Source organism: Gymnodraco acuticeps, unplaced genomic scaffold (genome assembly GCF_902827175.1).
Source record: "Gymnodraco acuticeps unplaced genomic scaffold, fGymAcu1.1, whole genome shotgun sequence".
NCBI lineage: Eukaryota > Metazoa > Chordata > Actinopteri > Perciformes > Bathydraconidae > Gymnodraco > Gymnodraco acuticeps.
In genome coordinates, this window is record NW_022991003.1 from 1826445 (window position 1) to 1970623 (window position 144179).

The 144179-nt window shown below is 41.5% G+C and overlaps 8 protein-coding genes and 1 non-coding gene across 9 annotated transcripts in view; 7 read left to right on the forward strand and 2 right to left on the reverse strand.

The window, feature by feature from the left end:
• Positions 1–15365: 15365 nt before the first annotated feature.
• On the reverse strand, positions 15366–25855 carry LOC117559386. Its single transcript, XM_034236143.1, is given in 5 exon segments — positions 15366–15397; positions 24014–24448; positions 24451–24868; positions 25457–25629; positions 25717–25855. Coding segments are annotated over 5 exon segments (1197 nt in total).
• Positions 25856–29765: 3910 nt separating this feature from the next.
• On the forward strand, positions 29766–47688 carry ifitm5 (interferon induced transmembrane protein 5). Its single transcript, XM_034236069.1, has 2 exons — positions 29766–30079; positions 47232–47688. Exons 1-2 carry the CDS (start codon positions 29867–29869, stop codon positions 47427–47429), a joined length of 411 nt encoding a protein of 136 aa, XP_034091960.1. The 5' UTR covers positions 29766–29866; the 3' UTR covers positions 47430–47688.
• A 16454-nt stretch (positions 47689–64142) lies between these two features.
• LOC117559398 (pulmonary surfactant-associated protein D-like) lies at positions 64143–68009 on the forward strand. Its single transcript, XM_034236156.1, has 7 exons — positions 64143–64175; positions 64879–64944; positions 65545–65583; positions 65672–65900; positions 66327–66392; positions 66988–67044; positions 67357–68009. The coding sequence occupies exons 4-7, from the start codon at positions 65693–65695 to the stop codon at positions 67737–67739; spliced, it is 714 nt and encodes a 237-aa protein (XP_034092047.1). The 5' UTR covers positions 64143–64175; positions 64879–64944; positions 65545–65583; positions 65672–65692; the 3' UTR covers positions 67740–68009.
• Positions 68010–68673: 664 nt separating this feature from the next.
• On the forward strand, positions 68674–71051 carry LOC117559402 (mannose-binding protein C-like). The gene is made up of 5 exons (XM_034236160.1): positions 68674–68782; positions 69048–69300; positions 69749–69805; positions 70097–70147; positions 70594–71051. The coding sequence occupies exons 2-5, from the start codon at positions 69069–69071 to the stop codon at positions 70974–70976; spliced, it is 723 nt and encodes a 240-aa protein (XP_034092051.1). The 5' UTR covers positions 68674–68782; positions 69048–69068; the 3' UTR covers positions 70977–71051.
• Positions 71052–81940: 10889 nt separating this feature from the next.
• Positions 81941–86129, forward strand: LOC117559409 (interleukin-1 receptor accessory protein-like). The gene is made up of 8 exons (XM_034236168.1): positions 81941–82022; positions 83888–84119; positions 84416–84599; positions 84731–84875; positions 84962–85024; positions 85134–85257; positions 85371–85516; positions 85734–86129. The coding sequence occupies exons 1-8, from the start codon at positions 81971–81973 to the stop codon at positions 85850–85852; spliced, it is 1065 nt and encodes a 354-aa protein (XP_034092059.1). The 5' UTR covers positions 81941–81970; the 3' UTR covers positions 85853–86129.
• A 2070-nt stretch (positions 86130–88199) lies between these two features.
• LOC117559403 (interleukin-18 receptor 1-like) lies at positions 88200–93085 on the forward strand. Its single transcript, XM_034236161.1, has 10 exons — positions 88200–88392; positions 90024–90279; positions 90583–90769; positions 90902–91046; positions 91133–91195; positions 91305–91428; positions 91546–91691; positions 91923–92066; positions 92151–92303; positions 92389–93085. Exons 1-10 carry the CDS (start codon positions 88227–88229, stop codon positions 92751–92753), a joined length of 1749 nt encoding a protein of 582 aa, XP_034092052.1. The 5' UTR covers positions 88200–88226; the 3' UTR covers positions 92754–93085.
• Positions 93086–101623: 8538 nt separating this feature from the next.
• Positions 101624–101695, forward strand: trnam-cau. Its single transcript has one exon. It is a non-coding gene; the product is annotated as a tRNA-Met (tRNA).
• Positions 101696–106011: 4316 nt separating this feature from the next.
• On the reverse strand, positions 106012–125805 carry LOC117559387 (crossover junction endonuclease MUS81-like). Its single transcript, XM_034236144.1, has 13 exons — positions 125604–125805; positions 121580–121665; positions 121173–121292; positions 121013–121093; positions 115564–115652; positions 115224–115424; positions 114541–114708; positions 114337–114464; positions 112055–112167; positions 111320–111439; positions 109742–109837; positions 109367–109496; positions 106012–106274 (listed from the first exon to the last, which is right to left on the reverse strand). The coding sequence occupies exons 1-13, from the start codon at positions 125677–125679 to the stop codon at positions 106012–106014; spliced, it is 1671 nt and encodes a 556-aa protein (XP_034092035.1). The 5' UTR covers positions 125680–125805.
• An 11-nt stretch (positions 125806–125816) lies between these two features.
• The window catches only part of LOC117559405 (uncharacterized oxidoreductase YjmC-like), a 19250-nt gene continuing 887 nt past the window's right edge, over positions 125817–144179 (forward strand). Inside the window, 12 exon segments of the mRNA XM_034236162.1 lie at positions 125817–125853; positions 132360–132508; positions 136536–136556; positions 136559–136627; positions 136630–136722; positions 137303–137364; positions 137478–137531; positions 137761–137859; positions 141530–141665; positions 142761–142879; positions 143626–143721; positions 143884–143994. Of these exon segments, the coding sequence (XP_034092053.1) occupies positions 125846–125853; positions 132360–132508; positions 136536–136556; positions 136559–136627; positions 136630–136722; positions 137303–137364; positions 137478–137531; positions 137761–137859; positions 141530–141665; positions 142761–142879; positions 143626–143721; positions 143884–143994 (1017 nt within the window). The 5' untranslated portion in view covers positions 125817–125845.

Here is a 144179-nt window from a genome sequence, read left to right on the forward strand (position 1 = left end):
TGCATTTGGGTCCTGAGCCTCGTGACATTCTTAACAGTACGAACTGACCAAAGAATGGACCCAGCCGACCCAGACAGGTTCAGAGCAGCTCTGCGCTCACAAGGCACGCTTTTGTCTCGGCATGACGATCAGCTGAAATCAATTGACCAGGGAGTGAGAGAATTGAGTGGTCGTCAAGAAAGCTTCCAAACATCTGTGAACAGCCAAGTAAACCACCTGGCAGATCAGCTTGTTCGTGTCCTTGCCCACCTGGAAGCTGGATCTCAAAACTGTTTCCGCGGCTGCACCCCTGCCTGAGGCTGTGATCCAAGGACCCTACTTCTTCTTCATGCTCTCGTCTCGCATCTCCAGAGAAATTCTCCGGTGACTCAGGTGACTGTCGTCCTTTTTTAGTCCAATGCGACCTGCATTATCAACATCAGCCTTCTGCTTTTCCAACAGACCAGTCTAGAATAGCTTTCATGATAACACACTTGACTGGTAGAGCAGCAGCGTGGGCTACAGCAGAATGGGCTAGAGACTCTCCCCTTTGCAGATCACTCGGACTGTTTACTGATTCCCTTAAAAAGATTTTTGATCGTACAGCGCCAGGGAGAGAAGCGGCTAAAGCTCTAGTTCAACTCAAGCAAAGAAATCAAAGAGTGTCTGATTATGCCATAGAGTTTAGGACAATAGCAGCAGACAGTGGCTGGAATGATCTGGCCTTGCTGGACGCCTTTGTAAATGGACTTTCAGGCCTTGTCAAAGATCACTTAGTCCCATTAGATCTTCCAGAAGATTTAGACTCTGTGATTGCTCTGGCTATACGAATAGATAATAGGCTCTGGGATAGACAAAAAGAAAGAGAACATCCTGCAGTTCGTTCACCAAGCTCCAGGGGGCCTCCTCGTGGCATCCGGATGAGGGAGGATTCGTTTCCAGGGGTCTGGATCAAGCCTCCTTTGACAACGCCATCCACCACATCAGAGGAACCCATGCAACTTGGCCGAGCAAGACTTTCACTGGAGGAGCGGGAACGGCGCCTCCGCCAGGGCCTGTGTTTCTACTGCGGGCATCGTGGACACCTGATGGCCGCTTGCTCACTAAAAGACGGGGCTCCCCCAGGCAAGAGGAGGGCGCTGGTGTGCCGACTAACTTCTGACTACTCTCCTCGTACGCTGACTCCTATCCAAGTAAAATTAGGTAAGAAAACCTTAACACAGAATGTTCTCAGAGACAGAGAAAGAAGTCATGGTTCCCTCGGCACACGCACTGGTCAGGCGCTGTCATGGCATTTGGGCTTCAGCACGTCGGGTCCTCCTTAGGACTTCGGCCCGCATGAAAAAAGCGGCTGATCGGCATCGCCGTCCTGCACCTGTGTACAGACCGGGTCAGAAAGTGTGGCTATCCACCAGAGACTTGCCCCTGAACGTAGTCTCTAGGAAGCTGGCACCAAGATTTGTAGGCCCATTCACTGTGGAAAAGTGTATTAACCCTGTGTCTGTTCGTTTGCGCCTGCCTAGATCACTCAGAGTCCATCCAACATTCCACGTAAGCAAACTCAAGCCGGTCAAGGAAAGCAAAATGGTTCCCGCTTCCAAGCCCCCCCCTCCTCCCAGGCTCATTGATGGAGGTCTGGTCTACACTGTCAAGCGTCTGCTGAAGGTCAGAAAACGAGGAAGGGGTCAGCAGTTTTTAGTGGACTGGGAGGGTTATGGACCGGAAGAGCGGGAATGGATCCCGTCTAGCTTCATCGTGGACCAGAACCTGATAAAGGATTTTTACAAAAGCCATCCTGAACTCGCTGGGGCCGTCCGGAGCCGTCCGTAAAGGAGGGGGTACTGTGGTGTCTAGACAGTTGTGTTAAGTTAATTTATTTAGTTCAGTCCTTTTGTCTTTTGCCTTGTCTTGTGATTTCCTGTTTTATTTTGTAGTAACCTTTCCCTCTCGTTTCAGAGCATTCCTGCCCTGGTGTGTTTTTCCCACCAGTGTGATTGTCAGCCCCTCCCTTAATTGTTGCCACCTGTGTCCCCTTACCTAGTGTGTATATATAGTCTGCGTCTCCCTTTGTCTTGTGTCAGTTCGTCTTGTCTCGTCAAGCCTGCCAGTCATCCCTTGATCGTGTGAAGTATATTTTTGATAGTCATGTAGATGTTTTTGGTTTAGAGTTTTTTGATCCTCCAAGTGAGCGTTTTGTATTTGACCTTAATTAAAAGACCTTGTTAATTCTAATCTGTTTCTGGTGTTGTGCATTTGGGTCCTGAGCCTCGTGACATTCTTAACAGTACGAACTGACCAAAGAATGGACCCAGCCGACCCAGACAGGTTCAGAGCAGCTCTGCGCTCACAAGGCACGCTTTTGTCTCGGCATGACGATCAGCTGAAATCAATTGACCAGGGAGTGAGAGAATTGAGTGGTCGTCAAGAAAGCTTCCAAACATCTGTGAACAGCCAAGTAAACCACCTGGCAGATCAGCTTGTTCGTGTCCTTGCCCACCTGGAAGCTGGATCTCAAACTGTTTCCGCGGCTGCACCCCTGCCTGAGGCTGTGATCCAAGGACCTACTTCTTCTTCATGCTCTCGTCTCGCATCTCCAGAGAAATTCTCCGGTGACTCAGGTGACTGTCGTCCTTTTTTAGTCCAATGCGACCTGCATTATCAACATCAGCCTTCTGCTTTTCCAACAGACCAGTCTAGAATAGCTTTCATGATAACACACTTGACTGGTAGAGCAGCAGCGTGGGCTACAGCAGAATGGGCTAGAGACTCTCCCCTTTGCAGATCACTCGGACTGTTTACTGATTCCCTTAAAAAGATTTTTGATCGTACAGCGCCAGGGAGAGAAGCGGCTAAAGCTCTAGTTCAACTCAAGCAAAGAAATCAAAGAGTGTCTGATTATGCCATAGAGTTTAGGACAATAGCAGCAGACAGTGGCTGGAATGATCTGGCCTTGCTGGACGCCTTTGTAAATGGACTTTCAGGCCTTGTCAAAGATCACTTAGTCCCATTAGATCTTCCAGAAGATTTAGACTCTGTGATTGCTCTGGCTATACGAATAGATAATAGGCTCTGGGATAGACAAAAAGAAAGAGAACATCCTGCAGTTCGTTCACCAAGCTCCAGGGGGCCTCCTCGTGGCATCCGGATGAGGGAGGATTCGTTTCCAGGGGTCTGGATCAAGCCTCCTTTGACAACGCCATCCACCACATCAGAGGAACCCATGCAACTTGGCCGAGCAAGACTTTCACTGGAGGAGCGGGAACGGCGCCTCCGCCAGGGCCTGTGTTTTCTACTGCGGGCATCGTGGACACCTGATGGCCGCTTGCTCACTAAAAGACGGGGCTCCCCAGGCAAGAGGAGGGCGCTGGTGTGCCGACTAACTTCTGACTACTCTCCTCGTACGCTGACTCCTATCCAAGTAAAATTAGGTAAGAAAACCTTAACACAGAATGTTCTCAGAGACAGAGAAAGAAGTCATGGTTCCCTCGGCACACGCACTGGTCAGGCGCTGTCATGGCATTTGGGCTTCAGCACGTCGGGTCCTCCTTAGGACTTCGGCCCGCATGAAAAAAGCGGCTGATCGGCATCGCCGTCCTGCACCTGTGTACAGACCGGGTCAGAAAGTGTGGCTATCCACCAGAGACTTGCCCCTGAACGTAGTCTCTAGGAAGCTGGCACCAAGATTTGTAGGCCCATTCACTGTGGAAAAGTGTATTAACCCTGTGTCTGTTCGTTTGCGCCTGCCTAGATCACTCAGAGTCCATCCAACATTCCACGTAAGCAAACTCAAGCCGGTCAAGGAAAGCAAAATGGTTCCCGCTTCCAAGCCCCCCCCCTCCTCCCAGGCTCATTGATGGAGGTCTGGTCTACACTGTCAAGCGTCTGCTGAAGGTCAGAAAACGAGGAAGGGGTCAGCAGTTTTTAGTGGACTGGGAGGGTTATGGACCGGAAGAGCGGGAATGGATCCCGTCTAGCTTCATCGTGGACCAGAACCTGATAAAGGATTTTTACAAAAGCCATCCTGAACTCGCTGGGCCGTCCGGAGCCGTCCGTAAAGGAGGGGGTACTGTGGTGTCTAGACAGTTGTGTTAAGTTAATTTATTTAGTTCAGTCCTTTTGTCTTTTGCCTTGTCTTGTGATTTCCTGTTTTATTTTGTAGTAACCTTTCCCTCTCGTTTCAGAGCATTCCTGCCCTGGTGTGTTTTTCCCACCAGTGTGATTGTCAGCCCCTCCCTTAATTGTTGCCACCTGTGTCCCCTTACCTAGTGTGTATATATAGTCTGCGTCTCCCTTTGTCTTGTGTCAGTTCGTCTTGTCTCGTCAAGCCTGCCAGTCATCCCTTGATCGTGTGAAGTATATTTTTGATAGTCATGTAGATGTTTTTGGTTTAGAGTTTTTTGATCCTCCAAGTGAGCGTTTTGTATTTGACCTTAATTAAAAGACCTTGTTAATTCTAATCTGTTTCTGGTGTTGTGCATTTGGGTCCTGAGCCTCGTGACATTCTTAACACTCTCTTATCCTCTTTAGATTTGCTGAGGTATGAACCAGGTGACTGTCCCACTTCACTAAATAGTCAGACAATTATTTAACTTAAAAAAATACTGAATTATAGTCCTGTAAACTTAGCTTTAGTTTAGACGGAAATTGTACTTGTTGGTGATAGGAACATAGGACTCACTTTTCTCTCATTTATCAGAAAAAACCGAAATCCCTAAAAAATATACCATTACTGAATTGTCTAGGGTGCTATTGAACACTAACCAGTAGTTGTATGGTAATATCTGGTACAGTTCTATTGCAAATGAGATTTCTTTAGACATAGGCCTACTGTACCTCTTCTCTGATACAGTCAAATTCTGAATGGGGGAGAAGTGGCACAATAGCTTATAAGTTAAGAATGCTCACTCTGATGGTCATTATATTTGGAGAGGGAAATACCAGGTGGCTGAACTACATCACCAAATAGTCAGAATAAGAGTAACCCAATACAATAAAGTGTATTAGTTCTAAATTGCAAGCCTCTAAAACATAGGTGTAAATAGTACAGGTTTTATTGAGACTGGATCCTTAATTCAAAGTACAGTATACAAATCATCAAATAATTCTGTGAGAGGTCAAGTATATACTAGAATATAATGTTAAATGTCAGGTTCCTCAGAAACGTTAGGGGTACAGATTTTGACATTCTGTCAATGTGTCCTCTGGTTGAATGGCCCCATCTCCGACAATCCACCCCTTGCCAACAGGACTCCATAACAAGGGTTTGGGTTCGGCTGTGACACCATATCGCTGTCTGAAACATTGCTCTTTACATGTAAATACAATCATGTCTGTCAATCATGTTTACATGTATTGTTTTGTATTTACTTTAAAATATTCTTCTGAATGTAAACTATTTTTATATTATTGTTAGAGTTCTTAAACTATTTCAAATGAGATTTGTGCTTGTAATATTTAATTCATTTGTAATCAAAGCCTTTCAGCAGCTTTGTCTCCATTTCTGCTGTTCTCTCGCCGTCTTTCCAAAGCAGGTTTGTCTTCATGGATCTTTTTAAAGCAGAATTCAAAGATACATTTACATTTTAATTGAGCTAATTGACTTAAAACATTTTATTTCAGTGTGTTTTATTAAGTGGTTTAGCAAAACTGATTGAGTGGGTTTCCTGCTAAGACCTTAGAAAGGCTTGTAGGTTTTGAAACTACCGTCCAGAAAAAGTGGTGTTGTCTGACCCCACCTCAGTGTTTAAGCAGCAGAAGAAGGAAGTTGTGAAAGACATAGCAATGTCAAGTGATAGCAACATCAGGAAGTAGTACCATGAGAAGCTTGGGTAATACCAAGGGCTCAGAGAAGAGCTAGAGAAGATGTGGAAGGTGAAGGCAACAGTGGTTCCAGTGGTGATACACTCTAAAAGGTCATTCAGGGGACCTTTTACAACCACTTAATTAAAGGCATAGTTGCAAGATACACATTTGAATTAATTGATTTAGATAACAAATTTAAGTTGCAAACATTAATTTATAAGTTGTGTTGATGTAATAATGTTGGTAATTACATCAACTTAATATTGTGTGTAATTAAACTCGGATTTCGGCGTTAATTGACTTAAAACCAAATTCAAGTTGTAGTAAGTAATGCAATTGGCTTGATAACTTAATTGTTCTACACCTTGAGTTAAGGATTTCAAGTCCACTCCCACTTAACATGCCTGGACAAGTTCCGACAGTTAAGACAGATAGAAATACTATCCAAAGGACATTTTAAGGTGAGTGTCATCTTTTGTCATTCAAATACAGTAGATAGCCAGTTGCACTGTATAGGAAAATTGCTGTTTGACCAAAATTAGAAGCCTTTGAACTGTGAACAGTTCTGTGAGAGGATACAAAGTAGTAGAGCAGGGATGTGAAGTCCACACACCACCTACAAAAATAGCACTTTACCCCTGCTTACACCTATATGCCGTGAGCTGATTATCGAGCCAATTGTGACAGTCGCGGGTACACTGTGTGTATATGCGTGGGGATTGTTGCAGTAGAACATTCCACTGTAGCGCCCGGTACATTAATGGGAAACCTTAAATGTTTGAGCACCCTCTATGAAACGTCAAGCTACCGCACAGCAGCCCCAAAATAAATCTCTGGCGCCGCCACTGAGCCTGACTATTTGTGTTGGGGGGGCCCGACTTTTTTTTTTCTCCAAAGGGGGGGCCTGACAGAAAAAGTTTGAGAACCACTGGTCTAGAGGCAAGAGCTTCGGAGCTAAGAGGTGGCGTCGCTTACGTCTCTCTTACGTCGAGGCGTGCAGGAAACTAAACCCACCTCCCCTGAACATGGGTCGACTGTCATGCCTGCCTACAAGCAGTAGGCTAGTGCTTATAAACACACTTTATAAAGTCAGGCAACACTAACCAGGCTTCGTGTGATTCTGTTTATTTGTACTGTACCTTACTTTGACCATCCATTCACTGTTATTGATCATTGTGGAGAGAGGCAGACGTGTTGTTTTGTATTATAGCAGCTATCGGATGGAATCAATACATGGGCTGCACAGGTTGTCGTGTCCGACTATCACAAGTAGAATCATAATAAAAATACGCCGGTAAAATGTGCCTGTAGCAAACGGTTTATGCCACAGTAGGATAGCAATAGCAAGTAGTCAGTTTAGCTTCGGTTGCTATGCTAACATCACCCATTTTATACCAGAGAAACTTTCATAACAGCGTTGTGATACCAAACAGCGTCAATTCAGACTGACACACATTCACTTAGGCTAAGGGGAACTGGGGATATGTATCAGCTGCTTGTGTGAGTCGGACAGTGAATACTTTAGAGCGGCCGCTGCAGTGTGAGCTAACCGTGAGCTAACGGGAGAATAAACTCCCGTGGAAAAGCAGCCAACACTGCAGCGGTCGGTAAATGCTGCAGAAACACATTAATAAACAATGAACCACGGCACTCTGGAGCAAAGTATAAGGTTGGAGAAGTCGTTATTCAATTTATTCTGGCTTCGTGTGATTAAAAGCAACACGATCATCGACCCGACGCAGTTCCCCGTTGTTGTTGTGAGCGCCGTAACACCGTTGGGGAGCAAATCAGCGATGTAAACGGTGACGTCATGACGCAGCAGCACCAGTCGGGTGCTGGGCGGTGTGAACAGAGAGGGAGCAGAAAAGGGAAACCGGAGCTGGAGCAGAAAAGGGAAACCGGAGCTGAACCAGAAAAGCTCTAGCTCGGAGCTAGAAAGGGAAAAGCGCTGGTGTGAAAGCCGCAAGAGAGAAGAGGGAAGAGGCTGTGAATTACTTTACATTGTGGATAAGGGTGGATAGCCCCCATTGTTCTGTGTGTCAAAATGAAAGACAGCCCACACACCTATCAATCATCAAACCGTGGGGTCTTATTTCATTACGTGTTGATTTCTATCGACACGTAATGTTGTATCGATGTATATAGAGATGTACTACAGCAAAAATTATTCTGCGTCGGGACTTCCTGCAACAACACCACGCCGTTATCTTGATTCTGATTGGCCAGAAGACATTATCAAAGATTTTCTATTGAGAAGACGATCACTACGTGACAAAAGTTTTCAAAACCGTTTCTAGTCTTCGGTATTTCCAGACAAGTGGCTACTGAAATCAATCTTACTAACTGCTGTCTGTGCAATTTACTCCGCGCGAGTTGGCGGACTTTATTTTGCTTACTTTAACATCATTTTTCATAGTGGGGCTAAGGTGGGGCTAAGCCATTTCTTGGTATGGCTGTAGCCTACCCCAGCCATACCTGACCGCAAATACCTCATTCCTTCCGTCTACTTGGATCCAAAATGCTTCTCGTTTTGAGCTGTCCCCCGTTCAAATGAAATCGCCGCCAATCATATTTCCACGCTCGCGCCAGGGCCGGGGGAGGGGTTACAAGGCTCGCCTCTTGTGCTGCATTCACTTGCACTCGGACAGAGATTTTCTCCCTTAAATGTCCGATAAGCCACAACTTTTCTTTCAAAACAAAGCTGCCAAATGGGGTGGCAGCTGGGATGGCAAGGCCTTTTTCTGAGGTGGCAGCTGCCACCCCGTGCCACCCCGTAGAACCGCCACTGCAACCGCGTTCAGAGCCTTCTCAACAAGTATAACGCCGAGAACAAGAAGGTAAACACTCTCGCTGTGAGGTCTAATCCAATGTAGGGTAGCAATCCATCCATGTATAGATGTTTAGATTTGATGAAATGTTAATTTGTGATTTCTCTTTCTTCCATGCTGCTGCAGCTGCTGCTGCCTGGGACTGGCGGCTCTCATCTACTCCATCAAGGTGAGTTTCATTCATGGGAAATATTCTGTTATGGCAAAGAATAGTAAAAAAAAGAGTTTAACATTATCACAACTGACAGCTCTAACAAAGGAGAGATTACAAAGGTGTATTGCAAGTTTTTGCAGACAAAAAAGAAACATCCCTCACTCAGAGGACAGGCAGCTGGGGGAAAAGGAATCGTAATCTCAAAGATTATAGATATTTGTTCCCAAAATTTACAATTGAACTTGAATGAGGAAAGATAAATAATTTAAATAAGAACACGACAGACACTTTAAATGTGTTTCAAACTATCTATTAGTGACATTTTTGACAGACAAAAAATATAAATTATGCAAAGAGAACTATGTAGGGATGTTATCCCGTTGAAAGCATGAACATATAGCAAAACATGAATCTAAAGCATTGGACTGAGCTGATGTTCAACATTTAAGGTTCTCTGAGGTTAAGTAAAGCTAAGAATCCAATTTCAAATCAATGTGCTTTTGGTCCTTTCAGGCCAGAGACCGGAAGGTGATTGGAGATATGGAAGGAGCCCGGTGCTACGGCTCCAACGCCCGCTGCCTCAACATCTTGGCCACAGTCCTGGTTTCCATCATGGTCCTTATTATGTACATCGCTACATATGTACTGACAAGGGAGACCTCCCAAATATACAAGCGCTTCAATTCCCATTATAGAGATTAAGTTTCAAGAGCATGAGAGTTTTTTTGTGCAGCTGTGGCTTGGTGATACTTTCTCTGCTTTACGCTTATGGCTCCAGATTTAACCTATTTACTCATATCATCAAGCAAAACATTGGACTCCTGCATGTTTCCTTCATGACAATTTGTAGTGAGGTTTGGCATTAAGTCTTGGCCTTCCCTGACCCTGGCATTCCCTGACAAGTCAAGACTTGTCAGGCTTGTCAGGGAGTGTTTGTTAATAAATTCCCTGTCGAGGAGAGTTTCATTTGTCAATAAATATATCACTTTCATAACCCTGAGACGGGCTTCGCAAAACAGTTTGTCATTACACACTTTTTTTCGACTCTTACACAAATGATAGTGTTTTGAAATGTGCACTGTGCTAATCTGTAACCAACAGGGATTTCAAGGTCAAGTACTTCACCCAGGAAAGAAACGGGAACAGGGTGTTGGCTACTATTTCCTTTTTCCGACACTTAGTCTTTAAAGGACATTTTTATTCTCAATCAGGCTTTACCATGTTAAATGAAAAAAACGACATACTATTACTGGCACAAGTAACTTTGTACAGAAAATATGTATTTGCAGGGCTGCAAACTCTCACACAATGACTGTGAGACTCAACTATTTAAAGTAGTTTCCTGTATATTACTTTACAGGGTAAGTAAGCTCAAATGACAATGTACCACTTCAGTTTTCAACTCAGATTGATTTTTCACATAGGTTTGCTGACATTTTTAATGTATTGGTATTCAAGAAGACCCTGACTATTACAATGCACAATTTAAAAGACAGTTTAAATAACATTATAATATTGTCATAAAAAAAGAAATGTCACAGCAGTAGAAGTTGGATTTATTTTTGTCGGATATGACTGCGGCTACACTGGAAGTGCTTTAAAAGAAGGACAAATACATCAAAAACAGCAGCAAAATGTTTTTTACAGTTAACCAGGGCCGTCCCTCACAGGCAGATCACGCAGACTGCGTGGGGCCTCACCTTGCGGAGGGAGCCTCAACTGAGCTGCACCTATGTGCGCATGCGACGCAATTAGTGTGGCGCGGCACGGTTTCGCCGCTGCGAGGCTCCACTAGCACCCCTCCCATCGACGCTCGCGAAACAGAGGGCCTCATCATATAACTTTGCATGGGCCTCAAGTTGGCCAGGGACGGCCCTGCAGGTAACTAATATTTAATCATTAAAATGATATACACAAGTGAACGAACACAAGGAAGCATTCTGAGACTCTGAGATGTACAGTAAAACAGGAGTGAATTATTGTTTTTATTTTAAATCGCAAAATGTCTGACTTTTTTTGCCATCTGTGAGGAAAATAGGGAGGCGTGTGGCGCAGTGGATAGCCTTTTGTCAGTTCGTCTTGTTTGTTTCCCCGAATGGTCGTGCCAAGCCTCAGCTCTGAAAGGATCGCTTTTTCCCTCATGTCAGGTTATTTTGTTTATTTTTTGTTGGCTTAAGTTTTGATTAAGTCCTCTTTTTGTTATGCAATTTCCTCCGTGTGGGCGCCTTTTGTTATTTCCACCACCTACTCTGTTAAGAGGGATTACCTGCACTGTGGAAAATAAATATACCATTTTTATATTCAAGACTTTGTCTCTGGGTCGTGCATTTGGGTTCATCAGTTTGTGTCGAGGTCCTGACAATATATGTAGACGATAGACACATTTTCTTGACCATTTTACTAAGGGACTATGGTCTAATTCAAGCATTTCTGTAGAACGTTTCCTGATGTTGTAATGTTTATTGTTTCTGTCTGAGTATAGCATATTATAATGTAATATCAAAAGTCAGAGCATCCTATTTCTTCATTTAAAAAACTGATTCCAAAGTTAAAGTATTGAATGCAATACAATGTCATAGTAAAACATGCCAATCACAAGTGATTAAATTGAAAAGTCATAGTGTGGTATCCCATAGAAATATTAGTCAAGAAGTTGTAAGAAAATGCCATAAAAATGTCATTGTACAAAAAGTCATTGTATAATGTAATCAAAATAATCATTTTTAAGAGGTCATAGTATAGTATGCCATGAAAATATCATCAAAAAAGTCACACTATAGCATGTAATACAAAGTTCTTAAAGGTCACCTATTGTGCAAAATCCACTTGTTCCTGTCTTTTATACATAAACATGTGTCCCCTCTGTGTAAAGAGACTCTGAAAGTTTCAGGAAAAAAGATTCCACTCAGTTTTTGTCCTGATCCATGTATATAAAAACCTGTCTGAAAATGAGCTGATCAGATTTTGGCCACTTTATGATGTCATAACGTTTTTTTTGGCTTGTGTAACCATTAGCAAATAACAAACCAAGGTAACCCCCCCCCCCCCCCCCCCCCACCTTATCACCTGAATCTCCTCCTAGAGCACCATTGTGTTCTTTTTAACCAAATCTATCTCAGAGGGGTGTGGAGAGGGGCTCCTTATTTTCATCTAAAGTAACAGACAGAGAATCAGCACTTTGGAAACAGGGCTGAAACAGAGGGGATTATGGGATGCTGCAATGATCTGTTTGGTATTTTTGAGCCAAACACTTCAGAGACATGTTTTGTATATATCTGAGACTTATAATATATTGATGAAAAACAGTATAATAGGGGACCTTTAAGGAAGCCAAGAGTATTATGCTTTACTGTATACAGAGACTTACTAATAGTCCAGCAGCAAGTCCTCAAAAAAGGCTTTAGTTTTCGAGATACCCCTACCCGAGGTAGAACAAATGACAACAATGATTTTCTTATCTTTAGGGTCTCCCATTAATTAAATTGATTGTTGTCACATTTTATTTTGGGGGCAACATTTTTTTTGGGTTGTTATTTGGAACTACCACAATCCCTGAAAAAGAGCCAAATTAGACCAGGCCGAATATGGGAAAGGTGACAAAAAAGCCCATAACTTGAGAGTGACCTCTCTGTGGTGTCTAGACATTTGTGTTAAGTTAATTTATTTAGTTCAGTCCTTTTGTCTTTTGCCTTGTCTTGTGATTTCCTGTTTTATTTTGTAGTAACCTTTCCCTCTCGTTTCAGAGCATTCCTGCCCTGGTGTGTTTTTCCCACCAGTGTGATTGTCAGCCCCTCCCTTAATTGTTGCCACCTGTGTCCCCTTACCTAGTGTGTATATATAGTCTGCGTCTCCCTTTGTCTTGTGTCAGTTCGTCTTGTCTCGTCAAGCCTGCGAGTCATCCCTTGATCGTGTGAAGTATATTTTTGATAGTCATGTAGATGTTTTTTGGTTTAGAGTTTTTTGATCCTCCAAGTGAGCGTTTTGTATTTGACCTTAATTAAAAGACCTTGTTAATTCTAATCTGTTTCTGGTGTTGTGCATTTGGGTCCTGAGCCTCGTGACATTCTTAACAGTACGAACTGACCAAAGAATGGACCCAGCCGACCCAGACAGGTTCAGAGCAGCTCTGCGCTCACAAGGCACGCTTTTGTCTCAGCATGACGATCAGCTGAAATCAATTGACCAGGGAGTGAGAGAATTGAGTGGTCGTCAAGAAAGCTTCCAAACATCTGTGAACAGCCAAGTAAACCACCTGGCAGATCAGCTTGTTCGTGTCCTTGCCCACCTGGAAGCTGGATCTCAAACTGTTTCCGCGGCTGCACCCCTGCCTGAGGCTGTGATCCAAGGACCTACTTCTTCTTCATGCTCTCGTCTCGCATCTCCAGAGAAATTCTCCGGTGACTCAGGTGACTGTCGTCCTTTTTTAGTCCAATGCGACCTGCATTATCAACATCAGCCTTCTGCTTTTCCAACAGACCAGTCTAGAATAGCTTTCATGATAACACACTTGACTGGTAGAGCAGCAGCGTGGGCTACAGCAGAATGGGCTAGAGACTCTCCCCTTTGCAGATCACTCGGACTGTTTACTGATTCCCTTAAAAAGATTTTTGATCGTACAGCGCCAGGGAGAGAAGCGGCTAAAGTTCTAGTTCAACTCAAGCAAAGAAATCAAAGAGTGTCTGATTATGCCATAGAGTTTAGGACAATAGCAGCAGACAGTGGCTGGAATGATCTGGCCTTGCTGGACGCCTTTGTAAATGGACTTTCAGGCCTTGTCAAAGATCACTTAGTCCCATTAGATCTTCCAGAAGATTTAGACTCTGTGATTGCTCTGGCTATACGAATAGATAATAGGCTCTGGGATAGACAAAAAGAAAGAGAACATCCTGCAGTTCGTTCACCAAGCTCCAGGGGGCCTCCTCGTGGCATCCGGATGAGGGAGGATTCGTTTCCAGGGGTCTGAATCAAGCCTCCTTTGACAACGCCATCCACCACATCAGAGGAACCCATGCAACTTGGCCGAGCAAGACTTCACTGGAGGAGCGGGAACGGCGCCTCCGCCAGGGCCTGTGTTTCTACTGCGGGCATCGTGGACACCTGATGGCCGCTTGCTCACTAAAAGACGGGGCTCCCCAGGCAAGAGGAGGGCGCTGGTGAGCCGACTAACTTCTGACTACTCTCCTCGTACGCTGACTCCTATCCAAGTAAAATTAGGTAAGAAAACCTTAACACAGAATGTTCTCAGAGACAGAGAAAGAAGTCATGGTTCCCTCGGCACACGCACTGGTCAGGCGCTGTCATGGCATTTGGGCTTCAGCACGTCGGGTCCTCCTTAGGACTTCGGCCCGCATGAAAAAAGCGGCTGATCGGCATCGCCGTCCTGCACCTGTGTACAGACCGGGTCAGAAAGTGTGGCTATCCACCAGAGACTTGCCCCTGAACGTAGTCTCTAGGAAGCTGGCACCAAGATTTGTAGGCCCATTCACTGTGGAAAAGTGTATTAACCCTGTGTCTGTTCGTTTGCGCCTGCCTAGATCACTCAGAGTCCATCCAACATTCCACGTAAGCAAACTCAAGCCGGTCAAGGAAAGCAAAATGGTTCCCGCTTCCAAGCCCCCCCCTCCTCCCAGGCTCATTGATGGAGGTCTGGTCTACACTGTCAAGCGTCTGCTGAAGGTCAGAAAACGAGGAAGGGGTCAGCAGTTTTTAGTGGACTGGGAGGGTTATGGACCGGAAGAGCGGGAATGGATCCCGTCTAGCTTCATCGTGGACCAGAACCTGATAAAGGATTTTTACAAAAGCCATCCTGAACTCGCTGGGCCGTCCGGAGCCGTCCGTAAAGGAGGGGGTACTGTGGTGTCTAGACAGTTGTGTTAAGTTAATTTATTTAGTTCAGTCCTTTTGCCTTGTCTTGTGATTTCTTGTTTTATTTTGTAGTAACCTTTCCCTCTCGTTTCAGAGCATTCCTGCCCTGGTGTGTTTTTCCCACCAGTGTGATTGTCAGCCCCTCCCTTAATTGTTGCCACCTGTGTCTCCTTACCTAGTGTGTATATATAGTCTGCGTCTCCCTTTGTCTTGTGTCAGTTCGTCTTGTCTCGTCAAGCCTGCCAGTCATCCCTTGATCGTGTGAAGTATATTTTTGATAGTCATGTAGATGTTTTTTGGTTTAGAGTTTTTGATCCTCCAAGTGAGCGTTTTGTATTTGACCTTAATTAAAAGACCTTGTTAATTCTAATCTGTTTTCTGGTGTTGTGCATTTGGGTCCTGAGCCTCGTGACATTCTTAACACTCTCTTATCCTCTTTAGATTTGCTGAGGTATGAACCAGGTGACTGTCCCACTTCACTAAATAGTCAGACAATTATTTAACTTAAAAAAATACTGAATTATAGTCCTGTAAACTTAGCTTTAGTTTAGACGGAAATTGTACTTGTTGGTGATAGGAACATAGGACTCACTTTTCTCTCATTTATCAGAAAAACCGAAATCCCTAAAAAATATACCATTACTGAATTGTCTAGGGTGCTATTGAACACTAACCAGTAGTTGTATGGTAATATCTGGTACAGTTCTATTGCAAATGAGATTTCTTTAGACATAGGCCTACTGTACCTCTTCTCTGATACAGTCAAATTCTGAATGGGGGAGAAGTGGCACAATAGCTTATAAGTTAAGAATGCTCACTCTGATGGTCATTATATTTGGAGAGGGAAATACCAGGTGGCTGAACTACATCACCAAATAGTCAGAATAAGAGTAACCCAATACAATAAAGTGTATTAGTTCTAAATTGCAAGCCTCTAAAACATAGGTGTAAATAGTACAGGTTTTATTGAGACTGGATCCTTAATTCAAAGTACAGTATACAAATCATCAAATAATTCTGTGAGAGGTCAAGTATATACTAGAATATAATGTTAAATGTCAGGTTCCTCAGAAACGTTAGGGGACAGATTTTGACATTCTGTCAATGTGTCCTCTGGTTGAATGGCCCCATCTCCGACAATCCACCCCTTGCCAACAGGACTCCATAACAAGGGTTTGGGTTCGGCTGTGACACCATATCGCTGTCTGAAACATTGCTCTTTACATGTAAATACAATCATGTCTGTCAATCATGTTTACATGTATTGTTTTGTATTTACTTTAAAATATTCTTCTGAATGTAAACTATTTTTATATTATTGTTAGAGTTCTTAAACTATTTCAAATGAGATTTGTGCTTGTAATATTTAATTCATTTGTAATCAAAGCCTTTCAGCAGCTTTGTCTCCATTTCTGCTGTTCTCGCCGTCTTTCCAAAGCAGGTTTGTCTTCATGGATCTTTTTAAAGCAGAATTCAAAGATACATTTACATTTTAATTGAGCTAATTGACTTAAAACATTTTATTTCAGTGTGTTTTATTAAGTGGTTTAGCAAAACTGATTGAGTGGGTTTCCTGCTAAGACCTTAGAAAGGCTTGTAGGTTTTGAAACTACCGTCCAGAAAAAGTGGTGTTGTCTGACCCCACCTCAGTGTTTAAGCAGCAGAAGAAGGAAGTTGTGAAAGACATAGCAATGTCAAGTGATAGCAACATCAGGAAGTAGTACCATGAGAAGCTTGGGTAATACCAAGGGCTCAGAGAAGAGCTAGAGAAGATGTGGAAGGTGAAGGCAACAGTGGTTCCAGTGGTGATACACTCTAAAAGGTCATTCAGGGGACCTTTTACAACCACTTAATTAAAGGCATAGTTGCAAGATACACATTTGAATTAATTGATTTAGATAACAAATTTAAGTTGCAAACATTAATTTATAAGTTGTGTTGATGTAATAATGTTGGTAATTACATCAACTTAATATTGTGTGTAATTTAAACTCGGATTTCGGCGTTAATTGACTTAAAACCAAATTCAAGTTGTAGTAAGTAATGCAATTGGCTTGATAACTTAATTGTTCTACACCTTGAGTTAAGGATTTCAAGTCCACTCCCACTTAACATGCCTGGACAAGTTCCGACAGTTAAGACAGATAGAAATACTATCCAAAGGACATTTTAAGGTGAGTGTCATCTTTTGTCATTCAAATACAGTAGATAGCCAGTTGCACTGTATAGGAAAATTGCTGTTTGACCAAAATTAGAAGCCTTTGAACTGTGAACAGTTCTGTGAGAGGATACAAAGTAGTAGAGCAGGGGTGCCCAACCGGTCGATCGCGGGGAGATTCCCAGTCGATCGTGAGATGTGTCTAAAAATAGAACAACAATATTCTGTTTTATCGTTAATGTCCTGTAACATAATCTTCCTGTGCCAGAATAATGCACTTGAACGCATCAAAGCTTTGTGATTGGCCGGCGTGACCCCATGTGTCGGGGCGCGGCTGGTGGGCAGTGGGCAGTGCACTAGTTCGCTAACGTTGTCCGTGTCAACAGGAGTGACAGTCCGCACACACACAAGACCGCAATTATGGCAGAAGCAAAACATATATAATTTTCACTCCGAGTGGGAGGATGTTTATGTTTGTATCTATTCCAATTCAAAGTCCATCTGTCTCATCTGCAATGCGAGCGTGGCTTTATCGAAGAAGGGTAATTTAGGAGCGGCATTTCAAAACAGTGCACAAACGCTACGAGACGCTACTAATTCTGCCCTACGCTCCAAAAGGGGAGGGGCCTGAAAGGACAGCTAAATGCACAGCAGTCCATTTTCACCAGTCCCAACAACAAGAGCAAGGCTGCTACCATAGCATCTTATCGTGTCAGTCACGTTCTTGCGAAACACATGAAGTCTTTCAAAGACGGCAAAGTTGTGAAAGAAGCATTCCTGGAGGCTGCCGATGCGTAATAAAAATAACAGTAGCATTTCAACAGGTTTTTGATATGATAAAAACTCAAGTTAGATACCGTTATTAATCAGCTGTAAGTTTGAGTTTGTTTGAACTTATTCATTATAATTATTGTACAAAATGGTATAAGAATACAAACTTAAATTGATTATAGTCTATTATCAATTCAGGTTAAGAAACTAGTGTTGCTGGCATCCTATTTTAAAGGCATTTCTTTTTATAATCTACTAAAATGCAACAAAAAAAGGGTTTGATTCTATTAATTTTGTCTTTTTTATTGCACTGTTGCAGCAGATTCCTGTGTAGCTTCAGATCTGAGTTGTCTTATTAGTAAGCCTAATTTATACTTTTGTAGCAACACTATTTTTAAATAATGGCAAAGAAAGGGTTCAGAGTATTTTCCTTTTTTCCTGTGTCATATGTGGCAGCACTGTTCAATGTTTCTTAAACATTACCCACTGTAGTAAGTGACGTGTGAATAAACTCCAACTCTGTATCAACAACACTGTTGTGTAACTTCAGTTAAATACTTGTATTTGTGTAGATTAGAAAGAGGTAAAATAAAGGATCTGCAGTATTTTATGAAGTATTAATCGTACAAAGGTCAGTTTTATACAAGTAGAAGTGTGTATTTACCTGGTAGTAGGCTGTCAGTAATGGCTACGCCTCTCTATTTGGACTGGTAGATCTCGGCAGACTGGCAACTTTAAAGTAGCTCTCGGTTCAAAAAAGGTTGGGCACCCCTGTAGTAGAGGCTACTGTGAGTGTAAAAATACTTTGGTTACTATTTTGATATCACTTTTTATTAAAAACAATTCTTGGTGAAGCAGATCAAGGACATGCTTCTTAATAATAATAATAATGGGTCAATTTATAAAGCACTTCATATTTGATTTCAAATCCCGAAGTGCTACAAGTAGTGAGCATGAACGGTATAAATAAACATTACACAACACGGTAGAATTAATAAAAAGCAATACAAATAAATAAATAAATAAAAGGGTGATAAAAAGGTCTAGGCAAAGGCTCTTTTGAAGAGATGGGTTTTGAGGCCAGGATCGTTATTTAGAGTTGTCATTGAAATGCAAGTTGCAAATCCTTTTTCAAAAATAGCACAATACAATTGAAGTACGCAGAGAACTAGCCATCCGCTGCCTTGTCGTGTACCTTGGAGAAAAGGAAGAGGACCTTTTCAAGGAGTTTAGCGACATAATTAAAAATCTTGAAATTAACTTAAATCCATGGGCAGAGTGGACACAGGACAAAAGCACTGCTCTCTGTCAGTTACATTTTGAAGCATATTGCACTTTTGGCCACACCCCAATCAATAATATCTTAGCAACGTTCAGCATGGATAGGTGTTGACAGCAATGGCATGGGAAAAGGATTGTGTACATTTTGAAAAGTGGCTTCTGCTCTTCACTTAACCAGTTCACATATTGTATGGAACCTGCTAAAAAGATGAGAAGGTACAATAAAACTTGCACGGTTGTGATTGACAAAAATCTGTCCACATGCATTTAAACACTAGACAAAGTACTCAAAACCACCTCTTTGTGGTCTTTAGGACCACATTGCGATGATGACACACATGCAGACTCAATAGGTGAAAACAATACCTGCGTTGCTTTAGCAGCTGGTAATAATGGCTTTGAATTCGCTAAGAGTGACAGTTTAAAAAGTATACAATTACCTAATTCATTATCTCTTATGCGCTGCGGCAAACTGACCTATGATTTAATGTGCTTCAAAAGGACATGAATATCGCCATCATCAGTGACCGGTCCACCCCAGGATCTGACCATACGATGGCAACCATCGTGGTCGCGGGAAACAAATGAATGAGCAAGCATTCTGCGTTTCATTTTTTCTAATGCTGTCAAAATTATCGCGTTTACGGCGGTAATTAATTGCGTTAAAATATTTAACGCATTTAAGGCATGTGCAGAATGGCCCGCCCCATACATCCCACCAGTGGCAGCGCTGGGGTAGGCTACAGCCATACCAAGAAATGGCTTAGCCCCACCATGAAAAATGATGTTAAAGTAAGCAAAATAAAGTCCGCCAACTCGCGCGGAGTAAATTGCAGAGACAGCAGTTAGTAAGATTGATTTCAGTAGCCACTTGTCTGGAAATACCGAAGACTAGAAACGGTTTTGAAAACTTTTGTCACGTAGTGATCGTCTTCTCAATAGAACATCTTTGATAATGTCTTCTGGCCAATCAGAATCAAGATAACGGCGTGGTGTTGTTGCAGGAAGTCCTGACGGAGAATACTTTTGCTGTAGTACATCTCTATATACATCGATACAACATTACGTGTTGATAGAAATCAACACGTAATGAAATAAGACCCCACGGTTTGATGATTGATAGGTGTGTGGGCTGTCTTTCATTTTGACACACAGAACAATGTTATAATAAACATTCTTTCACACACACATACGGGTATTGGGCCGAGGGCGACACCGTACTTCCGGTATCCGCCGTTTTACGCGAGGTGCAAGCAGCCGTACACCGTCTAGGTGTTGCTAAGCTTCCTGTACTGAATATCATAGTCTATTGCCTTAATCAATATCTAGTCAACTCTAAAATACCACATATATGCAATGGCATGATAATATTATTGTGACAAGTGGGGTATTCACCTGGTGTTTCCAGAAATTAGACGTAGATGCAGCCAAAATCGACGAAGGCCACTGTCGTTTTTCCATACATCTGCAGGCAGTCTGTAAGGGCAATCCGACAACCCACACAGCTCTAGTTTACACTGGTAACGACCTAAAGCACACCCCTGAAGTCCAGAGATGTAATCCGAAGACATGCAGCGATTTCTTCGGTCGTTAATTCAGAAAAAAACCTAGTGCGCTCTGCCTGGATACGTTAGCTAGCTGTTTATATTTGCACTTCCAGGATATTTGCACCTCCAGGAAAATGGCGTATTTTTTATATATGGCGCGTGTTGCATTGTGGGTAGCTCGTGACGTCACTGTGTGTGAAAGAATACTGTGGTGACCAGTGGCGGCCGGCCCATAGCGGCGCCGCACCACCTCTTCCCACATACAAAAAAAAATATTAAAAAAAATATTAAATAAAAAAAAATATATTTAAAAAAAATATATATTTTTATTTTTAATGAACAAGGTAAATATCATACAATTGGTATCACTAAAATGTATAATCTACAATACAATCTCGTTTAAAATTGTGTTACGATGTCTAAAGTTACTGATAAGTCACATGTTTCCTGCCTGGCCTTTGCCCATGGCATTAGTTTATCATTACCGGGCGGAGCCCCCGAGACAAACAGCAGCAACCAGCACGTTGCAAAAGTCTCAATTTTAAACTGTGCCGCCGAAACATAATTTCAGCCAATCAGCGCTGTCAAATATTTTGGTCACGAGGGCCCTCACGTTGGCGCCCACGTTGCTTACGTGCGTTGACGTGAGTTGTTTTTTAGACTCGTGAGTGACCAAGGTGACGCAGTAGTTGGATGAGAATGGTGTGCAGGTGGAGTCGCCGGACCTCGGTCCGCACCCAATTCCGTGCAAGAGCCACTCTCCAATCCTTTCGAAAGGAGAAGTTTGGGAGATAAATTGATACTTAAAGACCTTGGACCGGACCAACCCGATTTGTATCACAGCAAGCTCGTGAAAAAGACAAAACGTATCAACGAGGCTTCTCACATGGCTAGCTGGATGCAAACGATGCAAACAGGTAAATGCTATCTTTTGTTTCCCATGCTTGCTCTTCAAACAGCCGGGGACAGATACGATCTGTTCAGAAACTAGACAAAAGTTACACAAATACAAACCACAGACTGTCTGTGTCATGGAGAATACAGTCGCTGGTTTATTTATGTCTGTATAGGCCGTTGTTGTGAGTGTGGACGGTCGGAGCATATATAACGTTAGCTTAGCCAAGCTCCATTCAGAAAACAAGCATTCTAAAAGGCTTTTCGCCTGCCATCTGTCTGCAGACTTGTCAAAGCATTAATTCATGGATTTTACTAACCGGTATAAGTATGTTGTTACGTCGGCATCATTTAGAAACGTGTATTACAATTTAATCACGGTAAAATATGTTCATTTTGTTGTAGTTGTAGCTCCCGAGCCAGCGCGTCTTGTTTGAATGATGCGAGTAAACACAGCTGGCAGCCGCGGTGAAACTCGAGCGACTAGAGCGATGCGATAAGAGCGTTTAGAGCGAAGCGAATATTCGCATCGCGTCCGGTCTGAACGCAGCATTAAAGCGAGCTCCGCGCTGCACTGGAAACGCGCCATTATATCACCAGAAGTCCTAATTTAAGGGGTCATTTCCGATGGCTGCCAGCTAGCGGCTAAGGGCTAGCTGCTAACGGTTATCGACCCTTCTGAGCTTTTCCCTGGTGCCGTTCGACTCGTGTGGACCCTCTCGTCTTTTCACCACCTCGACGGCGGCTTCGGACATCACATGACATAATTCACTCATGGAACTACAGTTAAGGGTATTGTTTCCGCACGGACATATGTGTTGCTTACTGTATTATTCCCTTATTGTGTGCCCTCCATGCTTCTCGTCCTCTTGTCTACTCGGACTGCAAGCCAGCAACATGTCCTTTTCTGCTCCGCAATAAAGTTCACTTTTGCACCTCCATTGCACCGCCTCCGACTCCCTATCTCTCGGCACAACAATACATACATACTGTATGTTAAATGGATATATCAGCCTTCTTTCATTTATCTTTCCATTCCCACAACAATATACATAAATAAATGGCATATTTTGGACATAGTTCGAATGGTGATTAATCATGATTAATTAATTTTTAAGCTGTGATTAATCTGATTAAAAATTGTAATCGTTTGACAGCCCTAATTTTTTCATACTGTTTAAAATAATGACTGTCGGCAGTGTAAACATCTTTGTTACATATTTTGTAAAATTGATGTGTGTGATCTGCAGATTGGTGGCCATTGAGAGTTAGTTACTGTAGTTTTACAAACACTTATAAAATCAAGTTTTATTTATAGCACATTTATAAACGATTTTTGGTCGAGCCAAAGTGCTGTACATATAATAAAAATAGCCTACAGTAGAGACACTTTACAGCAAAAACAACAGCACAGATTGTTCAGAATATCAGTATGAGAAAAACGACACCCTCTGTCCTTAAGGCCCTGACACACCAAGCAGTCACCAGAGGACTCGCCGACGTCAGCTGTTGCGTTGCGGTGTTCTCCTGCGTCTTGGCCATGTGTCGCACGGGAACACACCGCAAAGACTTCAGTGCGTGAGTGGCAATAACTCTCCTTACCAGTAGGCGGCGGTAGTGCATATTCGTCATTAAAAATAGGCAACAACCGGAAGACAGAGAAGAAGAACAGACTGCGTGATATAAACAACAACAAATAGCGTGTGCAAACTGCAGCCTGGTTATGATCCACTGCTATCTGCCCGTCTTTGGTGCTCCACAACTACCCGAAGGGGCAAGTCTCCTGTAGGCCTACCGGGTGTACTGGGTTCGCAGAGAATCCCACTTCTTCCTCAGCTCTTTCTCTGAAGCACACAAATAAACGATGTAAGCATTGTGGCTAGTTAGCATGTCCAATTCATATCTATATGCAGTGCCAAACTACACAGCTAGCAACAGCTAGCAACAAGATAACAACAAAACACAAGGTTGAAATAACAAATTACATTTCACGTTAACGTCACTGTACGCTGGCAAACAATAAAAAGCCAACAATATCTGCTAAAGAGCTCAATTGATGAAAAAGATAATCTTACCCGAGAAACCAAGTTGCGTTTCAATCTCTCGCCAGAGTCCGGTTTTCACTACTCGGTTCGAGTACCTTTTCTCTGTGATGTCGTACAGAGCTGGCCTCTCCTGGATCAATGTGATGAGCAGGTCTTCGTGTACACAAGACGGCATCAGGCAAAACCGTTTTAAATGTGTGTTTTGTAGAGCCGATGAATGGGAGTCGGAGGCGGTGTGTTAAGTATGGAACTCCACACTTTATTATACATTGGATCACAAGAGATGAGTACACTTGCTGCTACTGCATGTCATGCTAGCCAGAATGAACAACAACCCCGGTGCCCTCACTAACGGGTCCGGGTTGCAACACACACCAAACACACGGTGAATTATGTCCTATCACGTGGCACCACACAAGCCCCCCCAGAATTCACATATACACAAAATCAGCGTGGCGGGGAGGAACGACACGCCGACCCCCACGACTCCTGCACACGGGAGTCGGAAAATCGACGTCCGCCTGTGCGGCCCCCGGAAGAGTTGGGACCGGAACCGTAGGCCCCCGATTCCGAGACAGGGGTCGAGGCCGGGGGGCAGCCCCGTCGCGGAGGTCGAGCCAGCACCACCGGCTGGTTTAAGTCCAGGTGAGCAGCCTTCACCCGGTCCACCGAGACGTGCTCGGCCTTACCACCTAGGTCGACCACAAGGTGTTTGTCCCCGTGCTCCAGAACCCGGAAAGGCCCATCGTAAGGGGGCTGTAGAGGTCCCCTGTGCGCGTCATTTCGGATAAACACATGCCCCGCCGGGCGGAGCTCCATGGGAACCCGGGACACCTGAGTACCGTGCCGAGCAGTGGGGATCGGAGCAAAGGCCTCAGCGGCGTCCTGCAGGAAAGCCCGCTGGGCCGTCGCCGACCAGGGAGCCGATGCGTTGGGGAGGAAATCCCCCGGAACCCTCAGTGGCTGACCGTACACCAACTCCGCCGTGGAGCACTGCAGATCCTCCTTAGGCGCGGTCCTCAGGCCCAGCATCACCCAAGGCAGCTTGTCGACCCAATTACGTTCCGTCAGGCCGGCCTTCAGGGCCGCCTTCATGGAGCGATGGAACCGCTCACAGAGGCCTGAGGGTGGTAAGCGGTAGTCCTGTGCAGCTTAACCCCCAAACCACTCGCCACGGCGTTCCAGAGGTCGGACGTGAACTGTGAGCCCCTGTCCGAGGAAATGTCTGACGGGGTGCCAAAACTACACACCCATGTCGCAATGAAAGCTCGGGCAATGAAATCTCGGGCAATGTCTGCGGGTGGTGTTGACACGAGAGGAACCGCCTCCGGCCAACGGGTCCTCCTGTCCACCATGGTGAGGAGGTAGGAAAAACCCTGAGAGGAGGGCAATGGACCAACCAGGTCGATGTTGACGTGGTCAAACCTCCTCTCAGGCACCAGGAAACGCTCCAAAGGGGCCTTCGTGTGGCGGTGCACTTTAGCGCGCTGACAAGCCACGCACTCACCAGCCCAAGTCCTCACGTCCTTTTTCAGCCCATGCCAGATGAACTTCGCGGCCACCAAGCGCACCGAAGGCTTAACGCCGGGGTGTGACAGGCCGTGCACTGCCTCGAACACAGAGCGCCTCCAGCTGGCAGGAACGACTGGCCGCGACAGGCCCATGGAAACGTCACACAGGAGGGTAACGCCCGCGTCGCCGAACACAACTTCTTCCAAGCGCAGCCCCGCGCCCTCCACCTTCAGAGCCTGGACGCCGGGGTCTGTGACCTGGTCCGCCGCCATGCGAGTATAGTCCAGGCCCAACTGGACGGCTCCGATGACGACTCTGGAGAGGCAATCTGCAACCAGGTTCGACTTGCCAGCCACGTGCTTAATGTCTGTGGTGAACTCCGAGATGTAGGAAAGCTGCCGCTGCTGACGTGCCGACCAAGGCTCCACCACTTTAGACATGGCGAACGTGAGCGGCTTGTGGTCGACAAATGCCGTAAACTTACGGCCTTTCAGCAAAAAACGAAAATGCTGCACGGCCAAATAAAGTCCAAGGAGCTCTCGGTCAAAAGCGCTGTACCTGCGTTCTCTGGGCGTCAGCTGGCGGCTGAAAAAGGCGAGTGGCTGCCAAGCACCCTCTACCCACTGCTCGTGCACCGCACCAACAGCGTAGTCCGATGCGTCTGTGGTATTGGAGATGGGAGCCGTGGATGATGGATGCGCCAACAGGGCCGCCTGAGCCAACGCGGTCTTGACCTCCGTGAAAGCAGACGCAGCTTCCGCCGTCCAGTCGATCGCCTGAATGGGGGTCGTACCTTTCAAAGCCTCATACAGCGGCTGCATAATGTGAGCGGCCCGGGCGATGAAACGGTGGTAGAAAGTCACCATCCCCAGAAACTCACGGAGCGACAGGTGCTCTTCCACCGGAGCGCTGGCGACGAGTATGTCGTCCAGGTAGACGAACACGAATGGCAGGTCCCGCAGCACCAAATCCATCAGGCGCTGGAACGTTTGGGCGGCGTTCTTGAGCCCAAAAGGCATCCGCAGGAACTCGAAAAGTCCAAACGGCACCTGGTGGTAACCACGCACCTGGTCCACTTTCGAAAACACAGACGTACCGGCCAGATGTGCCGAGAAGTCTTGAATGTGCGGCACCGGGTAGCGGTCGGGTGTTGGTAATCCCCACAAGGGCGCCAACCACCGTTCAGCTTGGGAACGACGTGTAGAGGAGAGGCCCAAGGACTGTCAGAACGGCGGACGATGCCCAGGCTTGGTTGAAAACTCCGCCCTCGCTACTGCAAACTTAGAAGGGTTCAACCGCCGGGCCCTGGCGTAGACTGGGGGACCTTCGGTGGTGACGTGGTGCTCCACCCCATGCTTGGTGGTGAGCGCGGAGAAGGTGGGCAGCGTCAGGTCTGGAAAGTCAGCCAACAGCCTGAGAAAAATGTCCGCTCCCGACAGCGAGCCCGACAGCCCCCTTGCAGTACGCTGCCTTGCCAAGTGTACACACGAGGGAGGAAAACGTCAAGGCATCAACCAAGCGTTTATTTTTAACGTCCACAAGGAGTCTGTGAGTACATAAAAAATCCGCCCCGAGGAGGGGAAAATAAATGTCTGCCGTCACAAAATCCCAGTTGAACCGCTGTCCTCCAATACACAAACACATAGGCCTCACGCCGTATGTGCGAATGGGGCCGCCATTAGCCGTCGTCAACCGCGGTCCATGTCCCCCACGAGCGACGTCTTCCCTCGAAGCAGGAACTACACTCCGTTGAGCTCCCGTGTCACACAAAAACAAGCTTCCCGAGACTCTGTCGCTGACGAAGAGAAGCCTGCTCGTGCCGCCAACGCTCAGGGCCACTACCGACCGCTGGCTCCTCCGTTTCCCAGAGGCTTGTAGCTGCAGGGAGCGACACACTTCTTCGCGCTGGTCCCGAACCGCGCGTGGTAAAAACACTCTCCTGTGTCTCCACGCCGGCTTGCTGCTGTCGCGTCCAGTCTCCCCCAAGCCTTCTTAATTGTTGCGGGGGCGCTGAGTGTCACAGCTAGCTCCTCTGCACCGGGCTGCTGGGTAGCCAAGAAGAAAAGGTCGGCCTCTTCAGCCAATGCACGGGGCTCTGTAATGGACGTGTTGGCTAGCGCCGTCTGGACACTACATCTTTACCAAACTAATAGCATCTTATTTCCAATCTGTAATTTAAATTACTAGTTTTATTTAACTATATTTTTCGTTTAGCACATGTAATTATTTCCTTTGCACATTGCCTTGTGGAATAAATGACCACATGAGTAAGTTACCTGTAGCGGTTTAAATGCAAATAGACTAAAATGCTTGAAACCTCTTCAAGACCGGACCCATTTCTACTTTTGGGGAAATTAAGGGGAACATAATTTAGACTAAATAGACCACATAGAACACATTTCTGACAAGAAATCCCCCCCTAGTGTCAAATATCTGAAAAGTGACATTATGTCACATTGGGCTAAAGGTCCCATGTCATGGCCATTTCTACTGATCATAATTCCATTGTTAAAGTCTACTAGAATAGATTTACATTGTTCAATGTTCCAAAATCACATTGGTTTTCTCATACAGCATCTCTGTATAATATGTGTATTCACTCTCTGTCCAACATGCCTTGTTGGAGCTCCCGCCCCCACCTCCACTGTGCTCTGATTGGTCAGCTCCCCCACTCTGTTCTGATGAGTCCACCACCGTTACAGCGGAACATCAGTGATTATGTGTTACAATGGCGTTGGCAACCAGAAAATGACACCAGTAATGACAAACAGATGAGAATGCTGCGTGGGGTCTGGGTGCTGTGTTGGCGGGATGTTGCGGGGCTCGCTGGTTCGTCCTGTGGGGCTCGAGGAGCGGACAGTGCGAGTTGGAATACTGGTGTAGTTTCCTGGTTGCTGCGTGGGGTCTGCGTGCCATGCCAGCGGCTATATCCAGCATCCAGAGAAACACAGCTGGAAATCCACCACACACTGTCCGCTCCGGGAGCCTCGCGGGGCGGACTCCTGAGCTGCTCGGGAGTTCACTCTGGCAGAGGGTGTGCCTATTGTTCTATAGCTGTGTGCCAATTGGTCCATTTGGACTTAGTGATGTCAATAGGCCCCGTAAGAAAAAAATGGGAAAATAAAAATCTCCAACGAGGCGTACTGGGGCAGCATAGACACGTATTTTCTGTGTTAAGAGTTTTGCTCGTTACGGTGTACTTTGAGGGTTTGTGACTTTTCAGACCGTTTGCATGCCGAAAAAGCTCATTAATACACAAGGGGACGGGTAATAACCAGAAAAGCATATGAAGGGGCCTTTAATGGTAAAATAAGTCTTATTTATAACTTCATTAATGAGGAGGATTTTTTGGTTTGAATTAGTTTCAACATTCTTTGAATTGAGGAATAAAGTATATATTAACTAAATTGAATCAGCTAAATTAACTGAGCAGATCATAATCATATTTATAATTGTGACATGTGTCACTCCTGGTTTACTGTGAAAGTTTAAGGTTAATGTCCCGATGTGACATCACTGTCACAGCTATATTTATCTCATTTGTTTCATATCAATTTGATCAAGAAATGTTTCCACAACAGCTTAAATGTAATAAAGGACATGTTATGTAAGCATTTTAATTCTTAAATGGCTTGAACTTTATTTTAGCAACAAAAAAACAATCTTGGACATGTTGTTATGGGAACACAAAATCACATGACCTGGCCCATGACCCACCAGAATGTTCAGTTTGTATATAAATGTTATTCATTGGGATAAACCCCTTGAGATGCACCATCTCGTTTTCAAGGGGGTCCCAACAATAGCAACAACTTACAGACATACATAAACAAAAATACAAAATGCAAAACATGACACACAAGACAAACCACATACAGTCTGTTAAGTGAAATTCAAGCAATGCACACAATCATTACAATTTGAGACAGTCGAGCAAATCTGTTTCATCAATATCAGTTAATAACAAGTACAGACCAGTTGAAAGTGAGATAACAATGCATGTTTAAATATACCCAATGATGCAAGAGATCTAATAGCAGCAGGTAAAGTATTCCAGTCAGTTGGGGCTTTAAACATGAACGCTCTTCTGCCAATCAATTTTTTTGCAGAGGGGACAGATAAATCAATCTGAACAGAATGTCTAACTTGATGAATTGGTGAGTAAGGTACAAAATACTGCTTTAAATAAGGGGGATAGTTAAGATAAATGCATTTAAATATCAGCTGAAGCCAATGCATGTCTTCTTACATTTAAAGAAGGCCATTTAAGTTGGTTATACATTGTGCAAAAACTTTTTGTGTATACGAAAAGGACAACCAAGAACAAATCTGCATAGTCTGTTATAGGCTATGTTGAGTGGAGCAAGATCTGATTTATGTGCATTTTGGTAGACAACATCACAATAGTCCATAATCGGAAGAATAAGTTGAGAAGCAATTCTCTTTCGGACACTGAGCGTAAAACAATTGCGAGAGCGGTGTAAAACACTGATTCAGTAATTTACTTTTTGTATTGCATGCTTTATATGTAGTTTTAAATGAAAGTTCAGAGTCTAGCCATATACCAAGATATTTCAAGCTATCAACTTTATGCAGAGAAGTGCCATCCTTACATGTTATTACTACATTAGGTTTGGATTTGAGCTTATGCCTGGTACCAAAGACCATGGTATAAGATTTTGTTTTGTTAAGCAGTAGTTTATTGTGTGATAGATAGTTTGTGTCACTGATGAAATAAAAACAAAGCTAAAGCTATATAAGGAACTCTCCATTTAAATGTCATATGACACGGTGGACATGACATTTATTGTCTTGGTTATGGGGAAGAAAGCAAACAGGTTTCCTGTGCAGCAACAGCCAATCCCAGTGTGTTACGTATGCTTTTATCTCATTGGATTATGCTGGAATAGAAATCCTGTGTACATGTGCCAACCCCAAGAAAGTTTCAAACGGAAAGCCACACTGACAGAGACAGTTGAGTCGTTGCACAACTTTCCTGCTGGCCACATCTCAAACTGTAGTTGACAGAGATGAATTCTGAAGGCTACCCATCTGACAGTGTCCCATTGCAGGGGAGACACGAAGGGTTTCATGGACAGCCTGGAGTATCTACAGTGGTTCAGTGCACATCTGAGAGCTTCCCCCCTGAGCCACCCAGGGACCACATCATCTGGTCCCTCTGCTGCTTTTTATACTCAAACGCCTGCTGCCTGGGACTGGCGGCTCTCATCTTCTCCATCAAGGTGAGTTTCATTCATGGGAAATATTCTGTTATGGCAAAGAATAGTAAAAAAATAGTTTAAGGTCGCATTCACACCAGCCTTGTTTAATCCGGATGTCTTCAAAATCTTTAGCGAAAGAGTCTTTCAAGACATCCGCGGTTGTTTAGTTAATGAGTGAAGCAGAATTAAGTGTTGAAAAGTGTTGTGTAAAGTAAAAATGCTCCATCAACTAAAAGTAAGAACACCTGTCGTCGGTGAAACGCCCCTCCTTACTGCAGAACGTCTCATTATATGTGTTTTTAACGGACGTTGTCTGATTATATAATCATATGCGCGGGCCGCTAGAGTCTGTTGATCTCCAGATTAACAGCAGCATGAGAATAACCTGCCGAAAGGGCCGATGCTCCATGGTGGAGGCTCCGGTAGAAATTGCCGGGATTTGCGTTTTTACCCCCTTAATGTCTGACCAATGGTTGAACAGCACATGACTTGTGTTTAAAGTGTATAGTCCGTTTGAGTTTTGCCCGCAAACCGAACCTTCTGAAAAATGAAACAATGTAACAAACTGTTGTCTGGTGTGCAGGGGAGCCGCCAGGGATTTTGGACCCCATGAAAATATATCACATTGGGCCCCACCACCAGGCACAGGCCACGCCAACCAAGCACAATGCTGTAACCACACCTCCAGAACCCAACCGACTCATTTATGCTTTAAATAACTCTACCTGTACAGGCTTCAATCTATCTTGTAGTCCAATACTAACTGCACAATATTTACTGACAATGAGCGGTGAACATATAACACTGTGCAGACGTGCAACATTCTACTGCAGTAGAATTCACTATTTGATATAACACTAACATTCCTGACAATAGACCTCAATAGTCATCTTTTATGGTGTACATGCCTTTTTAATAACATTTTTGAATGGAACATTCATAAATCAAAAATAAATATAACTTAAATATACATGACCACTTAAATTAAAATAAAGTGAACATTAACACCAATATTATCATTTATAAAATGCTATAAAAAAAATAACATAAGCAGAAGATTTTTAAATTAAATATACATACCAACTACAAAATAAGCGGGTATTAAAGTGTAAATGGACAACAAAACGGAAATGGAAATGAAAAGGCCTGATGGTGGTGCTAAATCAGAGCAAAACTGGGTGACATACTGTCGCCCTTTAGTCCCCTCTCTCTTGTCTTTCTCTCCTTTCTTTTCTTTTTTGAAAGCCTGACTTTGTTAGTCGTTAAGACATCGTACACACGTAAGTACTCGCATCCCTGCTCACATGCTCTGCTAGAAAATGCGGTGCTGCACAGCGTTTGGAGACAGGACCAAACCATTACATGTAAATAGAGGGGGGGGTGCAGAGGCTTTGGATAATTAACTTTTCGAACAGAAATAAGTTAAATGAATCGTAAGTTTAGTGAGTACATTATCAATATAATGTTATATTAATGTTAATTCTTGATGATTGATGAAAGGTTACTTAAACATTTTTTCTTAATGTTCTACATTTTTTCGGGCCCCTGTCAGTCACGGGCCCTTAGAATCGTCCTAACTTTTCACCCCCTTACCCCCTGCTGGTGCGCACCTGAAAACTGACTATTAGGTGTGAATGCGCAACCCTGTCTCCTAAAAATTACGTTCCCACAGAACTAAACTGCATTCTGAATTACGTTTAGCTAGAAACGTATTTACTCCCACGTTACATTTGTTATGAACGTATCTTAAATACGTTTATTTTCTACATATCTTTGCTATTAATTGTCTTGCTTATAATAATGATAATAGTCATTTATAAATATCATTTTAGAGCACACCTTTGAAATCGACAATCGGGCTCGATATATGGTTAAATTAAAATCAGTAGGCGAGGCTGTAATTTCGCCAGCTGCTACTCATGAGAGAGGCAGAAAATAATAGTTTTAACATGCCAAAAAGCTGCTGTGTCGTTTATTGCACCTCAAACATTAAAACAAATCCAGAGTTACGTATTTCTGTACTTCCTCTAAGAAGAAAGGACAATAACAGAAGAGCTCTGTGGCTTCAGGCTTGATCGCTGTTCAAATGACAGCGTTGGTTTTCCCCAAAAGTGGGTGGGGCTGTAAAGTGACGTAGATTTTACTATCATCTATTATTCAAAACCATTCTATTTATTCTAACGTAAATTACATGCCAGTGTTTTATCTTTTTATTTATTTGGAAAATAAATGGGATTTAGAGCCTCAAAATACTGAAATCTGTATTTTTTAAAATATTTTCCTTCTAATTTGTTATTCCCCCCGAGAAATACACATGCTGGCTATTGTGTTTCGCAACATGTTCTCTATGGCACGTATATATTGGGAATTGTAGTTTTAAAAGACGTTTTTCCCAAAATTTGAAGTTGACAATATTAAACGGTGTAGGTTTAGGCGATAGGAAACACATTGGTGTGCACACATTTAAAACATGTAATTACTAAATGGGTGAAAATGGCTTGTATCCATAATGGGCAGCATTAATATACCCACACGACAGCTCATTGTTACTTTGTAATTCTACTCCACTACAATTCAGAGGTTAACCTGGTATTTTTACTCCACTACATTTAGTTTAGTTACTCACTCTGAATTAGGTATTATTTTATTTTTCGTTTTCGGATATCATATCTTATTAACACCATATCCCAGCGTGCATTGCGGCTAAAACATCCAATCAACGAGCTTCAAGCTGAGGATCTTGGGTAATCAGTTCGGTGGGTTTGTGGTGTGTATCGCTCGAAATGTCCCGTCTGTTTCCGGTGACTTTATTTACGGCTAAAAAGCCCAAGATCATAGAATTAAACGAATAAATAAAAACAAGGATAATTGTGTGTTATTGTTGAGTAAATAACAGTGTGTTATTTAGAAAAGAATAACAAATTAGAAGGAAAAGATTTAAAAAAATACAGATTTCAGTATTTTGAGGCTCTAAACCCCATTTATTTTCCTCACAGACGGGGAAAAAAGTCCGACATTATACGATTTAAAATAAAAACAAATAAATAAAAAGATAAAACACTAATTTACGTTAGAATAAATAGAATGGTTTTGAATAATAGATGATAGTAAAATATTCGTCACTTTACAGCCCCGCCCACTTTTGGGGAAACCAACGCTGTCATTTGAACAGCGATCAAGCCTGAAGCCACAGAGCTCTTCTGTTACTGTCCTTTCTTCTTAGAGGAAGTACAGAAACACGTAACTCTGGATTTGTTTTAATGTTTGAGGTGCAATAAACGACACAGCATCTTTTTGTCATGTTAAAACTATTATTTTCTGCCTCGCTCATGAGAGTAACAGCTGGCGAAATTACAGCCTCGCCTACTGATTTTAATTTAACCATATATCGAGCCCGATTCTCGATTTCAAATGTGTGCTCTAAAATTGATATTGATATTGATATACTTTATTAATCCCCGTAGGGGAAATTGTTTCTCTGCATTTGACCCATCCTAGTGTTAGGAGCAGTGTGCTGCCATTTTGAACGGCGCCCGGGGAGCAGTGTAGGGAACGGTGCCTTGCTCAGGGACACCTCGGTACACCTCGGTAGCACTTGGTCTTGCCGGGACTTGAACTGGTGACCTTTCCAGTTGCCAAGCCAAGTCCCTATCGACTTCGCTACCACCGCCCAAAAATGATATTTATAAATGACTATTATCATTATTATAAGCAAGACAATAAATGTGCAAAGATATGTAGAAAATAAACGTATTATTACATGGCTTAGTTGAATACTCGATTCTGATTGGTCAATTCAGAACACGTGACACGTTGTTAATACCGAACAGACAGACCGCTTGTCAAGGACTATTGACCGTTGTTAAGGACGCTCACATCTTCAGAAAGAAGTCCCGGTCGATTTAACTGTATACCGTTGGGCCGAAAAGCAAACTGCATGCAGTTTGCTTTTCGAACTGGGACATGAAAAACAGCGCAGAAGTACATAGCCGCGGGAAGTCATTTTGCTCAGGGGGTGCTGCCAAAAGTGGGGATGGAGCCGTTTACATTTTTTTTAAAAGGCGGTGCCGGGCCGGGCCCGGCTGTCAGCGATACGAGCCGCATAATTGTTTGTTTAAAGGCGAGACACGGCAGGCAAAAACATCGTTTTTCATGCACTGGTCAATTTTTAGATGTTGTGCTATTTTGATTCCATAACATGTTTTCTTTCAGGCTTTTGGAAGGAAAACGTACAAAATACACATTTAAGTGTTCATTTTACTATAGTTTGTCTATTTGCATCTGTATATTTCTCCTAAATTCACCAAAAGTTAGCATTTCTAACGTAACATAAAGTACCGCGATCGCTGTTTGCACAATGTCATCGTTGGAAAAGCTCCGTCTCTCCTGCACAATGATCTCATCGGATCCAAATATGGTCATTTCCTTTGTATCAACAACCAATCGTGAAAGCACAAAAGGGTCTTAAACCAAGAAACGAAATCTCATTGGCTGGTGTCAATTTCTGACAACGTGATTCGTTCAGATGCATCACGTGGTGTGCTAAAACACTTCCTGATTAGCTTTCCGCTAGAAATGTAAATCTCAAAATGGCAAAAGAACGGCGGAAAAAAACGTTCACAGAGAAGACAACAACAATTGTCACTTGCACGAAGCAAGATTATACAAAACACAAATGACCCCGAACATGAAATACCTTCACGGAGTGCGTCGATGCGCAAGCTGTCATCCAAAGAACAGGAGGGTTTAGCTAGCGCCTCACTGCAATCTTTAAAGTTTGTTTTCTCAAAATGAGTTTTTTCTCCTACTCTGAGTCCGAAATTTCCACTTCAGATACAATTACATACACCAGACCTTCCAGTTATATTCCTATCAATATTATGAAGGCTTTTACAGAAGGGTTTGTTCATAGCCTGAATTATATAAGATTGTATACCTAGAAACATGGCGAAAATTGATATTTTAGGGCTGTTGACAATATTTTCTGATTTATGGAGTGATAAAGAGAGATATCCAAAATCCCTTCGGTGAAAGCCTTACAGTAGATGCTAATATGACTACAAAATGAAACGAGAATTTTGAACCTGCGCTTTATCCAAAGTTCAGATTTCGGTTCTGAAATGTGTAGCGGCTCAACTCCGAGTCCCTCCCTGATGACCGAACTTCTCACCTTATCCCTAAGGGAGACACCAGCCACCCTGCGGAGAAAACCCATCTCGGCCGCTTGTATCCGCGATCTCGTTCTTTCGGTCATGACCCATCCTTCATGACCATAGGTGAGGGTAGGAACGAAAATGGCCCGGAAGACCGAGAGCTTTGCCTTCTGGCTCAGCTCCCTTTTCGTCACAACGGTGCGGTAAAGCGACTGCAGTACCGCTCCCGCTGCTCCGATTCTCCGGCCCATCTCACGCTCCATTGTTCCCTCACTCGAGAACAAGACCCCGAGATACTTGAACTCCTTCACTTGGGGTAAGGACTCATTCCCTACCTGGAGTGGACAGTCCATCGGTTTCCTGCTGAGAACCATGGCCTCAGATTTGGAGGTGCTGATCCTCATCCCAGCCGCTTCACACTCGGTTGCGAACCGATCCAGTGAGTGCTGAAGGTCGCAGACCGATGAAGCCATTAGAACCACATCATCTGCAAAAAGCAGTGGTGCAATCCTTAGTCCACCGAACCGCAGACCCCCTCCCCCATGACTACGCCTCGAAATCCGATCCATGATATTACAAACAGGATTGGTGACAAAGCGCAGCCCTGGCGGAGGCCAACCCTCACCGGAAATGGGTCCGACTTACTGCCGAGGACCCGGACACAGCTCTCGCTTTGGGAGTACAGAGATTGGATGGCCCTGAGTAGAGACCCCCTCACCCCATACTCCCGCAGCACCTCCCACAGTAACTCCCTGGGAACTCGGTCATACGCCTTCTCCAAGTCTACAAAACACATGTAGACCGGATAAGCGTACTCCCAGGCCCCCTCCAGGATCCTTGCGAGAGTAAAAAGCTGATCCGTCGTTCCACGACCAGGACGGAATCCGCATTGTTCCTCCTCAATCTGAGGTTCGACAATGCCTGCCTGACCCTCCTTTCGAGTACCTTAGAGTAAACTTTCCCGGGGAGGCTGAGTAGTGTGATGCCTCTGTAATTGGCACACACCCTCTGATCCCCCTTTTTAAATAGGGGAACCACCACCCCGGTCTGCCACTCCTTCGGTACTGTTTCCGACTTCCACGCAACGTTGATGAGACGTGTCAACCATGACAGTCCCTCAACACCCAGAGCCTTCAGCATTTCCGGGCGGATCTCATCCACCCCCGGGGCTTTGCCACTGTGGAGTTGTTTGACGACCTCAGTGACCTCCCCCCGGGAGATTGGTGTTGATCCCCCGTCATACTCCAGCTCTGCCTCTAACATAGAGGGCGGAGTTGTCGGGTTCAGGAGTTCCTCAAAGTGTTCCTTCCAACGCCCTAACACTCCATCAGTTGAGGTCAACAACGTCCCATCCTTACTGTACACAGCTTGGATGGTTCCCTGCTTCCCCCTCCTGAGGTGTCGGACAGTTTTCCAGAACAACTTTGGTGCCGCCCGAAAGTCCTTCTCCATGTCTTCTCCGAACTTCTCCCACACCCGCTGCTTTGCCTCGGCCACGGATGAGGCTGCTGCCCTTCGGGCCTGTCGGTACCTTGCAACTGCCTCGGGAGTCCCCCGGGATAACAAATCCCTGAAGGCCTCCTTCTTCAGTCGGACGGCTTCCCTGACCACCGGTGTCCACCAGGAGGTTCGAGGGTTACCGCCCCTTGAGGCACCTAGGACCTTGAGACCACAGCTCCCCGCCGCGGCTTCGGCAATAGAGGCTTTGAACACCGACCACTCTGGTTCAATGTCCCCAACCTCCACAGGAATGCCCGAAAAGCTCCGCCGGAGGTGTGAGTTGAAGGCCTCCTGAACTTGGGCCTCCTCCAGACGTTCCCAGTTCACCCGAACTACACGTTTGGGCTTACCAGGTCTATCCAGAGGCTTCCCCCGCCACTCGACCCAACTCACCACCAGATGGTGATCAGTTGACAACTCCGCCCCTCTCTTTACCCGAGTGTCCAAAACATACGGCCTCAGGTCCGATGATACAATATGCGCAAATGTAATGAGATATAATGGATAATTTATATATATATATTACTCTAGTTGTAGAGGTGGTGGGCTGAGGAGTAGCTGGTGGTCACTTTTTTTATTGGGTTGTTTGTTGAGAAAAAAAATCCAAAATCCTTTTTGCGCCATTCTAGAAAGTTGTTACTCTGCAGTGTGTGTGTCGCGTCAATTACGTCACTCTCCCAAGACCTACGACCTGGATGACTCGGATTTTACTTATTTGGAAAATCAATTCAAGCCACCTGATATATACAAATATATACTATGACTATTATATGCTACTGTATACAGCTAATTTTATTTTAAGTAAAATCATAACTATTTTATGTAGTTTAATCATTTTTATTTAGGTGGTCACTCAGTTTTTCAAATGTACACCACTCGCCAACAGGGGGTGCTGCAGCACCCCCAGCACCCCTACTTCCCGCGGCTATGCAGAAGTAACGGGGCAGAAACCCTCCTTTTTACGCAGCGGTCCAGACATAGACATCAAACGGCGACACATATTCAGTGTGCAGTTCCTTTGGCATTAGGGCAGGGATATCTAGATATTTTCCAAGGTTTGACTTAATGAATTGTGCTACTTTTAAAGCAAGCAGCGATGTTTTCAAATCTGTAATCAAAAAGCTCCTCAAAAACGCTATCGAAGCACTTCCTGCCTAAATCCATAAAAGCATTTCAATTAATATTGGGATTCATAATGTTACTTTGTTGAGAATGTGGCCATGTAATAAGCGGGATAATGTGCAGCAACTTGGTCATTATGGGGAAAATAACACCTTCATGCCGATCTAGATCCCTCCGCTTCGCGTCGGGCTCCTGATCAGCCTGTCGGTGTTCTTTTAAGCAATCATACACGAGAGGCCGTTCTTTAACGTCATTATTGGTACGCCTGTACTGGAGTACCAATAATGACGTTAAAGAACGGCCTCAAGTGTATGATTGCGATTCTATAACACAAACTATCATTGTAATCAACAATATCGTAAAATAATTTCATAATGTGCTAATTTGCTCCCAAACCTTCACTTTCTGCTTGAGTTAATCTCCGTCAGAAAGTAGTTCCTATAAAGTAGTTCCCTTGGTAACGAGAGCCGATCAATCGAACACTCCTGCTTCCCCGCTTACAGTTATTGATATAATTATAGTAAATAATATATTATTAACCAATTTATTGAAAACAATTTATTGACAACAATTCTTGAATTAGGCTATTTATTTATTTACATATTTAACATTTTGGCTTCAGAATGAAGGTGGATGTTCATGCTGCCATTAAACGTGCAATTTTTGAAACAACTCATGAACTCGATGCCAGACTTTTTTGCAGTTGGTGCTGTGGTGTTCACGGAAGAGCTTTCCTCCAGTGGCCGTTTGGCGTGTCCCGGACCGGCAAAAAGCGCGTTGCTCCACATTTTTCTGTTGTCCAGATGATAACTATAAAATCTGACATTTTGTAGCTAACGATTTTCCAACGAGAGACAATGTAACAATGTAACGGCTGTGTGTCGCTATGGAAACCACTACTTCTCCGCTGCTTTCTTGTTCCAGTTTGCAGTTAGCTTTTGAATTGTGGTACTTTTCGAATTGGTCTACCTGCTCTTCACTTAGCTCTGATTGATTGATTGATTGAAAAGTGTATTAACAGCTTGTATATTGGGTACAGCTCAAAACATACAATTGTTAAGGGGATGCAGACCAGAGAAAGACTTTCGTCTTGTTTACATCAGGGTCCCCCATTTCCAATTCATCATGTCATTTAAGACATATAAGACATATTTGACATACAGATGGCTTATTTACAATTTACATACAGGTGTTTTTTTTTTACATACAGATTGCTTATTTACCATTTTCATTTTAGATTTCGTTCTAATACATCCTAACCGGACATTTAAGACATACCAAGTCTACAGATATACATGTTGCTCTGCATGTTGTCGTTTAGGTGCTTTTTTTTCTAGGCACTCCTCAATCCAGTCCTCCACAGTAAGACCCCCCCGGAGGTTGAAGTTAATCTTAAATGTTTCCATATTATGTTTGGAAGTTTGTTTCGTAACGTAAAAAGGAGGGTTTCTGCCCCGTTACTTCTCCGCTGCTTTCTTGTTCCAGTTCGAGCCAAGGGTATACCGTTTTTCTCAGACGCGGAGGGATACTGACTTGTTGTGAAAAGGCACGTTCTATTTGACCGTTCTTTGATCGTGGAATCAAACACGCCTATTGACCAATCAGAGAGCTTGCTCACACCTATGTGTTATAGAATTCCCCATAATGACCGCGTTGCTGCACATTATCCCTTACTTAAGATACGTTCATAACAAACGTAACGTGGGAGAAAATACGTTTCTAGAAGATATGCAGAAAATAAACGTATTTGAGATACGTTCATAACAAACGTAACGTGGGAGAAAATACGTTTCTAGCTAAACGTAATTGAGAATGTAGTTTAGTTCTGTGGGAACGTAATTTTTAGGAGACAGGGTTGGAATGCGACCTAACATTATCTTGCCATCGCAACTGACAGTTCAGTCAGACAACTCACGTGTTTCTTAATATGTTTATTAGAAGCAGCATATAGTTGGATTTTGGCATCTAGGCTCGGGCCTCATCACTCCACAGATTTCCAAAGAACATTGAGTGATGATTAGGTAACTATCCCCCGAGCATACAGGTGGAAGCTGGGGTGGTGGTGGGGCAGGCGAGAAGCAGCAACATGAAACACAGCAGCAGGTACATGAACGTAGCAATAGCAAGTGAACACAGCAGTGGCAGCAGCAGCATTAGCGAGGCAGAGGCAGGAAGACCTGGCAACTTAAATAGTGCGGCATGTTTAGGAGAATGTGTTTGGTTGGTTGTAAGAAGGACGAGGTGCGTCACGTGTTAATGTATGATTCAGCCTACAAAAAACTACCATATAGGCCGATTGTTCATGCCCTTATTACGACCCAGAGACACGTTTTAAAGTGTATGTTGTTTCTTACACGAGCACTAGAGCACCTCTAGTGGTCGTGTAAGAAACAACATGCTCCCAGCCCGTTCATTGCAAACGCTCCGGAGGGACGTTTATTCACAAATAACCCTCTCTGGAAAATCCTAAAATGTGGAATAGTTTGGCCATTAAAATGCTTTTGATTTTCTTTTGTGTTTTTAACCTTCGATTCAGAGAAACAAATAGTTTTCTAGGAGTTTAGACACTACAGTTTCCGAAGTCACTACACTACCCAGAATCCCCAGCTATCGTTTGGGACTACAACATCCGCCTTGCTTTACAAACCCCGTGATTATTCATCAAGCCCTGTGATTGGATGTTGGAGTGGCAGTGCGACAAGGTTACGCTGAGCGTAACAGCTCTATGAAATTGAATGGAACCGCGGCAGACTTTCCAAAACTGGAATTGGATGGGTCCAGCACCCGGGTATCTTCTTGATATTTTCTATTCTATATTTCTATCATGCCTTCTACTTTCCCCCAATTTTGTATGTAGGCTACTCTTAATATTTAAATGTTTTCATCAAATAAAACGTATTCAACAACAAAATTCAATAACGTGCTTTAACCACTAGGCGGTGCGGGTTAAAAAACCAGTGGTGTAGTTAATAAAACATAATAATATCAAGCATTATATGATTCGATTTGAAGCTTATGCATTGTACCATGAACCTGTAACAGTCAACTGCATGAGGAGTTGGAAAGGTAGTTCAGTAAATAATATCTTTAAAAACTAGAAAAAATCCCTTTCTATTAACTGTGCAACGTTATGGTGTAAATATAACCTATCTACCAATTGGATCAAATATAAAAGTCAGCCGAGTTAGTGTTGATACTGCAAGGAGACGTATTGTGTGAAAATAAATGGAAGATGTTGTTTAATTGCTAATATATTTATGATCCACGTCACGTATTCAGTTTTGGCGGCATTTCTTACAGTTTGTCAAAAGGTATTGTGATGACTTCCAAAGAGAAAAGCAAGAACACTCGAAATAAAGTATTATTTTCCATCCATCCATCCATCTTCTCCCGCTTATCCGTGGTCGGGTCGCGGGGGTAGCAGTTCCAGCAGAGAGCCCCAAACTTTATTTTCCCTGGCGACATCAACCAGCTCTGACTGGGGGATCCCAAGGCGCTCCCAGGCCAGCGAAGAGATATAATCCCTCCACCTGGTCCTAGGTCTACCCCTTGATCTCTTCCCAGTTGGACGTGCCTGGAACACCTCCCTAGGGAGGCGCCCAGGTGGCATCCTAACTAGGTGCCCGAACCACCTCAACTGGCTCCTTTAAACGCGAAGGAGGAGCGGCTCAACTCCGAGTCCCTCCCTGATGACCGAACTTCTCACCTTATCCCTAAGGGAGACACCAACCACCCTGCGGAGAAAACCCATCTCGGCCGCTTGTATCCGCGATCTCGTTCTTTCGGTCATGACCCATCCTTCATGACCATAGGTGAGGGTAGGAACGAAAATGGCCCGGAAGACAGAGAGCTTTGCCTTCTGGCTCAGCTCCCTTTTCGTCACAACGGTGCGGTAAAGCGACTGCAGTACCGCTCCCGCTGCTCCGATTCTCCGGCCCATCTCACGCTCCATTTTTCCCTCACTCGAGAACAAGACCCCGGGATACTTGAACTCCTAGTGGAGTGGACAGTCCATCAGTTTCCTGCTGAGAACCATGGCCTCAGATTTGGAGGTGCTGATCCTCATCCCAGCCGCTTCACACTCGGTTGCGAACCGATCCAGTGAGTGCTGAAGGTCGCAGACCGATGAAGCCATTAGAACCACATCATCTGCAAAAAGCAGTGGTGCAATCCTTAGTCCACCGAACTGCAGACCCCCTCCCCCATGACTACGCCTCGAAATCCGATCCATGTATATTACAAACAGGATTGGTGACAAAGCGCAGCCCTGGCGGAGGCCAACCCTCACCGGAAATGGGTCCGACTTACTGCCGAGGACCCGGACACAGCTCTCGCTTTGGGAGTACAGAGATTGGATGGCCCTGAGTAGAGACCCCCTCACCCCATACTCCCGCAGCACCTCCCACAGTAACTCCCTGGGAACTCGGTCATACGCCTTCTCCAAGTCTACAAAACACATGTAGAGAGTAATGCGAGAGTAAAAAGCTGATCCGTCGTTCCACGACCAGGACGGAATCCGCATTGTTCCTCCTCAATCTGAGGTTCGACAATCGGCCTGACACTCCTTTCGAGTACCTTAGAGTAAACTTTCCCGGGGAGGCTGAGTAGTGTGATGCCTCTGTAATTGGCACACACCCTCTGATCCCCCTTTTTAAAAAGGGGGACCACCACCCCGGTCTGCCACTCCTTCGGTACTGTTTCCGACTTCCACGCAACGTTGATGAGACGTGTCAACCATGACAGTCCCTCAACACCCAGAGCCTTCAGCATTTCCGGGCGGATCTCATCCACCCCCGGGGCTTTGCCACTGTGGAGTTGTTTGACGACCTCGGTGACCTCCCCCCGGGAGATTGGTGTTGATCCCCCGTCATACTCCAGCTCTGCCTCTAACATAGAGGGCGGAGTTGTCGGGTTTAGGAGTTCCTCAAAGTGTTCCTTCCAACGCCCTAACACTCCATCAGTTGAGGTCAACAACGTCCCATCCTTACTGTACACAGCTTGGATGGTTCCCTGCTTCCCCCTCCTGAGGTGTCGGACAGTTTTCCAGAACAACTTTGGTGCCGCCCGAAAGTCCTTCTCCATGTCTTCTCCGAACTTCTCCCACACCCGCTGCTTTGCCTCGGCCACGGATGAGGTTGCTGCCCTTCGGGCCTGTCGGTACCTTGCAACTGCCTCGGGAGTCCCCCGGGATAACAAATCCCTAAAGGCCTCCTTCTTCAGTCGGACGGCTTCCCTGACCACCGGTGTCCACCAGGAGGTTCGAGGGTTACCGCCCCTTGAGGCACCTAGGACCTTGAGACCACAGCTCCCCGCCGCGGCTTCGGCAATAGAGGCTTTGAACACCGACCACTCTGGTTCAATGTCCCCAACCTCCACAGGAATGCCCGAAAAGCTCCGCCGGAGGTGTGAGTTGAAGGCCTCCTGAACTTGGGCCTCCTCCAGACGTTCCCAGTTCCCCCGAACTACACGTTTAGGCTTACCAGGTCTATCCAGAGGCTTCCCCCGCCACTCGACCCAACTCACCACCAGATGGTGATCAGTTGACAACTCCGCCCCTCTCTTTACCCGAGTGTCCAAAAGATACGGCCTCAGGTCCGATGATACGATAACGAAATGGATCATGGACCTTCTGCCTAGGGTGCTCTGGTACCACGTACACCAGGGGTGCCCACACTTTTTGGGCTGGTGAGCTACTTTTGAAATGACCAGCTCACCGAGGTCTACCAACCAAAAATAAAATCCCAAATTGCAAGGGTTGCTGAATAACACGTTTTATTTATACATGGGATAATAGGGCTGCAACAAACGACTAATTTGATAATCGATTAATGTATCGATTAATGAAACGACTAATCGACTATTCAGACTATTACTGTATGCCTTGCACAATTTCTCAAACCCTCTTGTTTAGCCATCAACTTTTAGATTTAGCTTGAGGTTGTTTTAGGCATGTGGAAACTAACAATGAAGACAATAAAGAGTAATACTTGATTCAAAAATACATATATTATTAACTTAACAAATTGTGAACAAAACTAACATTGCTTTTTATTTAAATTAAATGCATAATATTTCGCATCAAAAGAAACAACAATGTTTTAACAAATCGTATTAAATAATCTGATGACAGAACTGTGAACAGAATAGCTGAAACTTTAACAAAATAAAGAGTAACTCAGTTTCCTATAATCATTAACCCATGTTTGAATCATTGAGTTAACTGCGTGTGTTGCTGCTAGCATACATAATAAGACCTGACGTGGAAACGTTCCTCGTGGATGGGGCTACAGAGCTGCTAGAAAGACAGTCGAGCCCGGTGCATTCCTCCGTCTGAATGTGGTGCACTTTTGATAAATGTTTAGACACATTACTCGTGTTACCGCCCTTACATGCTGAACTCTCTTGGCAAGGAGCATTGTCCACTTCAAGACGGGTAACATTTAACCACACCTTGGAGCGCTTCTCTCCGCCATCTCCGCCGTGTGTTGCTGCTTGTAGCAGCCGCGTGTGTGTAAAATGCCCCGCCCCCTCGCGCACAGACGGGGGAGGGAGATCTCGTCTGGATTGGAAAGGTCGAAAATACACCGACCATAGACGCATTTGTTTGTCTTTTTGCATGTTAGAAACGAGTTGGCGACACTAAGACTGAGATAATATTTGTGTAGCAATAATACATGACCTCTCTCAACTCGCTACTCGGAGGGAAGTCGCTGTCAGCCTTGTGAACACTCCGATAATGCCTCTCCACGTTACCTTTCTTTGGCAGAGCGACGCTTGCTTTACAAATAAGACAAATAACCTTTGAATGTGACATCACAAAAAAATATTCTTCCTCCCATTCTGGGTGGAAGTGGTATGTCTTTAGCTTTTTGCTCGGTCCCGCACTCATTTGGTTGTTTGTCTCTTGTTAGTCTCTTTAACTTCATTTGAGTTTTCCCGGGACTTGACTGATTTTGTATCGCTTTGCATTCTGGGTTAACAGACTGGAAAGCGATAGGTCGCTTTTTCTGTCAATCAAGTAAACTCCTGAATTAAGTGGTAGGGAGGCCAAGGGAGGAGGGATCAAAACCTGTTTTGTCTATTTTAACGGAACTGGATTTTTTTTTTTATGAATGACTCGCGATCTACCAGCATTGCCCCCGCGGGCGACCGGTCGCCCGCGGTCGACGTACTGGGCACCTCTGACGTACACTTATGAGCATCCTTATGTTCGAACATGGTGTTTGTTATGGCCAATCCATGACTAGCACAGAAGTCCAGTAACAAACCACCACTCCGGTTCAGATCAGGGGGCCGTTCCTCCCAATCACGCCCCTCCAAGTGTCTCCATCATTGCCCACATGTGCGTTGAAGTCTCCCAGCAAGATTAAAGAGTCCCCTTCAGGAGCCCCATACAGGACTCTTTCCAGGGTCTCCAAGAAGGCCGTATACTCTGAACTGCTGTTGGGTGCATAAGCACACACAACAGTCAGAGTTTTCCCCCCCATAACCCGCAGGCGTAGGGAGGCGACCCTCTCGTCCACTGGGGTAAACTCCAACAACGAAGCACCTAACCGGGGACTTGTGAGTATCCCCACACCCGCCCGGCGCCTCACACCTTGAGCAACTCCGGAGAAGAATAGAGTCCAACCCCTATCCAGAAGTAAGGTTCCAGAGCCGACGCTGTGCGTAGAGGTGAGCCCAACCAGATCCAACTGGTAACGCTCCACCTCCCGCACAAGCTCCGGCTCCTTCCCCCCCAGAGAGGTGACGTTACACGTCCCCAAAGCCAGCTTCTGTCGCCCGGGTCTGGTCCGTCGAGACCCCGCTTTCACTGCCACCCTTCTGGCAGCGCACCCGACCCCATCGATGTTTCCCGTAGGTGGTGGGCCCGCGGGACGGAGAAGCGGAGGTGTTGCCCACGTTGCCTTTTCGGGCTGGGCCCGGCCGGGCTCCGTGGCAAGCCCGGCCACCAGACGCTCGCCGACGAGTCCTCCTTCTGGGCCTGGCTCCAGAAGGGGACCCCGGGCTTCCTCCGGGCCGGGTATCCTCACTTCTTGTGTCGTCTTTCATGAGGTCTTTTGAACCAATCTTAGTCTGGCCCCTTGCCTGAGACCAATTTGCCATGGGAAACCCTACCAGGAACACAAGGTTCCAGACAACACAGCCCCCAGGTTCATCAGGGCACACACACCTCTCTACCACGGTAAGGTGCTGGTTCTTCAGAGAGGCGTATTATTTTATTTTTTTAAAATGTTTTTCCGATTTCATATCGCATAAACACCATATCCCGGCAAGGGCCGATGCTCCATGGCGGCGGCTAAAACAATCGATGTTTTAGCCTATCAAAACCTCTGAAAAAATAAAGGTTTCTCTCAGAATCGAAAGAGAAAAACCTATGGGAAAAACACAAAAGCATTGAACACAATTTAAACGAATAAATGTTGTATAATTAACAAGGATAAACTGATGTTTTTTAGTTGATGAGTACTGCAGATATCGCTGTTAAATCATTTGATCATTGGTTTTATTATGAAAACGTCGAGACCGGAAATACTATTTTCAACCCGTAACTTTACATGGAGGCTGCCGCATACCTCAAATCATCTTCGTAATATCTATCAAACTATAGATCCTACATATTGACTGGACGTGGATTCTAAAAGTACAATATACACTTCTCGCTAGAAATCTAATCAAAAAGCATTTTAATGGCCATACTATCCTACAATTTAGAATTTTACAGAGAGGGTTATTTGTGAATAAACGACCATCTGTAACGTTAGCATTCAACGGGAGCACTAGAGGGCGAACAGTTTAAAACGTAATTATAGGTCGTATTAATCGCTTGAACAAACGACACATTTGGTCGTAATAAGGGCCTGAACAATCGGCCCATTTGGTCGTATGAGTTGGAGGACTTGTTGGTATGATTGGTGCTCGAGTTGACTGCCTGAACTAGCTCGCAGGCTTCACCCCATTTTTTACAAAGGAGAGATTACAAAGGTTTCAAGTTTTTACAGACAGAAAAGTAACATCCCTCACTTAGTCCATGATAAGAATCATTCAGAGGACGGGCAGCTGGGGGAAAAGGAATCTTAATCTCAAAGATTCTAGATACAGTATGTGCTCAAAACTTACAATTAAAAATACATAAATAACTTAAATAAAAACACAGACAATTTAAATGTGTTTCAAATTATCTATACAGTAAGTGACATTTTTGACAGACAAAGAATTAAAGATAAATTATGCAAAGAGAACTATGTGGATGAAATTATCCCGTTGGAATCATGAACATATAGCAAAACCTGAATCTAAAGCATTTGATCTAGCCAATGTTCAACATTTAAGGCTCTTAGGGGTTTAAGTAAAGCTAAGAATCGAAATTGAAATCAATGTGCTTTTGGTCCTTTCAGGCCAGAGACCGGAAGGTGGTTGGAGATATGGAAGGAGCCCGACACTACGGCTCCACCGCCCGCTGCCTCAACATCTGCGCCACAGTCCTGGTTTCCATCATGATCCTTATTTTCCTTATTACAGTCATCACTGTACTTGTAATGGCAAAGCAGGTCGCCCAAAGATACACTGTCTACGATAACAATTATAGAGGTTAAATTGGGTGAGAGTTTTCTGCAGCAGTGGCTTGGTGATACTTCTCTTTATCTGCTTTGCGGTTATGGCTCCTGCTTTTAACTTTTAACTTATTTTACAAAAGTCTTAAATGGAACTCCTGCATGTTTCCATAATGACAATTTGTAGTAAAGTTTGACATTCTTGCAAGACGTTGCAACAGTTTCATTTTGTGCTAAACTGTAAAATATGTTTTTTTTCAAAATAAAGAACCCCACCCAAAGAAAAAAAGGGAACATGCTACTATTTCCTTATTCTACTATTTTTGGTGTACTATTGAAATGTTATTGTCTGTAACTGTTTCTACTGTAACTGTCCTGCTTTCTCAGCTAAAAAACTCTTATTTTAAATCAGACTTTTCCAGGTTTATTGAAAAAAAACTAACAAGACTTGACCCAGAGTTATGGACAGCGCCAAAACACAATAGAGTTTCCGTCATCTGTATAAATATGAAATGATCAAATTGATGTGTGTATACAAGAAAAAGAGTACTGGCACACCAAAGACCACTGCACAAGATATAGGTAACAGTATTTAATGCAAGATGGTACTGCATGTAATGCTCAGCACTCCATGCATTGTATTAACACTGCATGAAGTGCTCAGGATAACTTTGTATGGAAAATATGTTTTTGCAGGGCTGCCAACTCTAACACATTGACCATCAGACTCAACAATTTAAAGATATTTAGTACATTTCATTAAGGGTAAGTGAGCTCTAATGATATTGTAACACTTCACAAATGTCCTCCTTTTTAAACTCTGATATATTTAATATCCTTCAGTGCTCATTTTTGTTGTAATGTATTGCTGTCAGGTATGCTGACTGTTACCATGCAACATGTAAAAGAAAGCTTGAATTACTTTAGAATACAATGATGATTTTGATATTCATACTATCATGAAATAAATTGACAGCAGTGGGGTTAAAACTCATGTATATGACCGCGACTACGGTGGTAGTACTGAAAAAGAAGGACAAATATATCAAATACTGCGGTAAAAATGGTGGTGCAGAAAGAATCCTCAAATGTCATGCTCAAGTGGATAAACACAAAGCAGTATCCTGAGCCCTATCATGGCTAGCATCCTCCAAGATGTGAAGGCTTAAATCTCCACCAGGGGCATTTGATCAAAAGTCAGCAAATCTGTTTTCATCTACAATTTTTCATAAATATATATTATACTGTACCCATGGTTAATACCATGCTTTTTCACTGCATATTACTTTCATAATTTTACATGGTATTACTTATCGTTACATCTTTACCAAACTAATAGCATCTTATTTCCAATCTATAATTTAAATTGCTAGTTGTATTTAAAGGTCCCCTATTATACTGTTTTTCATCAATATATTATAGGTCAAAGTTTATGACAGAAAATACAGAGATGCAATATGTTGCAACAAAATGCAACATAGCAAAAACTACATTCAGGATACTATGACATGACTTTATTTACCATCTCAAAACATCGGTTACTTAACTATGATCTCGGTGTTACCTTGGTTGGTTATTGGCTAATGGTTACACAATTAAAAAAAAAACGTTATGACATCATGAAGTCGAAAAAAACTCATGTATATGACCGCGACTACGGTGGTAGTACTGAAAAAGAAGGACAAATATATCAAATACTGCGGTAAAAATGGTGGTGCAGAAAGAATCCTCAAATGTCATGCTCAAGTGGATAAACACAAAGCAGTATCCTGAGCCCTATCATGGCTAGCATCCTCCAAGATGTGAAGGCTTAAATCTCCACCAGGGGCATTTGATCAAAAGTCAGCAAATCTGTTTTCATCTACAATTTTTCATAAATATATATTATACTGTACCCATGGTTAATACCATGCTTTTTCACTGCATATTACTTTCATAATTTTACATGGTATTACTTATCGTTACATCTTTACCAAACTAATAGCATCTTATTTCCAATCTATAATTTAAATTGCTAGTTGTATTTAAAGGTCCCCTATTATACTGTTTTTCATCAATATATTATAGGTCAAAGTTTATGACAGAAAATACAGAGATGCAATATGTTGCAACAAAATGCAACATAGCAAAAACTACATTCAGGATACTATGACATGACTTTATTTACCATCTCAAAACATCGGTTACTTAACTATGATCTCGGTGTTACCTTGGTTGGTTATTGGCTAATGGTTACACAATTAAAAAAAAAACGTTATGACATCATGAAGTCGCCAAAATCTGATCAGCTCATTTTCAGACAGGTTTTTATATAAATGGATCAGGACAAAAAGCGAGTGAATCTCTTTACACAGCGGGGACACATGTGTATGTTTAAAATACATGAAAAAGTGGATTTTGCATAATAGGTTTGCTTTAAGTATTGTGGGGGAAACTTCTGAAGCAATTGGAAACAGGACTCAGAGAGACACGAGGAGAGCTGGAGCTTTGATGGCAAACACTGACGGTTTATTTGGAGCTTCGGCTGGAGAAAACATTTCACGGGCCACGAGTTGACCACACGGATGAGATGCCAAACCAATTCTGAAGAACTCTACCCCAGACCCATGTATTTAGCTAGTTCTGAGAGAATAATCAACATTGTGCATAACAAGATAGCACCATAACAGGGAGTCAAAACACTGATAGCACAGGTTGCAGGTGCCTGTGCTCAGTCAGGACAGTTTAAACTGGGTGACAGTAGGTTATCTCGCTACCCAGGAGAGAAGCTTAAAATAAAGAGACTAATGGAGTCTCTGAAAAGGTTCAAATTGGTTACTTTAATTAAGTAGAGTGGTAATGAAACAATCAGAGGGTATTGAGGAGACAGAGCAGATGTTGTCTCGCAGCTGGTACCGTGGAAAAGAGACTCAGACACGTTGGTTCTTCCCGCTTGTATCTCCCCTTCGCTCCTCCTCCCTGGGGGCTGTGACGTGAGGTTCAGCCCTCCTTTCTCCAATGTCCGATATCACGCATAACTGAGGATTTAGACATTGTGTATTCATTGCATACTTCCACACGCCTTTTCTCCTCATGAAATCATTCATGACTTTCTTATTTAATGCATTGTAACGGCTGTAATCGTTGTTACCGTAAAACCGGAAGTTAACGTCACTTCTTCCAGTAAAGCTTTTCAAAATAAATGTTAGCAACAGCGTTAGCCACAAGACAATGCTAACCAGAAATGTTTTCAGAATAAAAGAGTTTTAAGCTTACTGTATGTTTAAACTAAATTACGTCATAAAACATTGATTTACATTTCTAACATGTGCCAACCCCAAGAAAGTTCCAAAAGGAAAGCCACACTGACAGATGAGTCATTGCACAACTTTCCTGCTGGCCGCACCTCAAACTGTATTTGATCCGACAGCCATGAATCCTGCAGGTTACCCATCTGACAGTGTCCCATTGCAGGGGAGATACGAAGGGTTTCATGGAGAGCCTGGAAGATCTGCATCCCCCCTGAGCCCCCCAGGGACCACATCATCTGGTCCCTCTGCTCCTTTTTCCACTCAAAACACTTTCTAAATGATGCCGAAGTAACAACATACTGATACCGGTTAGTAAAAACCATGAATTAATGCTTGACAAGTCTGCAGACAAGACGGCAGGCGAAAAACCTTTTAAAATGCTTGTTTTCTGAATGAAGATCGGATCGACCAGGCTAAGCTTACGTTGTATATGCTCCGTCCACACTCATAAAAACGGCCTACAGACATAAATAAACCAGCGACTGTATTCACCATGACACAGACAGTCTGTGGTTTGTACTTGTTTAAGTTTTGTCCAGTTTCTGAACAGATATGAGGAGCTGTGAGCTCTGTGTGCTAACTGCTAACAGCTAACGGCTGATGTTTTCTGGTTGAACGTCAGTGACGGCAGGCTGAGATGCTCACCGCTGATTGGCTACCGCGAGATCGCGAATATGACGCTCGAGTTGAACAAATTGAACTTGAGCGTGTGTCGCGGCCCCCTTCAATCGCCTCAATCGCGCCACGGAATTTGCGTCCACCGCTTCACGCTCGCCGTCGGAGCTAATTCGCGTCTGTCCGCGTCTCTGCATTGATGTTCCATGTTACCGCGCCGCCCCCAAACATCGCATCGTCTCCGGTGTGAACGCAGAATCCAATTTCAAATCAATGTGCTTTTAGTCCTTTCAGGCCAGAGACCGGAAGGTGGTTGGAGATATGGAAGGAGGCCGGTGCTACGGCTCCACCGCCCGCTGCCTCAACATCTTGGCCACAGTCCTGGCTTCGATCATTGTCCTTATCATGTTCTTCGCTGTATATGCACTGACAAGGGAGGCCTCCCATCACTACAATCACTTCAATCACTTCAATCACTTCCATTCATTCACTTGTAAAAAAATGCATTATATTTCATATCATTTCATTTATTCATAATTTCTCTTTTTAAGAGTTATGGTTTTGTCGTCATACATTTAATAAAATGTTATTCATAAGGATTTATGTGTGAAATATCAGCTACATTTATACAAAGCCAAAATTCAATAGTCTTACAATTACGAGACGATAACAATGATGGCTATAAATGTATTCTTTAGCTGGATGGGGCTCAAAGAAGTATTCTGTTACTCAATATTAAACAAAGTGTTTCTAAAAGTTGATTACTTGATTAGTTTTGAGTTGTCAATTATAAATACATATTTTGATTTTAGTTATTACATCTGCTACAAGCAAATCATGATACTGGTGCCCCGTGTGAGGCCGAATACCGCTTCTGATTGGTGGGGTCTGTTTAAGGACAAAAATAAACCAGTGTTTTCACACACAACATCACGTTGATCACGTCATAAAAGAGATTTGAGAAGATTTATGTTTCAGACGCAGTGAAATGTGCTGACCAGTTTCCACGACCACACAGTGAGTAACAAATTAGCTCCCAGCATCAGCATTGGTGTTCCCTTTTTTTTCAAAGTCTTTATGACACAACCACCTTTTACATATTTAGGTATTGATTCCTGATAATTGAAGTGTAGTCCCCTAAATACTTTACATTTTATACAAATTAATGTGTTTATCATACCTCATTTTGAGCTGTATTCATTTTAAAAGTAGCTACAAGCAATTCATGCTACATGTGTATGCCTCAATACTTAAAGGTGGGGTAGGTAATTTTGGACAAACCAGCTTGAGTGTGCGAGAATTTGAAAAAACACGGCCGGAAGAAATCTGCTACTTCCTTACAGAGCCCCTCCTCCAACACACACAAACGAGCACATGACCAATGAGGGCACGAGATAAGTTTGTGCACAGATGGAAGGCAGACAGGCAGGTAGGCCATCCAGTTACTTTAGCCGGGCCGGCTCAGATGATTGGTCGTGCTTTTTACAGCGCCACGGCTTCCACAGATGACATTTTTTATGGATTTTTTGTCAAAGCACTTAAGATATTCATTGCTATCGGGATGTTAAGAGCATTCCATGGAATATAACAAAAAGTGTATCTCGAGCCGGTTTCCCAAACTTACCTACCCCACCTTTAAGGTGAACAGGTTTGTATTGTCTTTCTGACCGAGCCTCATAAATAAAGCATCATTAATATTTCCTTACCCAAAGAGAGGAGAATTCATTCTTCTGTTTGTTTTTTTCAAGCAGTCAAAGCACTGTCAAGTAGATAAACATATTTGTAAGGTCATATGAACACAATATGTGGGTGATTTAATGAAACTACAGAAAATACATTCACACTAAGCTGTCACAGAATTGCAGTTGAAGCTTTTGGACTGAGTTTTTTCCTTTCTTAGCCGCTTATACCAAATGACATCACCAACATAAACAACGTCTGTTGTTTACGCTGGACTGAATTTCTTATACAAGCCCTCGAACCATGATCTTGATCACATTTATTTGGAAGTTGCACCTCCTGCAGATCACTACACGTTTATCCAGTGAGTTCCTTTGTGTTTATTACTATTTGGTGCTCAATTCTGTGTTATTAATACATTTTACATTACATGACTGCATGATTGGCGCTGTACAAAGGTAATATGTCACTTATCAGTATATATTGCATTGAAAATCTGTTTTATTTAAGTTTGTTAAAGGGCCCATGCATGTCATGGCCATTTCTACTGTTCATAATTCCATTGTTGAGGTTTACTAAAATAGATTTATGCTGCGCAATTTTACAAACTCACATTGGTTTCTCATACAGCATCTCTATGTGTATTCACCGGTATTCACTCTCTGTCCTACACGGCTTGTTGGAGCTCCTGCCCCCCCCCCCCCCTGTGAGCCCAGTGTGCTCTGATTGGTCGGGAAGTTGCGAAGCTCGTTGCTGTGATCTGCTGTGAGGAGCGGACAGGCTTCCGGGTCGGCGATACAGCGAGAACAAGTGAAACTCATCCTGAGCACACACAAACACTCACAGCCGAAGTAAAAACAATAGTGGCTTGACATTGAGTAAGAAAAAGGTTTATAACGCTGTGAGAATGGGTCTGCGGAGAGCATTTCTCCGCCATCCCAACTTAGCAGCCCGAAAAACGTTAGTTAGGTGCTTTTTAAGTCCTGTGGGGGGTCACACATTGGATAATATATTGATTTCAAACTATGTCAGTGGGCTGACAATGTCAGCATCAATTATTTTTGAAAGTGTAATGCATAAGAATCAGTTGATTGTTACTATTAATGATCTGGACATGCAGAGGAGGCTAAAATGATCACAAAACATTGTCAACATTCATTTTCCATGTCTCTCTCCTTTCCATAACCTGCAGCCTCTCTTCCATCGTCTTTAGTCTCTCTGTCTTCTTCCTGTTCATTACTCTCTCTGTCCTCTACTCTTTCTCTTTCTTCAATCTCCCTCGTTGTTCACTTTTTGCTCCTCCTCACTTGTCGCTCCTGCCAGTGAATTCAAAGCATTTCAGCCATTTAGTTCATTTAACTTGTTTGTTTGCACTTTTAGTTTTATTTAAATCTGTTTTGTTTGATTCTCAAAAGAGAACAAAGATGTAAGCACATCGTGTTTTATAAAATTGTATGTTATGACATCATAACTGCAATAGATGTATGTTGTTTTACAATTATGCCTATTGTAAATGAAGACTATTGTTATATAGATGGATGGATGGATGGATGGATGGATGGATGGATGGATGGATAGATGGATAGATAGATAGATGGGGTTATTAAGCCTACATTCTTTTGTGTGACTGTACCTGCAGTTCCTCCCTGATTTCCATCACTTTCTCTCACTCTCTTTCTCTCTGCCTGTCCTGTCTCTTCCTTACCAAAGCTGAGCTTTGACTGACGTAGTCTTTTCATTATATCTGAGTCAGTGTAAAAAGAAAACAATACAATGTTAATATCTTCAATGTTTTACTCAAATTGAAATGAAAGAAAAGCATTACAACGTTTGTTAAAAGGTAATCCTTCTGACATTGGATGAATGTAATTAACTTTAGCTCTCTAGCTAGTTTATTCACGCAATTTAAACCAAAGTATAGCCTATAGCTGCAATATAAGTTAGTGCGCATGTTGTCGGACGTCCACTGACTAACATAGAGCGTTCACACAGGATCTGCTGGTCATATGATGTCCTGATGAACAGAAACACAAGCAGCCCGCTGGACTCAGATCTCTAGATACCTCTTCACTCCTTCGCTGCTCCGGTTGAAGTCCGGGCTGCGGTGGTTTGTTGACACCGGGGTTGCGTTCCGATAATCCAAAAATCAGCTCCTAAATTCTAACCCTATCTCCTATTCCTTGACCTCTGAGTGAAACGTCACGGGGTTAAGGGATAGTGGATAGGAGAATTCAAAAGGATTTAGGAGAAGAGACCGCGATACTTTAGAGAATCCGAATGCACTTTCACTATCCGACGTGTTTATGATGCGCCAGCGGACGTCATGAATGTGCGTCTGCTGCTGTAGGGTAACTATGGAAACTACAGTTTTCTATAGCGGACTACAACATGGATGTTTAATAAGAACGAGGGACTACTGTAAACTCATCTAGATACTCTGCACCGTGCTCTGATGCTGTTGCTTTATGCTTTATGAACGTGGACAACAGAGAAACATATTCTTCATGACCAAAGTTGGAATTGAAATAAAAAAGGAAAGTGAAACTTATGCTCGTCTCCCTCTCCCTCCGGTCCACATTAATACAAATGATCCCAATACGTATGATTGTATGAACTATGAAAAGATCTTAAAATCAATACAAATGTATTTATTATAAACGTTAGTCCTTAACATCTATCACTGTGTATATCACCATTCAAACATCTTTTAAAAGTTGAACAAACCCCACACAGCTCAGTAAAGACTGTGAAATGTTGACTTTATTTGATCATTTCAGTAAAAACTAACGTTCATATTTCTCTTTTTGATTATAATACTGATGAACGTTCAGAAAAAAGCACTTTGGCAACTTACCACATACGTTTTAAAATGCTTAATAAGCACCGTAACTTTCATGATATCATTTCTCGGTCATAATCGGTTGTTTCCGTGAACGGCCGACTGTTGAGTGACGGCCAATGCTGCGGCTGCAATGCATTGTGGGGCAGCATTTTCTCCTCTCTTTTCGGTTCGGGAGGTCCAGTGGTTCCTAAGCTAAAGGAGGTTATAAAGGAAATTTGAAACCTGTGACGTACTTCCGGGTCATTTCACTCCGTTAGGAAGGTTCCTAAGCTAAATGGACTATTGGAATGCAACCCGGTTGATACATGTCGTCTTCTTCTGTTTGCTTTAATCAAGGCTACGTAGTTATGCAGCGCCCCCATCGTCAGTAAATGGAAGTACTACAAATAATCCCGTTTCGTGCAATTATTTCACAAGTTTTGTTACACAGCTCGAAAAATATTACCGAGGTCCGGACCTGGGTGACCTCAATGGTGGATACGGCCATGGTGGTAGATACCGTGTTTGTTTTAAACATCATAAATACACAAACAACAATGAATACTTACAGGTTGTGTGCCTGAATCTCCCGCTGGTCCAAACAAAGTAGGAACAGCATCGTTCTTCAGTGCCATACGCTGTACATATCCGGCATGAATCGCTGAAAGGTTTGTGAAGCTTTGTTTCGTGAAATGCTGGCAGAGGGTGTGGCCTCTGGGTATTCACACGCCACAATACCCAGGAAGTAAACAATGGTAAATGAGAAATCTCCAACGAGGCGTTTTGGGGCAGCATAGACTGTGTTAGAGTTTTACTCCCCAGCGCGTGCACTACGCTCTGCATCAGCCAAACGACTTGTTGCGCCCTCGCTGCGAGGGGGACCCAAGTTCCCATCGGCGAAAACACGTGGGTTTGCTGTCCTGGCTCCAAGATGGTGGAATGAGCTCCCCATTGACATCAGGACGGCAGATAGCTTGCACATCTTCCGGCGCAAACTGAAAACTCATCTCTTTCGACTCCACTTCGAGCGTTAGAACTATTAACGAAGCACTTTTATACTAATAAAGGACTGGCTTACCTAAAGCCAGTTGAGTAGCACTTGAAATGTTTGGCTCTATGAAACCTGATGTACTTATATGATTCTGTTTTCTTCAAGGTTGTGTCTTCCTGGTCGAATGTACTTATTGTAAGTTGCTTTGGATAAAAGCGTCAGCTAAATGTAATGTAATGTAATGTACTCGCAACAGGGTGTACTTTGAGGGTTTTTGACTCTGCAGACCGTTTACATGCATAAAAACCTTCATAACACACAAGGGGACGGATAATAACCGGAAAAGCATGACATGGGCCCTTCAAGTTACGGTTAGGGTTAGAACTGGGAACTACATTGTTAAAAGTAATCATTCTTATTGTATGAGAACATTTTTAACTATATTTCCAACATGACTGAGAAAATCTTTAAGAAGTAAAACAGATTTTGCTTAACAATTGTTTTGATCCCAAAAACAAATATCAGGAATGTTTAAATAATGTTCAATTATAATCTATATCTAATTAACTTTAACAATACAACATTATTATTTTTCTGAAGATGAGGATGTTTCTCCTGCTCTTCGTCCTCTGCCTGATGACTCCTTTTGGCTATAGTCAGCTTAAAGGTGATTCTGGTCCCAAATGTAAAATAGGATAAAAGGGCCACTTTAAAAGTTTGGGATAAATGGGTTGGACATTTTCGCACCTTTTTATACTGGTCTAAATTATATTTAAAGGACAGAAACTACTTTGTATCTATAGGTAATCACAAAGTGAAGCAGACAAATATGACCTGTGGAGTATCTCAAGGCTTAATCCTGGGAATTTTTCCTTTTTAATTTCACTGGCTCAGATTATGTCAAACAATGATACGAGTTTCCATATATGTGTAGACGATAGACACATTTTCTTGACCATGTTACTAAGGGACTATGGTCTAATTCAAGCATTTCTGTAGAACGTTTCCTGATGTTGTAATGTTTATTGTTTCTTTCTGAGTATAGTATATTATAATGTAATATAAAAAGTCAGAACATCCTATTTCTTCATTTAAAAAACTGATTCCAAAGTTAAAGTATTGAATGCAATACAATGTCATAGTAAAACGTGTAAAGTAATTAAATCAAAAAGTCATAGTGTGGTATCCCATAAGGCGCGTTCACACCGGAGTACTTCTCCCACAATAGTTAATCAGAATATATTTGCGTTCACACCAAAAAGCCCCCTGAACTAAATTAGTTCATCAGAACCATTTTTACCCCCTTTTCAGTCCCTGCTAGAGAGCAGGGACTTTCGTGGGAGAAAAGGTTCCTATTTCTGTTGGCTGGGCGGATTGCAAACCACGCCCCGTAAAACTCCATGGTAAAACTCCCAAAAAGTTCTCTGAAGCCGCCATTTTATTATCCTCGCATTAGCATTATTAGCATTAGCCCAGCGCAGAAACGCAGAGAGACTAACTTATGGCAACACAAAAGAAGACATGGGAGCGGTGGAGATGAGGAGGTGTCGGCGTTCTTGCGATTTACTCGGAAGGCTTCAGTAGAAGCTGCTGGGAGTCCCAGCAGCTTCTACTGAAGCCAGTCCCAAACTCCGTGGACTTCCGGCCGGGGACTTCGGGTGGCAGTATACGCCGTGAAGTTGTTTGCGGCCTGCCAGTAAACCCAAAGCAGAAGAAGAAGAAGTGACGTCAGCGGCTTCATTTGTTTAATCCTCACCCAGGAACTCATTGCGGTGTGAACGCGATCTGCTTTAGTTCTCATGAACTATTGTGGGAAAATAACTTGGTGTGAACGCCCTTATAGAAATAATAGTAAAGAAGTTGTACGAAAATGCCATAAAAATGTCTTAGTATGTATGCCTTTACTACGGAGCCCCTAAACAGTGTGACTTTTTTGATAGTATTTTCATGGCATACTATGACCTTTTATGTGATTATTTTGATTACATTATACGATGACTTTGTAAAGTGCGGAGACCCTAAAGGGACATGGAAAAAAAATAAAAAGAGAGAGAGAAAAAAAAAAAGTCAGGATAACGGGTTAGTTTCTCGAGCACACGAGAAAGTAACCCGTTATCCCGACTTTTTATTAGTTTTTTTTGAGAAAGTTATGTCCTTAAAATTAAGTCTGAGTTCCAAACATATCTCAAATAATGTATGCACTGTCATTTCCCCACGTAAACATAACAGTCTGCAATGAAATGGTTGTCTCCTGTGTGCACTTCCTCCATGGCGCACCGGTAACTTTCTCAAAAAAAAATAGTCGGGATAATGGGTTAGTTTCTCGTGCTCACTTTTTTTTCTCTCTCTCTTTTAAAAAAAACGTTTCCATGTCCCTTTAGGTATGTAATACCTGAATCTTCTCCTAGAGCACCATTGTGTTCTTTTTTAACCAAATATCTCTCAGAGGGGCGTGGGGAGTGGCTCCTTATTTTCATCTAAAGCAGGGGTGCCCAACCTTTTTTGAACCGAGAGCTACTTTAAAGTTGCCAGTCTGCCGAGATCTACCAGTCCAAATAGAGAGGCGTAGCCATTACTGACAGCCTACTACCAGGTAAATACACACTTCTACTTGTATAAAACTGACCTTTGTACGATTAATACTTCATAAAATACTGCAGATCCTTTATCTTACCTCTTTCTAATCTACACACATACAAGTATTTAACTGAAGTTACACAACAGTGTTGTTGATACAGAGTTGGAGTTTATTCACACGTCACTACAGTGGGTAATGTTTAAGAAACATTGAACAGTGCTGCCACATATGACACAGGAAAAAAGGAAAATACTCTGAACCCTTTCTTTGCCATTATTTAAAAATAGTGTTGCTACAAAAGTATAAATTAGTCTTACTAATAAGACAACTCAGATCTGAAGCTACACAGGAATCTGCTGCAACAGTGCAATAAAAAAGACAAAATTAATAGAATCAAACCCTTTTTTTGTTGCATTTTAGTAGATTATAAAAAGAAATGCCTTTAAAATAGGATGCAAGCAACACTAGTTTCTTAACCTGAATTGATAATAGACTATAATCAATTTAAGTTTGCATTCTTATACCATTTTGTACAATAATTATAATGAATAAGTTCAAACAAACTCAAACTTACAGCTGATTAATAACGGTATCTAACTTGAGTTTTTATCATATCAAAAACCTGTTGAAATGCTACTGTTATTTTTATTACGCATCGGCAGCCTCCAGGAATGCTTCTTTCACAACTTTGCCGTCTTTGAAAGACTTCATGTGTTTCGCAAGAACGTGACTGACACGATAAGATGCTCTGGTAGCAGCCTTGCTCTTGTTGTTGGGCCTGGTGAAAATGGACTGCTGTGCATTTAGCTGTCCTTTCAGGCCCCTCCCCTTTTGGAGCGTAGGGCAGAATTAGGAGGGAATTCCGTCTCGCAGCGTTTGTGCACTGTTTTGAAATGCCGCTCCTAAATTACCCTTCCTCGATAAAGCCACGCTCGCATTGCAGATGAGACAGATGGACTTTGAATTGGAATAGATACAAACATAAACATCCTCCCACTCGGAGTGAAAATTATATATGTTTTGCTTCTGCCATAATTGCGGTCTTGTGTGTGTGCGGACTGTCACTCCTGTTGACACGGACAACGTTAGCGAACTAGTGCACTGCCCACTGCCCACCAGCCGCTCCCCGACACATGGGGTCACGCCGGCCAATCACAAAGCTTTGATGCGTTCAAGTGCATTATTCTGGCACAGGAAGATTATGTTACAGGACATTAACGATAAAAACAGAATATTGTTGTTCTATTTTAAATTTTTTAGACACATCTCACGATCGACTGGGAATCTCCCCGCGATCGACCGGTCGATCGCGATCGACTGGTTGGGCACCCCTGATCTAAAGTAACAGACAGAGAATCAGCACTTTTGAAACAGGGTGGAAACAGAGGGGATTATGGGATGCTGCAATGATCTGTTTGGTGTTTCGAGCCAAACCCTTCAGAGACATGTTTTGTATATATCTGAGAACTATAATATATTGATGAAAAACAGTATCATAGGGGAAAAGGCTTAACTACATTTCCAATACTTTGCTTCATATTATTTTGATCCCAATGACAAACATCATTCATGTTTAAGTAATGTTTTCTCTGTGTTTTCAGTCATAAACTTTGACTTTGTCCGGAGAGTTGGTCAGAAATGATTTGTGTCCTACAAGAAGAGAGACTCTTTCTCCAGCGCCGTCGATAGATATAGATTTCAAAACTGCTTGGCTCAACGAGAACAATAACAAAGCGGAGGGGAATTTTATAGTTGATCTGAAAAACAGACCTCTGATATTCACGAAATGGGGGGAAGGGCAGCCAGAAGAATCCATCCAGGGTACAGGCTGCACCACACTGTCAGAAAACGGTGTCAGGTGAGTGACACATGAATGCTCCTCAAGTGCCGACATCATATCGATATGTCTTGTATCCCAGATTAGAAACCATTAATCTGAGGGATATTTAGTTTCAGATCAATGGTTTCCCTCCTCAGAACCAATATCTTAGCTCTTAGTTCCTCCCACAGAAACATATGATTGCTTTATCACAACACATATAAAACATTCTAAAATGACCCGTACACATTTAAAACAATGCAGGATACATGTAAAGAAACAGTGATTTGAAAGCATGATGTACGTCACAATAAAAATGTAACCCAAAATTGTAAATGATTTTCACCCGGGACTACTCATAAGATGATCTTGGCCAAGAACATTAGTAGACTGAAATACAAAAATTACTTACCATGGTTGCATCATATACGGTTTCTCTAAAAGAGGCTATACTGCAGGATCTTAAACACTGTATTCAACTTAGGAACATTAGAGCATCCACTTTTAAGTTCTTTATCTCAAGGATTGTCTTGTGTGACTCAAAAAATAAAATAAAATGTGACTAAGTACATTATTTCAGGAACAACTACTACATTTTGAGTTAGTGATACCCTGATATAAAACAACATATACCGCTATTTAAGATTATGGCCATATCCCCCACCACTATCATGCAACTTCAAATTGGCAAGGACCAGGACAAATCATGTGTTTTAAAAGAAATTCAAAGTGGATTTGTTGTTTCTTAGCTCTGTTTTCCCAGAGCAGAGGGAGGATCTAGTTCTCCTTTCTCTGTCATGTCTTATAAAAAGCTGTCCACCAGCTTTAATTTCCACTGGACTGAAGACTTGCATTTTTGACCAAAATATTTTCTTTGCAACTTTGTTTTTGCCAGCAGCAAAGAAACAGCACATCCAGATCACTCTTTGTTTATACTGTGAGTTCTTTTTGGTTTTTCAACAAGATTGTCATCATTGACATATTCTGAATCCCTGTACTATATGTTTATAGTAAATATTGTATACTTAGATTAAAAAGTAAATACATTTGTATAAATGTTATAACAAGATACCATTTGTAATACTTGGCAAGTTTATTTTTGTCTTAATTGTGAAGTGAATAACTTTTGCTTTAATAATCTTTGTATAAATGTATTTTAAATTATGAGGAAGTTTATTTCATATTAAGCCTGAAAACATTAAAAATGATTTACTGTATTTGAAAAGGATTTGAGTTCTGCATTCAGAAGATGAGGCTGTGTCTCCCATTCTGCGTCCTCTGTCTGATGGCTACCACTGGCTACAGGCAGATGGCAGATGTTCCTGTTCCCAAAGGTGAAAGAGGACATCCTGATATCGCGGATGAAAAAGGTGAACAAGGTTGGTGTCATTGACTTCACCAACAACTGTTTCTAAACATTGTTTTCTGACCTGACTACAATCGGGATGTATTTCATTTCATGTTTTTTTAAAGAAATAAGAGGGAAATTAGTCCTACCATTGGATGTCAAGGAGTAGTCTGAAAAGGCAGTTTTCAGCATGCAGGGAAAGATAGACCATGACTTTGTGTCCTGACCAGAGATGGCACAAGTACACACATCCTTTACTTAAGTACAGATACTCATGTTTAAAAATACTCTGGTAAAAGTAGAAGTACTGACTACACTTCTTTACTCAATTAAAAGTAAAGAAGTATGGGCTTCGAAATGTACTTAAGTAAAAAGTACCCATAACTAGCAGCTGTTTTAAAGAGTACCTGACCTCACTTTATATTAATAGAACAATAATGTAATTGTTAGCTAATGAATGTTTCCATGCTGAACAACGGCAACATGACAACGTTTCCATTGGTCCCTCTTCTTTAGAGAAGACCAGGAAATGATGGATACACGGATCGTGTTCAAATCAATAGGCACGCAATGACTCTAAATAATAATGATCACGCCACCAAACACACATTCAAACTAAAGTGACGAACCTGTTTTGAAAATGTAAGAAATAGAAAGTAAAAAGTCGCCAGAAAAATAAGTAGTGGAGTAAAGTACTGATATCAGAAAAATGTACTTGTATTTGTACACCTCTGCTCCTGACCCAGAGGCTTCCCAACTTGCTACCCCCTATAGTTCCAGTGCCCTGTTTGGACTACACTCTTTTTCAGCTTGACCTTTATTTTGATCTAAATTACATACAAGTTTTTGCGGCTGCAACTTGAAAAGTTTTGGGCCTATCAAGGTGATTAAATCTGTCCACGGAAAACAGATGGACATATATGATCACCTGGGAAAACCGCTTCTGTGGTTCACACTACAGTAGTTGTCTCCATGACCATATTATTCCACGATGACAAAAAAACAATTTGACAAAGTAACAAACAATACCGGCTGAACAGATGTTAACACTCCAAAGTACACAGCTCAAAGCTAAATTGCAAGTGCTTTTTTTTTTCTTATGTACTGTAAGAAATGAGAACAAAATTAATCCTAGCAAGGGTTGTAAAGGTAGACAGTTGCATGTCACCCTTCCCACACCAGGTCTTCCTTGTATACTATGACACCCGATGCTCTGTGTCAGCCAAGTTAGCTCAGAAGAGCACCTTAGATCATAATGTCAAATTTGTAAACATAACAAACCAACAGAAATGCTGTGCTATTGAAACTTGTTCCACCTGAAAGATGAACCATTTCACTTCAGGTTGCAGCTGATTATTAAATGTTTATGTCATCGATCTAACATTTTTTTTGTGTAGTGTCACTTGGGCTTTTTGGTCTTGTTTAATTGATTTGTACCTGCTGTTCAGGGTATAGAGGGATGCCTGGAACACGTGGACTACCTGGACCACCTGGACCACCTGGAGCACCTGGAGCACCTGGAGCACCTGGAGCACCTGGAGCACCTGGACCACCTGGACCACCTGGACCACCTGGACCACCTGGACCACCTGGACCACCTGGACCACCTGGAGCACCTGGAGCACCTGGAGCCCCTGGGAGCGTTGGTATGTGTGAAAACTGTGATTTCTTTCTTTTTAAGAGAATATATTAACAGAAAAATGTAAGTACGTTTTAAAAGTAAACAATAACAATTCAGCATGCAAGTAGTTCAACTATTTTAGAAATATTTTTTGTAAGAACTTGTTCGCTTTCTGCACAAGGAAAAGGACGTTAGATTTGGACACCTTTTTGTTTTACTCTCAGTTTAGGGCATTTAAAAGCTTGATCTTACTTTTCTCCGAATGAATACAGTATGTTGGAGAGAGATATATCCAAACCCAAGTCCATATGGAAACTAGATGTCATGTGTCCGTTATGTTTGCCCCTTGGATTTTGAGGTATATACAACTTAAAAAAGATTAAGATCTTTATTATAATTACAAAGGAAGGGTTAGGGCAGAAATAATTATTCATAAATGAGTTATCATCAAATTTCACAAGTCATCATTATCTAAAATCAGATGTAAACTACACATTTTAACACAAAACCCCTTTAAATAAGCACGGATGTGAATCAATATAACTTGAATTAAAGGAATTTATTCATAGTGCTTGTATTTATTGCAATGGATTGTAAACTGGTTTGCATTATATTGTAAGGTGTACAGTATTAAAGGAAACAATACGACTTTTTTTTGTAGAGATTGCACATCATTTAGCACAAATGTATTGCAACTTTGGTAACTGAAGTTATTCCTCTTTATCCAGAAAACGTTGGTTCCCTTATCGAGGACGATGGCACGTTAAAGAAGAGCATTGCTAAGTTAGACTTGGGTAAGATTCCTATTCAAGGACTACGAGGTTGTGAGTGAGTGTGGATCATGATTATTACAGCTCTGATTTGCAAGAATTCACAGATGTTGTGTGTGTTAACTTTGTACCATTACCTCAGAACATTCGAAGTATGTGGCCCTTCTTCTATGTAAGGGTGTTCACGAAAGGAGCAATGAGCAAGAAATTGTGCTCTATTGGGTAACACTCATCTCATTAAGCTGAGGACACCTGTGCAATAATCATGCTGTCTAATTATCATCTTGATATGCCACACATGTGAGGTGGGATGGATTATCTCGGCTCACTATCACAGATTTTTTCAGATTTGTGAACAATATTTGAGAGAAATGGTTATTTTGTGTATATAGAAAATGTTTTAGATCTTTGAGTTCATCTCATGAAAAATGGGAGCAAAAACAAAAGTGATTTATATTTTTGTTCAGTGTATCTTATCACTACACTATGTCATTATTGGGTTAAAAAAAGAGGGAGGATCTTGGGCTGATAAACATCCTCTATTCTAAGAAAAATCCCAAACTTTGCATCTGTTGTTACATCAGACCAGATCACTCATACATGAACATTTTTCTTTGGAAGTAGAGAGGAAGCAGCACACAGCAGATCACTCTCATTTATACGGTGAGTTCTTCTCTGCTTATCACTATTTATTACTTGATTGTGTTATTAAGTCCTTTTAAATAACTTTTCATTGAATATAATGTTTCAGTTCTACACTGAGAAGATCAAGATGTGGCCCCTATTCTGCGTTTTCTGCCTGCTTAATTTTATTGGCAGCAATATTATTAATGGGCAGACAGCATGTTGTGGGCCACCCGGTCGTCCTGGGACACCTGGGACACCTGGGACAGCTGGGCCACCTGGGAGCCCTGGATCTGGCCCACCTGGTGTCTCTGGGAAACCTGGGACACCTGGGGAACCTGGTGCTGGTCAAAAAGGTGGGTATTTTCAATTTCTGAAGAGTTTTATTTCTGACCAAACTAAGACCATGCTTTTTGTCTGAATTTTGGCACATTGCCACGGGCAGTACGAGAAAAATAAATGCCTTTTTGAACATTAAAGCATGTAAATGTGTCCGAGTAGAAGCACAACATACAAATGTGACCTGGAAAGTATCATAACATGTCCTCTTTAAGGCCTACATCTATTGTGCTTGAATGGTTGGAATGCCTTTGATCGATATTGAGCTTGCTTCCCCCTAACTCCTGACCCATTAAGGTGTCCCCTAAATTCTCACTGTTGTGCCTCTCGTGCCAAGATGTTGAATTAAACACTTCATAATGTATTCATTATTAATTAACTAATAAGAAACATTGAGCATTCCCTGAGAAGGAGAATTGAGGTGTTTTGTTCTCGCTCTACAGGAAGTGTGGGTCCTACAGGAGATCGTGGACCAGATGGAAGACCTGGACTACCTGGAGTTTGCCAGTGTAAGATATTTTACAATATATATATATAACAAACTCATTATAGTTGTAACAATTTTTCATAAGCTTTGCTTAGCTAAACAAAATGGCTTTTTTTGTCATTTACAATAATGTTCAATGCTATACTACAACATGTGCACATTTTACTATTTTCATTGTCCTGCACAATTTCAACTTAAGATGGCTGCAATATTTGATTTACAAACAGCAGACGTAACAACATTACTGAGTTATTGTGATGTTAATAATGAAAATAACTGAAGATGAACTGAATTATGAGCCTTTGATGTGGCGGGGTATATACTTTGATTGCAAACAAAATCTTCTTTTTTATTAAATTCGCAATATGGACTAGTGCAATATCCAAATAGTAGTTGGCACAATATTTTGTAATAGCAAAATATGTTCATAAAGTATTTTTTTGTAAATTATAATGTTATATTGTAATTTCCTTTTATATCGCCAATCATATCGCAATTGATCAGTCAAAATGATCTCAAATAGTATTTGTTTCCAAATCGAGCAGCCCTGATAAACACACATGTGAGCTCCAAAGTATTTACAATTTAGTAATTGAATGTATTGTGTTTTAATCCAGATTGTGGAAGCAAGGACTACACAACCTTAAAAGAGAGATTTTCTAAATTCGAGCTGGGTAAGTAGTACACTCTTTGAAACACCATATGCTGGGCTTTTTCCGGCAGTGGCTCAGTCAGTAGAGGCTTGGACTGGGAGCCGTAGGGCTGCTGGTTCAAGTCCCCAAACAGACCTAAAATAGGAGTGTGGTCTGCTACTTGGAGAGGTCCCAGTTCACCTCCTGGGCCCTGCCGTGGTGCCTTTGAGCAAGGCATCGGAGAGAAAGAACAGAGAGGAACCTTGGGTAAAAAAAAAGGTGAGTTTATAAAAACAAATGGTTTCACTCGATCAGTTATATTTGTTTTTTCTGCATATGCTCTTCTCTTTTTAGCTTTAAACTATGACTTTGTCCGGAGAGTTGGTCAGAAATACTTTGTGTCCTACAAGAAGAGAGACTCTTTCTCCACCGCCGTCGAGTTCTGCACACAACAAGGCTTGGAGCTGGCTTTGCCCCAGAACGAGGAGGAGAACAGCAAACTGACTCAAGTGTTTGGGGTACATTTAAAAAAAGCTTGGATCAACGTCAACAATAACAAAGTAGAGGGGAATTTACTGACTGATATGAAGAACCTACCTCTGACCTTTACCAAGTGGGGAGAAGGGCAGCCAGACAAATCCATCCAGGGTACAGGCTGCACCATGCTGTCAGAAAATGGTGTCTGGCAAGTGACAAGCGAATGCTTTCAGAATAATTACATCATATGTCAGATATGAAAAGGTCACACTGCAATTTACATTTTCTTCTGTATGTTTTATGTTGGTAGAAAGTACTATATTACTGTCTGAAATGGAAGAAGTTGGCAAAAAAGTATGCCTTTTGCATTCTCCCATTAATATCTGTGAACTAATCAATCAAAATGTAAACTGCTTCAATGATTCAGATTAGGACAAACTGCTTTTAGACAGTTTTACTTTCATGTGTAATTGTTTCATAAACCATGCTTGTGATATGTCAATCTCATTAAAAGTGTTTCACTGCTTCAGCATCATAGCATTATTGTCGCACATGTTTTCCTATATGAAAGTAAACAATATATGAAATATCATTCAAGTAAATAAAAACAAATATATATATTCGTAAAGCATATGCCCCAGTAAAAGTATACAGCAGTGAGGTTCATTCATTCATTTTAGCATGCTAAGCATCTTTTTAAATGTTTTAGCATGTTTTAGCAATAGTGAGTGTGCAGTCCATTGAAAGAGAATGATGTCCTTAGTACTGTAGCTTTGCAGTGTATGTATACTTTGTTTGTCGGTAAAGAAATTCTAATATTACTCAATACCACCTGCTGATAAAAGTGAAGGGGTTACCCTCTGAACTAGCAGCAACAACAATGGCTCAATCCTAAACTGGACTGACAAGCTGCTCCTGAGTTTTTTGCAGCCTCCACCCACCCATTGTCTGTGGACTGATTTTGTCACTGAGATAGCAAAGATCCAGTCACCAAACTTTAAATATGTGTACTTGAGTCTTTTAATGCAACATGGCCACCTAAAATCACAGCTCAGGGTGCAAAGTCGATGCAATTCTTATGTTATCTCATTGAAACAAAGTTAAGTTATGTATCTTATTACTACACTGTCATTATTGGGTTAAAAAAAGAGGGAGGATCTTGGGCTGATAAACTTCCTCTATTCTAAGAAAAATCCCAAACTTTGCATCTGTTGTTACATCAGACCAGATCACTCATACATGAACATTTTTTCTTTGGAAGTAGAGAGGAAGCAGCACACAGCAGATCACTCTCATTTATACGGTGAGTTATGCTCTGCTTATCACTATTTATTACTTGATTGTGTTATTAAGTCCTTTTAAACAACTTTTAATGTTTCGCTAATTACATTTAGCCTGTTTTGGTAGTATACCTCTGTTTGGAATATTTCCAGAACCCACATCTATGAGTGCATGGAAAATACCAATTTACATTCAGCTACGAACTATTGGTTCTAAATTATGATACACATATTTCTAGTGAAGCTCTATAATAGAAAATGCTCAACTATATTTAATATACATTTCAGTTCTACACTGAGAAGATCAAGATGTGGCCCCTATTCGGCGTTGTCTGCCTGTATAATTTTATTGGCAGCAATATTATTAATGGGCAGACATGTTCTTGTCTGGATCCTGGGCCACCTGGTCTTGATGGGCCACCTGGTCTTGATGGGCCTCCTGGTCTTGATGGGCTATCTGGTGGTCCAAGTGGCCCACGTGGCCCACCTGGTTTCCCTGGGGCACCTGGGGAACCTGGTGCTGGTCCTCCTGGTCAAAAAGGTGGGTATTTTCAATTTCAGCAGAGTAGTGTTCTGAAGAGTTTTATTTCTGACCAAACTAAGACCATGCTTTTTGTCTGAATTTTGTTACATTGCCACGGGCAGTACGAGAAAAATAAAGACCTTTTTGAACATTAAAGCATGTAAACGTGTCCGAGTAGAAGCACAATATACAAATGTGAACCTTAAACGTATCATAACATGTCCTCTTTAAGGCCTACTGTTACATCTATTGTGCTTGAATGGTTGGAATGCCTTTGATCGATATTGAGCTTGCTTCCCCCTAACTCCTGACCCATTAAGGTGTCCCCTAAATTCTCACTGTTGTGCCTCTCGTGCCAAGATGTTGAATTACACACTTCATAATGTATTCATTATTAATTAACTAATAAGAAACATTGAGCATTCCCTGAGAAGGAGAATTGAGGTATTTTGTTCTCGCTCTACAGGAAGTGTGGGTCCTAAAGGAGATCGTGGACCAGATGGAGGACCTGAAGTTTGCCAGGGTAAGATATTATACAATATATATATATATAACAAAACTCATTATAGTTGTAAAAAAAATTCATAAGCTTTGCTAAGCTAAACAAAATGGCTGTTTGTCATTTACAATAGAGTGTTCAACGCTATACTTCAACATGTGCACATTTGACTGTTTTCATTGTAACATATCGCAATTGATCAGTCAAAATGATCTCAAATAGTTATTTTTTCCAAATCGAGCAGCCCTGATATAATCACATGTGAGCTCCAAAGTATTTACAATTTAGTAATTTAATTTAATGTGTTTATTCCAGATTGTGATGACTACACAACCTTAACAGAGAGATTTTCTAAGTTCTTGCTGGGTAAGTACCCTCTTTGAAACACCATATGCCGGGCTTTTTGTAAAGTGTCTGACGTTAGCTGTTTTAAAACTCAACTGCCTTACTGTGCTCAAAGAGCTAAAATAGGGAAAACAGTGGAATAAAAAAAACACTAGATCACGTAAACACTAGACTATTTTAATTTTTTTTTGGCATTAACAAAATTAAATGTCCTGTTTGGGGTTCCTGTTCACCAAGCTGCCAACCATACGGGGAAATAAAACATTATAAGAGAACTGAGTAAATTAAAGCTTTTTTAATGTAGACATTAAGAGGAATGTAATTTGTCTGAATCAGGAGGTAAAAGAGTAAAAAGGTTTTACTGTCAGAAAAAGAACAGAGAGGAACTTGAGATTCAAAAAAACATTTTGAGTTTGTAAAAACAGTTATATTTGTTTTTTTCTGAAAATACGCTCTTCTCTTTTTAGCTATAAACTACGACTTTGTCCGGACAGTTGGTCAGAAATTATTTGTGTCCTACAAGGAGAGAGATTTTTTCTCCACTGCCGTCGAGTTCTGCACACAACAAGGCATGGAGCTGGCTTTGCCCCAGAACGAGGAGGAGAACAGCAAACTGACTCAGATCTTTGGGGACATTTACAAAGAAGCCTGGATCAACGTCAACAATAACAAAGCGAAGGGGAATTTTCAAACCGATATGAAGAACCAAGCTCTGACCTTTACCAAGTGGGGGAATGGGCAGCCAGACAAATCCATCCAGGGTACCGGCTGCACAAGGTTGACAGAAAATGGCTTCTGGGAAGTGACAACTGAATGCACCAACAATGGTTACATAATTTGTCAGTTATAAAATGTAAATGAAAAAAATATGTATTCGCTCATGCTTATATCCAACACAAATAAATAAATATTCACCTTAAAGGTATGTGTAAGCATCTGATGGCCAACATCACACAAAGATATCAAACCCAGACAAGTTCTTAAAACCTTTGCCAAGTGACCTCTGATTAAAACGTATCATTTAAAACAGAATGAATCGAAGAACATAGACGAGCCTAGGCCACACTGTTTAATACATTAACATTAACTTACCAGTGTGTGCCTTTAACAAACGTCATTATTCAGGAAAATTCACAATATGGTATAGTTGTATTAGTATTCATGTGTTAATAAGACCACTTTTCAAATAAATTCAGTCAATTAAAGTTGGAAAAACGTTCTAACATATCTCAGTTGACAAGAAAAAAGCCCAATGACCGGTTTACATCACAAGCTTGAAATACACCCTTTCTATTTCTCCTTATTATAATCAAGGTGAGGCTTCTGTTTTAAGGGATGAGATGCCAACAGTCACAAGCATCATTTACCTACCTACAGACAGTGGCAGAACTTCAGTGTTAGTATTATTAGATCTCAGTGCTGCGTTTGACACTGTTGACCACAGCATATTACTAGACCGACTGGAAAACTGGGTGGGACTTTCAGAAACAGTTCTAAATTGGTTTGAATCCTACTTAAAGGACAGAAACAACTTTGTTTCTATAGGTAAATACACATCTGAGTTGACAAATATGACATGTGGGGTACCTCAAGGCTCCATCTTGGGGCCTCTTCTCTTTAACGTCTACATGCTACCACTGGCTCAGATAATGAAGAACAACAAAATAAGTTACCATAGCTATGCAGATGACACACAAATGTACGTAACAATTTCACCAGGAGACTATGCTCCAATTCAAACACTGAGTAAGTGCATTGAACAAATCAATGACTGGATGTGTCAGAACTTTCTCCAATTAAACAAAGATAAAACTGAGGTAATGGTTTTTGGAGCCAAGTCAGAACGTATAAAAGTTAGCGCTGAGCTTCAGCCTGCAATGTTCAAAACAACAGATAAAGCCAGCTGTAGTCATGGACTCTGACCTGAGTTTCAACAGTCACATTAAAACAGTTACTAAATCAGCCTACTATCACCTAAAGAATATATCTAGGATTAAAAGACTAATGTCACAGCAGGATTTGGAAAAACTTGTTCATGCTTTTATTTTCAGTAGACTGGACTACTGTAATGGTGTCTTTACAGGTCTCACTAAAAAATCTATTAGAAAGCTGCAGCTGATTCAGAACGCTGCTGCTCGAGTCCTCACTAACACTAAGAAAGTGGATCACATCACTCCTGTTCTGAAGTCTTTACACTGGCTTCCTATGTGTCAAAGAATAGATTTCAAAAATACTGCTGCTGGTTTATAAAGCTTTGAATGGTTTAGGCCCAAAATACATTTCTGACCTCCTGCTAAATTATGAACCATCCAGATCTCTCAGGTCTTCAGGGACTGGTCAGCTTTCTGTCCCCAGAGTCAGAACTAAACATGGTAAAGCAGCGTTCAGTTATTATGCTACAATATCTGAAACAAACTCCCAGAAACCTGCAGGTCCGCTGCAACTCTGACTACTTTTAAATCCAGGCTGAAGACTTTTCTTTGTGTCGCTGCTTTTAATTGAACTATTCACATCTTAAACTGCACTGTAACTTTTATCCATGTATTTTTTCTTTTAAAGGTGGAGTAGGTACGTTTCAGAAACCGGCTCGAGATACACTTTTTGTTATATTCCAAGGAATGCTCTTAATATCCCGATAGCAGTGAATATCTGAAGTGCTTTGACAAAAAATCCATTAAAAAATTGTATCTGTGGAAGCCGTAATACTGTAAAAAGCACGACCAATCCGTTTAGGCCGGCTAAACGGATTGGATTGCCGCCCTGTCTGTCAGCCTTCCATCTCGTGCACGCACAAATGTATCTCGTGCCCTCATTGGGCGTGCCGTAATTGGGCGTGCATTGCAGCAGTACTTCAATGACTCGCCAGCAACAGACGGCCACTTTCACCAATCTGCTGACGTCATGTGCGCGTTCATGTGTGTTGGAGGAGGTGCTCTGTAAGGAAGTCTGAAGGAAGGGGCGGATTCTTTTCGGCTGTGTACTTTCAAATTTTAGTGCACTCGAGCCGGTTAGCTTTTCTTTTTAATGACTGATTTTAAATGCCATTTTCTTAATGTGTTTTATTTTTTGTAAAGCACTTTGAATGGCCTTGTGTTGAAAAGTGCTATATAAATAAACTTGCCTTGCCTTGCCTTACATTTGATTGATTTTCCTAATTTATAACTGAACTTAGTGAGCTGCCCAGCCCTTCATATGGTGAAAAAAGTTTGGACACCCCTGTTCTAGATTTAAAACATCCCATATGAAGTCCTTAAACAAAAAAGGTGAGTCTGTTTCTGATTACCTTTTGACCTCATGTCTGTGGCATAACCGTACACCCATTTGTTCTAAGGTAAGGTCTTTAAAAAGTTAAGTATAGCTAAAATAGCTAAAACAGCTGTTAGCCGTGTAATTTACTCAAGTAGGAGTAAATTGTGTATTTGTTAGGGACTATTTCCTGCTGCGGATTCAGGGTGTTGGAGGGTATTTGCTAAGGCTAAAATAAACTACACTGAACAAAAATATGCAAACGCAACACTTTTGTTTTTGCTCCCATTTTTTACGAGATGAACTCAAAGATCTAAAACATTTTCTATATACACAAAATAACCATTTCTTTCAAATATTGTCCAAAAATCTCAAAAAATCTGTGATAATGAGCACTTCTCCTTTGCCGAGATAATCCATCCCACCTCACAGGTGTGGCATATCAAGATGCTGATTAGACAGCATGATTATTGCACAGGTGTGCCTTAGAATGGCCACAATAAAAGGCCACTCTGAAATGTGCATTTTTGCTTTATTGGTGCGGTCTGGGGGGGTCCGAAAACCAGGCAGTATCTGGTGTGAGGGGTAGGGGTAGGGGTAGGGGTAGGGTTAGGGTTAGGGTTAGGGTTAGGGTAATGTTGTGAATCGAGTGGCCTGTGTTTGTCGTCCATTACATACGCCTGCCCATACCATAATCCCACCACCACCATGGGCCACTCAATTCACAACATTGATCTTTGAGTTCATCTCGTGAAAAATGGGAGCAAAAACAAAAGTGTTGCATTTATATTTTTGTTCAGTGTATGTTTAAGCAAACTCATATCTGGACACTGGGAACACAGGTTACTTCAGTGTGCAGGTGTGCTTTATATGAGAGGCCCCGTCTTACATTTTCCGCCACAGATTTGGGGAAATTGGTCCGTGCGCAAAGCATTGTGGGGATTTAAGACCGCGGAGTCTACACATGTGCAGCCTCGAAATTTCTCCTAACGAAATACGCCAGGCTCGGTAGATTTCCAAGTGTTAGAAATTAAAATCAATGTTTTATGGCATAATGTACCTTAAACATAACGTCAGTTTAAATGCTATTTTATTCTGGAAAAAAACGGAAGTTCTCAATACCAAGATTTTATTCTGAAAATCCTTCATGACGACATCCGGGACTACCGTCCATTAGTATCATTAAAGTGGCTATTGACGCCGTTAACATGTATTACATATACAGTTATGAAAGAGATAAGGAGGAGAAAAGGCATGTGGAAGTAAGCAATGAATGTCGAAATCCTCTGTTTAACGCGATATCGGACACAGAAGAACGAGGGGGGAAGTCCCCTACGTCACTACAGCTCACAGAGAGGAGGAGCGAACAGCCAGCAAGCGGGAAAGACGAAGGCTTGTGTTGTCTCTTCTGCACGGCCAGCACCTGGGAGAGGAAGCTGCAGCCTTTCTCTCCTGACTGAACAATATCCTGTTTGTAACATTACCGCACTTTTTATTAATTAAAGTACCAATTTTGAACCTTCTCAAAGACTCCATTTAGTCTCCTTTTTAAGCTTCTCTCCTGGACGCGAGAAAAACGATCACGGTTTACACAAGTATGCTGGAGATTGGAACAGTACTTCGCCGGCACTCGATGACGTAGTATGCTTGAAATAGTGGCTCTGCAGCAGCTTTACTCGCGATTGAGAAACACCCAGGGTCCTTCTCACTTCGTTTAAATGGATTCCTTGCATCCCTCACTTGCGTCGTTTCCCTGCGACTAGTCCCTCCCACCAGGGAAGCATGGAGAGACGCAAGGAAACCACGAGAAGCAAGGACATGAGTTTTAAGAGCAATGGGACGTCCTTTCCTCGCGTCACGTGAAGCGAGGTCTGTTTGTGATGACGCCGCACAGCTGATCGTCTGACAGCAGCTCTGTCCCAGTTATTTTCACAAACACCCCTGTCACACATTTACTGACACAAACATTTGTGTCATCTGTTAAATAAAATCAAATAAGAACTCATTCTCAAAAAAGATAAACGCCATTCTTAAAATGTATAAACGAACATTAGTTGGATTAATATTGATTAGATTGCACAATAGAAATAAAATAATTGAGAGAAGAAAAAGAGATATGTTATCTATCAAAACCCAGTTAGATTAACATTCATTGGATTGCACACTTTGTTTGTTTGGATATGTAGCAAATTAACATTTTAAATAGCACTTAATGACTGACTGAATGGAAATGACAATAATTGAAAATGAAAAAAGCGATCATGAAAATGTTTCCAAAAAATGAATAAAATGATTTTTGACCACTTTGTTGTTCAGATATATCCCATATTTGTAACTAAATTATACATTAATTGAAACAAAACACGGTATAAACTGAGTGAGTCCCGTGAGGTTCATGTATTTTCTTCACTCCTCTGGGAAACTGCTCTCATGTCAAGAAGCATCAGATCAGTGCATGCGCTGCATCGTCCAATCAGTGAGCGATACACAGTAAGGGGGCGGGGCGAGTATCTGAGGATTTCATCGAAGGATGGTCTGGTGGTTCCTCGATTATAGCTCCTCTATTATCGCTCCTCGGTTCTCCGGCAAAAATAAGGCCATTGGGACGCTACTCAAGATGGCGCAGACAAATCAACTTCCGGTGAGACCGAGAAGCGAGGAAATGAAAAATAAGAGAAGTGAGAAAGGGCCCCAGTATCTGATGCATGGCTCCTCCTCTCAATGGCGGCTGTGACAACGGGGGTCCACCCTCCTCTTTCTTCTGTGTCCAATATCGCGTAAATCAGAGGATTTAGACGTTGTGTGTTCATTGTATAACTCCACACGCCTTTTCTCCTCATATACTCATTCATGACTTTTTATTACATTACATTACATTTAGCTGACGCTTTTATCCAAAGCGACTTACAATAAGTGCGTTCGACCAACAAAATACAAACTTGAAGAAAACAGAATCATATAAGTACATCAGGTTTCATAGAGCAAAAACATTTCAAGTGCTACTCAACTGGCTTTAGGTAAGCCAGTCCTTTATTAGTATATAAGTGCTTTGTTAATAGTTCTATTGCTCGAAGTGGAGTCGAAAGAGATGAGTTTTCAGTCTGTGCCGGAAGGTGTGTAAGCTTTCTGCTGTCCTGATTTCAATGGGGAGCTCATTCCACCATTTTGGAGCCAGGATAGCAAACCCACGTGTTTTTGCTGATGGGAACTTGGGTCCCCTTCGCAGCGAGGGTGCAGCGAGCTGTTTGGTTGATGCAGAGCGGAGTGCAAGTGCTGGGGTGTACGGTTTAACCATGTCCTGGATGTAGGAAGGGCCAGATCCATTCGCAGCATGGTACGCAAGTACCATTGTCTTGAAGTGGATTCTAGCAGTTACCGGAAGCCAGTGGAGGGAGTGGAGGAGCGGCGTGGTGTGGGAGAATTTAGGAAGGTTGAAGACCAGATGAGCCGCTGCATTCTGGATGAGCTGCAGAGGTCGGATGGCACATGCAGGTAGACCAGCCAGGAGGGAGTTGCAGTAGTCTAGGCGTGAGATGACGAGAGCCTGGACCAGAACCTGCGTGGCTTTCTGGGTCAGCTGGGGACGTATCTTCCTGATGTTGTAAAGCGTGTATCTGCAGCAACGGGTTGTAGCAGCTATGTTTGCAGTGAAGGACAGGTTGTTATCTAGGATCACACCCAGATTCCTTGCAGTCTGAGTCGGGGAAACAATAGAGGTGCCGATGTTGATTGTTAGGTCAAGAGTGGGACAATCTTTTCCCGGAAGGAAAAGCAGTTCAGTCTTGTCAAGGTTGAGCTTGAGGTGATGAGCAGACATCCACTGAGAGATGTCAGCTAGACAAGCAGATATGCATGCGACGACCTGGGTCTCTGAGCGGGGAAAGGACAGAATTAATTGGGTGGCGTCAGCGTAGCAGTGGTATGAAAAACCATGCGGGCTATTGACAGATCCGAGCGAGTTTGTGTACAAGTAGAAGAGGAGGAGACCAAGAACAGAGCCCTGAGGAACCCCTGTAGTTAATTGACAATGGTCGGACTCCGACCCTCTCCAAGTAACCCTGTAGGTGCAGTCTTTGAGGTATGAGGTGATGAGGGAAAGTGCAGAGCCTGAAACTCCAAGTTCTTGGAGAGTGCAAAGGAGGATCTGATGATTCACCGTGTTGAATGCAGCAGACAGGTCCAACAGGATGATGACAGAGGAGAGGGATGCTGCTTTGGCAGTGTGCAGTTTGTTACGGTGTGTGAAGCAGGCAGGACCCAAATGCAGATTAAAGTGAAAATTCCTTTATTTCAAGGCTAGGTGATAAACAAAGACAAAACAGAACACTCACCGACGAACTAGTCATGACACAAGACGAACCGACACTGAACACAGAAAGAGACAAGACTAAATACCGGGAGGGGTAATCACAAGACGAGAAACAGCTGGGCAGGGGTGGAGAAACACAAGTGCCACAGGTGAAAACAATCAGACAACTAGACACACCAGCGAAACTAACGACGGGAGGAAAAACACAGGGAAAAGGACCCGACAATATACCCAGAGGAAAACATGACAGGGAGAACAGCAAAACACCCAAACCAAGACATAGAAAACGTGACATAACACAATAATCGTAACACAGTTCCTCAGTGACAGCAATGAGAGCAGTTTCTGTGGAGTGACCTGCCTTGAAACCAGACTGGTGCGGATCCAGAAGGTTGTTCTGATGGAGATAACAGGAGAGTTGTTTAAAGACAGCGCGTTCAAGTGTTTTAGACAGGAACGGGAGGAGAGAGACAGGCCTGTAGTTTATAACATCAGACGGGTTGAGAGTGGGTTTCTTTAGGAGAGGGTTTACTCTTGCCTCCTTGAGACTGTTTGGAAAGTGACCAGAAGTTAGAGAAGTGTTGATGAAATGGGAGAGAAACGGTAGAATATCAGGAGCGATAGTCTGAAGGAGGTTTGAAGGGATAGGGTCCAGAGGACAGGTGGTAGGGCGGGCAGAGGTAATAAGGGTAAGAACCTCTCTTGGAGAGAGAGGGGAAAAGGAGGTCAGTGTGTCGGTGGAAGTGGGGTCTGGTGACCCAGTGGTGAGTAAAGGTGAGTCAGAAAAAGAAGAGCGAATATCATCAACCTTTTTTTCAAAGTGGTTAACAAAGTCGCTTGACAGAAGGGAGGAGGGGGGAGGAGCTTTTGGAGGGTCCAAGAGGGTGGAGAAGATGGAAAATAGTTTTGTGGGATTGGAATAGGAAGATTGGATCTTATCTGGAAAGAAAGTCCTTTTTGCCTGAGAGATCGAAGCAGAGAAAGAGGAGAGGAGAGCCTGATAGGTTAGGAGGTCGTCACGGTGTTTGGATTTCCACCGTTTCCGCTCTGCTGCCCGAAGGACGGTTCTATTAGCACGCAGTGCGTCATTTAGCCAGGGAGCAGGAGGGGACTGACACGCCTGCCGAGATGTGAGAGGACAGAGAGAGTCCAGAGAGGATGAGAGAGTAGAGAGGAGAGTTTCTGCAGCAGAGTTTGGAGGTAGGAGTTGGAACGAGTCAGAGGAAGGGAGGGCTGAGTGCACCGATGAGGCAAAGGTAGAGGGGGAGAGGGAATGAAGGTTACGGCGGACAGGTGCAGGATGAGAAGAGATTAGTTCCTTATGTTTGGAAAGGGGTAGAGAGAATGAAATGAAGAAGTGATCGGATGTGTGGAGCGGGTTGACAGAGAGGTTAGAAGTAGTGCAGTTCCTTGATAATATGAGATCAAGGACATTGCCAGCTTTATGAGTTGGTGGGGATGGAGACAGTGAGAAAGCAAAGGCGGTTAACAGAGATGTTAGTTCGTCTATCTTCCCTGTCTGGAGGTTGAAGTCTCCGAGAAGTACAGCGGGAGGGCCAGTTTCAGGGATGTATGAGAGGAGATTATCTAATTCCTCCAAGAAGTCCCCCAAGGCGCCTGGTGGACTCTTTATTTAATGCATTTTATTGGCTGTAATCGTTGTTATCGTAAAACCGGAAGTGATGTCACTGTTGACAATGTTGACGCCTTTCAATAAAGCTTTTCAAAATAAACTGTACATTCCTTTAGCAACAACGTTAGCCACAAGCCAATGCTAACCGGGAATTTCTTCAGAATAAAACAGTTTTAAGCTTACTCTATGTTTAAACTAAGTTACGTCATTCAATATTGATTTTAATTTCTTACAAAGCGCACACACTCCCTCACTAACATTTTGGCTTAACTATTTGTCATTTTATAAAGATTTTATAATTGATTTGGCATTTATCATCTCTCTCAACTACCCACAGGTGATGGGCCCCTGTTTGTTTGAACACATGGGGAACAGACTTTTTCACAGCAGTCATATTGGCTTGTCATTGTGATACAAAGAAATGTTAGTGATCTTAACCATTTCATTCATCAATAATTATAGTATGTATTCATGTGTATTTCCTTCAGTGAAATGCCAGAGTGTTGTGTGGAAAAGGCCTGTTGGGCTATACAGGAAAGATGTAAAATAGTATAAGAGCATCACATTCAGTGCCTTGTTTTTTTCATTTATTTGTATATGGGTAGCCCATGCTCTGTGAACTGCTGAAGCACAATAAGTATATTTCAGGTGAATGGAAACCTTTTGTCTTGTGCCACCTAGTGGGTGCCTTCCAGATGACCTATTTTGCTCTAACAAATGTGCAGGCCACATTGCATTTTCTGTGACTTCTTCACAACAAAAAACACCCTTGTGTTTTCTCAGTTGCACACTTGAAAATCAAAATAAAGTTTATTTTCGTGTTGAATTTCACTTAAAAGGGAGTCGCCTTGGTGTTTGATGCATACAATAAACATGTTATGGGTCAAGTTACAATACAGTTACAAAATATAAAGTGTGCTGTTTCTGCATTCCTATCTGTTGATCATCTCACAGTGCTTTTGATATTTTCTTGTGACACCCAACTGTATAAGTTGTAAAATTAGCTCCACCATGACAACATTTAAGTTTACATGCAGATGAATCAGTTATACTATTCCAATAATATATGCGACTTATTACTTGAGACGTGTTGTGTACTTTGATATTTGACATGTGTAAAATGTTTCTGATCATTTCTGAAAGCTATATAATTAAGATTTTAAACACATGTTGGAATGGAAGACTTGCAGAGTATTGTCTCATCTTGGTATTGCTACTTTTAAATAATATTGCATCTGCATAGAACTGCACAAATGCAACAGTTTCACATCAATCAATCAATCAATCAATGTTTATTTATATAGCCCAATATCACAAATGTTACATTTGTCTCAGTGGTCTTCACAGTTTGTAGAGAATATCAGTATGACAATACTGTCCTTAGACCCTCACATCGTACAAGGAAAAACTTCCAGAGAAAACCCACAGTTTAATAGAATAGAATTCCTTTATTGTCATCGCACAAAGGGGAACATGGGAGAAACCTCAGGTAGAGCAACAGAGGAGGGATCCCTCTCCCAGGACGGACAGACGTGCAATAGATGCCGTGTGTAAATCGAAGAGATAATACATTTTACAATATAGGTAGACCAAATGTCTGGAAATGCATGTGTCTATAATAAGAATATGAATCCACGAGGATGTCAACAATCCTGTGGGAGCCTTCAGGGAAGTAGTATGATGAGAGTCAGGCAGGACCACAGTGATAGGTTCAGCCACGACTCGAAGTCCAGGACTCAAATCCAGAACTCAGGATAGAGGATCCAGGACACAGGATCCAGGACTCGGGACTAAGGATCCAGGACTCATGATACTCCGGATCCAGGACACATGATTCAGGATCCAGGACACAGGACCGCAGCAACAGGATCAGCCATGACTCAGGATCCCGGCGTAGATAGACACCAAAAAGAAATTTGGGGGAAGCTGGGTTATTCAGAACATGAGAGTACACAGGTACAGACAGAGAGAAGGAAGAAGTAAGGTGTCCCCCGACAGTCTAAGCCTATAGCAGCAAAACTAACGTGTCTACGTACATGGACTCCCTTAGGATAGGTTGAGGGAAAGGGGTAGCAAGTAAGAAGTAAGGAACAGAGGTGGAGAGGCACAACGTGTCTACGTACATGGACTCCCTTAGGATAAGGTGAGGGGAAAGAGTAGGAACTAAGACGTATGCGCCACATCTATACCATGAGCGCATTGCTCCTAAAAGTGTTTTTTTGGCACTGACACTAATCAACAGTTGTGCATCGACTCGGCAGGGATCAAGGCACGTATATGCCTTTCCCTGCTTCCACCAACTACAAACACAACCAAATTAGAAACATAATTAGAAAGTGTTGTGAGTTGACATCTATATTATTTGTCTATATTATTCTCATAATATAGGGAAAAGGTCAATTTCACGAAAGCTAAACATCTCACTATCATTATAGGCTAAAATTAGGACATTTATCATTAGTCTTAAACAACACTTTCATGATGGGGGATTCAGGGGAAGTTTGCATGCGGTGGCGATGTGACGCTCTTCCTTCAGATTAGTTTCACATGATTAGGAAACATGTTCAATTTAGCAGAACCGCGGGTGGGTACAGTTTGTCCAGAGCAGGGTTCATTACGAGAGAGTGTTTGCTGTGCAGCGCTGCAGGGGATCACGATGGAAAAAGTGCTTGTGCTCCCACTGTTTCTCCTCCTTTCAGCATTAACAGGTGAGAACGTGCTCTCAGAGGGTTTGGTTGGATGGCTGCAGAGGTGGGAAGTAAGTGCTACTTTGTACTTCTACTACAAATCAGAGGTAAATGGTGTACTTTTACTCAACTACATTTAATTAATACCTTTAGTTATTTTACAGATTTGGATTAATGATGTGTAATATAATCAACACTTAAATCAGACTTTAGTTACACCTGGAGTGAATTCACAAGCTACCCTGCAGTATACAGAGTCATTGAAACTAGCTGCACCTTTACCAGCTTTGATAAAATGTAATGCATCAATTGTTTTAATCAGAACATATAATATTATTCTGAATTTGGGTCCATGCCTCTGAAATGTATTGTAAAATGATAGCATCAGAACATGTAAATGCTTAATAAAGTATGCTAAAAATAGACTCAAAATACTGGAAGAGTGCTGGAATAAATCTGTAGGGAAAAACCACCAAAAAGGAATCTTCATAGATGTCCTGACTGCCCCCAAAATACAATAACTGCACAGACTGTTTCTATGCTATGTAGTGGCATACAGATATGATCACCATGGATATTAAACATTGTGCAACTATTGCATACACTTTTAAATGTTGGATACATTTGCCAATCACTTATTTTCTTTAAGCTTGTTATTTCAGTGTGATGGAAAATGCATTAACACGCAGCAAAGAAATTAGGATGTGGTTAGAAACCGCAGCTACCAACACACAAACTGTCAAATAAGACAACTTAGTTTTTTTTCGTTTTCAAACATGTGGTTCAACAGTCAATTCAGATGTGTATGAGGGGCCGTACAGACCGTAATTTATACTGGTCCTCTCACACACATACATTCTCCTTTTACATACATACATTTTCACTCTCGCACACATACATATTTACACTCACACATTTTGATCTCATATCACATTTCAATGCACACATTCATATATTGTCACTCACATATTTATACATTTTTCACTCAAACATTTATACATTTTGCTCTCATATTCATATATTGTAACGCTCATATTTATACATTTTGCTCTCATGCACATTCATTCAATGTTTACATTTCATATTATAAATAATATATGCATGTCTGAAAACAATATATGTATGCAAGAGAAGAATGCATGTACTGTATGTGTGAGAGAAAGTATAGTCGAAACGGAAGGCAGGTCATTATCGCGCTGTGATTGGCTCAGAAGGTCGAGCGGGGCGGGCTCATGTTCAGAACTTCGGATTCAAATCAACATGATGGAGGGAGATCTTCGGACCTTTTGTTTTTCTTAATTAAAAAAGTAAACGTAAGAGCGTCTGCGAGGCGTTTTTGCTTTTTACCTTACCAAATGGTCTAATGGTCATTGGAGCGAGGGAAAATGACCAAAAATATTTTGCAAATAAACCAAGGTGTAAAGATACATATTATTTCTGGTTTTACAAGAAGTCATGTGCAAGACTATTTCTTGCCTGGGTGATTTCAGGGTTGGTGCTTATATTATTTACACTTTTTATTAATATAAGAAGAATTTGGCTGTAGCTTCATATTCTTTCTACAGACATAAGAGTGGTGTCTATCATCTTAATCTTGGCAGGTAATAACATACTTTGCAAATGTCTAACTATTCCTTTAATAACATCCTTTTAATTCAGAATTGAAGCTATGCTCTGATTGGTTGACAGCAGTGAAGTGTCCATTTACTGATTTTTTTTAATAGAAAACTAATTTCCCATATCCTTTGACCATAAAATATTACTTTTCAATCTTTTAGTTGATTTTTAAGGCCCATAAACACATTAATATATTTAGGTATTGGAAGTACAATTAACAAAAAACGTGTGACACTCATTTGCAGGTGTGTGTTCCCGGAGTCCCACAGAGATTTATGTGGAGGCTGGTGAGATGGTGGCGCTGTACTGCCGTCTGAATGGGGAGGATAATCACCGTGATGCTGAGCTGATCTGGACCAGTCCCCCGAGCCAGGAGATGGATCAGACCCCCAACATGTCGTCAGCTGAGCAGAGGCACAGGGACCTGCTGGTTCATGGGAGGAGCCTGGTGATTCTCAACGCCACTGCAAACCATCAGGGGAATTACTCCTGCTCTCTGGGGTAAAGTCAAAACCAAGTGATAAAGAGTATTTCTCTTTTACAATCAATCAAATTCTCGGAATCTGTCATTAAGCAAGGATAGGAATAGTGACATAAATAGTTCGGACATGTAAACAGGTTTTCATAACCTCCTTGGCGGACAAGTCTTTTCACTCAAATCCATCCAAGTCATGGACCAGTCCATGGGGACCATGAATGTCTGATTTAGAAACTGTTCCTTGAAGCCGTCTCTATCTTATTTTTAGAACCTCTGCAAAATGTTTAAAGCCTAAATGTGAAATCTTTTGACATGACAGCAATACCAGCAGCCAGCTTTGGTTCAGACTGAGAGTTTGTACAAAACAGTCCAGAGGGTGCGAGCAGAGGAGCCGTTACCCTCACCCATGTCACTCACAAGAGGCCTGCCAATTGAATTGTCCTGATGTAAACACACCAGCTGTCACCCTCAACATTACCAGCAATGGCGTTATATGGTACAAGGTGACGACTCAAGATATTCTTGATTTTATTGGGAAATTAAAAGCTTCATTTTGCATTGTTCATTATTTGTTTTTACATTATCACACCATATTCATTGTATGCTTAAATTGACAAGTATATTTTTCTTGTAGGAAGGCGAGTCAACACCAAAAGCCAGTTACTTCTCAAGTGTTGAAGAGAAGGACCATGGTGTCTACACCTGTACCAGATCTTACCTGTATTATGGTAACATATATAACATGACCTTTACAGTGGTGCTTGATATCCAACCAAAGGGTAAGAAAAACACTTACCCACCATATGTTTACTTTTCTATTTAGAAGAAAACAGATATAAAATGTGTCCACCCTTTCTTCACCCAGAAAGACTTCGACTTCCTCCAGTGATCATATCACCAAAAAGTGGTGTAATTCATGTAAATTTGGGTGAGCATAAATCTTGAAGCGTGGATACACACACATGGATGAACGCACGCATTTACCCTCTGACTAAATGAACAAATTATGGAACTGTGTAAACTCTGTTTTTTTCTAGGCTCTCCAAAGGTGATTGATTGTAAAGCTCTCATGGATTCGGAATTTGATGAGGTGTTCTGGTTTAGCACTGATTCATTTGTGGAAACAAACAGCAGCTTTCCCGTTTTCTACAATTACACAAAGTAAATGTTTCACACAAATATACCGGCAAGTTAAAATGTTATAGTCCATAGCCAGATATTCACACACACACACCTATCATAACTAACACCTGTACTTTCCCTTTCCTTTCCAGGGAAATACATGGTGAAGAGATAAAGATGACGGCATCTCTAGTTTTCAAAAAGGTGTCAGATGAGGATCTATTAAAAAATTACACCTGTAAACTGCAAACTGTTACTGGACCCTCAACAAGTGTCACCATCAGCTTGTCCCAAAAACGTATGTAAGAAGGACGGATAGATATAATTCATGTTCATATCCTTCCCTCAAATTTTACATAAACTCATAGTGGTACTTTTTGAGTGGGCTGAGTCAAAATATAAAATCAGAAATGTTAGTTAGAGTTAGCTTTCATTCAAGTGACTGTCTACGACCATTATAATAATTTTAAATTACTGTTTGATCAAAATATGTTTCCACTGTTATCTCCCCACAGATTCCCCTTCTTATGTTCCCCTGGCTCTTAGCATTGTCGGCTTTGTGGTGATGATTTTGGCAGTAGTTGTCTATGTGAGGTTCAAAATGATCAGCGTGCGTACAAATCAGACTATATAGGACATATTAAAATGGCAATTGTTTTTGCCTATCCATATGTTCTAAAGAAATGGGGGGCAGCATTTCACCTCTACTACTGGGTCCATGCGATCTAGATATACAGTCTAGTTATATATCTAAAAAAATAAGGGTCAGTACCCCAGGGTCAGTAATCCAGGGTCAGACCCCCGCTACAGTTGTTGGTTAGCATGCTAATTTCAGTATCTAGAAATTCAATACATTCAATCTTTAACATAACTAATCACTGTAACCTCTTCACATTCCGTTGATAATGTAAATATCTGTTCTAATGTTTTAAAGGGGAGGGGAGGGGAGGGGGGCATTTGTGTTTGTTCTTTGCTGGTGAACGCAGCACCAGGCATGACGTTTTGTGTTCCTGTAAAAGAATATGGAAGGCTAAGAAATAAAACTTCTGTTTATTTTTTAAAGAAAACCCTCTCTCCCCGTATTGGTTTTTCACCTGCACCTCACATTGTAACAGTACAGTATATATTTAAGTTAAGTCATACTGCAAGTAAGCTTGCCAACTATATTTAACAGATCATTTATATTTAACAGATCATTTATATTTAACGTGAATTGTTATAATATTTTACAGATTTTCAGGATTCACAATCAACAACTTTGATTTAATCACTTTAATATTACACACTGATTTTCTCCACCCGCTCCTCCTCAACATCACTTATTTTCCTGTAATCCTGGGTAAAATGCAGTGACTTAGTGAAGTGGTGTCTGCCCCATTTATCATCTCTCCCAACTACCCACAGGTGATGGGCCCCTGTTTGTTTGAACACATGGGGAACAGACTTTTTCACAGCAGTCATATTGGCTTGTCATTGTGATACAAAGAAATGTTAGTGATCTTAACCATTTCATTCATCAATAATTACAGTATGTATTCATGTGTATTTCCTTCAGTGAAATGCCAGAGTGTTGTGTGGAAAAGGCCTGTTGGGCTATACAGGAAAGATGTAAAATATTATAAGATCATCAAATTCAGTGCCTTGTTTTTTTCATTTATTTGTATATGGGTAGCCCATGCTCTGTGAACTGCTGAAGCACAATAAGTATATTTCAGGTGAATGGAAACCTTTTGTCTTGTGCCACCTAGTGGGTGCCTTCCAGATGACCTATTTTGCGCTAACAAATGTGCAGTCCACATTGCATTTCCTGTGACTTCTTCACAACAAAAAACACCCTTGTGTTTTCACAGTTGCACACTTGAAAATCAAAATAAAGTTTATTTTCGTGTTGGATTTCACTTAAAAGGGAGTCGCCTTGGTGTTTGATGCATACAATAAACATGTTATGGGTCAAGTTACAATACAGTTACAAAATATAAAGTGTGCTGTTTCTGCATTCCTACCTGTTGATCATCTCACAGTGCTTTTGATATTTTCTTGTGACACCCAACTGTATAAGTTGTAAAATTAGCTCCACCATGACAACATTTAAGTTTACATGCAGATGAATCAGTTATACTATTCCAATAATATATGCGACTTATTACTTGAGACGTGTTGTGTACTTTGATATTTGACATGAGTAAAATGTTTCTGATCATTTCTGAAAGCTATATAATTAAGATTTTAAACACATGTTGGAATGGAAGACTTGCAGAGTATTGTCTCATCTTGGTATTGCTACTTTTACTTAAGTAAATAATATTGCATCTGCATAGAACAGTTTCACATAATTAGAAACAACTGATGTTCCTTCAATACTCCTTTTGTTAATTGTGTCGAAAGCAAATTCTAAAATCCACTTTCATTCAAGTCTAAATCTCATTTTGAATCAGTGGTGCTATCTTTTGTCTAGGTTATCCTTTTTATTTTTTTGCTTGTATTCCCTGCTTTTTTAAAATTGTATCCATACTTGTTGAGCCTTGTTGGACTGACCTAACCAGTTTCCTGACCTAAGCCAGAGACTGGACCAGTTTTCCAGCCATGAGGAACATTGAATCATTGCGCGTTATCTTTTCCTGTTGACCCCCTGTCAACATTTGTGAATACGTCGATTTTTATCATTTTCGCTGGTTATTATTACTAAAACTGCAATATAAACTTCTCTACATCTTTATGAAACGATTGCGGGTTTCCCTTCCCGTTTCCAAGCCGCAACAGTGATGCATGCCTCTGTCAATGCTGAAGAAGCGAAACTAACAACAGATAGTTTTGTGAGTTACGTCTTTATTATCATTTCTCCTATAGGGAAAAGGTCAATATCACGAAAGCTAAACATCTCATCATCAATCCATAGGCTAATATTAGGACATTTATCATTAGTCTTAAACAACACTTTCATGATGGGGGATTCAGTGGAAGTTTGCATGCGGTGGCGATGTGACGCTCTTCCTTCAGATTGGTTTCACATGATTAGGAAACATGTTCAATTTAGCAGAACCGCGGGTGGATACAGTTTGTCCAGAGCAGGGTTCATTACGAGACTACTGAGTGTTTGCTGTGCAGCGCTGCAGGGGATCACGATGGAGAAAGTGCTTGTGCTCCCACTGTTTCTCCTCCTTTCAGCATTAACAGGTGAGAACGTGCTCTCAGAGGGTTTGGTTGGATGGCTGCAGAGGTGCGAAGTACATTTACTCAAGTAGCCTACTGTACTTAAGTACAATTGTGAGACTTGTACTTTACTTGAGCATGTCCATGTTATGCTACTACTACAAATCAGAGGTAAATGGTGTACTTTTGCTCCACTACATTTAATTAATATACCTTTAGTTATCTTTACAGATTTGGATTAATGATGTGTAATATAATCAACACTTAAATCAGAATGTAGTTACACCTGGAGTAAATTCACAAGCTACCCTGCAGTATACAGAGTCATTGAAACTAGCCGCGCCTTTACCAACTTTGATAACATTTTAATGCATCAATTGTTTTAATCAGAACATATAATATTATTCTGAAATGGACCAGTCTGCACAATGAGTCCTTTAACTTTGATGTACTTTAAGTATATTTTGATGCTAATACTTTTGTGCTTTTACTTGATTAACACTTTGAAAGCAGAACTTTTACTTGGAACAGAGTATTCCTACACTCTGGTACTTCTACTTTTACTCAAGTGCAAGATCTGAGTACTTCTCCCACCTCTGGATGGCTTGATAGATGGATAGACAGGTTTGGGGAGTAATGGATTACATATAATGGGATTACGTAATCAGGATACAAAAAAAGGTAACTGTGTTCCCTTACAGGTTGTATTTTTTCTTTGTAAGCTATACTGTTATGTAGGCTTATACTGTTAGGCTGAATCTATATACCTACCGCCTGAATGTGCTTTTATGCTTTTCACTTTCTTTGTTACATTTTTGCTTACTTTTTTTTAAACTATAGTTTGGGTCCATGCCTCTGAAATGTATTATAAAATGATAGCATCAGAACATGTAAATGCTTAATAAAGTATGCTAAAAATAGACTCAAAATACTGGAAGAGTGCTGGAATAAATCTGTAGGGAAAAACCACCAAAAAGGAATCTTCATAGATGTCCTGACTGCCCCCAAAATACAATAACTGCACAGACTGTTTCTATGCTATATAGTGGCATACAGATATGATCACCATGGATATTAAACATTGTGCAACTATTGCATACACATTTAAATGTTGGATACATTTGCCAATCACTTATTTTCTTTAAGCTTGTTATTTCAGTGTGATGGAAAATGCATTAACACGCAGCAAAGAAATTAGGATGTGGTTAGAAACCGCAGCTACCAACACACAAACTGTCAAATAAGACAACTTAGTTTTTTTTTGTTTTCAAACATGTGATTCAACAGTCAATTCAGATTTGGCTTCTCTTCTTTTCACATGCAATGTACCTCTGTCCATCTGAGTATCTTACCAAATTGTTCTCACAAGTCAATCAGAGCAGAGATTTAATAATAGTGTTTATGTAGGAACTATTTTCTTTCCTTATCACCAAGCAGAAGGAAGCATATACTCTAGGTCGGACATGAATAATTGCAACCCAAGTGCCATCTAGATTCATTATTTTTTAGAGCAATCATCTTTCCAGTCAATATTTAACATTATACAATCTAGGGTGACACACTGAACATATACTGTAAGTGACAAGCCATAGCCCAGTTCAAGTTGTTATAAAGATAACCTTTATAACTACCCAATGTGTGACACTCATTTGCAGGTGTGTGTGTCCGGAGCCCCAAAGAGATGTATGTGGAGGCTGGTGAGATGGTGGCGCTGAACTGCTCTCTGAATGGAGAGGATAATCACTGTGATGCTGAGCTGATCTGGACCAGTCCCCCGAGCCAGGAGATGGATCAGACCCCCAACATGTCGTCAGCTGAGCAGAGGCACAGGGACCTGCTGGTTCATGGGAGGAGCCTGGTGATTCTCAACGCCACTGCAAACCATCAGGGGAATTACTCCTGCTCTCTGGGGTAAAGTCAAAACCAAGTGATAAAGAGTATTTCTCTTTTACAATCAATCAAATTCTCGGAATCTGTCATTAAGCAAGGATAGGAATAGTGACATAAATAGTTCGGACATGTAAACAGGTTTTCATAACCTCCTTGGCGGACAAGTCTTTTCACTCAAATCCATCCAAGTCATGGACCAGTCCAGACTTTATGGGGACCATGAATGTCTGATTTAGAAACTGTTCCTTGAAGCCGTCTCTATCTTATTTTTAGAACCTCTGCAAAATGTTTAAAGCCTAAATGTGAAATCTTTTGACATGACAGCAATACCAGCAGCCAGCTTTGGTTCAGACTGAGAGTTTGTACAAAACAGTCCAGAGGGTGCGAGCAGAGGAGCCGTTACCCTCACCCATGTCACTCACAAGAGGCCTGCCAATTGAATTGTCCTGATGTAAACACACCAGCTGTCACCCTCAACATTACCAGCAATGGCGTTATATCATGGTACAAGGTAAGTCGACTGAAGATATTCTTGATTTTATTGGGAAATTAAAAGCTGCATTGTGCATTATTTGTTTTTACATTATCACACCATATCTCTATTCATTGTATGCTTAAATTGACAAGTATATTTTTCTTGTAGGAAGGCGAGTCAATGCCAAAAGCCAGTTACTTCTCAAGTGTTGAAGAGAAGGACCATGGTGTCTACACCTGTACCAGATCTTACCTGTATTATGGTAAAATATATAACATGACCTTTACAGTGGTGCTTGATATCCAACCAAAGGGTAAGAAAAACACTTACCCACCATATGTTTACTTTTCTATTTAGAAGAAAACAGATATAAAATGTGTCCACCCTTTCTTCACCCAGAAAGACTTCGACTTCCTCCAGTGATCATATCACCAAAAAGTGGTGTAATTCATGTAAATTTGGGTGAGCATAAATCTTGAAGCGTGGATACACACACATGGATGAACTCACGCATTTACCCTCTGACTAAATGAACAAATTATGGAACTGTGTAAACTCTGTTTTTTTCTAGGCTCTCCAAAGGTGATTGATTGTAAAGCTCTCATGGATTCGGAATTTGATGAGGTGTTCTGGTTTAGCACTGATTCATTTGTGGAAACAAACAGCAGCTTTCCCGTTTTCTACAATTACACAAAGTAAATGTTTCACACAAATATACCGGCAAGTTAAAATGTTATAGTCCATAGCCAGATATTCACACACACACACACACCTATCATAACTAACACCTGTACTTTCCCTTTCCTTTCCAGGGAAATAAATGGTGAAGAGATAAAGATGACGGCATCTCTAGTTTTCAAAAAGGTGTCAGATGAGGATCTATTAAAAAATTACACCTGTAAACTGCAAACTGTTGCTGGACCCTCAACAAGTGTCACCATCAGCTTGTTCCAAAAACGTATGTAAGAAGGTGGATAGATATAATTCATGTTCATATGATTCACTTTAATCTTAAATAAACTCATAGTTGAACTTTTTGAGAGGGCTGAGGCCAAATATAAAATCAGAAATGTTTGAGTTAGCTTTCATTCAAATGTAAGTGACAGTCCCCTTTCAATCAATGACCTTATATTAGTGTTTCAACCTTACATTTAAACAAATATATGTTTTCTCTGTTTTCTCCCTGTAGCTCGCCCTTCTTATGTTCCCCTGGCTCTTGGCATTGTCAGCATTGTGTTGGTGACGGTTTTGACAGTAGTTATCTATGTGAAGTTCAAAATCACCATCACTCTTCTCCTAAGAGACACTCTTGGCTGTCATGGCAGCACCTCAGGTGGGATTCTCAAATTATGGAGACACATATTCGTCATTTCTTTATGTGTAAGCAGTGACAAAACCCTGTTGTTTGTGTGCCTAGATGAAAAGAGCTATGATGCTTTTCTGATGTGCTACAAGAGTGACACAGACGCAGGACTGAATGAAGATGACAGGATGTGTCTGGAGAGTGTTTTGGAAGAGAGGTTAGGTTACAGTCTCTGCCTTTATGATCGTGACGTCTTACCAGGAAAAGGTACCTATTTAACAAATACTCAGAAGAAAATCTAACAAAAAATCTTAATGAAATAATAAATAATCTGAGCCCTGGTTGGTTGCAGCTGTAGCGGAGGCCGTGTTGGACTGTATAGAGGAGAGTCGCACGGTGCTTTTGGTTCCCTCCTCTCCAGATACCGGTCCGGGATCTAGCCTGCTGAGTGCCATCCATGCAGCGCTGGTGGAGCGGCACACCCGTTTGGTTTTCATCAAAACTGAGAAAACAGAAGTGTTGAAATCTGGCTCCTTCCCAGAGGCCCTACAGATTTTAAGTGAGGCTGGGGCCTGTGTCACCTGGAAGGGCATGAGGTCCATGCCGCCCTCCTCCCCCTTCTGGAAGCAGCTACGTTATCACCTACCTGCCCCGCAGCATGCATCTAAAACAAGGCTTTTACCTCAGACAAGTCAAGATGTTCCGTCAAATGTTTAGGCAAATCAGAATAATATCTTTTATCATATACATTTTGAGTATATGACTTGAAGATGAAAACAGTATGCTACAAATACAGTATACAAACACGTTTTAGGCAAGCTGAAGATCCTTAAAATACATATTTGACATGTACCTTTTTCTTATATTTCCTTGTAAAATCTTGTATTGTTGACTTTTTCCCAAAGACATTTAATATCCTTATATAAGTATTGTAGGCTGGCTTCTTGTTACCAGTCTATAGACTTCTGGTTCTTTAACCTATGTATTTTTGTTACCGCTGATGTTTTGCTTTCAAAGTGTTAAATAAAATCACTGTTTTATTTTTCAAAGAGGTTTCCCCTTCTTTATTATAACACATGTTCTGCCATAGCACACATTATGTGTCAGTGTTCTGCAGGAAACATAATCAGTGTTGTCACATCATGCTGCTCTTAATCTCATAATTTGTTTCCTGTCACTGCGTACCAAACATGTGTATGACCTGTTTTACTTGATCCCTATAGAGAAAGTCTCCATTTTACTTCAAATACATATATTTTATATATAGTTATATATTAAGAACAATTTAAAATGATCACCTTTAGCTTCTTTAAGCTCTCTGTTTTGGTTTCCAAATATACTTTCAGCACAATAATGCACATTTACTGTGTGGTTGACTGCACCCGTACGCTAACTGTCGAGCAGACAGAGTACACTGAGAAGCAAAAAGCCAGGGATGAATGGACTTAAACTATATTTTTGTTTTCTTTCTGATATGGAAATGAGGAGTTGAATTCCACTCTTAACAAGCCTAACATATCTCAGCATAAAGATTAAGTAAACAGCTATTTTGAAACATTTTCACAGAACATTTTCAGTTGACCTCCTTAGTTTCAAGATGACCTTATTTACATGGGTGTTGCAAAACACTGGTACCAGCTGACAGCTGCTTACAATTTAATGCTTCTTTACGACTTACTATAAGATAAGATAAGATAAGATGGACCTTTATTAATCCCCGTGGGGAAATTCAGTTGCTCAAACAGCAACAGGGTAAGGGTGAAAAAACAGGTTAGCACAGATTCACACAGATTAATAAAATAAAAAAATAAGATCAAAGATACAAAATAAAAATAATAATAATAATGAGAAACTATGAAATAAGAAATGAATACAATAAATAAAATTAGCATATATACATATTGGGTCTTATAAACTATGAACTAAAATGAAAATGGACATACAAATTGGGTCATATATACATATTACGTATTATATATATTAACATGGGTGTGTGGAAAGTGTGTGAATGTATGTCCAGTGATTGTTCACATTATTGACCTCTTGTTGTGCAGCCTGATAGCTAAAGGCACAAAGGACTGCCCGAGGCGCTTGGTGCTGTGTCGTGGAGGGATGAGTCTGTGGCTGAACGTACTCCTCATCTTCACTAGCTCTGCATGCAGTGGGTGGGAGGGGTTCTCTCTAGGATACTGTCTAGCTTCCTCCTCGTCCTCCCCTCTGCCACCTCCTCCAGATTGTATATTGTATTATACACATGCTTTTGGCCTCTTAATTTATTTTGTGTTTCCCTTTATTTTTGGCACCTTAATTGTATAACATCAAATGTATGTGTCTTCTTCAAGGCAGTGTCTAATCTGCCTTTTGCCTCCTATCAGAATGGCTGTCTACTACTTTATTTATTTTAATTTAATTGTTATTATGACACTATACACGTAAACCATTTCAACAGAGTAAAATATAACTCTAAGAAATAACAACTCTTACTTAATTTACCCAGATAGGAAGTGGTTTACTATTCACAGGAAGACAAGAGCCGATTCTAGTTAAATCCTTTTAAAACATAACCAAACAGGAAATACCACCGTCTACATCTACATGCACTGTGATAATATCACACCTCATGTTGCCGCACAAGAGACCCGAAGATTTCAAGCAATAGGCGTTTTCAAACCAGAGTACTATTGATAAAATACCAAGAACCCGAGATGAGGTAATACACAGAATTTGTTTTGGAAAGTTTAACCCTCCTGTTGTCTTCGGCCGATTTACTACTTTCATCAATCATAACTTTTTTGTTTTACTTTCGATTGCATTAAGGCTTTATGATATCCTTCACAGTAGACATTTGATACAATTGCTGATCACCACTTTCATTGAATTTTGGATGATTTAGTCAACTTTGTAACACCCATGGTGTTCCCGGTCAAAAATGACCGCCATAAAGAAAAGGAATTAGTAACCATCCGGATCAGATAAAACACACACACAAACTCTAGATGTGTTCCCCCCCTCATGTGCCCATCCCCCCATGTGAATCCCACCTGGCACACACAAACACACACAGAACAATTTGATACATTTCCCACTCTTATGTGCCCATCCCCCCACATGGATCAAACCTGGCACACAAAATCAGGTTTTATTTATATAGCACATTTTTAAACCGATTTTTGGTCGAGCCAAAGTGCTGATGCAATACATGTTCAGTGTCTATTCTTTGTATATTTACTGCAGTTTTTCATGTATACCAGTAGTCTGATACAATATTTACAGTTTGAAAGGGTGTTAAATGAAATGTGGTGATGATTAATGGTTTTTGTGTTAATGTAATAGCAGTTAAAACAGGACCGGTCAAATTTGACCGCGAACACCAAAGTAAGGGGAGGGAAAACGAAGACTTAAGAGCACCGATATTGTTAAAAGATTTACAGACACAGAATGCAAACTGGATACATTCTTGGGCTTTTGAGCCTTCCCATTTTCTTGGAAGGATGATGTTCGAAAAACCATCATGTGAAAATAACAGGTATTAAGTTTAAACTTGAATTGTCTTTCAATATACCAGTTAACAACCTTTGCTTTAAATGTGAATTTAAAAGGAAGCATGTATTTGTGAACGGTGTCCCAGCCCTTTTTGACTGTATCACTTAAAAACACAACTCTCTAGGGTTTCAGCGAGATACTCCACAGCAGCACTACAGAGCTGTGGAGGGGGAGATCTTCATGATGCCATGCATACAGTCTTTGAACCAGCACAAGCCGAAGGTGTGGTCTAGGACTGGAGAAGGAGATCAAGGACATCAAGGCATCCCGTTTGACCAATCAGCAGAGGCCTGAAACGGGTTCAATTAAATTAAATTCAAAACCTTTATTTATCCAGGTAAAATCCCATTGAGATCAATGATCTCTTTTTCAAGGGAGACCTGCAGCAGTAGGTTCCACAAGAAGACATAAAAACATAAACAACAAAAGGACATCATACAGCAAAATGGAGCTGCACATCTAAAATCTTTCTTCCCTAAGACAGTCCTAGCACTTGGCACATTTAATAAAACCACAGCATGTGATCTCAGGCAATAAGTACTTTCAATTCGCTGAGAGATCAGGGAGCAGATACAATATAAGATGGTAGTTTATCCAACATGGCTAGAAAACAGGACTTATTTCTGTAAAAGAAACCTAGCCTAACCCTCAGCTTTTAGCCGGTTAGGGTTAATCTAATAGTGCCCTATAAAGGGTTAACAACAGTAACTTTTGAGTGTGAGCCACATGATTGAGCTTGTAATAAGTGTTCATGTCCTTGCTGTTCAGTGGCAGCAAGTTTTTCCTTTACCTGCACGCAGGGATGCATATCGTTGACTTTTTTACGATACCGATACCACTGAACGATACCGATACTCACCCGATACATATCGTGATACTTTGAAAATGTATCATCCCACAATTACTCCCATGAAGCGCTTTACGATATAGTTAACATGTCAAATGAATATTACATTTAATTGTGGGACTTCTTGGACCTTTTAGTACTGAACAAACAATGAAAAATACATAAAAAATATGAAGAAAACCGATTATGGAATATCTTTTATAACACCCGCCATCAGGTGTGCCGCGTGAATAGCACATCTTGTCAATGCAAACAGACCGTTATAGCACCGTTATAATTAATGTTAAACCTGAGATTCGACTAGTCACTAGAGAACAAATAAATAATAGAATAAAGGTCATGAGATCTCGGCATTGCACAAACAAACAAATCTCATCTTTAAAATCAACCTTTGCCTTCACTGGTGAGAGAAAACAAATCCCATCACAGTTCATTTGTGGGACTTTTACCTTTCTAGTATTGAACAAACAATGAAAAATACATAAAATATGAAGAAAAACGATTATGCAATCTAATTTATAACACCCGCCATCACAGGCCACGGACTCACTTTTAAAATTAAATAAAAAAAAAAATATATATATATATTTTTTAAATATATATATTTTTTTAAAGTATCGAAACCGGATCTGATTTCGGTACGGTATACCGTAGCCACCAGTAACCGGTATTTCGGTAATACCGGATACCGGTATGCATCCCTACCTGCACGTGGTGGGAAGATCCAGTGTGGGATGCTCCACGGCGGAGGAGAGCAGTGTAGTGCTGGTGTTGGATATAGGTGGGAAGGTGCCCTGCCCAGGTCTCAACTGTAGTAACAACACAGAGGTCATCTGGCACAAGGTGCAGTACACACATTACCGGGATTATCCATTTCACTATGAAAACATATCAATCAAAGTGAAAACTCAACAACAGGTTTGTTTTTTCACAGCTTCATAAACCTGTGTCTTCTTGTCAAAACCGAGACTCCTGTGTGGACGAGACTGGGCGGCTACATCTCTGTGAAGTCTACAGAGAGGACACTGGTGTGTTTTTCTGCGACAGAAAGATAATTGACCCTCAGGAGAGCTGTTAACGTCACAGCTGCACGTAAGTGTGTGTGTGTGTAGGTGTGTGTGTGTATGTGTGTGTGTGTGTGTGAGAGAGAGAGAAATAGAGTCATTTGTATACACCCCCTAACTTTAATAACAACAACAGTAGACACAATTAACACTTACAGCTGCCAGATTATGTATTTGAATGACTTTAATGAGTGATCGTTTGACCTTTACTCCAGTGCCAGCATTAGGCCTTTCTTAATCTGCTTTCTTGATGCATTGTCATAACACCCATCATGTGTTTCATTTTTGTATGTTTGTGTAACATAAAAATGAAAATACAAAAAGCCTTTACAGAAAAACTTACTAAAGGGATGTCTCTTTCAAATTCAGTGTATTCTGGGATGTTATTGCATTGCTGTAGTTCCTCGTTAAAATAATTGAGTTTAACTTTGAACACTCACCCTTTAATTGTTTTTGTCTGGCTGCTTATTTGTACAGTGTTTCTCAGACACACAGTAAGATAGGTGATAATACAGAAATGTGTGACTTTATTTCCCAAACAGCTGAACCACCCAGTGACCCTCCCAGGGTTTTTAAGCCCAATGGCAACGTGACGCAGGCAGTGGAGCTTGGTAAGGGTGTCCACATGTGCTTTCATATGTAATTAACAGTACCACTTTTATTAGGACATTATGGGTTAAGGATTATCAGCATATTTTTGTGAGGCGATTTTCAAACTGAGAAAACCTTATCAGTGCGATGGTACATGGATTACGGTGGCAACCTGGAGAATAGGACTCTACTACACATGGAGGGGCAAAAGTCAGTCACTGCAGTCCCCTTTACAATATGTTTTGTATTGTGCAGTGTTAGGGAAATAATTATCATAGACGCCAAGATGTGACATACAGGACAAACCTTGACATCTGTTTACCTCCTTTAAGGACACAGGCTGCTTCAGCCAATAATGTTATTGTTCCCATTCTGTGACCGGTCAATACTGGGTCACAGATGGTCTGTGTTGTGGGTACACTGGGACACTTCCTTCTCTGTTGTCTGAGGACTCCAGGGCATGACATATCCAAGGCCATAAGTGGCGGAAGCTGGTAACTTAGTGTGCCCAAACTATCTAAAGCTATCTTATCAAAACATGTTGATGACTCTCTGTGGAACCAGTTAAATGGGCTGGCAAGAGAGAGGCTCTCCAGAATTGACGTGGCAACTCTACCGTGAAGTCAGAACCTCTGGCTCTTGGACTTGTGATGTGAATCGTCCGGCCGTAACTCCAAATAAACCATCAGTGTTTGACATCAAAGCTACTGCTCCTACTGTGTCTCCTTCCTGAGTCGGTGACTCCCACTGCATAGCTACACAGAAGTTTCCTCTACATGCAGCACAAGGGGTTTTGTATAATGTATAATTCTGTAACATTGTAAAAAATAATGACTCGGTTGGTTTGCATGATTAGTGTTCCTTATGATGCAAGGAAACTAAAAGGATTTCTGTGACTCAGGCAGGTGACAGCTACAGAGACCAATGTCTCAAGAGCAGCTATCATAGAAAAGGTGACACTTGAACCACACATATACCCGCATCGCCAAAAACAGTGTTAGTAACAGCACCATCAAGCTCAAGAGGACAATTAAAGGTATTTTTTATTATTGTCGTTTTATTGTTCTATTGTGTTTTATTCATACTACATTTTGTCATTACATTGTACATCTCAGATACACAAGATTTCTGAAACTGAAAAATGTCAACTTGTGAAAAATCTAACCAAACCATAAAGCAACTTAATTTCATATTAAGATTCATTAGGCAATGTTCAAATATGCCAATATGTTTATATTTACTATGCTTGATATTAAATCAAGTTCCATCTCGCAGGTACAGCAATTTTTTAGCAAAAGGATCCGAAGAAAAACGCCCTCACTCTATAAACACATCACCAAGTGGTTGAAACCTTGAAAGCTCATCAAACAGGATCCAAGTTGGTTTGATAACAAGTTTATCAAACCAACTTCATAGGGTGATGAATGATAACATGTTCCGTTTTAGTTTTCAGTGACTCAAGGCATGTGCACATTTTTGACTGGGTTTGTACCAGTCTATGGTTTGTACATTTGCCATCGCTGGTTGGGTCACCATTTACATCTTTGTTGCTGATATCTGGACTAGACTCATTTTATCAGTTTATCTACAGATCTCATGTTCAGGGGAGAGTGGGGTAAGTTGAGCCATTTTTTAGTTATGCTGTCCTCTAAGCAAGGAGAAATGACACATAGTACAATGAAAGCACACACCTGTAATTCAGGATGTCTCCTATCAATGGCAATGATAGGAATTAATATTGGATCAAGGGCAGTGAAAATATTACTTCTTCAAAAAAGTGGTCTTGTGGCTCAACTTGCCCCGGGTTAGGGGTAAGTTGATCCAGGTCAGGGGGTAAATTGAACCACTGTTCAAACCTGGGCATACCTATGTTCAAACCTGGGCATACCTACAAAAAACATTACAGGTAACTTTAAACAATAAATAACAAACCAAATACAAGTTTAGTTTTTCAAATATTTTTTATATAAATTTCGATTGAATTGATTGATTTTTTTTAACATGTTAAAAGGAAAAGTAGTCATACAAATGGTGATACAATTTCATACATCTTACCAATCAAACACAGGGTAAATTCAACTTTAAATGTAGCCTACAATGAGCTCTTATTATCAACTTGGCCTACTTTCATTAATTTCTCCATTGAAAAACTGGCTCAACTTACCCCACGGCCCATGGTTCACTTTACCCCACAGCCACCATTTTAGAAAAAATAGCCTAGCATTCAAATTCAGAGTCATCTTTAGCTTAATGATTCACATGGTTTAATACGCTGCCAACACATCAACATATACAATATATGTGTTTAAACCTGGATAATTTTTTGTTGACATGACAGCCGATATAGCTGATATCTAGAACATTTACTTTGACAAGCAAAAAACGTTTTTTTGTAAAAATGTTTACTTACCAGAACACAATGAGTATCTCTCTTTCACAGGCAATGAGAAATAGGAGGAGCTTGCATAATTTCTGGTCACGTGATTACAACTATAATAGGCGTTGCCTGGTTACAGGGGGTGGTTAAATTTACCCACTGGCTCAATTTACCCCCTTCTCCCTACAACACGGAAAAAACATGACAAGGGTCAGAATCATAGACTGTATATATAAGGTCAGAATGCACACACACACACACACACACACACACACACACACACACACACACACACACACACACACACACACACACACACACACACACACACACACACACACACACACACACACACACACACACACACGCGCACGCGCGCGCCACGCACGCACGCACGCACGCACACACACACACAACGCAGCTCCTCTAGATATGGATTGACTTCTAGCTCAACCACAAAGTGAAGATGTTTTTTGTATTGTATGGCTTTAACTCTAATATTATTGTATTATTTACGGTATCACTTTATGACCTCTATCTCTATGAATACACCTATCTGCACCTTAACTCCTGATTGACCAATTATTTAATTGTTTTCTTGTAATTCCAATCTTTGGCTAACTTTTGTGGATTGCTGGGTTGTTTTTTACATGTACTTTGCCCATTTTTGCGAAAACAGCACGCCACTATAAATTGCTTCCTGTTTGAAATTTGGAGCGGAGAACCAGGAACCAATCAAGTGCTTTCACGATATGGCACGTCACCAGTGGGTTGATATCATGGATGATATCGGCCACAATTCATCCATCGGCCAGTAAGTGCTTGGTTCTACAGTTTATAAGTGATAATTTGCTAATGTAAAACGTTTTTGTAGCTGTAGGAATAGTTTGTGTATGGGTTATTAAATGTGTGCAAGAATATCTTCTTTAGTGTGGTTTCACAAAGTCTGAGAGACGGAGACACAGAGTTCCTATCGTATGTAACCGACACTGAAGACACTCATTTATTATTATTTCTTGCTTTGCTTACGCTAAACATATCTTGGACTATAAACTATAAAATATATTTTCTACAAGAACGATAGTTCACTGGAATCGTGTCACATCGTTGCTTAAATCCAAATATAGAAAGTATATAATTATAAAGGTTACCTATTATGGCAGGCAGCAGAGTGGCGCAGCGGAAGCGTGCTGGGCCCATAACCCAGAGGTCGATGGATCGAAACCATCCTCTGCTAAGTGTTTTTTTTTCTTTTCGCGTTTCAAACTATACATTTTTAACACAATGTGTTAAATACGAAGATGCTGTGTTAGATTGTATTCACGTGTGTTAAGTGTTAACTAGTGTTACAAATCAGATTGGCTCCGTCATATACATAATGATAATAATTTACGCTAATGGTGAAAACACAAGTTAAAAGTTAAAATGTGTCACTTGTCTCGTCGTGCATGTTTCGATAACTTGTAGTTTCTATAATCTGCGGCTGTCATTGTCTGTTCTATGTCCCTATGTTACGTGTGTTTATTAGTTCAAAATGATGAAGAACAAATGGCTATTACAGTCAGTATGGATACTGATACAGTAAGCTGCCAGCAGGGGGCAGTGTTGTTTCACATTTCAACATTGAACATTGCCACTACGGGTAACCAAACCAAACCAGTGCTCAGTTTAATTTTAGATGATTATTCAATAATCTGTACATTGTGTTTTGAAATGTTGTGGTTTTTTTTTAACACAAAACATGCACATACTCAACTGTAAAATCTTGTGTCCCTCACATGCAGGATGTTTATGTCAACAATTATGTATCTGTGTCAATCAATTCATATGTTGCATAGGCAGAAAGCAAGTTATATTTGCATGGCTCACTCCACTGGTTTCACTGGGCAAATCTGTAAAAAAAAAATCGGAGTAATTACTGGTGTTCCTTTTAACAAGCCACTAAACACCTCTGTTCTGCCGTGGGGATACCCAGCGGTTGTTCTGGAAACTCCAACGTGAGTAACTGAATGAATTTATTAGCTTAAAAATGAAATAGGCCTATGAGCTAATCCTGCCTTCTGACAAAAATAAATACAACAAAATGTATGTAATAAAAATGTATTTCAACCCTTGTCCTACACTAAACCTTCAGCCTTGAGCTAAAAAAAATAACTATAAAAGAAAATAATGTCTATTAACATCAATTTAGATAGTAATGTGATACCTAACCTTCAACTTGCTGACCAGCAGTCTAAAAACCACAGCATTTTGTGAACTATCACAGAGTGTGTTACAATCAGAAGCAGCAAACCATCCCATTGAGAAGCTAGAAACAGAGAATGGTTGGCATTTAAGCTTGAAAAGGACCAACACTATCAGTAAAGTGTATTTTCTGTTAATCAACTCGTTGTTTGAGCTTCATCTTAAATAGAGAAAGTGTTTTTAAGCTGGAAGATTTCCTTATTTTAGGTCTTGTAACCTCAAAACCTTGTGGAATTGTCAAATATTTTAGAAATGTGTTATCAAATATGACCTTTTTGCACCCACTCAGTTACATTAGAGACCACATTACAGACTGGTCCCTGAAGGCCTCCCTAACTACACTTTACTCAACCACCTGGCCTACCAGACCTTAAAAGACAGCCGAGGTGATGGACACTTTACTGGAAGAGACTGCGCACTGCTCCCTTCTATTCGCAGTCTCTTTCTCTGTCCTCTCCTTCATGCAGCTTTCTGTCCCTCTATTTCAGTCTCTCTCAGACCACATAATGACAGACCTGCTGTGTATTAAAGGACACTGCCCTTGCGTTCTCTCACGGTCACCTCCCTCTTCATGGGCCTTTATAAGCCTCTCATACAGGGGGGGCACTACTTTTCCAAAGAGGTACCGTGCACCAACTCCTGAACAGCTTGCCAGTTTTACCTATCCACACACAGCAGGGGATCTTCTATCTACACGGCAACCATGGACAACCATTCGTACAACTTCCCCTCGGACTGCACCCCGCTGACCAACAGTAAATCTGTCCGAAAGCCAGCTGCTTCCACCGTGGTGAACATGGACAATGCTGGCAAGTGTCCTCCCAAGGACTATCTAGTCTGGTCGCTGTGCAACACCTTGTACGTTAACTTCTGCTGCCTGGGATTCATGGCTCTCATCTACTCCATCAAGGTGAGACACTTTTGTGCAACACTTTACAGGCATGTTTCAATTTGTACCACTTCCATGAAGCATGCAACATCTCAGTAATTAAATCAGGCGTCAAAAGGAAGAAGATCTGATAAGGCTGCACGTTTCATGTTGAAAATAAGATGTCAAAACAATGACTGAACGAGTCCAACAACACAAGCCAATGTTCACTGTCGTGTATCTGGCACTGTTATAATAACCTTTTAAAAAGTCTTTTGAAATATACGTATGAGCCTTTCCCATTCATTGATTCTTATTGACTGATAAACTTTGGAAATCTGGAAAAAATTAAAATGCTATATAAACAGGAACAGCAAAAAATGCTAAAATTGACCAAAAAACAGATTTAGAAAAATAAGTTAACATTATGCAATATATTGACAATTTGGTGCAACCTTATCTGCTTAGAAGGATCTACGAGAACTAAGCCTTCTTTTTCTGAAATAGACAAAAGCTGGGTCGAGTGGGCAAGAAAATCTATAAAAGAATGTACAGTAGGCAAATGCTACATTGGGAAATCAAACACAGCCAGCTCTCGTTAAAAAAGAAAATCATTTTTGTAAAATGTAAAAAGCAACATGTTCAAATTGTTTTGCTTTTGTCCCTGGTCCAATGGCGCACACTGTATACAGTTTGTGTGCCCTCACCGCAGGAATGGAGCTTTGGAGACACAATAAAGTAAATCAAAACTAACGCTTTGCTCACCGAAAAGAAGATTCAGAGTTTTAACAAACTGTGTCTAACTTTTTAAAACGTTTACTGAAAAACTGACCACCAAAGGGCGTGTATACCCTTTATTGAAGTCTGTATTTTAATCTTTCATCTGTGTGCATAGGGCGCAGCTCTGAATCACAGGCCTAGCATTGGCTCAACGCTCAAATTAAAGACGGTGCCTGGCTGCTCGGCTGGGGAGTTAAAAATGGTGTAATTGGCATCTTCCTAATGGGCAAGTACTCATGGGAAATTAGAGAGTGCTAGGGAGGGACTCCGCCTGATCCGTTCTAAAATATACGGATGCACTTTACCGTAGGAGCAGCTCAAGGATTTAATATCACTCCACCCTCCCTCAACCTTGATCTGCGCTCAGTGCAGGAACACTAGGAATTATGGGACAAGCTGCAATGAAATGGTTGTAAGCAAAGACACAACTGAACATTATAACATGCCGTTGTTTGACCTCCTTTTACTATTTACAGAATAGACGGGTGTCGACGCCAACGTAAAACTGTTGTTATGTATGTCCATAAATTGTGTTTAGGCACCGTCTTTTATATTGCATAATGTTAACATTTGGATTACCTATGTTGAAAATGTATTATCTTTTCAATTTACACACGGCATCTATTGCACATCTGTCCGTCCTGGGAGAGGAATCCCTCCTCTGTTGCTCTCCCTGAGGTTTCTCCCATTTTTCCCTTGAAACTGGGTTTTCTCTGGAAGTTTTTCCTTGTACGATGTGAGGGTCTAAGGACAGAGGGTGTCGTATTGTCATACTGATATTCTGTACACACTGTGAAATCCACTGAGACAAATGTAACATTTGTGATATTGGGCTATATAAATAAACATTGATTGATTGATTGATTGATTTTAAAATAATTTGAGAGTAAAATAGTTTAGGTCTTCAAGGGTCTTTAAACTATTATGAAGGTTAGGGTTTTTTGTTTTTGTGATACAGTTCTTCTACTAAATTCAGATAGACTGTCCATATTCTTTCACCGTTATTTATCATATTTGTATTGAATTTTCTTTTCTTTTTCTCACACATTTTTGGGAGTTTATACAATGTTGTCTTTAATAATATTTCTATATTGACTCTTATTTAATATTGTAATTGATCTTACTATACTCATGTATGCCCAGAAGAAAAATTGCAATATGTGAAAACGTCTTGGCAATAAACTTAAAGGTCACCTATTATGCAAAATCCACTTTTTCATGTATTTTATACATAAACATGCGTCCCCTCTGTGTAAAGAGATTCTGAAAATAAGATTTGCTCAATTGTTGTCCATTTATCAGATTTTGGCCACTTTATGATGTCATAACGATGTTTTGTCTTGTGTAACCATTAGCCAATCACCAACCAAGGTAACCCCCCCCACCTGATCACCTGAATCTCCTCCTAGAGCACCATTGTGTTCTTTGTAACCAAATCTCTCTCAGAGGGGCGTGGGGAGGGGCTCCTTATTTTCATCTAAAGTAACAGACAGAGAATCAGCACTTTTGAAACAGGGCGGAAACAGAGGGGATTATGGGTAATGCTACAATGATCTGTTTGGTGTTTGGAGCCAAACACTTCAGAGACATGTGTTGTATATATCTGAGACCTATAATATATTGATGAAAAACAGTATAATAGGGACCTTTAATTCTTATTCTCACTCCAGTGGTTGCATGTAATGATGCGTGTGTTTTTGTGTGTGCAGGCCAGGGACCAGAAGACTCAGGGCAACCTGCAGATGGCCCAGGAGTGCTCGGACAAGGCCAAGTGGTACAACATCCTGGCGGCCGGCTGGAACATGCTGATCCCTCTGCTGGCCGTGGTGCTGCTCGTGCTCCTGCTGATCCACCTGAGCACCTCCCAGGGCTCCTTCGACTTCTTCGGAGAGGACGGCTTCCAACACTTCATGAAACTGTTCAGCTGGTAGATGGAGGCAACGGGAGGGAAATAAAGAATACAAAATACAAACACGGATCAGTCTTAAAGTCAACACATTCACACTCACCGGAAGAGGGTATTTGATTAGTTTCAGCAGATGATGGCTGACATAATAGCTCCACATATTTGTTGACTATCTGAGCCAAGTTATAAAGGAAGTCTTAAAGGAAACTTGAGCTGGCTAATATCAATCCCACACTTAAGTATTTTTAACCAGCGAAAAAGAAAGTATCACAAGGGCTTTCTCTTTGAGATGCACAAGTACAAATGCTGGTATTACAAAATCTGGCCATTCCACCAGTATGAGATTCACATAAAACATAACACTTTTGAACCAGTGACTTCAAATGACCAATACTGGTTTAAGTCAGCAACACATTGATTTGATACTTATTAGAATATGTATTATGAGTGCTGTATTGGTGCATCCCTAATTGTAGTAACAGTATTAAAGTTATGTTAGCTTACACGAGACAATCTCCCAGACACGGTCAGTAGAAATGAGAAAAGTTGATCAAAGACGGACAAACAGAGTTCAGAACGTCTGAGTGATTGAGCAATGAGGGTCATTTCCAGTGTTATTTATTGTATTTATGTTGAAAGGAAATTTGATGACTGCTTAAATGATATCTTGTCCGGGAAAGAAGAGAGAGAGCAGAAGACTGTGGGTGTCTTGAGGAAGAAAAGGCACTTGACAAAGGACAGTCAACATTCACCTCCCAATCATTATTATCCCTATTTTTCAGCTTTTTTTTGCATTTCATTACTGTTACAAAATCCATGTTTTTGGACATTATTCATATATTTGTATTTTGTTGTGTTAAGTATTTTAACCTTACACCATGTTATTGCTGATATCTTCAGTAAATAAAACTGTTAACTCAGTATTGTATTTAAAACTATATTCTATCTCTCTTTTTCATGAGGTTTAAAAATCAGCATTTTTCCGATCCCCTTTAAGCAAATGAAATCAGGGATGTTGAGCTGTTCTCTGTGGCTCGTGCTTCTCTGCTGCAGCCTGCACCTACACCCATTCCAAGAGATAATTTGGGGCTTCGTAGCTTTGATTCTGGGGCGGGTCTGAGGCAACACGGTTCCTTTAATCCCAGCTGTGAGCCTGCTGCTGGACCAACTACAGAACATATATCTTTTTAGGTCTAAGTGTGCCCTTGGTTGTAGGGCAGAGCCGCCCAGGCAGACCACTACAGAGCCGTGTGCAGACCTGCAGCTGGACAGGATGATTACAACTAAATCTGTGCAGTCGGAGGATTATTGCAGATGAAATGGTGGAAGATTTTGGAAAAGACTTTCATTAAATATTAGCCTTTTGCAACCTGGGTAGGGCCACAGGAAACTCCTCATAGCCTGAGCCAATGCATAGATATGTTTTAAGTTCTGATAACCATTTTAACCCTTCTTGGTCCAACTTGTAATGCCTGTCATCACAGATAGTGAAATTGCAAGTGCTTTTTTAAAAAGCCCACATTTCATGTTTCCAAATATATGGCATGCTAAATCCCAGAGTAGTATGCCTAAAATAATAAGACAAAATATTGAGTTTGATGTAAGGATGCATTAGACAGAACTACGTGTGTTAAGTTACATTAAGGAGTGACACAAGTAGATACAGCAAACATACGTATAGGTTTAAAACAGGAACCCAAAAATGTTGTCTTTTTAAGGCTTTTTAGAAATAATTTCAACTGTAAGCTAAAGTTTACTAGCACATTATGTACAAAATAACCACCAACATTATAGAGACTAAATCTAAATGTCCTATACAGAAAACCCTCAGAGGCTCCACTTGTCCTCCTGCTCCTCGTCCCTTGTCTTTGATGATTTGGGTGTCCTGCCGCTCCAGACCTCCCACCCTCTGCACTCCCATCATATTAGCAGCCTCTCCTTCGCTCACAACTTTATTTATACGCACCCAAATCACAGCCTGTAGCTTCCAACTTTCTATTTTCCTCCTGTGGTCTGAGAGAAATGCTTACAGATGTCAGAGCTGAGGGGAATTACAGGCTAGGAGCTGCACTGCAGAGGGAGGGGGCGCTAACTTCCCAATGCTGTTTTTGGGAGATGTTCATTACAGAGGAGGCCTGGGGGAGCAGGAGGAGGACACACACTCTTGTCATTGCAAAAGTTATGTTCAACAAACACTCACAAACACAAAGTCATGCTGAACTTTTAATCAAAGAGTGTTATCAAAGTAATTAGGCAGTTAGTTCACATTTAGTTAAACCAAGCTCAATGTTTATGGTACTGATATATACGTTCATGGATTCGTGCAATAATGTATTATTGAAGGAAATAAAATAAAAACGTAGTTACTCTTGAAAATCAATTTCTTTACTTTTAACACTAAACTTTTGTTTCTGAATCTTAATGAATGTAAACCTGTCTTGCTATAATGTCTTCAGTTTTGTCCCTTTTTGATACATATTGGTCCGTATGATACTGAAACCAATAAAAAGCTCATATTTAACATTTCCCAAAACAACAGTCAACACTAAGATAACTAGCTTATCCCCTTAACTTTCAAGTTGGTTATGTATAAATTAAGTATAATGTGTCCTTGTTCTTATGGTTGGACCTGTTATCCACCTTTAAAGTCTACAGCCCGAGCAAAAGCCAAGAAGTCTCTACCGACTGCAAACATGTTTGCACCCCACAGTAGTGTTGGACTCTTTATAAACAGTCTTTCCAGCAATCCTTATTAGATCAAGATGCTGTACCGACATCGCACACAAGATGGAGCAAGAGGAAAGCTGATGTCCAATGTGCAGAGAGGGGGTTTTGATAATTAGCTATTTCCATGGTCATCTACATGTTGGATTTTGTGTTTCTTAAGAAAAAACTACATTTTGACCCAAAGGTGATAAAAACATTACAAACACATTTCATGGGATTCTGGTAAAAAAAAAAAAGCATGTCAAAATTGGAAAACTACACACAGGCAAAGAGATATTCACACACACACACACACACACACACACACACACACACACACACACACACACACACACACACACACACACACACACACACACACACACACACACACACACACACACCTTGTTTTTGATTGCACCGTGGTTGAACTCTGCAAAAGAGATAAGAGAGCAGGGGGGGGGTCCCTCTCTCCTCTTCCTCCTCCTCTCTATCCCCCTCCAGCTCTCTGGAGCGACACGTCAGCGTACAGTTCTGGAAAACAGATTTAAAAGTTTATTATCAGAACTATTCCACTTTTTTTGGGGCCGTCTTAGACCCCTATACAGTAATACACAATATACTCATTTCTTTATAGAACAAGGGTTCAAAAGGCTATAAGAACATGTCTAAATGATTGAAGTTGAGGCAAAACCCTACCGTAATTGTTTTATCTTTTGGGACGATTTTAAAAACATATACATGTATTGCTTTTATAAAATATGTATTTAAACGTTTACCTGGTAGAGTTTATTAAGGTATCGAGTCATGACGGTGAGGTAGGCCATCGACTCCCTCACATCCTGGACTCTCTTCACAAAGAAGCGATCAATAACCTGACACACACACACACACACACACACACACACACACACACACACACACACACACACACACACACACACACACACACACACACACACACACACACACACACACACACACAAAAGACAACATGTATACATCAGAGACTCAAACAAATCTTGTTTTGTGATTAATGCAGTGCACATTAAGACCCCAATGCAAACGAACCGAATACGATGTCAAAAAAGTCTTCCGTTCACACGAGACCGCTCGGGAGCGCTGGAGACGCTGTAGTACACATGCCGGCCTGTAAGTGGCGCTGTACTTCTGCCACAAAATACACCAAAAGCAGCGAAGAAGACCCCTGAGCATGGTTGCCATGGTTGCCCTTCTGTTTATGCCCCGCGGTGGATTTATCCGCTTGTTGCTGATGGTTGTGGTAGAGGAGCTAGTGTTGCACGGTGTACCGATACTTGAAAGGTACCGCGATACCCTGCCGTTAAAAACGTTACGATTCCTCCGTTTCATTAGTATCGGTACTTTAAGAATGACGGGGAAAAGCACTCCGGTGAGAAAGCGCTGTTTTAATAAGAGCCGTGTGTGTTCAGCGCTCTGCTTCATGCCTGCAGTCCCGCCCCTCTCGTGCACGCTCTAAGTCCCCCCCTCTCTCGTGCACGCTCTAAGTCCCCCCCTCTCTCGTGCACGCTCTAAGTCCCCCCCTCTCAAGCACGCTCTAAGTCCCGCCCCTCTCGTGCACGCTCTAAGTGCCTCCCCTCTCTCAAGCACGCTCTAAGTGCCTCCCCTCTCTCAAGCACGCTCTAAGTCCCTCCCCTCTCTCGTGCACGCGCTAGCTGCCAGAGCATGTGAGAAGACGAGAAGCATGGCAGCAAGTGGGAGTGCAACTGCCGCTGCGCCTCGGCTTGTTGACAAAAAAGACGCCAGAAGCGAAAAACAAAAAAGTTGTTTATAGATGATGCTTAATTTTATTTAATACGAACTCTAGTCATTTATTTAATTTATTGTTCTCATTGTTTAAAAGTTTGTGTTCTGGTTCTGGTGTGAAATAAAGCACAATAATTACATTTACGACTGTTTCCCTTTTTTTAAGAAAAGTATCGAAAAAGAATCGAAATCGCAATTCTTGACTTGGTATCGAAACCAAAATGTTGGTATCGTGACAACACTAAGAGGAGCTGTAGATTTAGCACTAACATCTGTAGCATGGTCAGTAGCACTAGCTACTGACCATGCTACAGCAGTGAGCAGCAGAGGCGGGGCTATGGCTTCATCGTTATCAGGAAATGATCGTATAGGGCGTACACACGGAGCCGTTTGGCCCCCCAGAGCGTTGCGGTTGCAGATCTATCCACCTTGGGACCCGTTATCGTTTCCGCGTCTCCGTACCGGCCTCGTGTGAACGAACGAAAGAGAAAAGTAGCGGATACAACCGTTTGCGTTCGCGTGTAAACAGCACCTAAACCACCATGCAGGTGTGTGAGTGTGTGTTCTCTCACCTGTGTGTTGATGATGGCCTGCTGCAGCGTGGACTCAGGTAAACTCAGGTGAGAGGCAGCCTTCCCACACTCCTCCACCAGGTAGCAGGGGTTACGCAGACCACAGCGCTTCAGACGGAACTGATGAGGAGAAGAAAGGGACATTTCTCGTTGTGCACAGTAACACATGTAAAAAAAACACTCTTTATATAATTTGATTAACAGCATTGTAGAATATCAATTAGTGTTTTCAAATGTATCAAAAGATACGGCGAGTAAAAGCAAAGAAACTCATTACAGAAGATTTAACCATTTTGATTTGCGATTAAATGTTTAAATGAATCATCAAGTTCAAATAAAACTTAAGATGCATCCTATGTACCTACTTTTGGACATGCACTTGAAGACAGACATTTATATACATTTTAAGTATCCATATATGTATGTTTACAGTTCCACCGAATTATTATATTGTTATTTTGATATATTCCGTGTTTCACTCGTATACCTGTTGCTGCTTTACCGATAGAATAACCCTATGGGGATTAATAAAGGTTTGTCTAATCTTAAATATGATAATCTTCTTGCATTTCTACATTTCATATCATAATAAACTGAAAATATCTTTGGGATTATTGACCATTTGTCGGGCAAAACAAGCCATTTCAAGTCAGTATGCAGGGCTCTGGTTAACGGAGTACACGACTAATAATTTGATGGAGAAGACTCAAGTTGACGAAGATGTATTTTCTTCACCTTCTGTTCCCTGAAGCGCCCGTCGATGATGCTGCCGCACAGGTCGTCCATCCTCTTCCTCTCGATGATGTAATCCAGGACGAGCTCACGGCCAACGGGGGTCCGCAACTGACCTGGAGTCAGAGAAAGACTAAATGATTACGAGTTGGAATTTATTACAAACATTGGGACATTGCAGAAGCAGTGGACGGTTAAAGTGAAGAGAGTAAACCACGGTGAGGAAATGTTGAATACGGTTCGTCTATTTGGAGAATTGTAAGCTCTGGTTGTGCTTTTATTGTATTTCTGTTGAATTTGTTAATTTATTTATATTCTTGGTCTGTACTTTAAACTGATTTCTACTAACTGCACACTTTTCATTTTAGCATTATTTTGTAATCTGCCATATGTCTAATGTTCGGTTGTGTTTGTGTAATGTGATAAATGTAAAAAATCAATAAATACATGTTTAAAAATAAAAATAATAATTACGAGTTTATGTAGATAGTTTTGAGACATGCTAAGGGACACAAGGTGATGGGATTCTCTTCCTCACTTCCTGTGTCTTTTACTTTATGTTCAAGGTCCCCTATTATACTGTGTTTCATCAATATATTACAGGTCTTAGATATATACAGAGCCTGGCTCTGATTGGCTGAAACACCAAACAGATCATTGCAGCATTACCCATAATCCCCTCTGTTTCAGCCCTGTTTCCAAAGTGCTGATTCTCTGTCTGTTAATTTAGATGAAAATAAGGAGCCCCTCCCCACGCCCCTCTGAGAGAGATTTGGTTACAAAGAACACATAAGGTACTTTCACACCGGAGTACTTTTCCCTTTTAGTTCCGATACTTCCTGGGATTTTGCGTTCACACCAAAAAGAGAACTTAGTTCATGAGAACTTTTCCCAGCTTTTCAGTCCCTGATAGAGAGGTGCTACTCTCCTGGGGAGAAAAAAGTTCCAATTTCTGATTGGCTGGGCGGATTGCAAACCACGCCCCGTAAAACTCTGAAAAGTTTTGTGAAGCCGCCATTGTATTTGTGGCATTAGCATTATTAGCATTCGCCCCGCGCACCAACAGAGAGACACTAACTTATGGCAACACAAAATAAAACATGGGAGCGGTGGAGATGAGGAGGTGTCGGCGTTCTGGCGATTTACTCGGAAGGCTTCAGTAGAAGCTGCTGGGAGTCCCAGCAGCTTCTACTGAAGCCAGTCCCCAACTCCGGGGACTTCCGGCCGGGGACTTCGGGTGGCAGTATACGCCGTGAAGCTGTTTGCGGCCTGCCAGTAAACCCAAAGCAGAAGAAGAAGAAGTGACGTCAGCGGCTCATTTGCGTAATCTTCCCTCAGGGAACTTATTCCGGTGTGAACGCGATCGGCTCTTTAGTTCCATGGTGGAACTAAGTGCTGGGAACTAAGTACGGCAAAGTACTTGGTGTGAACGCGGCTATTGGTGCTCTAGGAGGAGATTCAGGCGATAAAGGGGGAGGGGGGGGTTACCTTGGTTACTGATTGGCTAATGGTTACACAAGCCAAAACATCGTTATGACATCATAAAGTGGCCAAAATCTGATCAGCTCATTTTCAGACAGGTTTTTATAGAAATGGATCAAAAAGAGAGAGAATCTTTGTTCCTGAAACTTTCAGAGTCTCTTTCCACAGAGGGGACATATGTTGATGTAGAAGAGACATGAAGAAGAGGGGACACATGTTGATGTAGAAGAGACATGAAGAAGAGGGGACACATGTTGATGTAGAAGAGACATGAAGAAGAGGGGACACATGTTGATGTAGAAAAGACATGAAGAAGAGGGGACACATGTTGATGTAGAAGAGACATGAAGAAGAAGGGACACATGTTGATGTAGAAGAGACATGAAGAAGAGGGGACACATGTTGATGTAGAAGAGACATGAAGAAGAGGGGACACATGTTGATGTAGAAGAGACATGAAGAAGAGGGGACACATGTTGATGTAGAAGAGACATGAAGAAGAGGGGACACATGTTGATGTAGAAGAGACATTGAGAAGAGGGGACACATGTTGATGTAGAAGAGACATGGAGAAGAGGGGACACATGTTGATGTAGAAGAGATATGAAGAAGAGGGGACACATGTTGATGTAGAAGAGACATGAAGAAGAGGGGACACATGTTGATGTAGAAGAGAAATGAAGAAGAGGGGACACATGTTGATGTAGAAGAGACATGGAGAAGAGGGGACACATGTTGATGTAGAAGAGACATGGAGCAGTGGATTTTGCACAATAGGCGAGTTGTTTTCTACGTTGTGTTACCTGGAATAGGCGCAACCTTTTCCCGAGCGACCCACAGGAAATCTCCCACGTTGAGCTTCCTCACATCGAACGTCACTCCGTTCCTCTGCAGCTCTTTGACCAGATCCTTCTTGCAGTTTTTGCTTCCGCTTCACAAACACACCGACCGTTCAGGAAACACACACACATTTGATTCACACAGTTTAAAACACACAGCGGTCTTACCCCGTTGTCTCAATGAAGTCCACACAGAGGATGATCTCGTAGGAGCCGGGAAGGAGACTCCAGGACTTTGGCTTTCTGCTCGGTACATTTCGGGGTTTCCCTGAAAAGAACATCCCAGGAACGAGAACCCTCGGCTGGGAAGCAGAGGAGGTCGGCCTCTCTGTAGGTCTGGAAAAAGACGGTTCAATTCCTTTTATTGTATTGACAAACAGTTCAACAACACAAGTGCAATCATAAAACATAATGGAGATATTTCGGTCTTAAATATATATTACTTACACATGTACAATTGGAGAGTTCATCAGAAACATTACAAGCTAAAACACACAAAGGAAAGTCTACGTATTTTCGTATATTAAAGTAGAAAGCACCGTATTTTTCTGTATTTACTTTTTACATGTATATAGTTGACCTATTTTTGCATTTTACTTGCACCGTTCTATATATTTTTGGACTATATTTATTCCTTTTTATGTCGTAAGTTGTTGGAGGAGGCTGGGACTTAAGATTGTCAAAACCAAGACCACGTTATCTTAAATCTTGAATGTTTAACTGGTCTTAGTCTATCAGTCCAAACATATGACAAAAGGAAAATAAAGGTGCGACTTAAATGCATTTCAGAGTAGAGTTACTTGTTGAGATAATGATACGTTTTTGTCCCAGAAGTTTTGAAGCACACTCACTGTATTCTCTCCTCTTCCTTCTCCTCTTCGTCATCATCACTAACAGTGAGGTCCACAATCCCCGGGCCACCTTCTTCTTCTCCCTCCTCCTGCTCGTTTCCTTCACTCCTGGCCTCCTCTCTGTCTCCTTCAAGACCTTTAGTTCCCTCTAAAGACTCAAGGCACTCCCCTAAAGCCAGACCCTCTTCTGTCAGAGAATACCTGAAGAGGGAGGAAGAGTGAACTCCATTTAAACGAAAGAGAAGCCCCCGTGTCCACTTCAAAACACTCTGAATCTGAAATCGTACAGAAATAATGCGTGTGTCAATCCATCGTGTGTGTGTGTGCGTTTCCTCTGTACCTTGCAGGGTTGTGAGTCTTCATCACCAGGTTCTTCTGGATCAGAGTGCTCACTGAAGACCAGGCCGTGTACTTACTGCCCAGATCTGGCTACAGACACATAAAAGTTAACTGAATTAAAATACAAATATTCAGGACGCTCTGATCAGGGTACCCTGTGCCGTCATATCAGTCAATAAATGGCCAATACAAAATTGTTCTCAAGCTAATTTTGTACCAAAAACATTCATATTTCATGCCTACAGACTCAACATTTTTTTGGAATAAAGAGTATTATTAGGAAGTATTTTCAATTGGAGTATTTTCTCTGCTCTTGACGACAATTTTTGAGTAATAATAATGGTTTATTGTTAACAGGACATCCCAACACAAGTCCCTTTTTATATATTAGTTTCAGAACATCAGTGTTTTCATTTTCACTACATAATCCTCCACAAAGAACTCCCTTAATATTGAGTAGAATAGAGAGTAGGAGTCAGCCATCTTGTTGTTGTTTTTTCAAAAATGGAATGCCTGGGCAAAGTTACCCAGAATGCATCTTCACTGTTGCCATGGCCACATCTCTACATGTGAGCATTGTGCAGAAATTCCAAGTGATGTCATGATGATGCTGTGATGTGCTTTGTGACATCATCGATAGTTCCAAATGGGAACCTGCAAGGAGACCAGTTTGAGTTTTAAGGCACAGCATATCTTGGCTTAGCAGAAACCAGTCTGACGCTGACAACACAAACAGTTAGGTATTACCAGTTGCTACTGTGTGTATCATTGTCATCTTAAAAAAACATGTCCTGCAATAAGGAACAAGCGGAATTGGGAGGTGACTACGCTGGAGTTAGGAGGAGTCTTGGGGCAGTTCAAGAACATCTCAAGACCCTACATGTGGAAATACAATCCATACAAAAACAGTTCGGCAGCTTTCCAGCGCTGGGGGAGCAGTTTGACGCTCTGAAGGCAGAGGGACATGTCGCGAGGCGCAAGTGTGCCTACCTCGAAAAAGCAGTGAGGGTTCTTAGTGAGAAGATCGAAAATAACGTTACCGTAGAGGCGATGTTCCAGGGACTAATCCAGACAAACAAGGAATTGGAGCTTGAACGACAGATCCTCGAGGAACAGATGTTTGACAAGCTAGATGAGCTGGATAGCATCGATGCTATCAAAGCTGAGCATGAAGCTGCACTACGTGGACAGAGAGAGCTCGAAGCACAGATTAAAGAGGTGCGTTCATCGATCCAAAGCTATTCTGCTGCAGAGGAAACGCTTGATGCATTGAGAAGTGACGCAGAGGAAACCATCAGAGTAAATGGTGGCCTTGAGGAAGAACTTCAGTATCTCAAACAAAGGAAAGAGCAACTTCAGGATCGTTTCCAAGTGTCTAAGGCAGAGATAGAGACGGTTTTCCAGAAGAACCAGGCTCTGCAGCAGGAAGTGGTCGATCTCTGCAGGGAGCTTGAAAATGAAAGCATTGTGCAGTTTGAGATAGACGAAATGAACCGGTCGAAATATGAGGAAATGAGCCAAACCGAAGACTTGCAAGAAGAGATCTTTGAGCTTTCAAGGAGGCTTCTGGGTTTAGAGGATCTTCTGGGGTCATACAACATTGCGAAGGAAGAAAAAGAGTTGATTTTCCAGCAAATGCAATTGTTGCAACAAAAGAAAGTCGAGTTGTGCCAAGAACTTGAGAACGAGGACACCATTATGGAAAGTTGCAACGCAATGGTGACAGAAAAAGCCGCCATGAGACTCGAACATGTCTCCTTGCGAGAAGAAGTGTTGCAGCTCAAGGAAAGGCATCTGCGTTTCATGGAGCTCGAGGACTCTTACAAGGAGGCGAAAGCTGAGAGAGAGGACGTTAAGAGGAAGAACGAGGCTTTGATTAAAAAGATCCAGGGTTTGAGCAATGAGGTTCACAAGGAAAAGCATCTCATGATCAAGTACGAGGCTTTGAAGGCATCCAACGAGACCTTGGGGTGTGATAGGGCCGCCATGGCGAAGGATCTCGTGGATCTTAACCTACAGATTGGTGTTTTGAGGAAGGGTCGTTCTCAGAACAAAACCGTGCAGGAAAAGATGAACGACCTGCAGTCTATGTGTGATGAGCCGCTGAGGGAAAGAAACACCGCGGATCAGAATCCAAACGGCGAACTCGGACAAAGGGTCCAAGAAGATCAAGACCGAATGTACGGCTTGAATGTGAAGATCGTCACCGTTGACAATGACTTCCTTGAACACATGAAAACGGTTCAGGAGCCAGGAGATAAAAGCCACTAAATTATCCGTGGCATAACGGGTTTTCTCCGGGGGCACCGGGTTTTTCCCAAAATGTACGATTTAAAAAAAACAAACATTAGTAAGATGTCTTAGCATGACATCAGGGGGCTTAGATATTCTTCCAGCAAGCTACAATTACAACGAGATAAATACCACGGGTTAAAGTTCATTAACTTGTCCGTGGCATAGCGGGATTTCTCCGGGAGCGCCGGGTTTTCCCAAATGTACGATTTAAAAAAAACAAAAATATTATTAACATGGATCTTTTTTTTATTATTACATGTTACTTGTTAGACGCTTTTATCCAAAGCGACTTACATACTCAATACTGTGGCTCCCACAGGAGCAATTTGGGGTGAAGAGTCTCAGGGGACACAACAACATGCTGACTGCAGTGGGGTTTGAACCTGTGACCCCCTGACCCCAACACCTAGGCACTAACCCACTACGCCACACACCTCCATCTTAATCTAGAGCTTGGAGTTTTGAAGAAGGGTCGGTCTCATGTGGTGACATTCGATCACTTGGATGGTTTGAAAGCGGAAAATGACCTCCTACTAAATAATCTGGATGATGTCAACGAAGAGATTTAGGTTCAACGGTGACTTTTAAACATTATTAAGATTGTCTTAGCATGGCATCAAGGGGCTACACATGTTTTTACCAGCAAGCTACAACCTTACATTCATAATGTCAGAGGAGGGAGGGGGGGGGGGGGGGGGGGGGGGGGGGGGGGCGGCGCTGCGGAACAGCAGAGTGGCGAGGGAGAGCTGTCGTCTTCCCTTTACAAGCTTCAAACATGTATTTATCGTGTGATTTTGGAAATAAAAGTTTCATATTCTGAAAGCCAACACTTTGTTTATTTAAAATCAAACAAAACACCCGAACCCCGAAAAACTTTTTTTTTTACGCAAATCCACGTTTATTTTGAAATGAGACTTTGCGACTTCCGACTGATTTCGATAGAGCAGAGGCCTGTACTACGAAGCCGGTTCAACCTAACCTGGATATGTTTGAGTTAGCCGGTTGGCCTAATCCAAAACATACGCGCTCTCGCTAAACTGTACTACGACGCGGGTTATCAAGTGGATCGCTCAAGCCAGCCGTGTCCTATCTAGTTAGGTGCGCGTTCACATGAAAGGGGTGGTATTTGGAGCATTGGACCAATCACAAACATGGAGAAGCGTACTGACAGCGCAGCGTCATACTTCCTGAATGAAAAGTCAACTATAATATTAGACATATGAAGAAGTTAAACTTTAAACATCCATGACTTAAACACTTTATCCAGGATCAAAGCCACATAGCTGCACCTGCAAGGTGAATACAGCTGGTAACAGAACAAGTGTTTGAATGCGTACATTAACAGGTTTATGATATCACTGCCCCGTCTAAGACACGATCTGACTTTAATTACATTTGACTCGAGTGTTTCGTCAACTTAATGTGTTGCTTAAAATAATACTTCTGCATACAGTATGTGACACTGTGAGTGTTGCACGGCCAGATACGGCTCAGCTGACTCAGATAAGGAAATATATGATACATTAAGATGTGATATGCTGCGGACTGTACTTAATGTTACTCTGATCCGGTTACTTATGTTGTGGCAGATATTTAAGTAAGCTTTCTTAACGCTAATGTTATAATAGTCAGATTGCTCTGAAGATGGAGGTGATATTCTATTAATGTTCACGTTCACACAGTCGGTGATTTTTGCCGGCCGTCTTTCCTGCAACGGCAGTTTTTCCTTTCTCCTGTAATATGACTTGATCGCTTTAAACTCTGCACACTGAGCTCTGATTGGTCAGCAGGCAGTGCTTTCACTGAGTTGATCTCTTAGCCTGCAACCTAACCTGCTCCCGAGGTTAGCCGCACAGCATAAGTTACCATGGAGATCTAGCCTGCTAAAAAGAGAACCAGCGTCGTAGGACCGGAAAGCCGGAGTTTTCCCTGAAGTTAGCCGGCTAAGCGAAAATCCTGCTTCGTAGTATACCCCCCGGGTCACAAATGATTTTCTGTGAGAAAAACAATATAAAAAGAAATAAGTAATAACATAATAAGTCTATTGTGATATTTGGTATTGGCATAGAATACCTTACTGCACATATATGACTAATATTAGCCATGTGAGGTCGGCCCAGACCCTAGGGGTTTTTAAATCTACACTAAAGACTCACTTCTTCTCTCTGGCCTTCTAGTCTGAGCGGAGCACGACTCCTGACATTTCCCTGTGTGTTGTAAGGGAAACTTCTGCAGCAATGGAAAGTCAGGACTCAGAGACACGAGGAGAGTTGGAGCTTTGATGTCAAACACGGATCTTTAATACAAGCATCGGCCGGAGAAATTCACATTACAAGTCACACAGTCAATGGTTCTGACTGCACGGGTGGGTTGCCATGTCAAATCTGATCCGCCTTGCATCTTGGTAGACCTTTTAACTAGTATACAGAGAGTCAACCCACATATTGGGGGACGGTACGTGAACACCTGGGAACAATGGAGATGTCTCTGACATCCGTGGTGCTTAGAAGCCCGCGTTCTCACAGTCGTAAAACCCCCCCTGTGCCCGCCAGGTCAGGCCATAAAACCTGGTAGTATCAACATACGACTCCATTATCACATTTCTTACGGGAGATTAGAAGCAGGGATGGTCGTAAATGTCAACACACAGAATAGGTGTGATTTTTTTATTTGTGCTGTTGTTAAGTGTTTTTATTGTAAAGTGTTTTTATTGTAAAGTATTTTGATTGTATGTACAGCACTTTGACCAAAAATCGTTTTGAAAATGTGCTATATAAATAAAACTTGATTTGATTTAAATAGTTCATTATTCTGTGTCATAATAATGCTTCGTGGTCATTTCAGAGTGTCTACCCGTGTTAAACTGTTACAGCCCACACGCAATGATCCAATACTTCTACATATTGGTGTTTAATAATGTCAAAATAAATAAAAGGAGGTAAAAGACTGACAGTTATGCACCAGAACATCTCGATTAGTGCCGTCGTCATTTTAAGTTAAGTTGCTACGCCACAATTTTATCTTAGCGAAAGCAAAACGATAATTTTCAAATATATGAAATCATGTTTAAAATCATTAGTCGTGTCAAATCCTCAATTTATTTGGGTGTAATAAGCGGGTTTAAATGCACTTGTTGTAACGAATACTCCACTCACCACAGAGAAGGACTTATCGCAGAGCTGCTGAGCTTCTGCTTGGAGCTCCATCTTAAACATGTAGCCTTTGCTGCCTGGGATCTGGAGGGAGAGACATCAAATGAAGCCACGATGCAAAACATGGAGGTATTTTGTGTAGATGTGAAGGAGGAAGGCGTACCTGAGACACTCTGTAAAGTGTGAGCAGAACAGCGTAGCCTCCAGACCGTCTCTGGGGTACGTACTCCCTCTTCTTCTTCCTCCCCCCTTTGTTTTTGCCTTGATCCCCGGCTGCATTCTTCTACAAGGAAAGTTCAACAAAAGAAGTCACAAATAAGAGGTTTTCAATGACATATAGGGTGAATGACACACACACACACGGAGACACTTGAACACACACACAGAGACACTTGAACACACACACAGAGACCCTTGAACACACACACACACACACACACACACACATGGAGACACTTGAACACACACACATGTTGAGATGTTATTATTGGGATTTCTTCCCCATGAAACGGTGTCTTTACACAGTGAGATGAACACACCCACACACACTTCTACACACACTCCATCTACCTTTCTGGGTGGATCCAGGCTGTTGTTGTCCTGTCGGCCAGCAGGGGGCGCTCCTTCAGGGAGAGAGTGGATCGGAGCGTCTGGACCTACAGGAAAAGAGAGCAAACAAAGACAGATTAGAACGTAAACTTCCAGACATTTTGAGACTGATTTGTCTTTAAGATCCAAGAAGAAATCTCATGCTATCATTGAAAGACTTTTAGAGAAAATATTTGTTTTTGTACAAACACAAAAACGCTTTTGTGTTACATTTTATTCCATCTTAGTAAGTATTTGTAGGTATTTGTTTCCTAGCTTTGCCTTTGGGTATTACTCATAGTAGTGCAGAGAAATTATTATGACATTTTTATGTATACAAATGTTATTTATTTTTGTAAAGCTACCCATCTATTCTCTTTTAGCTATCTTATGTTCTCAGTGTTTCCACTACCATTGTCTTTTCCGGTATCATTCGATTGGACTACACAAATTAGTCATTCGAGACAAAAATGTCCACTGCAAAAGACTTTGATAAAAACATTATATTAAAAGGTTTTTTTCACAACTTTTTTGGGTTAAATCTTTAAAGCAACTTCCGCCCTAATATAAAATACCAAAAATGTAATCATTTTCAGGATTTTAACCCTTTAAATGCCATTTTGAATACATGAAACCACTGGTTTTTTTCATGATGAAAACAGAGGAAATTAGTTATTTTCCAAAAAATACATATCTGGGGACTGGCTCTTTTTTTTATCACAGTCTTGGATATGTCAAAGATTAGCAACAAAATTGATTTTTTTGCATTATTAGTTTTTGCACAAAATCAGATTGAACAAAAAAGTCACACATTAGTCATTCGGGAAAAAAATGTCCACAGTGATACCGGAGGGTTAATATATATTATATATAGCGCCAAATCGCAACTGAAGTCATCTATCTACGGTCACTTTTCCGTGTGCTCTTTTATTACATAAACTAAGCGCTTATGTTATTTATCCAATGTATGTGCATGTTTCAGTGTCCACTAGGGCTGCTCAATTAATCGTATTTTCATCGCAATTACGATTATGGCTTGCAATGATTACGAAAACAACGTAATCGAAATATAAAGATTATTTTTTTATTATTATTAATTTCAGTTGAGTTATACTTAAAGTTCAGGGTAATCAACTGTTAAAAACATACTGTTCAAATAGTTTTTCTCCAATAAATTGATGTTTTCAAAGTAAATGGATAATCGTTTTTAATAATCGTGATATCAATTATTGACTCAAATAATCGAGATTATGATTTTTGCCATAATCGAGCAGCCCTAGTGTCCACTGCATTGCTTTGCGCATTCACATTCTGTCCTCCGCTCTGTTTCTGAAGGGCGGGGCTCTGCTCCACACACACACACATACACACACACACACACACACACACACACACACACACACACACACACACACACACACACACACACACACACACACACACACACACACACACACATTAATCCTTCCTCACAATTGTAGCTATCTTTCCTTCTAATCCTTTGTTTGAAAAGTTGTTTTTTTAACTTGCTGATATTTACGGTGGATTATCATGAAACTCAGTAGATTTATATTTTTGCATTAGCTAACCTCTTCTCAGTTAAATGCCTAATAAAAATAGGAAGCTAATCGCATTATAACTTAACAACTTTGATACTGACAACTCCTTGGAGCAGAAAACATCAACCTTTTTATTCCCACAATCAATTTGAACATAAATTGCCTCTACTCCTCTGTCACTAATGGTATTTTCCCAGCTCTACATGTTAAATTGGATCCAGGTTGAATTACTTGGATTATACAAAAGAACATATTATCCAGAAGATGTGTCTTTACATTAGATGCATGTTGCACTGCAGCTCCAAAATGTAAAAAGTTGCTGAAACATTTTAAACGGCTACTACATTTTGATTGGTACTGACATCAGAATCAGAAGTTCAGGTGACATTTCCTTCATTTCACAATGAGTAAGTGGGATATAGTTAAACTGGTTTCCACGCCCTTTGTCCCTGTCCCAAGGCAAAAATAAGCCCAAAATGAAACAACGAAAAACGGGGCCTACAATTTAAGACTCTGGAAAAACAACCCAGAGGCATATTATCTTTTCTTTTCAGATAGAACTTTACTTTTTAAAGCAGGTTGGCGTTTAAAATCTCCTACAGTTGAAATATGTTCTAAACTGCAGAGACAAGACGCTATCTCCTCTCTGTCAGAAATTGCAATACGACAAACAGATGAAAGTTAAACATTGAGTCGGTTTACTGCCAAGGCCGACACCTTGTGGCCTGTTGAATTTAAAAGAAAGATGTCAATATGTGTCAAATGCCTTAAAATACATTAGGATGCAGTTGTCGTTTTGTACCAGCATAACATTTTAAAGACTTTTATTCTAATAAGGATAATGTACAATACAAATATATACAGTAAAAAGTTATAAGAATCATTATTATTAAGGCAGTTATGCATGATGTCGGCTGTTCAGAATCAGGGAATATCGTTTTTTTATTCTTCAGATTTTGAAAGCAAAAGTAAGTCCTCTGTTGACTATACAGTGCTTTAGATGATATAAACATCCTGTACTGTTGATGTAACACTGCATGTGGGAAAGACATTGTTCAGGTCGGTCATAAATGAAAGAGAATGAGAGACGTAGTCCTCAACAGTGTTGGAAAGTAACAAAGTCAATAAATTAAATATTTCACAATACATCAGTTCTTTTTAGCCATTTCATTTATTTAAAAATGTGAATAGCTAGTTAATCTGCAGCTTTAAATTAATAATACAAAATATAATCAACAAATAGGTTGTATGTTAAAAAAGGCTCTATTGATCCAAGAGAGGAAATTCACATACTCTCCAAAACATAAAGCAACTAAAATCTGCCTCACCTTTACCAGCTGCATCGATATTATGATAAATACATGAATGCATTGACATTTTAAATCTATCAATTTAGTACTTTAACAGGTTTATACCGTTTATACTCATAGTTTGGAGCTTTACATTTGAAAGCAGTACTATAACGTGTAAGTTACTATATATTTAAATAGTGTACTATTCATACTTTTCAAAAAAGCAATAGCATTATCAACTGAAATGCAATTGTCTGTGGCACTGTGCATATGTTTTGAAATGTTGGTGTTCAGTTTCAAGATGGATTCCACCATCCATATTCTTTCTCAGTCTCTTATACAACAACAACGCCTTAGCCTTAAGACATATCTCTTATTGGTTAGAAGAACCAGACTTGTATTGCTTTTCAAACACACATGTAGGCCTGTCATTGACTAAAGGACGTGCCACTGCAAAAAGAGGTCCATCCACTGATGCTTATTGCTTACATATTATGATTTTTTTCCTTGCATATTCTGCAGCCAGTATCTCTTTCGATGGGTGTGTTATGCATTAATCTACAATGAATACTAAGAAACACTCAGGAGAATATTCCACATGTGCAGTCTTGTAGTTACAGTATGATGCAAGTTTTGTATCTAATATATTTTTCCTACAACATTTGTACTTGTTGTGAGTTATCTGTAGCCACTTTTTAATAGCGGGTAGCTGGCTCCTCCACATGAACTTTTTCATTTCTCAAAATAACAAGCATTAATCCTAGGGTTAGGGTTGTTCAGAGACTCTGAAAAAAAGAAGAACAAAAAGTGTGTAGGCCTATTTAGATTTTCGAGAGTCTGAAAACAACTAAAAAAGTGGCGACAAACCCACAAGTAAATTTTATTGTAGCTTTTATTTATTTTATTGATCGATTAATCATTACTATTTTATTGATTTGCATAAGCTTAGAAAGGTCATATAATTGCAGGTCTACTACATCACAAAGACAAGGAAATGGGAGTAGCCTCTCAGTACACTTCCTTGTGTTGGCTAAATATTGCGTGGTATTTTTGTCAGGCAGTGTTCAAATTCAGTACAAAATGTACTCTCTGTACTTTCGACTGTACAACATGTGAAAGCAGATAAATGTACCGCCCTGGAGCTCCATGACTTACCTCTCCAGAACAAGGCTGCGACTGCGTTGGCGCGCCGAGAAACTCCCCCAGAAAGCCTCTCCTCCAACACGCCCATAGAGCAATAAAGGATACCTGGAGGATTTGACGTTTCGCTTTTGCTGACACTGCGGGACTTTAAGAGCAAGTTGAGGCTCCTGGACCAGCGACACCAGCAGCTCAGCACCACCAGAGCCAAAAGCAACACACCCCTCAACCTGAAGGAGAACCAGCCGGAAGTCAACATGAGCAAGTAAGAGTCTCCAGTTGAAGTTCTTGCACAACTTTCACTCACTTCTTTCTGCATAAGAGAAGGCATGTATTTAGTTTAAAGTGCATGTAGCTTCCTGCTGGGCTTTCACTTGAGAATGTTAGTGAATGCACTCTCAATTAAGTATTTCTAACCACCACCACCACCACTGCTGCTCCCAGGGGCAGACTGGGCCATCTGTAGAATCTGGATAATCACAGACAGGCCGGTCGTCAAGGGCCGTTGACGGCCGGCTCCGTTTGCTGATACCGCCCTTAATTTGTTATGTTTTTAAACGGCATCATTGAAGTTGCGCGACAGAGTTCCACCGTTTCCCCGCAGCGAGGCTCTCCCCCCGTTGACAGTTCACTATAGCACCCCCCCCCCCCCCCCCCCCCCCCGTTGACAAATGCACTAGCACCCCCGTTGACAATTCACGTGGGCAAAGGGTTGCTAAAAAGAGGTTAGCAAAGTAACATGGAACATTTTAAACTGTCCGGAAATAATGTGCATTTGAGGCACTATACCTGCCCATTAACACTGGCTTCTTGCACAAAAGAAAAGCATGCTTCCTGCAAAACACATTTATTGCATCCACTCTGTTTGCATTTTATATTTGGCCGACTTGCAAAGACCTAATGAAACCAAATCAAGCCACTTATATGGTTTTATTGATGTGCTTTTTATTATGTATTATCTATTATGTATGTATGTGCACTTTTCAATGTAAGGCTTTACCTGAGCAGATAGATGACAGAGGCTTCTTAACGGACTCCTTCTACCACATCACATTTCATCCCATCAGACCTCAGTTTTAAAAAACATTTTTAACTTAAACATTTACTCTAAAATATATCAAAAGAACAGCTGCAGCATTATCCTAGTGTGTGTGCTTTCTCTAGTAGATCTGTCTTATTTATTCCAGAAAGCTTGGCAGAAAAGCACATATTTAACCCTCCCACACATCCATTAAAATGTTTTTAAGTTCCTTCTTCTTGTGATTTATGATGCTCTACCTTAGGGACAAATACTTTGGAGCAGTTCTTGAATGCATCAAAACCAACAGCTATTACATGGATCTGTTTCCATGGATGTTTGTCCTGTAGTGTATTGACCTTCTTTGACACGCATCTCCCATTGTAACATGATCCTGCAAAGAACACGCCTCCCTGTTCTTTTACCCTTCATAAATGCTCCAAAAGAAATGTAATCAAAGACAGATTATGTGTGGCTGTCTTTCTTTCAATGTGAATTATGTTCAAGTGTACCTCATTTATATAAACAGGAATGCTATGGACAATGGCAACTTAATGCCCCCCTTAGGGGAATTCATTCACAAAAAAGACACTGGACGCTGCACTAGGTCAGAACCGAGGAGACTGAAGTCCACCGTATCAACCACTTTTGGACAAAATGTCCTTTCCATTTCTCATTGTGGAACAGCCTCCCAACAGATACGGGATTGTCCCACTCTCAATAGCTTAAAGGTCAACTCAAAGAATGGTTGTGTAACAAACAGATGTGCGATCACCGCTAAATACACTTTAACACATGGGGAATCTTCTCTTGCACTTCTGGCATATCATGAATTTTGTTTTTGCTATGTTTGTAAAATGTAATGTTACGCTTCACACATTTTAATGTTTTAAGTGTTCATTACTGTGCATTGTCCCTGCTAAATAAACGATTACATAAAAAATAAAACTATAGTTCAAATGCTATATCATTCCATTTACTGTAGGCTACTGTAGCACCTATACAAATACTATGCATGGCCTCAGTGTGACCTTGTGACAGGCTGACATTCCCTGGTGACTCTTACTTTGGACTGGAAGGTGTCACGCTTCCATTATGCAACCATTGTACGTTACGTTTTTACCTCTTTGTTGCATAATACATTACATAAGTTTCCACCTTGGCCTCCTCCATGCATGTGGATCTGCTGATGTTTATTCTACTTGTATGCCTGCCATTCAACCCGGTCATGGTTTAAGTGTGTCCTCATAAGGAGAGAGACCAGCTTCTTGGAATAAAACCACATTGAACATTTTACATTTATATAATCTGTTCAATATTTAAAACTAATATTCCATCCGTCATATATTTATGATATATATATATATATATATATATATATATATATAATACCTGGTTAAATTCAACATGTATATTTTCTTCTTTCTTGATTATGTTTAGTCTTTGACATTTTATTGTACAATGCCATGTCTTTTATGCTGCTGCAACACAAACATTTCCCAAATTGGGATCAATAAAGTACCATCTTATCTTATCTTAAAACATAGGGTAAAGATCAAAAGTATTGTTTGGTAGCTGGTGTTAAGTTAAGATATTTGAATATGAAAGAGACGAGATTTGCTAAAAGTTTGGATAGGAAAAAGTATGTGTTATGTCCTATGGTTATGTCTCAAAATGTAGCTTGATCCACTGCTGATTACAGACTTTGCAATACTTGCACTTGGCTGACATCTGTAATTGATCTGTAATCCTTTAAAGCAGGGGCCGGCAACCCCTGGCACGCGTGCCACCACTGGCACGCGGCACCGTAACCAGTGGCACACTAGGAATAAGTGTGGAAAATATTTAAATTGTATTTTCGGATCCTGAACGAGACCGCTGCCAGAGCGCGTCTCCCCGTTACCTGCAGAAGGAAGCCATGCACGCAACGCAGCCCCGCTCTCTTTAACTCCAGGCAACTTTCTGCCGCTTTCCTCCGTGGTGCAGTGCGGATCGTTTCACCACGGAGGAAAGCACTTCACAAATTGCAGTACCCATAAGGAGCTGTACAAATGCCGCAGTTTTTGCGTGGCTGTGTCTTTAGTTGAAAGCCCAGTGGCAATCTGCTCATCTCTCATCAAAATAATATGCTACAAAGGGGCGGACTGGCCATGTGTGCTCTGGAGAATCACAGAACGGACGATCGTCCTTATTATTATTATGCTTGTTATAACCAATTATTTAAATGTATTTGTTAAATTCGGCATCATGTAAGTTAGGGGATGCTCCGATCGGTCGGCCGGTGCTCTCTAAAAATGCCGATCGCGAGAGCCGATCGCATGACGTAAAATACATGACACTTTTCTCTGTGCACGGCAAAACAAGCTCTCCAAAATGGCTTCACCGGTCTGGCAGTATTTTAAAGTGTCCGAATATAAGAATAAATAAAATAGCGGTATGCAACGTGTGTGAAGCAGAACTACTGCAGCTCCACCCGCTGTGACGGACCGGTGAGCGGAGCAAAACACACAAGAGTTAGACCTAACACACTTAGCTATGTTATTTGCCTCTGGAACAAGCTAAAGAAGTTATAAATATATGTATTCTTCACTGTCGGGTCATTCATTACTGGATCAGTGAGCTGCATGAGATAGGCCTACTGACAGGCTGTCGGGAGAGAGAGAGGAAAAGAGAGCGCTTCCGCTCATTTCTCCCGTGTTATTATCCAAAGTTGTAAACTTGAATAATGTAGGCTACTTCATTTGAATGTAATAATTATGTTGGTTGTTGTTTTTGGAAGCTCCAGTGAATGAGCCCCATTAACTGAGTTTTAAACATAACTTTAAATCAGGGGTGGGGAACCTTTTTCCTCTCAAGGGCCATTTCAATGTTTTCAACATCCTCCGAGGGCCGTACAAATGATTGACCTCTGCTCAAAAAAACTAAAATCACAGCCCATTCATTTGGCCTTTCTTTCATGCTGTGCAAAGAAAAAGCAACCTCTTAATCCAGATATATTGCCATGACTCACGCATGCATGCACGTGCACGGTTGTGGCATGACCACCCAAACAGAAAGATATGGACACAATATGTGTGCAAATGTATTTAGTTTCCTATCCATGTGAACATGATTTAAGTGGGGGGGAACTAACCTCCTCTAGGGGGGTCCGGGGGCATGCTCCCCCGGGAAGATTTGTTTTAAATGTTGAAGTTAAAAGCATCAATCTGGTGCACTTTGAGAGCAACATTAGGAGATCTATGGATACATCTCTCAACACCCATATGAAACAGAACTGTAAGCAGATTTTCTTTTCTTTATGGGTATTTTACAAATCACTCCCCTTTCAAACGGTATTCTTGTTTATTAATAACAACTTTTTTTTACTGTCATATAGTATTTTATACCTGTTTACTTTATTCTCTTATTTTTTTATAACTATAATGATCATATAAAGATGTGCCTTTACCTCACTGGTTGGAGAAAAAGCTTCTTATATTCGTTAGCATAGCTAGCTAACCAAATGCTAATAACAACAAAGTTATTGTCTGTATGATCAGTATGACAGATCGCCACTGGGTTTACAACTAAAACACAGCCACGCAAAAACTGCAGCATGTGTACGGCTCCTTATGGGTACTGACATTCTTGGAAGTGCCGGAGCGGAGCTGCGTTCTGGTGCTCCCCGTCAGAACTACACCCCTGTCAGACGAGACATATACCACGTGATGACACGTTAGGCTTGTGTTGTGTTCAAGGACCCTGACCTTGGCCAGGAAAAACAGGCCCTCACTTGTTTAATTATTTTGCGGTCTAGATTTCTTTCATTTTTTTCGGAGGTTCCCCACCCCTGCTTTAAATGATCCCCATAGGCCCCGCCCACTCGATCCAATCGGAGCATCCCTATAATGTTAAGTTGCGCTGACAGGTCCACACACTGCTTCCCCGCAGCGAGGCTCCCCCGCCCTCCTGTTGACAGTTCACGAGCGTCGAGCTCTTCGCCCCCCCCCCCCCTTTGATAATTCATGATCGTCGGCACGCTGATAAAATAATTTTTTTTGAATTGCACTTCATATCAAAAAGGTTGCCGACCCCTGCTTTAAAGGTTTCAATTTCTTCATGCATAGTTGTTGTTTCATATTTAGCAAACACCAGACACACTGCAACAGTTGTTTTGGTCTTCTCTTCTAAGGCAGCATTTTCCATGCTTTGAGGGCAGCAACATGCTAGAAATCAGTGTGTTGTTTTGATGATTTAAAATGAAATAGACATACAATTGTGATATGTTTTTGCAGTTAGTGGTGGGATGGATTGTGTTGGGGGGCTATGAAGTGTGGGTCTACTACACACACATAAACAAAAACCACATGTTTGTGTCACAACTTGATTTAAGCTGTTTTCTCAATGCATTAAGACTGTTGAGCAATTCACAAATTGTCCCTAACATGAACTCTAGATTGAAGAAACAGAAAGTGGATCTCGTGCTGCAGTTTTGGCAATGGTTTAAGTTGGAAATGGGATTAATCATGTTAACCCTAACACAACTGTTTCTGGGGAGCAAAAGAGTTGACTTGCATCAGTTATTTTCTTTAACAGCCCTTTTGAAAAACAGTTATGTGGAGAGGAAGTGAGACTCCTCCACATCTTGCATCTGGATACAGTCTATTATCTGGACCCACGGTGCATTCCTTAACTTTCCACTCTCTAACCACCAAATACCCCAAAGTACATGAAGGAAACAAGGGAGGAGTAGAGAATGAGAAGGACAATAGAGAAGGAAGACAGGAAGTAGAACGTAATGTGTTAAGTATACAGTCTAGAAAACATTAACGATGAGTTCTCACAATGTTAATGAAAATATTATTAATCTGGTTCTGATTAGTCATGCAACATGTTTGCATCATAGTGAGTCACAACACTTATTCACTTATTCTGTGGAATCGTTGCAGTTTCCTGCAAGTCACATGACATAAACTGTGACAACAACAGAGGCAGTGTCTCCAGTGTTTATAGTGTAACACTCTGTGGGGGAGAGACGGCAGTTTTTCCAAACATCATGTGGTACAAAATGTCCTGCCTGTTCGCAAAGTCAACAGCAAGATTGCAAACAGTGGTTCTAGGATCAGATTTGTTCATCTGTACTCGATTGCAGACACAATTGAATGATATACTGGCAGAGCTTTACTGACCTACACGTTGATTTACATTCTATATTGTCACAGGTTGTGTCATGACTATTGCAGATGTGGACTTGAAACTTTGAATTGGCCTACAGTGGCATATTCTGTCAAAATGTGGGTTAAAGGGTTCATCCCTGCAGGACTTTCAGCGTTGCAAAAGGTTTGGATTTCAGTTTGATTTTCAGGCCAAAAGTCAGACTGTGCTGTTCTTTCTCTGTTCATCTGGTTTCAGTCAAGGTTCTTTATTGTCAAACTAGACTGATGTTTGTCAGTACAATTAGATTTCCCATTCACTATCAGATGAAAAAGTGAGCAGACAGCCTATTGTCATACTTATTAACCAACTTAAACACAATTTGCACTGCAGTCGTACATTGAAACGCAAATAACATGTATTTACAATCCTAAAACTCAAATGTTCTAGTTGAAAGCAACAATTGTTAAAAATATTTTCAAAGCACTATTGTCAAAATCCAACATTTATAATATTTGTTGTTTTACCATGCACACTGAAGACATCACCGCCTGAGTGATAGTTTGAAATTAGCAAACAAGGAACTAATCATCTGATATTGAAATGTTCACCTTTTGCAGATGTCTGATCAGCAAGGTGGAGGTGCAAGGCTTCATCGAGCGGTGTATGACAGGTGTGGGCACCAAGCAGCATCATGCCCGCAGCCTGGCCGAGGTGCTGGTGGAGGGGGACCACAGGGGCCACTACAGCCACGGACTCAACCGGATGGGTCAGTGGGGCGCCGGAAATCTATTGCTCTATCTGCATGTTTGCTTGTTTTGAAGGTGGCAGCAACATTTTAGTTGTAATGGGAAAAAAGGTGGTAAATTGCAGTTTTCTAAATTGAAATCACTGTAGTAATTTGTCTTTAAATACCCAATATTTTGCATTATGGTAGTTCCGTCTAATCCAAAAACCGATATATCCACAAGTAGCAATAAGCTTGACTCCAATAAAAATACGTCTCAGGAAAGTTTGGTTGACTCTTTACTTAATACATATAGGTATCAATACAAACACATTATTTTCAAAGGTCAAAAAACTATATTGCTCCGTGATTCTTTTCTCCTTCTCACTTCTAATTACCAGCAGCTGCAGTCGGCTATGACGTACATTTTACGACGGATGGTTTAAATAAATGATATAATAATACTTCAATCAGGAGAGACGTTGATGTATGAAATACATATTTATTACTGGGACACGTCATATGAATGAAATAATGATTGCCAGAATTGAGACAGGAGAATGCAATGGTGTTTGGCGATTAGGCCCTGGTTTGCCGGATTGTCATTCAGGGGGGAAGAACCGCTCCCAAGAAACCCCCAAAGAAGTGAAGTATGACATACTGAGCTGTAATGAGTTTCTTTACCTTGTGGGCTGACTGCGGTGATCTGTGGATGAAATGAGAGATTAACATGTGGATTAAACAATCGGCCGGAATCACTGCCTGGCTTACTGTACATCATAAGATGCTTGACCCGAGAGTCGACGGCCAGAATCAGTGCCGGGCTTACGTACTACCACTAAACAACGGCCGGAATCGCTGCCGGGCTTACTGTGCATCATAAGATGCTTGACCCGAGAGTCGACGGCCGGAATCACTGCCGGGCTTACGAACTACCACTAAACAACGGCCGGAATCGCCGCCGGGCTTACTGTACATCATAAGATGCTGACCCGGAGGTCGACGGCCGGAATCAGTGCCGGGCTTACGTGAACACTACCACTAAACATTGCTGACACGATGGTCGATGACCTGCGATGCAGGGTTAAACATTAACGCAATGAATACTACCACTAAATGCATAAATACCAGGTTAGATAGATCTTCGGATGGCCGCACGGCGCTGATGTCCGGGCGAATGTAGGATGTGAAGGCAGAGGAGGACCACCGTCCAAGTTGTTGTAGGGATGAGGAAGAAATACCTTGATTGGCGGCAGTGTTGCTGCACCTATCCTGAACGAAGCCCTGAAATGCTATTAAGACACCACCAACAGTTATATGCATGTTTACCATAGTAAACTGGAGAGATCTTGGATTGCCGGCGCGAGCCGATGTCCGGGCGAAGAGGGAGATGTAGACAATGTAATGCAGCTGTTAGCTTGAGTACAGTGTGCATGAATATCATAACCTGGCTTATCGTAAGCCATGTGAGCATGAAACCAAAATATAAATGAAATGCAATATGCGTAGCATAAGATGATGTATGCTTAGGTAAATGCTGAAACATGACCCATGATATAGGACTATAGCTTAATAAGCAGTTTATTTACACCACGTGCGACATAGATGCTGATGTGCTTGATTGGGTGATTAGACTGTCTTCTATCATCTTACATGAACTTCTCTTTCTCCCTGAAAGAAACCCAAAACCGACGGATGGGGCAGCATCCGTGACTGTGTTGAAGCTTGAAACTGCGTTTCTTACTGAGCATTGTAACGGGTAGTAGTTACCCGAACTGCATTAGTAATGCGTTACGTTACTTCGTACGGCAAAGTGTACTGAAACTACATACTGTAACACCCGACATGCCTGGAACTCACCTTATACCCTGAACTAAAGCAGTAATGCATAACGAACATCTCGTGAATTTGTTGCAAACTGCCTCTTGCCAGCGCTACCCTGACGCCTGTTTTTAGGGGTGAGGCGCAGGGAAAAGAGGCGAGTGCCTGGGCTGTGCAATGAACCTGCTAGTCCGCCTATGACGCACTTAGTGTCCAGTAGGGCAGGCTACTGCAGTACTGGACACTAAGTGCTCAGTAGCCATGGCTATTGAGCCGGGAGGAGAAGTAGCTTCAATGGAAAGTAGTTTAAGCCCTGCCTGCCTGCCTGCAAGGGGGGTTGTGGTTGAAGCCAGAAATGGGTAAAGCTTCGCATGCGATGAGGGCCCGTTCCGCGTGAAGGCCGGAAGCGCCGCATTTGAGCGGCCCTGATGCCAGTGATGCCCTCTCGAGAGACTGAAGGCGTGCGTCAATTGTTTGCGTGAAGTAGCCCATTTCCATTAGCCGGAGGAACTTCCGTGGAGCCCGATATTCTTGTCCTTTCCTCCCGCGTCCGGGTTTGCGGGGTGGCCGGCTGGAACCGCTAGCCGACTGGGGAACGCCGCCTGTAGCTTAATCCTCGAGACTGCGGAGCTGATGAATGTAGGCTATGGAGCTGGGACGGAGCCCTGCTGCTGTTGCTATTGTCACCTGAAATGACAGCTGACAACAGGGAAGAGCAGATATAAAGGGATTAGCGGGTGCAACGATAGGCTTGTGAGAATGGAGAGAGGAGTGATTGGTTAGCTGGGGAGTGACGCCCCCGATCACTTAATGAGGGAGGAGAGGGTAAAGAAGTAACGTGTAATATGAATGAAGAGCTTGGTCTTCCTGCTTGAACTTGCGCTAAGCTTAATTAATAACAAATGTTTACACAGTTCAAATATATCTATATAGGCCTACACACATAATATATAAAATTATACATTTTAACATATGGCTCCTACACATTAGTTAAATGTTGTGCACGTACAGTATTACGTATACCAGGAATCAGGGCCGGACTGGGACAATAAATCAGGCCGGGAATTATACACCCAGCCAGGCCACTACCAGTTTTTTGTGCCAGTTTGCTGGATTTATTTGTCAACTTTTACAGCGTTGCGGCCCATAGTGATAGCCCTCTAAATCTACTACCCAAAAATAAACATATGGACATGGGTTACTATTTAAAAAAATGCAGGTAAGTTTTTTTTTTAAATGTTGGACTTAAATGCATCAATCTGGTGCATTTTGAGAGGGAAATAAAGAGACTACACCCATATGAAACATAACTGTATATATTTAAAAAAATCATAAAAACATGGCCATAACCAATAACATAGCTACCATATCCAATATGAAAAAACATTGAAACTTGTTTATCTATTTGTTTTTGGTTCATTTATAGTTGTGAGTGTGTCTGTGCTCCTGAACAGCCTCTCCTGTCTCCCCCTGGTTCCTCTTTGAGGCAGCAGCAAAGACTAGTTTTAGCTCTCAACAAGTTTTAATAGTTTATCTTACCTTTTTTCACCTAGTTAACGTTTTTTTAAATTTATTCATGCATATTTTACTAACATCACTCCCCCCCCCCCCAATATGTGTTTACATAAATGGTGACCAAACCGTTTGAGACCCACTGAGATAACTTGGAATAAGTTAACTATCTAAACAGTCCTTTACCTCACCTGAGCTGTAGTTATCAGTCTCTCAGTCTGACAGGAGAGGACTCTCCTCCACCTTGTTGTTGAAAAAGCTCCTTATATCCGTTTAGCGCAGCTCTCTACACCAGATGCTAACAACAACAATACACAACCGAACCCGGTGCGCGCGCTTTATCTCACTCGCTCGCGCCACACATACACACACCCTCCCGAAGCTTGAATGACACACAGAGACCAATCGAGGGCTTAGTGTATGATCTGTATGAAAGTGGCCATGTCGGCAGGCCACATCATGTAGACAGCCAGTCACCCTCTGTGAGGCAGAGTCAGACCCACATTTGCGCAGCGTTGCGTTCACAATACATACATGCAACAAAAAAAAACCTCAGGCCAGCAGGCCACTTAGCAGGCCAGGCCATCGGGAAACCTCCCGGTCCTCCCGATGGCCATCCCGGGCCTGCCAGGAATTAATAAAAGAAAACTGATGAGGTACGTATCATTTTAGGTCTACTTGTGTGAGTGCCTGTATTGACATTTGTTATGCTCACTGTCTCTATATGTTTCAACAGACATGTACGTTAAGGACATCCGACCGGAATCTGTGCCAAGGACGGTGAGCCGGTGGTGGAGAAGGAGAGCGCCGCCACAGCTCTGGTGGATGGGAAAACCTGCTGGGTCCTGTGGTGGGAAACTTCTGCATGAATCTGGCCATTAAGAAGGCCAAAGAAGCTGGCATCGGCTGGGTGGTGGCACACGGTGAGTTGTTGCTGTAACTGTAGGCTTATTCTTTAAAAACGTAACTGCTATGTCTGCTGGACTTGTCAGGTTCTGTAGAAACTTGCATTTATAATTATGAAACTGGATAGAGCCAACGTTTGTCCACTGGAAAAACCTGTTCAGATGTTACTTGTAAAATGATGAATGCAACAACATGCTCAGGTTTCAAATGTAGGTCTGTATTTGATTCAACACCCGGCATGAGTAAAGGATCGTCTTCACTGTTAAAAGGTTTGTAGTTTAGACATGTTTGCAGGGGCGCCGTAAGGGGGTGAAAAGTTAGGACGATTCTAAGGGCCCGTGACTGACAGGGGCCCAAACTATTTTAGAACATAAAGAAAAAAAAATGTAAGTAACCAATGTGATATCTTTCCATGGGGTCCAAAATCCCTGGCGGCGCCCCTGCATGTTTGGCTCATATAACATGCAAATTAAGTGCAAGAAAATTAGAAACCTGAACCACTGTAGTGTCTGACTGCCAAGTTTGTTACAGAAGAATTTTACTAGACTAAAATGGTCGACAAATCTCTCTAAATAACATGGCATTTTTCTGTTTTAGGTTCCAACCATTATGGTATTGCTGGATATTACTCAATGCAAGCTCTGAAGGAAAACATGATTGTGAGTGAAAGGATTATCTGCCATTCATGAATTGAATTTACATTGAATATCCTTTATTATGAAGGTGATTTTCTTAACGGTTTTTAATTGCATGTCTTACCTGGCCAATGCAGGGCATGTCCTTCACCAACACGTCTCCACTGGTGGTTCCCACACGTGGTAAAGATGTACGTTTTTTGTACTGAATAAACTGTACTTCATGTCATATTTTATCTTGATATGACTTGTGCCCTTTGCAACCAGTGCTTTTAAAGGCTGAGCTGATCCATTTTCTAGTACAATACATTTCATTGTACCTTTTACCCTGTGTTAACCTCCATAAGACTGATCAAGTATTACTGCGCTGATAAACATCTGCTCTCTCTGATTCTAATACTGTGAACCTGATGTTTGTAGTGCACTTTGGGCACAAACCCCATCAGCGTGGCCGCTCCGGCTAAAGATGGAGACAGCTTTGTTCTGGACATGGCCACATCAGCAGTAGCTCTTGGAAAGGTAAGATCAGGTTTATACAGAGAATATAACAGGGTTCGTACGGTCATTGAAAACCTGGAAAAGTCATGGAAATTCAAAATGCAATTCCAGGACCTGGAAAGTTATGGAAAACAATATTTTTCCCAAAGTTTTGGAAAAGTCATGGAAATGTAACTAAAGTTGCGTCAAATATAATTTACATTTGATCTAATCGCCGAAATAATCTGCGGTCGCGAGCTGTTATGTGCCATCATGACGCGCATGGTGTTATTTTTTAATATATGAAGCGCGAGCTGTGTGCTCGAGTCTTCCTGCCTGTCGGCTGAACTCTGCTGCTCCGGGATGAGGGTCAGCTACATTAGCTACGGTGCGTTCGTTAACTGTGCGGAGTTACTGTGGCACAGACTGCACCGCTGGTGAACAGCTGTTAGAACGGGCCGTTCAGGTGTTCAGGGCAGAGCGGCAGAGCGGCAGAGCGGCAGAGCGGCAGAGCGGCAGAGCGGCAGAGCGGCAGAGCGGCAGAGCGGCAGAGCGGCAGAGCGGCAGAGCGGCAGAGCGGCAGAGCGGCAGAGCGTGATGTGAATATCATTTAAGGAATCGTTGAGCTAGCTAGCTCAAAATAATTTGTGTGTAAATATGTGATTTGTAAATGTAAAACACCATCCACAAATGCATTTAAAAGATTTGCTAACTCACAAGTAGCCTACATTTGCAAGTGTAAAACGTCTGTAAAAATCTGCAAATACGCAAAATATGTTCACAAATTAAAAAAAGATCTGTGAATATCTCTTTAACATTTACAACTTTCGATCCGGCATTTGTGAATCCATTTTGTATTTGTCGACCAAAAATGCGCTTGCGGATCTCAAATCTCTGCTCATGGATCTCACATTTCTCCTTGTGGATCGTCTTTTTACACACACGGAATTTTGAGACATATTTTCCGCCGGTCTCAGCTAAAATCTACTCGTGTCACTCGGTTATTTTCGGAAACCACGTGATGGCCCGCTGATGACGACATTTCCGCATGATTTCAAAGTAAGAGCATATGATGGTTTGTTTAATGCTCAGTTTTTTATTATAATGAGCAGCGGAACGTTAGATCATAGATGCATTCTTAAAAGTCATGCATTCAAAATGTTACTCTAGTAAAAGTACAAAAGTATTATCATCAACATATAGTTAAAGTAGCGACAGTAAAAGTAGTCGTTGTGCAGATTGGTCCATTTCAGAATAATATATATGATATATTTTATAATGATTGATCATGAAAGTGTTCTCAAAGCTGGTAAAGGTGCAGCTAGTTTGAAGGACTTTGTATACTGCAGGGTAGCTTGTGGATTTACTCCAGGTGGAACTAAAGTCTGATTTAACACTTGATTATATTTCACATCATTCATCCACATCTGTGAAGTAACTAAAGGGATTAAATACATGTAGAGGAGGAAAAGTACACCATGTACCTCTGAACTGTAGTGGAGGAGAAGTACACCATGTACCTCTGAACTGTAGAGGAGTAGAAGTACACCATGTACCTCTGAACTGTAGAGGAGTAGAAGTACACCATGTACCTCTGAACTGTAGTGGAGGAGAAGTACACCATGTACCTCTGAACTGTAGAGGAGTAGAAGTACACCATGTACCTCTGAACTGTAGTGGAGGAGAAGTACACCATGTACCTCTGAACTGTAGAGGAGTAGAAGTACACCATGTACCTCTGAACTGTAGAGGAGTAGAAGTACACCATGTACCTCTGAACTGTAGAGGAGTAGAAGTACACCATGTACCTCTGAACTGTAGAGGAGTAGAAGTACACCATGTACCTCTGAACTGTAGTGGAGGAGAAGTACACCATGTACCTCTGAACTGTAGAGGAGTAGAGTACACCATGTACCTCTGAACTGTAGAGGAGTAGAAGTACACCATGTACTCTGAACTGTAGAGGAGTAGAAGTACACCATGTACCTCTGAACTGTAGTGGAGGAGAAGTACACCATGTACCTCTGAACTGTAGAGGAGTAGAAGTACACCATGTACCTCTGAACTGTAGAGGAGTAGAAGTACACCATGTACCTCTGAACTGTAGAGGAGTAGAAGTACACCATGTACCTCTGAACTGTAGTGGAGGAGAAGTACACCATGTACCTCTGAACTGTAGTGGAGGAGAAGTACACCATGTACCTCTGAACTGTAGAGGAGTAGAAGTACAAAGTAGCAAAACATTGAAATACTTAATAAAGTACAAGTATCTCAAAATTGTACCCACGTATAGTACTTGTTGAGTTTATGAACTTAGTTACTTTACACCAGTGGCTATAAAGATAGAAAGTAAGCCTTGCACAGAGGCATGAAAATACATTTTCAAAATGCTCAACAGTGCTGCCAGAATTATAAACTGACTGCTACACAATTAAAATAAATGCTTTATATGTTTCTACTAGATGTGACTTTTGTTTCTGTTATTATTAACACTGCTGCTTAGTTGTTCTGACTGCTAAAATAATCTGTTATTCCTCATTTTAAAGCCGATATTCCGTGGGGTCGGGGGGCTCGGATCCTTGTCACCTGTTTCATACCTGATGAGTTTGCCTCCCTGACTAGTTGCTTTAGCGTGGAGAAGCTAGTAAGCCTACTATTTGATTTGTTTTATAGGCACAACATGTTTCATATGCAGACCTTATTTTCCTTATTTTTTTGGTCATGGAAAATGAGGTAACGGTCATTGAGAAGTCATGGAAAAGTCATTGGAAATCATTGGTGAAAAAGTGTATGAACCCTGATATAATAGAATAGAATACTTTCAAGCTTCACGTGGGGTCGCAAGGCCTTCTTGAGGTAATGGGATGTTGTTGTTTTTTTACAGTTAGCTTATATCTCAGGTTTTCAATCATGTATGTAAAGCAAACTAAATTAAACTGTTTAAAGTCTGGATTATTATACAGTGCTTAAGTTACATGTTATTGTTTAACGTCATCACACAATAAGAGCACGGCAAAGACCTGAACACATGCTGCCTCATTCAGAAAGCCTTCTCTCTGCTAAAAACAGCCAGGGTTAAAGAAAAACCACCAATAGCTAACAGAACAATGGCAGTGACAGGTAGAAGAAAACACTGTGTCCGTTAAAATCAGGTAGTCTGAATGTTTGAAAAGAAATGACAGACCAAGTATTGTGATTTCATTGTAAAAGTCCTAAACATAACATCAGCATCGACAATCTACTCAAAACGCATCCAAAATTAAGTTTTACACAAACTAACTGTAGATATTGCATTCACTATTTTAGTTAATTGTACATTATATGAGTTCCTCTGCACTGTTATTTTAGTGCAATGAATATAATCCATATCCATAAATGATGTATCTTTATCAGGGGTCTTCAGTTTACTACATGTTTTAAAATGTAATTTAAAAAAAGGGTTATTTTAAGGAAAAAGATGATACTTTGTCAAGGTCCTGTGACATTACCTGGACCAATGGAGCCATATACTAATGCCACATGTGTGAGATATTTACTGTAAATAGATATCTAAAATGAAAATAGATTTTGTAAAAGAGGCAAAAGAGAGCTCTGAATTCAATGTTGGTTGAAATTCTATCATATCATTTGCGCTTGATAAGTGTACTTTCTAACTGTGGTCTTAAAATGCCACATACTTAAAGTCTTCTTACAAAATGTTCTTGGTGCTCAGGTGGAGCTCCATGAGCGGCGGGGGGACACCATCCCTGAGGGCTGGGGCTGCGACGCCCAGGGGAAACTGACCACCGACCCTAAGAGGGTCCTGAGCGGAGGAGGGCTGGTGCCCGTCGGAGGCAGCGAGGCCACAGGTCAGACACAAGAAAGTCTGCTGAAACATCCTTTGTTTTTCATTTTGTTCTGTCTACGGTTAGATATGGTGAAATAATCCTCCTGTCATCCATCCTCCTTCCTTATTTCCACACATAGTTTATGTCACAATCAGCAAGAATTGTACAGTTTCTAATAAAGTTGTACTCTGATAGAGTCAGTTATGTGCAGATAACAAATTCAACTTGATGTTTCACTTTTTTCTGACAGAAATCTGTGCTTTGAAAAAACACACAATTTGAAAATCCCAGGCTCAATTACTTTTTTTTAATATGACTTTTTATTAGGGTCCCTTGTAGAATCAGCATTATTTGTTGGGTCCACACATATACAGTCAAACACATTTATATACTATAGCTACATAAACACAAAACAACATTAACAAACAACTCATCTCATTTGAGAACCAATCTAATACAGATGTGAAACAAAAATCAATACTGTTTTCAACCATCATTAAGACAACACAAAATTAACATTCAAATGAACACTTAACAATTCTCAATCAATCATTTACAAACACACTCCTAAGAAAGTGCTACCTTAAATTGTGTATTTATCTATCCTGTAATTTCAGTTTTTCTCGGGAAATGTTTCCTCTGTTATCTTATCAGTTCAAATATCTAGGAATAACAGAATCAGGAAAGACGTTGTTCATACACCCCTTTATATGATAAAGTATTTGTTGTGTTTGTTTTGTTATTTAAAGGACAGTGCACATTGATCAACATTGCTGTAAACGTGCCCGTGTTAGCCAGCAGGCTAATTTTCAACTGTTTGCTGCTGGCAAGATGTTAAAATAACCACAACAAGACTAGAGAAATAAAATACCAAAAAATACACACAGCAACAGACAACAATAAATAGGAACAGACAAACAGATGAAATACTAGTATGATACAGTTAAAAGTGTTCACATTTTTGATTGCTTAAAAGCCAGTTCTCAAGATAGTGGTTAAATATATAGGAGGTGTTATTCCTTATCTGTATTGGTATTGTGTTCCAGAGTGTTGATGCATTCAACCTCTCTATGTAAGATAACAAATCAAGAGTGTGTATCTGTGTTGTTTCATCAGGAGGGTACAAAGGCTATGGACTGGGGATGATGGTGGAAGTGTTCTGTGGCATTTTGGCCGGTGCTCAGTACAGCAATCATGTCCGGACGTGGAAAGTAACCGACCGTGTTGCCAACCTGGTACGTTAGTTAGTAATATCTTCTGACTTGTGTTGTGTTTTAAAGAACATTTATCAAGCTATCATAACTGATTCTTGTACTTACTTGCACACAGTCTTCAAATGTTGTGTATTTATCAATTTGTATGAGGGTTAGGGTTATATTGTTCATATATTGTGTTCCTCTAGTCAAAGTGGCTAAACTACCAGAAGTATGAATATGTTCAAGAGAGAAAGCTTTACAATACAGTGATGTTTAGCTGAAGCTTTTCAGAAACAAAGAAGGTACAATTATCTTTTTAGAGCAAAGAAACATGACGGTGTATTTATTTAAAAGTGTTGTGTTTTGTAACACCATTTTGAAAGCCATTATCTTTAAGATAATAATAATACACTTTATTTGTATAGCACCTTTCATGCACAAAGCAGCCCAAAGTGCTTTACAGAAACACAACAACAATATCAAAAATAATATTAAAATAAAGCCGGAACAAGATAAAACCTCTACAGTGATCCTAATGAGATTCCCTTGAATGAAAGCTGACAAGAAATTAAAACCGGTTAAAAGAAAACAATTTTAAAATGAAGGCAAAATACAGTAAAACATGGACAATGATACTCGGGAGAATTGAAAGTTAACCCAAATTAAAAAGATAGACACATTGAGACGTAAGGCGTATCACATCTCCTCGCTTCTTTCTGTGTTTCTGTGAGTGTTTGTATTGGCTCAGTACGCTGTGTTCTCATCACCTTTTTGTTATTCTTTAGGGTCAGTGTTTCGTTGCAATCAACCCAGAGAACTTTGCTCCCGGGTTTACCGACAGGATGTCAGACCTCCTGTCCATCCAGAGGGGGATGGAGCCTGTGAGTAGATCCTGCTGTGGTGCTGATACACACTGTACAAAGGGAGGAAACACATGTAGATGATGTCCAATGATTGCAAGCATGCTCAGTCTGATAAATAAAAACATTAAAAAGCGCTTCATGTTGCTTTGAGCTTCATGTTGCTGCTGCCGTTTGTTTCAGGCTGACCCGAGCTGTCCAGTTTTGGCTGCTGGAGATCCAGAGAGGATGAACATGAAGAAGTGTGAGGAGATGGGCGGGATCCCCTACCACATCAATGTCGTCAACTACATGGTAAGAGATGTTGAATACAGAATTCATCTGAAACATATAATAAACATTCACTCCAGCTCTTGGAACATATGGACTGAAAATGTTAGTTTTTTTGGTCCAAATGAAGAGGGTTTCAAGGATTCAAAGCTTTATTGTCATGTGTACATTAGCTACAGTGTCGATATGGCAATGAAAAACTTAAGTCA

What these genes read in the sequence shown, in the direction of transcription:
- ifitm5 (XM_034236069.1), top strand. Translation starts at nt 29,867, where the DNA reads ATGAATTCTGAAGGCTACCCATCTGACAGTGTCCCATTGCAGGGGAGA. An exon ending in CTCTCATCTTCTCCATCAAG is followed by an intron (nt 30,080 to 47,231) that starts GTGAGTTTCATT and finishes TGGTCCTTTCAG; the next exon opens with GCCAGAGACCGGAAGGTGGT.
- LOC117559398 (XM_034236156.1), top strand. Translation starts at nt 65,693, where the DNA reads ATGTGGCCCCTATTCTGCGTTTTCTGCCTGCTTAATTTTATTGGCAGC. An exon ending in ACCTGGTGCTGGTCAAAAAG is followed by an intron (nt 65,901 to 66,326) that starts GTGGGTATTTTC and finishes CTCGCTCTACAG; the next exon opens with GAAGTGTGGGTCCTACAGGA. An exon ending in ACTACCTGGAGTTTGCCAGT is followed by an intron (nt 66,393 to 66,987) that starts GTAAGATATTTT and finishes GTTTTAATCCAG; the next exon opens with ATTGTGGAAGCAAGGACTAC.
- LOC117559402 (XM_034236160.1), top strand. Translation starts at nt 69,069, where the DNA reads ATGTGGCCCCTATTCGGCGTTGTCTGCCTGTATAATTTTATTGGCAGC. An exon ending in AGGACCTGAAGTTTGCCAGG is followed by an intron (nt 69,806 to 70,096) that starts GTAAGATATTAT and finishes TGTTTATTCCAG; the next exon opens with ATTGTGATGACTACACAACC. An exon ending in ATTTTCTAAGTTCTTGCTGG is followed by an intron (nt 70,148 to 70,593) that starts GTAAGTACCCTC and finishes TTCTCTTTTTAG; the next exon opens with CTATAAACTACGACTTTGTC.
- LOC117559409 (XM_034236168.1), top strand. Translation starts at nt 81,971, where the DNA reads ATGGAAAAAGTGCTTGTGCTCCCACTGTTTCTCCTCCTTTCAGCATTA. An exon ending in GCTTGATATCCAACCAAAGG is followed by an intron (nt 84,876 to 84,961) that starts GTAAGAAAAACA and finishes TTCTTCACCCAG; the next exon opens with AAAGACTTCGACTTCCTCCA. An exon ending in CATCAGCTTGTCCCAAAAAC is followed by an intron (nt 85,517 to 85,733) that starts GTATGTAAGAAG and finishes ATCTCCCCACAG; the next exon opens with ATTCCCCTTCTTATGTTCCC.
- LOC117559403 (XM_034236161.1), top strand. Translation starts at nt 88,227, where the DNA reads ATGATTAGGAAACATGTTCAATTTAGCAGAACCGCGGGTGGATACAGT. An exon ending in GCGTTATATCATGGTACAAG is followed by an intron (nt 90,770 to 90,901) that starts GTAAGTCGACTG and finishes TTTTTCTTGTAG; the next exon opens with GAAGGCGAGTCAATGCCAAA. An exon ending in GTTTTCTACAATTACACAAA is followed by an intron (nt 91,429 to 91,545) that starts GTAAATGTTTCA and finishes TTTCCTTTCCAG; the next exon opens with GGAAATAAATGGTGAAGAGA.
- LOC117559387 (XM_034236144.1), bottom strand. Translation starts at nt 125,679, where the DNA reads ATGGGCGTGTTGGAGGAGAGGCTTTCTGGGGGAGTTTCTCGGCGCGCC. An exon ending in GCCTGGATCCACCCAGAAAG is followed by an intron (nt 121,293 to 121,579) that starts GTAGATGGAGTG and finishes CTTTCCTTGTAG; the next exon opens with AAGAATGCAGCCGGGGATCA. An exon ending in GCGATAAGTCCTTCTCTGTG is followed by an intron (nt 115,653 to 121,012) that starts GTGAGTGGAGTA and finishes ATGTGTCTGTAG; the next exon opens with CCAGATCTGGGCAGTAAGTA.